We start from the raw sequence: 144,179 nt of genomic DNA, 5'->3' as shown, positions 1-144,179 counted from the left end.
CGTTTCCCCTTTCTCTGTTCTTTATCACTTTGTTTTTTTTCTATTTCGACTTGGTTTTCGTATTTTTTTCGCTTTTTGACTCCTTTTATAACCCGTTTTTCCTCTTTTTTCTGTTCTCCTTTCTCCATTTACCTCCTCCAGTGTTTTCTCCTTTTCTTATCTTCCATTTCTCCTATTTTTTTCATTTTTTATCCCGTTCTCCGGGTTTTCTCCTTTGCTGCCGCGTTTAACCTCTTTTTTTCTCGTTCCTCGTATTATTTATGCTCTTTCCTTCTTTCCTCTCTTTCTTCTTTTTTTCTGTACTTCATTTTTTGCTCTACAGTACACCGTTTACCCTGCTTTGATCTCCCTTTTTTTCCACTGTTTTCCTTTTTTTATATTCCTTTTTACATCACATTCTGTCACGTGTCATTATTTTTCTCCTTCGTGTTTTTCCTCACTTTCTCTTTCGTTTGTCCAGTTTTTGTCACATTTTCTTTCATGCTCTTTTCCCAGTTTTCTTTCTCTTTCTATTTTATTTTTCCCTTTCATTCAAGTTTTTCGTTTGTTCCGTTTTTTGTGATGCCTCGGTATCAAGACAACGGGGAGGGTTTCTTCGAAAAGGACATCAATCTACTAAGCCCAAGCAACAATGTGAGTTTTATTGTACTCTTATCACGGTTTTCAAGGCCAATTTTGGTCTTAAATGCCATTATAAATGTGTAATAAAACCCAAACTGTTACTTGGGAGCTGTCCTCAACAGGGTCAGACTGGGAGCCAAAGGACCCACCGGGCCTTTTAGATTAGAGGCCCCAGTCAGTATTCTCATGACAGTAAATGAACACAAAAACGGCATCTACTCAAAAGACTTCACAGTGTTAGAAGGGCAAATCAAATAACAAATGGGCCCTATTGAGTGTTGAATACGGGTAGCACGGGCAGCACAGGGAATCGATGCACGACCAAAACAAAACAAACTCACTCGTAGTCGTCATTAGCTGAGGACCAAGCCACCAGCTTTTAGCGTGTCCTTCAAATTAGGGGTTCACGGTACTTTAGTTTGGAAGCATTTTTATTCAATCCATCTTCTCTACTTTAGGTTTTAGTTTGTTCAGCCACCGCCACAGATGATGTTCTATCGACAATATCTCATCTCATCTCATCGGCAAAACAAACGAGTTAACTAGATTTGCTGAAGATTGTGCCTGTGCGTTGCTCGGTTCATAACACCCTATAGACCTACCTCCGCCCGCAAAAAGAGACACCATCACGTTGACAAAGCCCTCTGCGAGGTTAGAATGAACTCCAGCCGAAATCCGCACACAGTACCGCGTATCATTCAACGTAGCCTAACTGGTTTAATCTGTTTTCCGAAAAAACCGTTGTTGGCCATGATTTTCTATAGCTTTTTACGGTCAATGGTATCATATACAACTTTGAAATCAATTAAATAATTATGTGTTGACACTCTGTATTCATGAACTCTTTGGAGGATATGCCGCAGCGTAAATATTAGATCCTTCACTGTCTGTCCTTCAGTGAACCCGGAAGACCACTTTGTATGCAGCATTGAAAATAGTGATTACACGATGATATTCCTCACAATCCAGCTTCTCGGCTTTCTTGTTGTTTGGGCAGATAACTGCATCTCTCCACTCCACTACTCTGGTAGCTGGTGTGTATCCAAAATTCTTACAGTCAGCTGGAGTAGACAAGTGACCAGCTATTTTCTCATTTCTCACGCTATTTTCACCTTTCGGTTATCTCACAATCTCACAATACATTACGGCTCGCGACACGAATCCTTTGCAGAGTGCGATTTCGCGTTTCCAGAAAACGAAGCAGCTGCCACAACTCCGCATGCTTTACTCTTCCAGGCAGCACTTTTTCTCCCGTTAGATTTTCTGCCTTCTGAGTCTTTCCATATTCTGATGAGTGCCATCTATTTACATTTCTACAGATACGTGTTGTGCCCCGTGTTAACAGTGTAGTCAGTTCTTACGTTAGCGCAAAAAGTGACGTAAAAGCTTAAGATTGTAAGTTATAGGGTTAACTACTTGCGAAATTTCAAATATCAAATAAACTGATTTAATAAATGATAGGATCCCAACAGTTCAATATTGCGAGTTATCCGGAGCTGATTTTTTTTATTGCTTGTATCTTTTTCACATTTTATTCCAAAACTAGACTTCATTTCCAAGACTTCAATTGATGTAAAGAGAGCGGAGTACGGAAACCCGTCGAGAAATAACCAGGTTATCGCCATTTCCATGAAATCAGTGCCAGTAATATCTATTACTCTGCTCACTTTAGGACAGGACGCAAACCATATCAATATGAGTATCAAACTGTAAGGCTTTATGCGCCACTGACACTGGATGTTTGTTCAGATCCACAGCTTTCCAGGTAACCAATAGGCATTAACTTAAGCTGTAAACCAACCGTTTGTTGACATATCTAGCATTTTATACTGCATGTTACTATCTAATAGCTTTTTTCTGCCTAATTTCATTAAATTGGCATCCAAAATTCTATTCAAATTCTTTTTGTTGGTTATCAGCTGCAAATAAGTATTTTCAGTATTATAAGAGTAGCCGTAAATTTTTCCAAACTAGTATTTAAGGTGTCTTAAATACTTATTGACTTGTATTTGAACGGTATTGATAATGCTGATTGGTTACCTGGGATGCTACGGCCACCCGGTAGAAGTTTCGGGGCAGCCCCGCGAAAGTGAGCATATCCATTGGTATCAGACATGAACAAAAGATGGGGCACGCGGCATGTTGGAAGAATGTTTTGGCCTGGTAAAATGGAGTAATGGCAGGATGGTGAATCTACTATTAGTAATCACAAAATTAGGTCGAAAGACTTGCAATTGGGTGCAATTGGTTTTGAAAACAAAGTTGAAATTAGAATCGAAATCGGATTTGATACATGACATTAAATAAGATTTGAATTTGCACTAATTTGAATTTAAAACTTTGCATTTTATTGAACTGGAAATTTGATTTGGAATTTGACTTAAATTTAGAATAACTTGGACCGGAAGTTTTACCTGAAATTATACATAAAGCTGGACTTGACATGACAGAATTTGACATGTCTATTTTAAATTGAACTTGAAATTTTATTTGAAATGGGAATTGAATTAGTTTTGGAATTGGATTTGAAATTAAAGCTGAAATTCGACTTGAAATCGGATTTGAAATTAAGCTCGAAATTGAACCTAAAACTGAAATTCAAATTGTATTGTACATTAAAATAGTCTTAAATTTGCACTAATTTGAACTTGAAGTTTCGTCTTATTTTCTTACAGGTTTTATCTATTTTATCTTCCGTTTTTTTCAGTACCGTTTTTCCACCTTATGTTTCACCTTTTGTTCCATTTTCTCCTCTTCCAAGCCGTTTTCTTGGCTTTTGCTCTTACTTCCTTCGTTTCCTGTCCAATATTTGCTTATTTTCCCTGCTGTTTTTTCTTATATTTTCCATACGGTTTTTGTTATTTTCTTTCCCAATTTTCGTCTTTTCTTTTCTCCTTGTCCCTTTGTTTTGGTTTCTGGTTTTTGTCTTTTTCTACTTTTTAGCTCCTTTCATACTCATTTTTCATATTTTTCTCTTTTTGGTGCCCCATTTTGCTTCTCGGTTCAACCTTTTCTCTTTCTTTTTATCTCTTTTTTTGTCCCTCCTTCTTGTTTCTCTTTTCTTCTTTTTCTGTCCCATCTTTCTCCTTTTTTATCCCATTTGATCTCTTTTCTCGTTTTCTACGTTTCTATCATCAGTTTTCTTTTTCCTGTCTCGCTATTCTTCTTTTCCCTTGTTTTCTGTAAGGTCATTTCCTTTCCAACTTCGGTTTCTTTCTTTTTTTTTCTCGTTTTACCTTTTTCTATACGCTGTTTTTTCTTTATTGCTTTTCTTTTCTTTTCCCGTCCAGTTTTTCGCCCTTTTCACGAGTTTAGAATTTTCTTTGTACCATTTTTCACCTTTTTTCGGGTTTTCCTCGTTTTCAGATTGGGTTTTCGTTGTTTTTGTCTTGTTTCTACTTTCTTTGCTTTGCTTTTTTTGTTTTTTAACTCCTTTTCTATGCCTGTTTTCGTATTCGTCTGTTCCGTTCTTTCTACTATGTCCCGCTTTTCCTCCTTTCCTGTCACGCTCTGTTTTACTTTTCCGCATATCCATTTTATCTTTCGCTTTCATCTTTACTCTATATTGTCTTTTCTATCCCACATTGCTTCTTTTTCAGCTCTCGTTACTCCAATTTTCCGTATTTCCGTAATTCCGTATTTTCTTCCTTTTTGTCCCGTTTTGCTCTTTTTCTGTCTAGTTTATTTTCATTTTCTTGGTTTTCTTTATGGTTTTTCTTTCTGTTCTGTCACTATTCGTCTTTCCTTATCCGCTCTTTATCTGTGCCTGTCCAGTCTTGTTATGTTTTAGGTCGTTCCCCTTCTGTTGCTCACCCCCGTTTAACAGATTTTTATGTCCCATTTTCCCTCTTATTTTGTAACGTTTTTTTTCGTTTTCTCTTTTTTCGTGTCAGTTGTTATTTTTTTCTCTTTCCTTCGTGCTCAGTTCCATTTTTCCTCCATCTGTGTCATATTTTCTTTTTTGCTTCTTTTTCTGAAGAGCAACAGGAGAAGGATTGGCTCTAGATCCATTGATAAGACCATTACAGATATTCCATTGTTCGAATTTCCACATTTGTTTCGTGCCGCGTTAACTTTTTAGGCACGAAACGATTTTCTAAGCCGACTTTAAAGGAAGGGGGGGGGGGGGTGCGTAATATACCTTTAAAAATAATTTGCAATGGCCTTATTTAAAGTATTAAGGAACAAAAATTTAATAAGTTCATCACTTATTTCAAAATTTCATATATCGTTGAACAAAAATACGCTCAAGTCGCTTTTTACACAAAGGATACGTTCCTCGTAAAAAACCGCATAAATTCCGAAATTCGCGTAAAAAACAAACTGCGTTGAAAACCCGCGCGAAAAGTGACTTCACTGTATTGCCATGAAAACGAAAACTATCTCGGCGTCTCGACCCGCTGTTTTTTAATCAACAAACGTCGCTGACAATTTTTAGTGTGCAGGATAATGGCTAGTGCTACGATCCTTCTTCTTCTTCTTCTTTTTTTCTTCGTCTTCCTCTTCTTCTTCTTCTTGTTCTAGCAGCATAGAGCCGGGATGACACGAATGTCTCGCCAATTCGATGAGCCACTCGGCACACGCAAGTCGGCTTCAACTTAGTCAAGCCATCTTGCATGTTGATCCCTTGTATTTCTGTTGCCGCTGAGGTTTTCTAAGTGAACAGATTTCGTTGCACAGTCGTCCGGCATCTGTGCGACGTGGCCAACTCACCCAGCTTTTCACCAAGTCTACGATGGCAGTCTCTCCAAGTAGTGCGTGCAACTCGTGGGTCAAACGCCAGCGCCACTCTTCGCTTTCTGTCCATACTCCGCCAAAAAATTTTCAGCCCGCAAAACCTTTCGTTCAAATACGGTAAGTGCACGTATGTGAGCAAACTTTGAGTCTCAAGTTTGTAGCCCGTGGGAGGTGAACGTTGTTTTTTTGTTGGAACATCTTCTTTTCTTGGTTTTCGATGCATTTATTCGTAATCTAATCCTCCTAGTGTATGGTTTTAGTCTGGCGTGGATTGCATATTGATTTATCGCGTCAGGTTGTCCTCGATTGTATCGTACGCTGCCCTGAAATCCACGAAAATATAGCGCGTGTGCACATTCTATCAGCGACATTTCTGGAGGATTTATTGGAGAGTGAAAGTACCGTAAACCATGGGCGTAGCGACGGGGGGGGTTTTGGGGGTTCAAACCCCCCCCCAGGAGAAAATTTGTTATACACTTTCAAGCTTGAAATTTCACAGCCAGCTGTTGTTTAAAGTATAGGAAAATGTACGGGGCTGATTGTACGATCCCCGTCGGCATCGTGAACTTAGAGCCGGGGTGGTTTGTGCTGTTTTAAGCCCCATTTAATGCGATCTTGAGTTACTCGTCGTCCATTTTCCAGGTATCTCTGAAGTCGCAGTTTTTACTTAAAAAATAAAAAATGTCGCTTTAGACCTGGACGAGCCATCTCGCACGTTGAGTCGCTATGTGCCGGTGTCGGTGGGGTTGTTTTATAGAACCGTTTTCCTTACGACGTGACTAGTTCACTGTACTTTACTCCAAATGTACGTTGGTAATCTTCCCGAGCAGTGTATGTTGCCTTTGATTCATGCACCTCCGCTACTCTTCGCTTTCAGCTTGCACTTCGTCAAATGCCGTCCGCAAAGGCGCGTAAGTCCTCCGTGAGCATGGTCTATCGGTCTAATAGGGGGTTTGTACATTGTCAGGTTCCTAAGGTGGCTTATGCCTCTTAATCGCAGCGTTTGGCGAAGCTCAAAGTAGGCCCGTTGTCCTGCTTGAATATGCCGCTGGATCTCCTTATTTGTGTTGTTATCCGCGGCTACCAGCGATCTCACATACACGAGCTCATCTACGACTTCTGGATCGTCGCCGTCAACGATTACCGTCCGCGAAAAAAGCACGTTCGTCTCATTTGATCCGCGTTAAATCAGACCAGACTAAATCGCAAAATTTAAAAGAATGAGTTAATGACAGCAAACGTTCAAGAATTTTCTAAGTTACATTTTACTCTAATAAGACTACATAAATGTTGCAAACAGTCAGTGTTATGAGATGATTTCGAACAATTGATAGTTACAAACCATACAGAGCAGCAAATTTTGAACGCGTTTTTCTCGAAATAAGATTTTTGTCACTTGGCTCGGTCTGACTTAACAGCGACCATTTGAGCTATTATCATTCATGTATTTGGTCTTCAACACGTTGATTTAAAGCCCAATCCTGCAAGGCTCCGCCTTCAGTCTAGTACAGATGGTCGGTGTTAAGTCAGACCGAACCAAGTGACAAAAATTTGATTTCGTGAAAAATGAAGTCAAAGTTTGCTACTGCTGTGTAGTTGAAAGCTATCGATCGTTCGAAACCATTTCATATCTCTGGCTGTTTGCAACATTTGTTTGATCTTATTAGAGTAAAATGTAGCTTACGAAATTCTTAATCGTTTGCTGTCATTACCTTATTATTTTAAATTTTGCGACTTGGTCCGGTCTGATTTAACACCGACCAGATGGCCTTCGTCGTGGCAAAGTTTCTGTAACCTGCTTAGCCACCTGGCAAAGTCATCTGCTTAGCCAAGAAGTTTGCTACATTTACTAAGAATCAAACCTCTCTTTTCGAAATCTGGTCGTCGGATCACCTTACGAGCGATGTCGAGAATCATACAGCATAAGTTGTTCTTCAGCACTCTCGCTGCGTCTTGAAGAGACTCAGTTCTATGGATTTTAACAGCCTCTTCCAGCCGAGATTCGAACATACAACGTACCTCAATGCCGGCTGGGAAGCCATAACTTTAACTCTGTTATTTCAATTTGATTTTTTGTCTGATGAGCAAAGCAAAGCCGTGGGATTAAACGTCCTTTCTAAGACTTGATCCCTCTTCATCGACAGACTTCGCAGTCGGCTACTACAGTACAGGACAGTTACCGGGCTAGTACAAAAATCCTACTGACTCTATCTAGCAGCACCGCCTAGCCGAGATTCGAACATGCGACGACTGATTTGTTGACCCAGCATCGTACCTCGAAACCAACTAGACGGCATTTGTCTGATGCAGAACACTCAATTTCAACCAAAATAGTTTTTAACTGAAAATAATACTCCATTTCCTGAATAAGCTGCTTACGGTTAGGCTATGTCAGATTTGTTTTGGTAAAACCCCCCCCAAGGAACTTTTCTGGCTACGCCCATGCCGTAAACCGTAAATATTTAAAATTGTTCAATGTTTGAGAGTGATCAAAAATTGAGTAAATTCGGTACTGTCCTACGAAATCTTTTACTATGTGATGACTGGCTCAAAGTAATTATTTCTGTTTACAAAGAATTGTACCGCAAGGTATTAGCTTAGGATCACTGTTATTAATTTTACCGGTGCTACCCGTGAAAAAACGGCATTCTGCATCGAAAAAAATCCAGGGAAAGATATTAAAACCTGGCTCGGCAAATTAGCTCTCCGGAATCTATACAACATCTCCGTCATTTGTCATTAAATCATCAGTCTTACTAAGCGCAAAAGCCTGTAGAATTGGAATCAGAAATAATCTCCTAAAGTTGAAATTATTTTTTCGGTCGTACAGCTGTATCTTGAGATGTGCTTCCTATTTCAATAATCCCTGATTGTATCTTCTCAGTTAACCTGCCAACGAAATAATCAACCAATCAATTTAGAATATATTGATTGATATTTTTTCCGTGGTACGAATGCGACGGAACAGAATCGGTTAGCATCAAAACAACAAGTTCATTTTTTCATCATTGAACGTGAGAGGAACGTACTACGCGTAAAGTACGCATTTGAATTCTCTTATTGGATTTTTCTGGTATAGATCAATTAAGCAATGGAACGGGACAAATACTATGGAGTGAAGTTTCGATGTTGGCAACATAAAACACCGAGAAATTTGATAAAATACTAATCAGATTTACAATTTTTCACTAAATCAAATACAATTTTTTACATTTGGACTAAATCAAGGAGTTAAATGGATCAAGAATAAATTCTTGGCTAAAGCCACAAAAACTAAAAAATTTAAACCGTAGAAATGTGAAACGAACGAAATCATGTTATAACCCTATTTATGTTCAAAATTGATTGAATTCATCACCACCTTCCAATTATACCTCGAAAAGCAACGCAACTACATGTGAATGATTTAAAAATAATCTCATAATTAACTTTAGTGATCCAAACAGAACAAAACGTAAACCTGTCACTTGCTTTTCATTAGCATTATATTAGTATTTTAAAACGCCTGCCAGTTCGGACCACATCAATCAATCCACACCGTTGTTGATCCGAAGGTATAAAAAAAACCCGGCCGCCACTGACAGAGCATTTTGAAAGGTTACGAAATTAATTTGGATCAATTTTATATTTATGCATCAACCAGCTGTGTTGCTTGCAATGCAACTCGGCACGGCGGCGGCGGCAGCGGCAGCGGCCACGGCGAACCAGAAATGATTCAATCGACGTCGGCAGCGCTTGACACGAAACCGACCGACGTCAGAACCGCTTACATTAGGCACTTGCACTTAGTGCTGGCAGTTGGCTTACGACACCCATGTTGGTGGCTGGTGGGTAGTCGGATTTTAGTCACTCAAAATAATTTACTATTAAAAATTTACGCCAATAAGCGGCTGTCGCCGCCGGTCAGCTGTGCGGCGGCACTTAATTAGAATGCTTCACAATTTTGTTCTAGTTCTAGAACTAGGACCTTACTCAACATTCAACAAGTGAACAAATAAACGATCGTTTCATCTGCATTGTTGATTGTAGTTGTTTGAAGTACCCCTGTAATGATTGCGCTCTATTTTCCTTACATGAATTCAATTTGCTGATTGTAGAGTGCATCCGCGCCAATTGAACAAATGTGATCAATAGACGGAAAATTTGCATTCATTACAGCTTCAACTCAGCTGAAGGGTTGTAAAAAACGTATTTCCTTTTGATTCTATTATGCGCTTTATTCCTTTCATTGAGTCTTCGTTTATGATTGTTCTTGTTAAAAGAGGTTATCAACTTTCCATGGCAGGTGTTTGTTGCATAAAATTTTGCCGTAAAAATAAACAACAACAGAATTTACTTTATTATCTGTAAACCTCTTGTGTTATTAAGTGCAAACAATCAACCAAACGAACCGCAGTGGCTAGCGAATCAAAAGACCTTTACGACCTGATAACACCAGAATAGAGTAAATCTCTGGCTGATTGTTTTGACATCGTATGACAACGTCCCCGTCCGTTGTTTGTGCTGCGTGCGTCATCAGCATTTGTTTGTTTTTATTAGTATTTTTTTCGCTGCAATTCCATTCGAATCTGTCCTCAATTTGTCGGCAGAATAACAGCTTCTTATCTTATTGCCAACTGTACGCCAATGCGGCTTAATTTATATTTCATCTAAAATAGAATCAAAATAATCAACCCACTCAAAATCTGGCAGCCACCTATCGACCTTCCGCAGTAGTATGTTGGCAAATACACTTCCGAAAACATAACGTCGATTTTCGCCGTCGTCAACCTGGTTAAAGATTACGAATGCCATGTGACGTGACGCCATCCGACGTCTTCGTCGTCGTCGTCGCATCTCCTGACTATTTTTCACAATAAGAGATAAGAAACTGTAACGAAACGACCGACAATGAAACGGGGGGGTACCGATGATGGGAGGTTATGGAGAACGCGAGTGGGGGTCGGGTTGGTGGTTGCGACGCCGCAACGCAATATGCGAAACGCGCGCTGCTGTAGAGATATGGATTCAGAACGGGGTCTCTCGGCTAGGAATTTTAGTCAATGGGCGTACGTATGTACGTACATTGGAGCGACCTGATGGAGCGAGTGGTTTTTTTGTTTTTTTTTGCTGTCACGGCGGGTTATCGGCAATTATAATTGATAATGCGGAAATGGTCGGCATGGGTTACTGACCTGGTTGAGAAAAAAATTTATTTTTAATGCCAAATTTAACAATGAAGTAAAAAAATTGTGACAGGACTCGGATTTTTTAACCTGTTAATAAGATTTTTTTTTGTTAATGGTAATTTCGTTGACTAACATTTCGTGTAAGTTAGTTTAAAGATGGGTTCGTAAAAAATTAGTTGTCTTTTTTCTCAGAAATAATTATACATGTTGTATTTTTTATATTGAAGTATATTTCAATTTTACCTGAAACTCTTGTTTTGGGAATATTTCAATATAACCCTATAGATTCAAAACGGTTCCGATGAACGAAATTGATAAAAAAAAAACGCAATAATAGGAGATAAAACCTAAATGGTTGTTTGGTGGTTTGGTGGCAGCTTATAATAGACAATAGATTTCCAGACAAAAAAGACAATTACTTTTGTTACGTCTTATGGCAAAGCCTTTATAACATAATTCCTCCATCTATTTTGGTCCAATGTTGCAAATCGAGCGAGAAACAAACGACGCCGATACGTACGCGAGCGAGTGTAAGAAATATAGCATCCAACGCTTACTCCGCTGACGCAAGCGTATGACAAACAACCGCTGATGCTGTATGCATACTTTCTGCTATCGACACACACACACGTGAGCACAGCCTTGCAGTGTCGTCCTGCACAACCCGCTCACGAAACCAACAGTTCGCGAGCGGTGACTAGGATGTTCTTTTTTTTCTTCATTTTACGCCCAAATAAGAGTGCAGCTCTTCGTAAGCGATCGGTGTCAATTGGGCGGGTTGCAATAACGAGCGAGAATGACGACCGTTACTGATAGCTAAATTAACATAGTCGCAAAAACTCGACGCAGGGCTTGAAATAACTTATTAAATATTTTTTATACGTATTACACATTTGTACTCGGGTGCTAAATATACTTAACAAATGCTTACGAAAGTGTCGAAACGATTTTGATGCTATCAAATCCCATAACAATAAGTGACAAAAATCGTTATGATGAGGGGAATATTATTTAAAATGGTAAATCTATTAATCACATATTGAATATTTATGTAAGAAGTGATTTATCCCACGGGCTCAGTGCACGGCCGCTGGTCTCCAGTTTCGCGGGCACCCAGTGCTCGTCAGATCTCGCTCGACCTCGTGTTGCCACCTTGCTCGTTGTGCCACTTTTCGTCTTGTTCTTTCCGGGTTCAATGCGGAAACAGGTTTTTGCCGGATAGTTGTCCGGCATTCCAGCTAGCACCATGTCCTGCTCAGTGTATCCGTCCAGCTTCAGCCACTTTCTAAATTCTGAGTTCGCCGTAGAGACGCGTGAGTTCGTGGTTCAGTCTTCGTGTCCATACACCATTCTCGTGCACGCCGTCTAAGATGCTTCTTAGCACCTGCTGTTCGAAAGCTCCGAGCGCTCGTAAGTGCTTTGCCAGCACTGCCGGCACGGCACTGCTGAAGCGAATTAAGGCCAGCATAAACTTTGTTTTGAACGTATTTACGCAACCCTGTCTGCTCCGCAATCTTCTCCGATTTTCCGCCGCCTCAAATGTCGTTATAGTCGTCGACAAGCCGACGATAAGTCGACTGGATTGATTAAAAATTTTGCCTCGCATGTCTTGTAACACCATCAAGTACAATGTTGAACAGCAGCCAGGGAAGACAATCTCCTTGAAGTGTCGTAACGTTGCTCTGCGCAGCCCGCTCACGAAACCGACAACTCGTGAGCTGCCAACAGCCTCCGAGCGGGAGTAGGATGAATGGCTGCAGATTTCGCTTTACTTCATCTTTTCTTCTTTGTTTTACGCCCTTGCTTCACATGCGGGTAAAAGTAAACGTTCGATATCAACCGCACGGGTTCATGCCCATAAAGAATAACCGTGAACTGGTGTGAACTTGGTACGGAGGCTCACATTGTTTGAATACGTCTTATAATCTTATGGTTGGCATTGTTGTGCTCTATTGCCAGTGAGCCAAGGTACATGAACTCGACGCAAGCTTCTTTGATTTTCCACCGCCTCAAATGTCATCGTCATCGAAGTCGGCAAGGCAAAAAAATAACTGGATTTATTAAAAATCGTACCCGTAAAACGATCACCGCTCGCCTCATAACACCTTCAAGCACGCTGTTGAATAGCAGGCAGGGAAGACCACCTCCTCGTCGAAATCCCCTGTGAGATTCGGATGGGTCCGACAAGTCACTTGAAATTCTCACACAGCACTTGATGCCATCCATCATAACCATGATAAGTTTAATAAGCTTCTCTGGATATCCGTTTTCGTCCAGAATTTTCCATAGCTCTTGTCGGTTTATAGTATCATGTGCGGCTTTGAAATCCAGGAACAGGTGATACGTGGGACTAGGAGGCACGAGGCACTTCCGGAAGATCTGCTACTAAGTAAAAATTTAGTCCGCTGTAGATCGACTCTCCATGAAGCCGGCCTGATAACTTTCCACGAATCTATTGGCCATTGGCTATTGACTTGGTAGTGGAGATCTTCTTGAAAAACATTTCGCAATTTCAGGATAATTATGCTTTACCAGCCACCACTGGCATGCCCAGACTGGGGCATCACGTATCTCACTTTCTCAATTAAATGTAAAACATAATGATCCCTGGTCGTGCCACGCGGGAGTCAAATTTCAAGTAAACTTTGAAGTTCTATTTCATGACCCATTTTATGTCACATTTCTTGACACTGAAATGAAACTTGTAAATGTGTGGACATTTTGTACTACTTGAGTTGCAAAGTGTAGAATAGTGAAGAAGTAGAGATCTCGTCAGCCCCGCCTAACTCCAGTTGTCCTCAACCGCGTATTCGCCATCAATTTTTCAACACAAACAACCGCAAACCATCAGTGGTTAGCAACTTATCAGGGTTCGACGCATTGAACAAATTTCATCTTCCATCCCCCTGGCCTATATGCACTGTACCGAGACTGGTTTTCTAGGTAAATTGAACGCAGCACGACTGGGGCGTTCGCGGTAATCGACAGAAGCTTTAATCCATAGAGTCGCACCCGCCACCCAACCCCCGAGATCAAACAGCTAGTGCGCAGTATTTATAACGGAAATCCGTCACCAAACGCCAAAAAAAAAAACGATCGCCACCAAGCGACTCACCGTTCCCGCAGCCTGCATTGATATATGTTTGCAACTGCCTAATACGGTCGAATGAGCAATCATGTCAACGTTAAGACGTCGAAACTATATCTCTCCCGTGTGAATTGATAAAATTTCCTAAACTTTTCAATATTCTGTCAATAGTCAATATGATCTGGCAGTATCTGGCCCTGCAATTGTCCTGCACTCTAACAGCTGGCCACGAAGTCTGTCGTATAAAAACACAAGGTCAAGTTTCGATAAGGGAATGTAGCACCTAGGCTCGCTGGTAACCATATACCTTTGAACCGCAGAGGCGCTGGACAAAAGGAGACTGCGCAACCCCCCCGTTAAAGTAGCGACTTTTGTGGTTAGACTATTTTTAGACACAAATTGTGCCTCTTCCTCCGTCTACTGTAGATAACTACCGACCGAGAAGTTTAAATCTAACTTGTTTTTACTGGCAGGACGACGACGCTGAGAATCGCGGCTAACACGCTAACAGATGAGCGGCGTCACCCGCAGTACCTTGTAAGTTGTCCTACCAGTAAAAACAAGTTAGATTTAAACTTCTCGGTCGGTGGTTATCTACAGTAGACGGAGGAACCTAACCTAGCCCAAGAGACAAAATCGAAAGAATTTTTTTGCCGATTTTCGGAAATTACTTAAACTGAACTTTCACTTCTGTTTCATGCTAGAAGCGTCAGCACTCTGTATACTCATTTTTCGAGTTTTTCTAAGGCTATAGAGCTAACAGACAATTGATTTTATACAAAATTATTTTACTGAATTCTAACAAATTTTTTGCCCCCCGATTTTTAATACTAATTTCTAACCTGAACCTGAAGATGGAACATGAACATGTAAGTTTTTCTTGAAAAACTTTTCGAAATTTACAAAAAATTCTATCTCCCTTGTAGCAACATTCAGCAGGATGACAAAAAGTTAATGTGAGACACTTTCCGGGACACTCGGCCATTTGGGACGAGCCATTAAAATCTGGCGCTGTTCTGCAAAATGCGGGACTACTGGTCAGTTCAATATTAATCAAATGATATATTTCGTAGATTGCATACTAATGACTGGATTCCATCCTTCAATTCCCCGGGAATCCGTCTTCGTCCAGGATTTTCCATAGCACTTGTCGGTATACACTATCATATGCGGCTTTGAAATCCGTGAACAGGTGATACGTGGAGACTCGAAATTTGTGGCACTTTCGGAACGATTAACGATCAATTGATGCAAACAGCTGGTCCTGGTGGCTAGTTGACGGTGACGGGCCCATTTTGATAAGTGCCATCCTTTCTGCTACTTAATTGTTCTTCAGCCGTTGGAAAGCTTCTTTATCTTCGCTTATAGATCAGGGTGGCACATTTTTGTTGCTTGCTGCACCAAGGAAGTCACTTCATAATCAGTCCAATAATATAATTATAAAATCAATAATAAAATCAAATCATCAAATCAATCAAATAATAAAATCAGCCCATTTTTTAACGATGTGTGGGTAGGTAGAGTTCTTCTTGAAAAACTTTTCGCAATTTTCAGAAGAATTCCGTCTCCTCAGTAGTATTTCTCTGAACGTTTCAACAATCAACTGGCACGTTAAAAATATTCGGGACAAGTCAACGAATTCGGGACTATCCCGCAGAATTCCCAACTTCTGGTCAGCTTAATAATTATCAAAAAGTAATTTCGTAGATTGCAAACACTAATGACTCTCAACCCCGCCCTATCCTAACCGATGTTTAGGATTAACACTGATCCAGTCAAAACTGGAAAATTGTTTAAACGTTGGAAGAAAGACGTAGGTTAAAAGATAAAAGTCAAGACTCAAAAGTCAAACGTTTTAAAAAGTTCTAAGGTTCTAAAGTCAAAAATAAAAAAAATCGAGAACTAAGATCAAAAGTCAGAGCCAAAGTTAGAAAGCTACAAGGTAAAAATCAAAAACAAAAAATTAAAGATAAAAAATGTAAAAGAGTAAAGTCCAAAATTAAAAATCAACTGTCATAAGTTAAAACTCAAATGTAAACTAAAGAACGATAGTAAAGCCAAACTTAAATTCGAAAGTCAAAAGCCAAATGCTGTCAGTCAAAACTCAAAAGTCGAAAAGTTAAGGTAAAAAATCAGAAGTAAAATGTTTCAAGTTAAAAATCGAAAGAAAATGTCTGAATTTGCAAATCTAACAATTGATGTTAACATTCAAAAGCCAAAAGTCCAAATTTTACTTAAAGGTCAATTGAAAATCGGAACTAAATTCAACTTGAAATTGTTCCTTAAATCGGACTTGAAATTGAACATGAAATCGGACTTAAAATAAAATGTTAAATTTTACTTGAAACTGAACATAAAACTGATTAATATGTGGCACGTAACCCCCGTCCTAGCCTGCCAGTACCGTAAATATTTAAATGGTATGAAATATCTTGAAAAGATGCTTTGTAACGGCAGAAAGGATAATGTTTCATACGCACTTGGAGTTATTTTCTGGTCTTTCCAACCCAATTTCCAACCCGGAAAAGTTCTTGCCCGGAAAGGACCAGCTTATTTTTAGATAAATGCGGGACATATTGGATAGCAATAAAAAAAATGCAATTTATTTTCTCGCAACTTTTCGCAATTTACAAAAAAAATCTGCCTCTTCTGTTCAACAGGATGGCAGAAAGTCAATGTGGGACACTTTCCGGGACACTTGGTCATTTGGGACAAGCCATCAAATTCTGGCGCTGTTCTGCAAAATTCAATACTCAGTTCAATACTAATCAAACAGACAGATTGCATCGTAGATTGCATACTAATGACCAGTGTTGAGAAATTCATAGCAGCAAAAAACTCAATGAGATTCCAGGCACGTGAAATTTCAACCTTAATCACAAGCGCATATGAATTTCTCTCGCTATTATACGCGTCAGAGAAAACATCAGCAGCGAAAAATGCCGCACACATCATGAATTAAGATGGCATTTTTCCTTCACGGGAATCGGCATTTTCTTAACTAGAAAGTAAGAAAGCCTAATAAGAATTAGATTAACATGTAATTTAAATATGTGTTTTAGTTTAACTTCTCTCACGCTCACTCACAGCTACGTATGCCTATGCTGTCCAACAACGAATTTGTATGTATATGTGCATAGTCCCGGAGAGCAGTTGAAGCAAAGCAGAATGTGATCAAGCAGGTATAAATATGCGTGAGTTTTGTGCTTCTTGCTATGAAAACATAAAAACTCACGCGTGTTTTTTTTTGCGTAGGATTAAGGTGACATGATTTACAGTTGATTTTGATTTTTGATGAGTTTTGAGCTTTTGATTTTTTACCATCACTGCTAATGACTTAGAACCAATGTTTGAGAATAACAATAGTCCAGTCGGACTTGGGATATTGCCTAAATGTCATTATACATTACCAGCCACCACTAGCGTGCCCAGGCTGGAACATACTGTGGTACGTACCCTACTTTCTAAATTAAATTTGGTATGAAACAAAATTGTTCCTCGTGCTGTCGGAACAGGGAGTCCAATTTCAAAAAAAGTTTTAAGTCTCATTTCATGATCCAGTTTATGTCATATTTCACGTTCCCTATTTTCTAAGTTTGAATCCTATTTCAACTTTAATTTTAGGTCCAATTTCAAGTAAAATTTCAACTACAAATTTATCAATTCAAGCAATGTTGCGAATCTAACGAGAAGTCAACGATGCCTACTCGCACGCGAAAGAGTATGAGCTATGTCTCTCTCTGTCATCCAACGCTTACACCTCACACGCAAGCGTAAACAAAACAGCTGCCTTTGCTGTGTGCAGATATTCTGCTACCCACACACACGCGCACGGCAAGTGCACGTATGCCCTCCGTATGCAAACTTACTGTCTCAATTCCGTAGAGGACTACCGGTTTGATTAGCGTTTTGCACATCGTCAGCTTTGTGCGGCGGCATATGCTCCCAGAGATTCCAAATATACGAACTCATCAACCGCTTCCCGTTCTTCACCATCAATAGTCACTGTCCGTGGGAAGCACACGTTGCTTTCTCTGGAGCCTCTTCCTACCATATATTTGGCTTTCGACGCATTGATTTGTAACCATATCCTCCTATCCTCCGTTTTTAGTCTGGCGTAGATTGCCTCCGCCGTTTCAAGGTTTCTAGTAATGATGTCGAGGTCGTCTGCGAAGGCTAGGAGTTGGTTACTCTTGCTGAAGATCGTTCCTCTCATTTCGATGCCCGCTCACCGGATCACACCTTCAATAGCGACATTGAATAACATATAGGATAATCCATCCCCTTGCCGCAACTCTTTACGCGATTCGAAAGGACTCGCCAGGGTCCCCGAAAGGCGCACGTAGTACATCACTCGCTCCAGAGTAGCTTTGATCAGCCGCATCAGTTTGTCTGGAAAACCGTACTCGTGCATTATCTGCCATAGCTGTTCTCGTTCAACTGTATCGTATGCTGCCCTGAAATCCACGAGAACATGATGCATGGGCACGTTGTACTGTCGACATTTCCGGAGGATTTGTCGGAGAGTAAAAATTTGATCCGTAGTAGCACGGACCCCCATAAAGCCCGCCTGATACTGCCCTACGAATTCTCTTGCTATATTGGGAATAGACGACGCAAAAAAATCTGGCAAAGCACCTAGTAGGCTGCGTTGACCAACGCTGGTGGGGTCTAATTTTCTCTCACAATTTGAAGTCTTATTTCAAGTTCAATTTCAATCTCACTTTTCAGTAAATTTTTTTCAAGTTTTTATTTTAAGTCTTATTTCAAGTCTTATTTCAAGTCCGGTTTGAAGTCCTACCTCAAATTGAAGTCTTACTTACTTACTTACTTAATTGGCCTAACGTCTTATGACAAGGCCTGCGCAGTATAATTTCTCCATCTGTTTCGGTCCATGGCAACTGATCTCCAGTTCCGCGGGCACCCAGTGCTCGCCAGATCTCGCTCCACCTGGTCTTGCCACCTCGCTCGCTGTGCCCCTCTTCGTCTTGTTCCTACAGGATTTGATGCGAAGACCATTTTTGCAGGATAGTTGTCCGGCATTCTAGCAACATGTCCTGCCCAACGTATCCGTCCAGCTTTAACCACTTTCTGAATACTTGGTTCGCCGTAGAGACGCGCGAGCTCGTGGTTCATTCTTCGCCTCAATACACCGTTCTCTTGCACTCCGCCAAAGATGGTTCTTAGCACCCGCCGTTCGAAAACTCCGAGTGCTCGTAGGTCCTCTTCTAGCAATGTCCACGTTTCGTGCCCGTAGAGGACAACCGGTCTAATTAGCGTTTTGTACAGTGTGCACTTTGTACGGGGGCTCAGATTGTTCGACCGCAAGTGTTTGTGGAGTCCGTAGTAGGCCCGACTTCCGCTGATAATACGTCTTTTAATCTCACGGCTGGTATTGTTGTCCTCTGTTGCCAGCGAGCCAAGGTATACGAACTCGTCGACTACCTCGAACTCATCCCAGTCGATTACCACGGTGCTGCCCAAGCGAGCCCTGTCGCGCTCGGTCCCGCCCGCCAGCATATACTTCGTTTTAGACGTATTTATCTGCAATCCAATCTTCTCTGCTTCGCGTTTCAGTCTGGTGTACTGATCTTCCACCGCCTCAAATGTTCTGCCGACAGCATCCACGTCGTCAGCAAAACAGATAAATTGACTGGATTTATTGAAAATCATGCCCCGCATTTCGATCGCCGCTCGCCTTATAACACCTTCAAGCGCAATGTTGAATAGCAGGCAGGAAAGACCATCTCCTTGTCGAAGTCCCCTGCGAGATTCGAATGGGTCCGACAATCCACCCGAGATTCTCACACAGCACTGGATCCCATCCATCGTAGCTATGATAAGTCTAGTAAGCTTACCCGGAAAGCCGTTTTCGTCCAAAATTTTCCATAGCTCTTGTCGGTTTACGCTATCATATGCGGCTTTGAAATCGATGAACAGGTGGTGCGTGGGGACTCGGAATTCGCGGCACTTCTGGAGGATCTGCCGCAGGGTGAAGATTTGGTCTGTTGTAGACCGACCCTCCATGAAGCCGGCCTGGTAACTTCCCACAAATCTATTGGCTATTGGCGATAGTCGATGAAAGAGGACTTGGGACAGCACTTTGTAGGCGGCATTCAGGATAGTGATGGCTCGGTAGTTCTCACAATCCAGCTTATCACCTTTCTTGTAGATAGGGCAGATAACCCCGTCTTTCCACTCCTCCGGTAGTCGTTCCGTATCCCAAATCTTGACAATCAATTGATGCAGACAGCCGGCCAACTTGTCCGGGCCCATTTTAATAAGTTCCGCTCCAATGCCATCCTTTCCCGCTGCTTTGTTGTTCTTCAGCCGCTGGATGGCTTCTTTAACTTCCCTTATCGATGGGGGTGGCACATCTTCGTCGCTTGCTGCACCAATGTGGTCACTTCCTCCGCTATCATGGTCTTCCGCCTGCACGCCATTCAGGTGTTCATCGTAGTGCTGCTTCCACCTTTCAATCACCGCACGGTCATCAGTCAAGATACCTCCATCTTTATCTCTGCACATTTCGGCCCGCGGCACGAAGCCTTTGCGAGATCCGTTGAGTTTCTGATAGAACTTCCGTGTGTCGTGAAAGCAGTACAGCTGTTCGAGTTCTTCGCACTCCTTCTCCTCTTGGTGGCGCTTCTTTTCCTTGAAGAGTCGGGTTTGCTGCCTCCGCTTCTGTTTGTATCGCTCCACATTCTGACGGGTGGCTCTACGCAGCATTTGTACCCGCGCTGCGTTCTTCTCATCCAATATCTGCTGGCATTCCTCGTCAAACCATTCGTTACGTCGATTCGGTGCCACACTGCCTAGGACGTTCTCCGCTACGCTGTTAATGGCTGTTTTCACGGCATTCCAACAGTCTTCAAGAGGGGCTTCATCCAGCTCTCCCTCTTCCGGCAGCGCGGTTTCGAGAGATAACGCGTAGTTTTCGGCGACCTCTGGTTGCTTCAGTCGCGCTAGATTATACCGTGGCGGGCGGCGGTATCGTATGTTGTTCACAACAGATAGTTTTTGACGTATCCTTACCATCACTAGGTAGTGGTCCGAATCAATGTTAGCGCCCGGATAGGTTCTGACGTCGATAATGTCTGAAAAGTGCCGACCATCTATCAGAACGTGGTCGATTTGTGATTCTGTCTGGTTGGGTGATCTCCAGGTGTACCGATGGTAGAGGTTATGCTGGAAGAAGGTACTACGTATGGCCATGTTCTTGGAGGCGGCGAAGTCGACAAGTCTTAGGCCGTTTTCGTTCGTTTGCGGGTGAGCGCTGAACCGTCCAATCACCGGTTTGAATTCCTCCTCCTGACCAACCTGAGCATTACAGTCCCCGATGATAATTTTGACATCATGTCTTGGGCAGCGGTCGTATTCACGCTCCAACTGCGCGTAGAATTCGTCTTTGTCATCATCGGTACTTCCGAGGTGAGGGCTGTGCACGTTAATTATGCTTATATTGAATAATCGGCCCTTGATTCTTAATCTGCACATTCGGGGGTTGATCGGCCACCACCCGATCACCCGCTTCTGCATCTCGCCCATCACTATAAAAGCTGTGCCCAGCTCGTGTGTATTGCCGCAGCTCTGGTAGATGGCATGACCATCTCTATACGTACGTACCATCGTTCCTTTCCAGCATACCTCCTGCAGCGCTACGATGTCGAACTTGCGGCTCTTCACTTCTTTAGAAAGCACGTGGGTACTTCCGAGGAAATTTAGAGACCGACAGTTCCATGTTCCTAATTTCCAATCGTTAGTCCGTTTTCGTCGCCTGGGTCTTTGCCGATTGTTCCGATTAGAGTTATTATTATTACTTACGGAGTCCATTGCTTTGGTTTTTAGTGGTTCAGGCTTGCAAAGCCCGCAACCAACCCCACAGTATCGCCGGAGGGCCAACGTAGCTCGAAGGAGCCCTCCCCCCCTGTCAGCATACGACCTTGGTTTCCACCGGGGTTGGTTACCCGATCTCCACCCGAGGTTGCTCGTATCCCGGCTGGTACCACGAGGAGGTTGGGGTAGGAGTTGCTAGGTAAGAGGCTATGAACCACTGTGGGGTCTATTTTATGCCCAGTGCACAAGGCACCGATGGTACGCATTACCAAGCCATTTACCAGCCATTAAACCTGAATTCATTTCAATTTAAAATCCAACATATAAAAACTAGGTAGGAAATGATAACTTTAAACTTTAAAGTGTTTACTTTATAAGACCTTTTTGATTCAGTGGAACCAGGCTCGAGTAATACGTTCCTCCCAATCAGTGACTTTACCATGGAAAAACCAGGTAGCTGGAACAGATGTTATGATCTTCCTTCTTCTTAGCGAAAGAATTCTCCTTTAGAAATAGTTTTGAGGAATCAAAGATGAAAGTAATTCATTCTCATTTTTAATTTAATATTGCTCTTTTATAAAGCAATTATTCCACAATGTTGAATAATTATTTAGCAAAACATTAGTCTTCAAAACATCTCGCCCCTATTTATGTTCATTCTTAATTTTAACCTCCTAGTGCCCAACCCTATGAGAAATATTTCTTTTTAAATCCAGAAATTCCTGATACTTCGTTTTCATATATGCAAACCTTGTAATTTATAGTTTAGTCCATCCATTCAAATGTCATAGTATGATTTGTTATTCATGTGAAACATGTATTTCGTGCGAAAGATAAAAAATTCTTGAAAACTAATAAACAGCTTGGACACTTGGAAGTAAAAGCTTGGGTTAAGCGTAACGGTAGCAAAACAAAATATAATGGTTTTCACCGGGAACATCGGCACAAGTCGTTATACCAAAATTACTTCGAATGACCGATTCCTACGAAAAATACTCTTATGATGTTCCTGAAATAGATATGGGAAAATTTTGAGATCCAACGACGTATTCAAGCTGGAAATCGAGCCTACTTTTTCCTCCCCAAGACACTTTGATCAAGGAGCATACGCCGCCGCACAAAACTGACGATGTACAAAACGCTAATCAGTCCTCTGCGGACTTAAGATAGTAACTTTGCTTACGGAGAACCTACGTGCACTTGCCATATTTGAACGAAAGGTGTTGCGGAATATTTTTGACGGAGCATAAACGGAAAGCGGCGAGTGGCGGAGGCGTATAAATCACGAGCTACAGGCACTACTTGGAGAGATTCTCATCGTACACCTGGCGAAAGTTGGGAGACTACGATGGACCGGCCTCGTCGCAAGGATGCCGGACGACTGTGCACAGTGAAATCCATTCTCTTCAAAACCCCACCGGCACCAGTAATTAAGGGGCCCAATGTGTTAGATGTCTCGACCAGGTTGAAGCCGAGTTGCGTGTCAGGATACAATGGAGAGAAATTCTTGAGAGAAACGCGTATATTTATTCCTCATCACGTATATCGCCTCCAAAATAGTACGGATATGCCAGCTTTGCTGCAACAAATACGATTTATTAGCATGTATATATGTACGTAATGCTGATTTTTAACTTTGTTATACATATAAAAATGCAAGCTGGGTAGTATATTTCGTAGATTGGATACTAATGACTCTTAACTCTAATATTTGAGAATTGGGAATAACAGTGGTCTATTCGAAATTAAACAACTTTGAGCATAGATTGAAGCATAATCCCAAGTCGTTCTGGAAATATATTAGCGTTCAACGGAAAGACGACGGTCTTCCATCAGCCATGTTCTTTGCGACCAAATTGGATTTGGTTTGTCAACTGTACACGCGTAAATTCTCCATCGTCTTTGTCGATGAAAGGCTGTCCGAAACAGAAGTATCAACTGCGCTAAACAGCGTTCCAAATATCGGCGGTTTTCTCACTAGCCTGACTATTGACGATGCTATGATCAAGCAGACCGCTTTCAACGTAAAACGCTCAACTTCCAGTGGTCCGGATGGCATACTTTCAATCTTTCTGAAGGACTGTATCGATGCCTTGGTTGCTCCAATCCGACATCTATTTAACTCATCGATTAGCTTAGGTATATTTCCTTCTGCTTGGAAATCCGCTTACATGTTTCCATTACATAAGAAAGGGAACATAAGAAACAAAAACAACTACAGAGGGACCTCTGCCTTATATGCATTATCGAAACTTTTTGAGCCCGGTGTAATCGTCCCAACTTCCTCGTTCGTCCAGCAATACATCTCCGACGAACTACTCTCGGCCGCTTTCGACAAGCCGAATCATCAAATCGCAAAACTGAACAAACTTGGAATTGGAGGGCCGCTGCTCCAGCGGACATCTCACTGGCTTTCACCGCTTTTACCGGAGTCCCACAAGGTAGCCCGCTCGGACCGTTGGTTTTCCTTATTTATTTCAACGACGTCAACATAGCACACCCAAGTAACAATTTGGGTTTTATTACACTCTTATGATGGCATTTAAGACCAAAATTGGTCTTGAAGACCACAATAAGAATACAATAAAACTCACATTGTTGCTTGGGCATGAAGGTCCTCCTCGGCTTTTCTTCACCGATGATTTGAAACTGTTTTCGAAAGGCAACTGTTGCTATTTGCTGGATACTGCTCGGCTCCAATTTGACTTTCAAACAGCATGTTTGATCTTGAACGATCCACTTCGGTTGCCAAGCTACGAACAACGCTGAGGATTAATTACCTTGGACCCCCTCGCAAACACGTCGGGGCGTAACTAGAGCTGTCTTCAAATCAGATGTTCTGATATCCCGGATTGACTGACATTGGATTCTACAAATATTCCACATCTTAACTCGGTCTCTCTTAACACCGAACCAAGTCCTATTTCCACTTCAATTTTAGGTTCCATTTTATGCCCCTTTGCAAGTAAAATCTTAACTTAAACTTCTTAAGACCTAAGTTCAATTTCATGTCCATTACAAGTCCAATTTCAAGTTCAATTACCAGTAAAATTTCAAGTTTCAGTTTTAAGACCGCAGCGCATACTGTTTCCCCTTGGTAGTATTCTTTTATCCGTCAGCCCATGGGCTTGACTACTGAACTGCTGACAGTGTTTGTCTTTTCTACCCTTGTCAGTTTTCATTCATTAATAGCAGTGCTAAATGATTGCTCGACTAACCGGTCAGTCAATTTTCCTGCTCTCGACTGATATTTTAGATCTCAAAGTGTAGTTTTTTTAAGACTGCTAGCTGGTCAAAATCATCTTGGACCTCAGTCAGGTTGGACCTGACTGAAGGAAATTAGTTAAAACTTCGAAGAAATGTTTACGTTTATTATATTTTCTTTTGCAGTTGTCGACAGTTCAAAATTCACGTTTGATTTCATATACTATTGTCGAGAATGAATGAACGTAGAGAATGTAAAGAACAACACGAACATGAATGCAAGTGATTCGCTAGTGATGGAAACAGCAAAGAATATTGCACCAATTCAGGCGTATTGCATAAACTGAGTATGAGATTTCTAAGCACTGTTCAGTGGGCTCAGGGTCGACAGTAGCACGTTCCTCACAAACAGTGACATCAAGACTCACATCAAGTGGATAACGCGACTTAACCGTTTTAAAGATACTTAGACACAGAACATAAATAAGTAAGTCATGAATGTTAAATATACCTAACAAATATCTCTACATGATCTTCCTTAGCACTTTAAAAATAGTTTTGAAGAATGAAAAATGAAATTAATTCACTCTAATTTGGAATCTTTCCCAAAAAAAAAAATTCGCAAAACTTTACTAGTAAAGTTTTTACAACATCTCACCTTATCCATTTTCATGCTTAATTCCAAAGGTAATGCAACGAAACGTAAAATTTAAGGGATTTCACGTGGAACGTTGGCATAAATCATTGTACCAAAATTACATTGAATGACAGATTCCCACGAAAGATACTGCTATAATGTTCCTGAAATAGATACGGAAAAACTTGGTCGATAAAATCGAAGAAGACGAAAACTATTTACACGCAAGAACTTATTTTACGTCTCGGATAGTTTACCTTTTTAATTAAAGAGTAAATAGAGACTGGGACTGGCTGGTAAATTAAGCCTTTAGATGACCCATAAGCTAAATTCAAAAACAGGATCTTGACATGAATAGAAGCTTTGATTAAACTAATTTCAAATTTCCCCAAAGGTTTACGATTACCGTTTCTGAATTGCTTCAAATAAATAAAATCATTATTTGTTTCCGTTTTCGTTTTAAATTTATCTCAGTTTTATTTTATCTTAAGTCCGAGGGAAGTCGGAACTGAGACTGGAAATTGAATATAAAAAACTGTGCAAAAACTTGACAATCGTGTTAAGTGACACAACAGTAAATACATAATATCATTTCAATTTAACTGAAAATTGCAAGCGCATAAAACAAGCCCATAAACCATAATTTTGATCACATTTTCCATAACAGACGAACACGTGACCACTATTTTTAGATCACAAGTAGATCACGAATGACCGACTCCGGCATGTCTGACTACACATCAGAGTGAGCCTGCCAGAGCAGCAATCACGTCACAATCAGCTAATCGCGTAGCGAAATGCAGCGAGCAATAATCACTCGCAAGATCACGCGTTCACCATGATCAACGCCGTTGTTGCTGAGACATTCAGGTCAGTTTAGTTCAGTTCAGTTCAGCCCCAAACAACAACGCATTTAAAGCCACTTACTCTGGCATGATACATTAAAAAGAACAGTTTTAATTGAAAAACAATAAAATTATAGTTTGTAGGTACAATGAATGGATGAAAACGGACAAAGAGTTTCCTGTTTGTATAACGGTTCGAACCGAACAACAGTTCGGTCAACATCTGGTTTTGCCCCGCCTGAAAGGATATGTTTTTTCCTGCCCTCTTTTTAGAGTGTGGTAATGACTGAGGTTCGACGAACTGAACCGAAGCTGATTGGGAAATTTGACCGGAGTAAAAGACAACGCAATTAAATTTTGAAACCAAACAAATAGATGATTCAAATCTATTTACTATTATTATGCTGTCGATGTGCGTCAAGGTCATTCTGACTGGGCTGGTGTGCTGCACAGCACACGAGTGTGCGTGCCTCTGTGTTAGTGGGTGTATGTATGCTGCAATGTTTCGTGCCTCCCTACCCCTCGGAAACACTTGCCAGCCAGCCAGCAGATGCCTGCAGATACCCACTGCCACTGATAGGCAGGTGATGCGTGTTATCTAGGTCGGTATAAAACCAGCAGCTGTTATCAAGGTCTATCCGCATCCAGCGGCATTGAAAGACACCGTTCTCTCGGTTGAGCGAATTCGATTATTACCTCTTGTTTTTGCGCTGATTCCAACTCGGTCTGTCGTCCTTTAGAAAAAAATGGTTCGAGGGTAAAAGCCTGTTGCAAACCAGCAGCTCTACGGTTCGGTTCGGTTGGTCGGGTTTTCGTAAAACTTAGTTTTCGTGTCAAGTTGCGCACTGAACCTACTACTGACTGACTGGCGTGGCCTTTTCAACTCACTTTTTTGCTAATTCGAAAGCTTCTTACTTCACTTTACGCGTTGAGTTTTAAGCAACCTACATTACACACTGAGTTGATTACCGGTTATTACTACCAGCTCACTGTATCGCAGGCACTGCCTGTTTTTTTCCTTTTACAACTTGACTGTGTCGTTGCAGAAAACTGCACCCATCAACATCACAGGTCACAGCACACACCCGGTACACCGCTCCGCTGCGGGTTCATTCATCAACTAGGAAAAACAATTTGCATAAAACAAAGTTTTGCTTTTTTTGCGGACACAACACTAGGCACTGCCCTGCCCACCTTTGCTACCACACACGCGTTGGTTCACTAATGCTGGTTGACGTAGCGACGACGGGCGACAATCTAGTGACCCAAGCCGGGGATGGATGCCACCCAACAACAACAACAATCTACAGGTAGCTTTCGAAGGTGGCACAACAAAAACCAAAACAGTTCAGTACATAATAGTAACAACGGGTTAACAGCACAACTCACGATTCAGCTTGGGCGGTTTTGCGCGGTTGATTCTCGGAACTCGCGACTTTCGCTTCAGGAGGTAATCAGTGTGTACGTATCGACCGGGCGCTGGCAAAATAGCGACTGAAGTCGCCACCACGGCAGTTTCACGCTTTCGGCGGCGTCGCTGTCGTAGTCGTAGTCGTCGTTTGCTAGTGTGTTGTTGTGGAAATCGCCACCGTCGACTGTCGAGTTGAGTTGAGCCGAGTTGGAGGTGATTGGAGGTGTGTTGTTTACTCACATAATGGAATTTTCATAGCCTGCTGGCTGTAGTCTGTAGTGGCTGCCATAATAACCATTTCACTACACCGTAACTCTTTCTTTGTTTGGAATACTCAAACAAACAAAGCTCGGCCGCTGGCCGTAGGGTGGTTCAACTCTGAAAAAAGTTGTTCATTCAATTTCACTAAAACTGAAACTCGAACACCACCCTGCCACAACTAAACACACTCAACGCAACATCAATTACAGCAAACATTATTAAACCGTGAATGATGCTTAATGTTTTGATTCAAACACCCGTCCCGCGCCGATCGGACCCATACAGACAGGGTTTCGCGCGGCCGAACGCGGTTGTTTGGTTTGCTATCCAGCGGAGCAAAAGCGCGCTACTATAGAACCGGTCGAGCCCGCCGCCGCACGCTGCACAGCACTGTGCAATGGCAAGTTGCGAAAAATAATCAACTGGTACGGCGCAATATGCTGTGAGCGCGCGGGTCCGGCGTGGCCGCTCGTCCGTCCGTTCGTTCGTTCGTACGGAATTCGCTGATTTCACTTGTCTCTCTGTGGGTGTATGGGTGCGTGTGCGTGCGTTTGCAACTAGCAAATATGCATACATATGTCGTAAGTTCTCGTATGGATGGACCCTGAAGTGGAACTAAAAATGCCAATTAGCGAAGAGACTGCTGATAGCGAATTGTAAATAATATGTATGGAAGGATTTTGTCAATTAAAGTGCTAGACTATTTTCGGAAGATCCGGGAACCGGTCGGTGATAGAAGATAAAGAATAAGATTTCAAAGGTATTTCGCCTGTTTACGCTACAGTGATTGGAATCAATTCTATGATCAGTAAAAGTTCTCTGAATTAAACCAATCTTTCATACGGAAGATCATAATTACAAGCCTCTTTTTGCGTTTTCTTGGAGCCTCGCTTTTGCTTAGTCCTCCTAGAAGCATTTTTTTTATCGTCCGGTAAAGCGTCAGCGGGTTGAAAAACAGCCATGCGTTCCCTTCTCCTGTGGATTCAGTGGAGGCGCCTGATTTATTAGTGATAACATGAGGCTTGACTGTTATAAGATCAACTTTTTGAGCAAGCTTCTAAGTGGCAAGCTGTAACAATCAGTCACTATATCGCTCTACCCGTAGTGAAAATAATGCTCATTTTGGTGCCAAAGCTGGAAGACAACGGTAACCATAATGAATGAAATGCCTCCATCGGGTGCAAATTAAAAGGGGACGCTTAGTAGTTTGTCAACTTGTATCAACGGGGTGTTCTAAAAACACTTGCGGGTTATTGCTTCAAATCAAAACTGTTACTCAACATTATATATTTTTATATTTCTCGAATGAATTATGGTCCTCCAGTACCGTCGGTCCTGGCGTACGGTTCTCCAATCCCATCGAACACCAGCTGAACGTGCGCCTGATTCTCTGCTGAAAATAGTTATAGCTATTCTTTCGTCGAGCATTCTGACCACGAGCCCAGCCCACCGCAGCCTGCCACTTTGTACTACCTATTTGTATACTTGATACGGCTCGAAGTTCATGCGTTTACGTCACACTCCATTTTCCATTTTGTCACTAAATATTGATCGCATAATTTTATGCTTATAAACCACAAGCACTCGTCGATTACTGGGTATGAAATGAAGAAGACAACTAGTAAAAAGCGCCCAACAAAGCTTTAGTCATCCCAAGCCCCCTACCTAGCGCCTCCACGTGACCATGGCCATACCTGGAAATAGTTCAATTTGTATAATAGAGTAGCCAAGCTAGGATGTGCGGGATCGTGTGGTTTTCAGTTCCTAACTTTACAACTGTAATTTTAGGCAGCCATTGAACCACACGACTTTATTTTCAAGTGTTGAATGATTTAACCTAATATTTTTGGTAGACTAATCTATTTTCAGAAAGCGAAATATGTTGAGATGAAGGACCGAAAAAAGTCTCACTATAGACTACCGTAGAGTGAAGTAGAGTAGGCCCGGCTAACTTTCATTGGAGAGTTGCGTCCTGTGAGATAAGACTAAATCCATTAAAAATTTCATGAATCCGTAACGTTTTGTTCTTGCCGGAAAATTAATAATTAACGATGGCGGATGATCGGTAGATTTTTTTTTTTATTTTCCTTAATGTGGTTAATTTTTGATTTATATTTGATCTAGCCATAGGGAATTTTAGAAATTTTGATTCATAGAATGCCTTCTGATTGCAATTTACAACAAGAGGCCGTACACTTAAATAAATAAAATAACTAGACGAGATTCACCATTTTGAGCCGCCGTGTGTAATTTCTATATCAATAAATCTATTTATATAAGAGGCTTATCTCTGTACCGAAAACCAGGTCTCTGACAGGACGTCATAACAGGCTTATCGGTAACTAAAAGTTCGATTTACACTCGATTTAAATGCTCGAGTGGACTATTCGACTTAATTACTCGATTCGACTGCTTGACATATTTGCTTGACTTACTAACGGGTGGCAACTAAAATTTTGGATTTTTTTTCGCGGCCCTTATGCTCAACAGCAAACGAGCTCAGAGAGAAATGAGAGTATGTATGTGTCAACTCTCTCTCTCCTCTTTTTGTTAATTTTTTTGTTTTTTTTATGCTTGCCAAGTTTTGCTAAAAATGGCGTCGAAACAAGAAGCATTCTGGGAGCGCGTTATACAATTCAACGAACTGCAACAGAAATCTCGGCAAAAAGTATACGGTACAACATTCAAAAAGCAAATATGTTGCGGCTTCGACTGTTTACCATATCCTAAGATGCCCAACAACTATTCGCAAGCAAGGTAGTGGAAGACCAGCCAAAATTATGGACGCAATAGCACATCGTTCTCTTGCTCGTTTCTTCAATAACAAGCCCTCTGGTTGGGCTATCAATTAAGATGCACCAGACGAATATTTGAAGAAAATTTTGATCCCGTTTCTACAAAAACATCATGCAGCTGGACAACACGTGTTTTGGCCGGATAGAGCATCGTCGCATTCGATCCCGTTTCGATCCCATCCCATTGAATATCCATTCGATCCCATTTTTACCCAAGAACCACGACCCGAAAAATCTGTCACAGTGCGCCCAATCGAAGATTTCTTCGGGATTTTGAGTTCATTGGTGTACAAAAATAGCTGGAGAGCAACGAATTGCAAACAGTTGATTGGTAAAATCAAGAGATGCATTCGTAAAGTTGACATGACGGCCGTACAACGCTACTGTTCGGACATCAATCGAAAGCTTCGCCGAACAGCCGATTACGGATTGTTTTCAAATGTACACTAATTTTTTTTCAACAATGGATAATGTATCTTTAATTTCGGTAAATCAGATCTTCTTCATGTATCTTTGTCTTTTTTTGACAGCTTGAGAAAAAAATTCCAAAATTTTAGTTGCCACCCGTTACTTGACTCGACTGCTCAACTTAACTGCACGATTGGACTGCTCGACTGGACTGTTCGATTCGACTGCTCGACTGGACTGCTCGACTGGACTGCTCGACTGGACTGCTTGACTGGACATCATGATTTATCTGCTCGACTAGTCTAGTCGACTCAACTGTTCTGCTCGACTCAACTGTTCGATTCGACGCTCGACTCAACTGCTTGATTCCACTGCTCGACTGGACTACTCGACTCAACTGCTCGACTCGACGGCTCGAATGAACTGCTTGACTTAACTGTTTGATTAGACAGCTCGACTATACTACCGTGAACGTACCATATTCTGCGCAGTTAAGACATTTTTATGATTCTTCCGCTATTCTAAGTATTCTAGATTTAAATTAACAGCGTGGATAGCCTCAACGTGTAGTACTACGGTCTATAATATCTGGTAAAAAATATGGGAATTATAAGTCGACCAACAATTGAGTATATTTTGCGTTTTGTAAACTTATCCACGGTGCCTAATTCTGCGCACTTTCTTGCCCATGTTCCTAATTCTGCGCATGTTTGCTCCTAATTCTGCGCACCCAAAAAGTGAAAATAAATACTCCTGCCATGCTGTTTATGTCTTTATACGCTAAAAGCACACCAAAAAATGCGGCATTAGCCATTACCATAATTAAATTCATGCTCCGGCCTCCTTGTGCTGTCCGGGTGGCAAAGGAATATTGTTATCATTTTGATTGCTTCATTTTAAATATTTTATTCTCGATAACGTGAAGGGAGAATTGATTCGGGGTTTCTGCATACTGAACATTACACTTTAGACTAATACTAAAAATTCATATAGAAACCACTGCCCCACTCTCTGACGGCCCCATGAGGTTGGACATTAAAAAAATAGAAGACATGGTTTCATGAATTGGCGCTCGTGGGTTCGGACCCCGAGACACAGCATATCAGGATTCAAATCAATGCAAGTTAAAGATTCTACTTGAATTTTCATGCCTCTATACCTCAGCCATTTGGGTGTGGTTGCGTATTTTTTCGCGCTTTCTTCGTACGATACATTACTGCGCAGAATTTGGGACATGAATAAAAAATCTGTGCCTAAATCTGCGCATTATTGCATCGCATTTTTCTAAGGAAAGCAATGCATGCAATCACTCTTTTTGTCTCGAACATGACTAAAACTAATTATTCTTTCTAATTATGCTGGGTAATTTGATCATTGCAAAGAATTTCGATCATAAATTTGTTAATTTTCTAGCAAGACAATCTTAGCGTTGGTGCTAACGACGATGTTTTCTGCCATATAAAATACTTTCAGATTCACGTTAAATTATTTCGCTCTCAAATATTATGGCCCATTGGTGAATAATGGCGTAATATTCAACAGACATTTATTAAAAAATAACGCAATGATCATAGTTATGCACAATGTTAAAAAATACTTATATAAAGAAAAATGCGCATAATTAGGAGCTGCGCAGAATTAGGGGCGGTCACGGTACTCGATTCCACTACTTGACTGGATTACTCGGCTTAACTGCTCGATTAAACTGCTCGACTCGACTGCTCTGTTCAACTGCCCAACTCGACTGCTCGACTCAACTACTCGGTTGGACTACTTGACTCAACTGCTCGACTCGACTGCTCGAATGAACTGCTCGACTCGACTGCACAAATGAACTGCTCGACTCAACTGTTCGACTTAACCGCTGACCCGACTGCATGACTAAACCATTCGATTCGACTACTTGACTCAAGTGCTCCACTAGACTACTCGATTCAACTGCTCGACTGGACTACTCTTAACTGCTCGATCAAACTGCTCGACATGACTACTCGATTCAACTGCTCGACTCGACTGCTCAACTCAACTGCTCGACCGGACTGCTTGACTGAACAGCTTGATTTTGCTGCTCGACTAAACTGCTCGATTTGACTGCTCGACTTGACTGTTCGATTCGACTGCCCGACCCAACTGCTTTACTCGATTGCTTGATTCGACTGCTCGACTCGCCTACTCCACTCGATTGCTTTGCGCGATATCATATGGTCGGTGTTAAACCAGACTGGACCAAGTCGCAAAATTTTAAAAAATGAGTTAATGATAGCAAACGATCAAAAATTTTCTAAGCAACATTTTACTCTAATCAGACTACATAAATGTTGCAAACAGCCAGAAATTTTTATTCAGTTAAATAAAGTCCAATACGACCATAAGGCGACATCCATTTAGTACGTCACGCATATTTTGACCAAAATCAACCCCCCTCCCCCCTTTGTCACATTTCGTCACACATTCGGTGATCCCCCTGAGAAAGTACGTCACATCACGGCAATCCCCCCCCCCCTCCACAACAAAAAAAAATAGATATTCATTTCAACCGTTTTATTTAAAGCTATCAAATGAATTTCAGCAAATAAAATAAGGAAAGTTTTTGAGCTTATAAGTCATCGATTCACGGATTTTGAAGATGATCAGAAGTCGCTGATGTGACGTCGATTAATGTTTCGCGCATACCCACGTCCTTTACATCCACTCAAATTCGTCTGATCTAGTTCAAAGAATCAGGACTTCCTGCTGACGTCTTGCAGCAACACGCCTTGGAAGAACTTTTCTGACGGATTTTGTCATTTTGTGTATTCATTCAATCGTGCAATCATTCAACACTACGTTAGATGCGAAATTTAATCCGCAAGTGGCATAAACTCTATTCTTCAGAGAGCTTTTGAGTGAGGGACAGTATAAATTATACCGAAAAACCTTAAAAGCAGCCGTGGAACTTCGGTATGAGTTTATGTTAATCGATTGAGTTCAGCACGAATATCAAGGGAAAACATTGCCATGGGTCTCTGGTAGTACCCCGTAGCCACTCAGGAGTTTGTGCGACTGCTATTTGCGGTTGCAAAAATCTTTTAGGCAGGACAGTACTCAAGCAGCTCTTCAGCGGTGTACTGCAGTTTTCAGTTTTTTAACTCTGCTGTTTAGAATTGAAATGACCGGAAGGCTCGGTTCGATAACATTCTATTACCCTCTTCTTATACCAATTTCGCTTTTTCCCTTTTCGTACTTCGTTCCCACTCCAAATTATCCCCATTTTCCGGTAGATTTTACGAGTATTGTTTATTACGTTTATGTTGTGTATGAGTGTACAAGCTGTGAGTGCTCTTAGAGGGTTTTTTGGGGCAAAGTTTCCAAACGGTAACATTATCACCCATACGGTCGACCGTATTCCATCTTGGTAAAGCCATCCCGCATGAGTGACCACTCCGTCCGTGGACTTGGAGTGTTATCATTCAGAAAGAGATCGCTTGGCCGTAGCTGGTTGCAAGAAATGATCGACATCCAGGCATGAGAGAAAACTTTCCCCTGTGAGTGATTCCTTCATCCGTAGACAGTCGACTGCTTGCTCAGAGGTGAACTTACGGTTTTTCATTGGATTAGGTCGAACAGATTGAGATCTCCATGGTAAACTGACGAAGTTAATTATTATCTCAGATGAAACGATTCAACGATTGATCGAATCCAAATTACTGGACCTTTCGCTTAACTCCTGTTATCAGACACCTGGATTCGCGGCTATTGACAAACATTCCCGAAACACTTTTATAACGTTGGTGACAGTCTCTTTATTCGCTTCACTGCTCAACTATGACAGATTTCCGTAATGGACAGAATTTAGAACTCAAAAAATTAATTAGAGTGAACCAAGGATGTCTGCTATCTTTCAAGTTATTTACTTTTATGCTTCATAAAGTGTCATATCAGATAAAGGCAAGTGTATCTCCAAGAAACCTGGGTCTGGACATAAAAAAGTGAAGCCTTGGGTATGCTTGACTTGACCCTTCTTTATAAATAGACAGACTTCGCAGCCGGTATTAGAGTACATGACAACTACGACGCCTATTCTACAGGCTGCACCACTGTTGGAGTTGGAATTTCTCTAATTTGTTATGATTCAAATATACTTGATAAACTGGTCGAGACATTGAAAAAACTTCTGGATGATTCGCTGATTGTGATAATATAAATGTGGAAGTGCTCATCAGATTCTTATTAGAGAATATAAAATGAAACGGAAAACCACAGCACAGTCATATAACTGGTCACGAACAACGTTGAGAAACGTGTTAAAGTTGTTAATATAAACAATTTCAGGAAACCATAAAACCATTTACGATACATAAGCTGCATGTGCCGTAAAACGACTAAGCCAAATGCTGCGATTAATTATATTTCCAGAAACGCTGTAATGCTGTAGCTAGCTGCAGACGTTTATTTCAGACGCTGTGATTGTCGGCACTCAAACAACGAGCCACGATCGGATAAAATCTCTTCCAAAAGATAATGTTGCAATTGCTTGTTCACAATCTGACTGGACTATAGTTTTGACGCATTTCCGATTTTCACCTGCAGATATTTGAAAAAAGATTGATGAAACGGAACTTTCAATGGTAGCAAAGATGATTTAGAAGCGAATTTCAATGCCAGTCTGAGAAAAGCGTGGGTCAACCTGAAATGTATCGGTTGATAGTCCAATGGAAACGTACTTCAAATCACAATACATCACGTGGCAGAAGAACCGTAGTTCGGAGTAATGGCTTCTGATATTCCGACTGCTGTCGTACTACAGATTCAGATCTTTTAAGAAAAGATTGTTTGCAACGATTCAAGATATTGTTTGCATCATTTTCATATAGAAGCAAAAGAAACGGACCCCGATAACTACCTTGGGGAGCCACACAGTTAACTAGAAATAAAGACATTTTTTTAGAAACAATGTTTCCTATCTTACTGGACACATTCCGCTCTGTCGGATAGGAATACAACCAACAGTGTAGGAGAACTAACAACGTTCTCAAATGTTGTTGGCTGTATATAACGGTAGAAGTTGCGTGGAAACTTTTATGCGGCAAGCGATATTACAACAGATAATCGCTAGAGGATGTGTGGTTGTATGCGGATGATTTATGCTTGCCGGAGGATGAGTTGGGAGAAAAATTGCACCAAGAACGCACTTATCCAGATTGAATAATAATTCAGATTCAGAACCAATAAATGCATTTAATTAACATTTAGAATAGTTTCTCCAAAAACCCTCGGAGAGGAAATAAGTACTGTCAGAAATTACTGACTCATTAACTTTGTTTTAGATGATAGAACATTTGACTGTATAATTTTATACAGTCTTACGTCGCCACTTCGTACACGTGAATAGTCTTTAGCCATATTGAATAGTTCCTGAACACAATAAATAATCTAATTATTGTTGTGTGATCGCAAATAACTAAGCATACCTTAATGACAGAGCTTATAGTAATTCGATATTGCCGATTGTTGTCCGGCTCAAGTCACAACCGGTTGGCCGTTATTAGCGAAACCGGGCAGCGTCCGAACCTAGACGTGACATGCATTATTTATTTCAGATTCAACTGCCGATCCACAGGTTTCTGTGCAGTCCGATTACCTTGACCATCGACTACTGTTGGCTAGCCGGACATATGAGGGGGGTCACGCCGGCAGTTGTCATATTTTCTAAGTTTAAACTCGAATGCAAATGCGTGGGAATCTCGCATTCCGATTCGCCAAATCGGAATGACGTTCGGTCAAGTGACCTCAAGACAAAACTTGCTGAGTAATACAATAAATAAAGAATTTTATCTTGCATTTTTGCATTCTCATGGCTTCCGTGCCTTCAAGTAGCCCCGTGCAGTTTAAATAATGATGTCAATCCATCTGAAACGCCAACCTTCAGTCGAACATGGTGCATTCGAAGTCTCTAATTTTAGGCAGACAATCATCATCAGCTGTTCTAACACAAAACTTTCAACAATGTAAGGTTTGAATCATTTTTCGAGAAAAGTTCGAAGGCGCCTTTTCGAACCAGCGGTAAACGGCACACCACGCGCGCTGCATCATGCCTCGTGAATCTCTAATCAGCTTAATCAATCATTCGAATACGAGCAACGCGAGCGTGCAAATGAGTACAATAAACACTGCCACAGTGGCTTAATGGACTTTCGATCACGAATGATTTAATTATAAACATTTACAAACAAGTAAGTGTACTGCGAGATGACGTTGCACACCGCACATCGAACCGAAGAAGCGCGAACAAAGCTTTTGATTTCGTGCTGCGTCAACAGTATCATTAAAGCTGGTGTGGCTGGATGCTGTTATCACACGATGGCGATGGGATGATGACGATCACCTGTGTGTGACTTTCAACTGCGCACTGAGCGAAATGCGCTTGTAAGAAGTCGGAAGAATTTACTGTGAGTAACACCGAACACGCCTCCTTGCTGCTTGTGTCCCTCAAGGCCCTTATTTGAGGTCTCTTATTTTTATATTGTACATAAACTGCATTTTGTTCATTCCCAAGGAACTTAAAATGCTAATTTATTTTCTGAAAAACTTTCGTCGCCCATTTTGAAACACATTAATTTACAAGACAAAAAAACATGTAAGGTTTTATAAAAACCAATGGAGAAACGATTAAATTGGATTTGGATTGGATTCTATGGAATCTCCGATGATGTTCATTACAAGTATTTCGACCCGAGGGATAGTAATATTATCTTACATGCTTCAAAGATATTTTTAATAGACAGATACTTTAAAAACTTTATTTCATAAACGCAATACACTTTGGACTTTAGGTATCTTGTAAATACATATACTTAACAGATAATATAAAAGCAATAGAAAATGTAATCTTCCTTGCGGATTCGTATTTTGCACAGCTTCTATGCGGTAGCAACAGTCGTTTTGTCAACCGTTTGTCGTACACCAAAATATCAAATTTCAGATCATTCAGCATAAACGATGGCAAATCACCTCTCACGAATCGTCGGAAACGTTCGCCCGAACCCGTCGGGGTCTCCGCAGGGCCGCCTTGCGGCCCATCTGCTCTCCCCGGCCGACACTTTCGAAAATATTGTACGGTGTCTGCCCAATATTGTAGGTATTATGCCGAAACTGGCGGGCCTGAGCCCGCTGGGAGGCGGTCACTTCGGCGTCGTCCAGGTGGCGCAACTGGGGCAGTACGCCAATCACCATCATCCGGTAGTCGTTGTGCTCGAGCGTTGAGTTGCCATTGAAGGAGGATGTTGCGCCCGGGTTGCCCAGCAACGACAGGATGCGCAACGAGGGACAACAATCGCGAACCCGGTAGACCCAGCGCTGGACGTTAGCGATATCACAGTGGTTCAGCCAGAGCACCTCGAGGTTCGGCAGCGTTGGGAATGACTTCTCGTCCGGTTGGATATTGTGGTCCAGAATCAGCGTGTTCAGCTGACGGAAGTAAGAGAGGAAGGAGAGATCTCTGCAAAGGGGGAAAAAGAAATAAAAGGTTTTTGGTTAGATTATTGTTATACCTTTCCGACTTCTATATTTTTATACACGAAATTCATTGCTGTTATAGGTCAAATTCAACCAACAAGTTTTAATTTATAAAATTTGCGAATCTAAGTGTTGGTTAGCTTCCCAGTAAGAATTTTTCGTCCGTGGTTGCGATAAATTCTTATTGGATTAACTTAGGCAGACTACACGTAGCTGCACTACATTAATCCAACCTGAATGTCAGTTGATTTCTATAAACTGCAAACTGCGATCTAGAGTAAATACTCTGCATTGGTCGGGATTCTTCGAATTCTTGCTACCGTTTTGAATCAAGTTTCGATCAATCTCAAATTTCTATCGGTTTAGAATGAAATATTCATTATAATTGCAAATTATCTATGTTTTATTGCACTCTTATAATGGTTTTCATGACCAATTTTGGTCATAAAAATCATCATAAGAGTGTGATAAAGCCTTGATGTCTCTCAGAAAAGGCAAGCTGAAGTCAGAATCGACCAGACATTCATGAGACGCATCATAACTGGCGATGAGAGTTAGATCTGGACATACGGCGTTGAAATACAGCTACAATCAAGTGAATGTAGACCATAGATGAGGCATACAGATGGTAGGCATAATAGAGGTTAGGCATAAATACATAAGATATAATGTATGGTAGGCATAATGACATGAACGTGGCATGTTTTGCACTACCTATCTGCCGTTAGCTTGCAAGAGTTCCAATTGAATCAGTTTAAAAAAGGGGGGCTTAGCGGCCCTGAATCGTCTGTGAAATGTTATAAAATAAATTTTAAGAAATTATGCCAAATATTCGTTGTATCAAATGACTTTATATTATTAAATAGGTCGCCGTTGTTTACTTTGTGTTGTGATGGAGCGATGATTCCCTCATGTATTCAAATTCATAGAAAAGGGAAGTTCAGTAAATTATACCTACCGTCCATTATGTCTATCGGCCATAATTTTTTAATTTAATCATTTTCATCAAAATAAAATGAATGTTCAAAGTTTGAATGATGCCATAAAAATTTCCAAGCTGTAGTTTTCTTATATTTTTCGATACAATATACAATTTTATTATTTTGAACATATTTTCGCAAAAATAACAAAGCTTTTAAACCACTTAAAGAGTTACATTAAAGCTATGAGCATTTTACTTTAAATAATTTCAAATTCTGTAGGGTACAGAAATAATCTTAGAAGGTAAAAAATGCATACGTTAGTAAGCGTTTTGCCTGAAAGGAACGTGTACAAAAAAACTTAAAGCTAATGCACAAAAATAAATGAAAAATTACTCAAAAATGGTATTAAAATTATACAAAAATAGCAAGAAATACTGCAAGATATAATACAAAAATAACACAATAGAAATACTACAAAAACGAAATTAAAAAACCAAAAAGAACCCCAAAAAGGAATGGAAAAATGTACAATTAGCATAAGGGATGACAGGCATAACGGACGTTGGGCACTTGAACCTTAGCACGTTAGGCAATCATCGCTTCGTCGCTACGAGAATGAGAATGAGAACAGTAGCAGCCCAATTAGCTAAAAATCATTTGGCACAATGCTGTTTGATATTAAAACACTAACAATCTCATAAACCATGAAATAATTTCAAAACCACTTGGTTTTATTTGAATTTTATAAAGGTTCTATTGTTATATTAATCATTATCTCTGGTTTTATTATGGTATTACGTAATACCAAGATGATACGAGTCAAAAAATACTTATAACTAGCTTTAAGGCTACAATAAAACTGTTTTTAAAGCAAGCTTATTGTTGTTGCCCAAATTATCACGAGAAAACTAGTTGGTTGTGCCACATTTCTTAAAACACTACTTTAAGTGAATGCGTAGTAATACAATAGTGAACCAATACAAAATTGATTTTATCGTGGTTACTAGTCAAGTCAAATAAAATTGGGTAGTTTCATAGTTGACGCGTTGATTTTAGTCACCCATTATTCCAATAGGGCATGAAATGGGCAGAATTACCTGAAAGGAGTTGGAAGGAAACATAGCTCTGGCTCTCTCAAGCTCCTACCTAGCGCCTTCACGAAGATTTATGATGACGATCGATGGCCATACCTGGAAATGCTTCATGTACATATTGGATCAGCTAAGCTAGGAGGTGCCTGTTCCCCATGTGAGGTACGGCTCAAACAGCTGTATCCCGTAAGCTACACCTAAGATGGCAGACTCATTAGCGGTCTGTCGATATCGCGACCCCGGTAAGGTAGTATACCGAAACTCTCATTTACCACGAACAACGAAAATGAAAATATGGAACGGATCAATCGGCATAGGACACGGCGAAGAACAAGAAAAAAAGTAAAGCCATGGGCTTAAAAACGTCTTTCTAAGACTTAACCCTTCTTTATCGATAGACTTCACAGCCGGCTAATAGAGCGCAGGACAGTTACGAGGCTAGTGGACAATCCTACTGACTCTATCTAGCAGCATCGTCTAGCCGAGATCCGAACCTACCTCGAAGCTAATTGGATGGTTAAAGAACAAAGACACGATGAATGGATAACAATTGGAAAATCGGTACTTGGAATGTCAGGACTCTCCATGAACCAGCATGAGCTGGCTTGCTCGAGAGCTACATTGACTCGGAGTGGAGATGGTATATGGAGTCGGTTTCGTAGTGTTGGGAAAGCAAAAGCCACGAGTTATCCGATGGAGGCCCGTAGATAACCGAATATGTGAGTTGATAACTATGGCCAAATTCTTCTGGAGGCATCCAAATAGGAATTCTAGCTCTCAGATTGATCTTGCTTTGATTGACGGTTGTCACTTTTCGGATGTCATGGATGTACGGTCTTTTCGGGGACCATATATCGACTCTGACTACTATCTCATGTGTTAGATTCACGCAAGGTCATCGAACGCAGCCTCACTGAGAGGACAGGACGCTGCGTTTCAACAGTTGACGGCAGATGGCGTAACTGCGAAATACGCTAAAAAACTAGTTCGAATCGCAGAACAGCAGGAAGGAAAGGAAGACTGTGGACTGTGGACGAACCTCCATGGTACCATTGAAACAGCTGCGAGAGAGTTGTTAGGCACGACGCGTGGAAGACATTGTAATTAAGTGTCCTCTTCCAAAACAGGACATCGACTCGAGCGTAAAACCTATCGAGGCATTACATTGCTTAATTCTGCCTGTAAGGCGCTTTCACATATCCTGTTCTGTAGACTGAGAACGTTACCAAGCTGGGTTTCATGAGAATCGCTCCACGACGGAACAGATGTTTACCCTGCGTCAGTTACTAGATAAGTTCCGAGAGTACAACTTGCAGACTCATCATCTGTTTGTGGACTTTAAGGCGGCGTACGATTCAGTCAAACGAAATGAGCTGTGACAGATAATACTAGAACATGGTTTTCCGACGAAACTAATTACACTGATTCGTGCGACGCTGGACGGATCCAAATCATGCGTTAGAATAGCGGGTGAGAGCCGCTTTCGTGACATTGGATGGGCTGAAGGACTAAAGGAAGAGGACTATCATCACGAAGCCTCACCTGGGGTGACATTGCGATTCTCGTTTCGAGTGATTTTGGTTCGAGACGCCCATTTGTTTAACGTGGTCGAAACGAACCAAAATCACTCGAAACGAGATGCGCAATGTCACCCCTGATTCTCGAGGGTGGTGCCGAGGTGGAGCTGGATGGGGAACGCTATGAAGTAGTGTAGGTATTCAAATACTTTGCAACGCTCATGACATGTGACAATAATGAGAGCCGCAAAGCGGAAAGACGAATTGTAGCCGCGAATCGAGCTTTCTATGGATTACGTAACCAGATGAAGTCCCGATGCTTGCAAATTCGCACAAAACTGGCGCTCTACAGAACACTAATCCTCCACGGTGGACTTGTACCGATATGAATCATGAACGCTAAAAGAAGCTGACCGACGACTGCTTGGGTTTTTTAAGTGTAAAATTCACCACGAGCTATACCAAGTATACAAATATGCTGATATAGTGAAGGCTGCGCTGGGCTGGGCACGTGAACAGAATGCCCGACGAAAGAGCAGCCAAAACTATTTTCAGTAGAGAACCAGGAAGAGGTCGTAGACTTCGGGGCAGATCCCGCACCCGATAGATGTGCGCTGTCGAGGACGTATTCGGTTCTTCTAAATGATTGTTTCCGATCCAAGCTCGCAGCTTTCAAAGGAACATGTGTACCATACGTACGCCGCGCCTTTCGCCTTATGTATTTTGACGCGACGACGACCACAGTATGTACGGTCCTACGCACTTCCTATAGGTTTCGGTCTCGAGCCAGAGTATACAAAACAACGTTAAATATAAATTCGTATAGAACCGCTGTCCCGCTAGTCTGTCTCTTTTTGGCATAAAGAATTTATTGTAAAATTATTAAAACATCGATTATAAACTTCAACATTTGATCAAGTATAAAAGAAACCCATTTGGCAATAAAGAAGGATTCACGTTTTGACAACCAAGTAACGACTACTCAATCGCGACCCCCTAGGTCTTCAGACTCAAGGGCTGCCGCTTATTGAAATATCCTTTCCAAAGATCCCCTAGGTCTTTCGACCGATGGGTTACCTATGAGATAAGATTCAGTCTTGTTGGTTTCTTCATATCAACCAAGTATTCCAAGTATTTTTTGTGAAGTATTCCAAAAGTGCGTATTGCGTCAGTCATAAACTCAAGTTTTCTATATTAAAAAATTCATTTATACGAACCGATTCCAGATTCTTAGTGTTCCCAGGGGTATGGTCGTGGTTTCCTAAGGAACATAGGAATAGCTACGACACCAAATGACATATGACCACGAGCAGTTGAAAATCAAATAAGTTATGACTAATAACTAAGAGAGATTAATCTGGTACTGGCATTTTATTAATTTTGAATCAGTTGTTTTCTTAATATTGATTTTTTTATCAATTTAAGATTAATCATGTACCAACATGCCTTCCAGTTGGCCTCGAGGTAAGACACTGGTCTAATAAGCCAGTCGTCGTATGTTCGATTCTCGGCTGGGAGAGGCTGTTAGAGTCAATAGGATCGTAGCACTGACCCCGCACTGTCTCCTGTATTCTAACAGCTGGTTGCAAAGTCTGTCATATAAAAAACAGAAGGTCAAATTTCGATAACATTTTTCCAGTTGCTAGCGTTTCACCCTTAGTAGTCGATTTTATATAGAGTAGTAAAATTTAGTGGTTAAAAAATAACACCAAAAAGCAAAGCAAAACCTTGGTGTTACATTCCGCTTTTCAAAGTCCACTTTCAGACAGCCTTCGCTGCCAGCTGTTAGAGTACAGGACGACTAGCAGGCTTCCTCAGTGTCTATTTTCGAACTCGAAACCAGTAGTTCGAAAACAGACACTGAGGAAGCCTGCAAGTCGTAGGCGGAATACGTATCTGTCGTGAATAAAATATACATAGTAGAATTAAATTGGATAAGTTTTCTTTTTTTTTAATTTTAGGTTTCGTATTCTACTAAGACGCTCCATAAACTTCAGATAGTTATTTCTCCTCGACTGGTTAAATTTCAAACCATTTTATACTTTGACAAATGTAAACAAGTAGTCGTTTTACACAATGAAAGCAAACAAGATGAGGATGAAGATATATTTCTGTAACAGCGAATTTCACGAGCATTGCCAAGAAAAATCGAAGCTTTACTCCACACCTGTGTATATCTCAGTATCTCGAATTAAAACCATCGAACTGTCAAAAATAAGCTTCAAGGCAGAGTCTATCACACCAAAAAAAAACTCAGTTAGAAAAAAATTAAGTTATTAATTAAAATAATTTTGAGATAAATACTTTAAAAATGTAGAACACTGCGATTACATTACGCTTTACTGTTTTCTAATACTTACGAATATACTCACAACATATTCTAGTTAAAATTAACTCAAAATTAAAACTATAGGGTAGACTGTATTGGAGAAGTTATGTCAAGGGATAGTATTTGAAGACAATTAGAATGCCCAATTTACCAGTTTTCAATTGAACTATATGATAATATGGTGCACCATAGTGTTGGCTTTAAATACATAACAAAATTATTCTGTTGGTTAATATATCTAAAATATTACTTTTCCTGGCATTAGTTTGTGCTCCTAAAGTAGTGGTAATGTTCCTCTAATAGTGGAAAATTTGCCTTTAGTAGTGGAATTTTGTTTACCGCCCTTAGTAACGCTTGCAGTGAGCATGGCAGCAGGTGGATAACAACGTAGGCTTGTTAAAATGTTATTAATTTCTTAACCAATTGCACCTTATTAGTCTCTTGAAAAGGAATTTATAATTTCAGTACCAACATCCTAAATTTTAACTACATGTACCTTAGATAAAATTGTTAACTAATATATATTTAACAAAAGAAAATTTAAATTCTCTTGAAATTATTCCAAAATCCGCAAAAACTATGAAATGATTCGACTTTCCACTATTACTGGTACATCTACCCTATTGCATCAATACAATTGGTAATAAAAGTCGACTTTTGCGCATTGTTTTCCAAGGTCTTGGCTCTCCAGTGGTAATCTGTATTATTATCATTTGTACACATCAACATTAATGAACTATAAACACAAATGACAATAAAATAATTTTGATTATTTCTTTTAGTTTCAACATCTTTACCCTAGATGTTTACATAAATGTTTAAAAGTTTGAATAGAACTTGTTGGCAACAATTATTGTAATTTCGCACCAAATAATTACTCTGTCATAAAGCATGTGCCTCACAATAAAAGTAGCTAAAAGTTTTTTCTCTGAAAATCACTCTCGATAACACGACAAATCAAACAGCTTAACTTACTTGAAATTGTTATAGCTCAGGTCCAGTATGGTGGTCGTTCGTGAGAATTTTTCCGCAACCTTGCGCGGAACCTGCGACATCATTTCATAGGCCAACGAAAGCCTTTGGCCGCTCGCTTCCATGTCGTTGCTGTTGTTGTTGTTGTTGTTGTTGTTGTTCGGGCTACCGTTGCTGCTGAAATGATAAGGTTCGATTAGAGAACTGCCGAAGACTGAACACCACCACGGTACGGGCGAGGAAAACTCAATGACAAAACCAAACCTCGTTGCACTTTTCACCGACATCGTATCCATCAGGGACCAATCGTCGTAGTTCAGGTACAGCTCATCGTCGTCGTCTGCATGCGAATAATTCTCGATGAAGAATCTGTTCGTGCGGTGAAATGCAGAGAAAGAAAAGCGAAAGTTAGTGACTTACAATCTTTGCTCTGGGTGCTGGTGATAGTATTTGTTTGGTCAACGATCGCCGCAGCCAATTTGTACTGTTTCCAAACACTACCCTAGTGTTCGCTTGAATTAAACAACTGATAACGGTTGGCCCTGAATTTGGGACGCAATTTGGCTTGTTTAAGTGGAAAAGGTAAATTTACACACTGCATTAATAAACTAAAACTAGTTTTGTATTTGAAACTATTGTCTTCCACTTATCAAGCAGTGTTAACATATAACATTAACACGCTGAACAGTAATTTCATCCCCACTAGTAAAGTTGACATTTACATACATCATTATCAGGTAAGCAAACAACAGTATCAAACTGTTTATCAACAACTATTTTGTTCTAGTTTCTCTCTATAACTAACTAAAAAAAGTTAATGCCAGATTAGAAATCACAGTGCAGTCTTCCGGTCCAGTTCGTTGACAAAACACAACTGATCCGAACTGATCAACCGACGAACAAACTCGAAAAGTCGGAACCAAACATGCAGACCGCAATCCTTCAGCTATCTGATTTTCGCCATGGTTCACTTAGCTTTCGGTCCTCATTTTAGATGTCGTTCCGGCGGGATGCTTCCATGTGGCGCCAACCCAACGCAACCAACGGTAGGTAGTAGGTAGGGTGGTTCTTGTGAGTAATCGCATCGGATGAAAGTACGACACATCGGATGCCAACCCTCCTCGTAGTGAAATACGACATTTTGCGTCTTATCTTATCTTTTTGAATGTGGGTACCTACATACTGCTTCGGAAGCGAAACGGGCGGGAGCACGGATGCCTTTGGCTTAGCTTAGACAGATGAGATGACACTACGCTCGGATGCTGATTACTGAACCTCAATCCGGACCGGGTGCGCTCGGCGACGACGTGTGCATTTTCACTGATGATATGCTGACGCTGACACTTATACACACACACACAGAAGACCAGGGGTGCAACATTCTCTTTATCAAAATTGGCAAACATATGTACGACGAGCGCTAATCGCTCGTCTGACTAGGATTTGCGAACTTTGCCAAAGTGGTTTTCGTCATTCCAAAAAAAACTGTTCTAGACATGTTTACCACAGCAGCCTGGCAACAAACTTCATGGAAACAAGTCGAAACAAATTTAGAGAAGATTCTTATCAGCGCATCGTGCCTTAACAGTAACAACATTTAACTATGAAAAATTTCCTACAATGTTTGAAATGATTCGTCCTGCCTTTCAAAGTCAAAGTGTGCATACAAATCAATATTCTTATAGATACCTACCTACTCACAACTTTTTTGAAACATTTTTGATCGCTCAAATTGTTAAAGGTCATTAAAGTTAAAGAATGTTGGTTACTAACCTGTTCAAGTTCAAAATTATTCCCCTTTTAACAGTTTACGGTATCAGACGGTTAAAGAAGGTAAACGTAGCAAATGTTACTGCTTTTTGTATAACCGGTGTTAATCGTAGAATGCCAAATCTATTAAAACTTATTACAAAAATACGCTGATCGGGTTGAAAATTTAAGACATTCAGGTGCAATTGGATTTGAAATCAAAGTTGAGATTGGTCTAGAAATTAAACTTGGAACTGGACTAGAAATTCAAGTTGGCCACAAGAAATTGGCCACAAATTGAATTTGAAATTAGACTTGAAATCGGAGTTCAAATTGTACTCGAGTTAGAGTTTAAATTTCGCTTAGAATTGAGCCTAAAATTGAAATTGAATTAAACTTGAAATTGGTCTTAAAGTCGGTCATGCAATTGAACTCGAAGTTGCACTTTAATTTGAAGTTGAAATTTTACCTCAAACCGGACATGGGCATGAAATTAGACACGAAGTTGAAACTTGAAATGAGAATTGAAATTTCCGTCTTATTCTCTCTCACGTTTTACCTCTTTTCCAATCCATTTTATCTCTTTCAATCCCACTTTTTCACTTTTTGTTTCGTTTTTTTTTTTATAATTCTGTTCCATTTGTTGGTTTTTGCAATTGCTTTCCTCCCGTTTCTCCTCTTTTTCTTTCGTTTTCCGTTTTTTCTGTTCCGTGATTCCTATTTTATTATTTTTTCATTTCCTGGCCCCTTTTTTCTAAGCGTGTAGGGTACAATATTTTTGCATATTAGCGTTAGGAGGAGGTTAGTAATACTTATCAACTTAGGGATTATATTGGCTCGTTTCAGTATGCCTGGTTTTTACTTTCAGGTATAATAAGTTCAAGTTGTCACACAGTTTTAGAGCCGTAAATCACGCATGTGCATAGTATTTTTCAAAATAAATTAACAAATTATAGTTGTTTATGTGTTTATATTAAATTTAGATTAAAAAGGTGTATTTTATATCTTAATTTTCGTAATTACCGGCTTTACAAGAAGTTTTTCAAATATCCAGGTTACTTTCAAATAACTAGTGCTTACATACTTGCATTATTCATCTATTCCTTTCCCGAAATGCTTGTGAAGATGCAGAGGATTCCCTGCTAGCAACAAGTATTTGACTAACATTCCTTCGCATCCCAAAGTAGTCCAAAAGGGCGAAAAGTGGAACTTTTTTCCTTAATCTAAAACTGTCAAAAGTTAGTCATTGCGTATTATAATGAAAATACAAAAATAACTTTTTTGTGTTAGTAAATATAAACATAGTTTCTTCGGTAAAGTTGTAAATATTGTAAAAATAAACAACTTTGCTGAAGAAATAAAATTTCTATCTTTATCGAGTGCTAAACTATAGGGCATATTCTTTAAAACTTCTTTAAAAATTGGTTTTTCATACTTAGCTTTTCTTAGTTGCATTTTACAAGAATACAATGTTCCAGAGAATTATCTAAGCTCTCAAAGTACACGTTTTTGCAGAAGACCGCAAATCTCTTATCGCATTATCACTCTTTAAATTTCTATCGCTTCACGAGCCCATGGGGTAAAATGGGGCAAGTGGATTTATGAAATCAGTGCTTCATCTTAAAGCTTAAGTCGAGTACTATAAACTTGTATGGGTTCCGTTTGTCCCCAACCACCCAAGTGAGAGTACGGCAAGCATACGTTTTATGTGTTTCGCGTTCGCCAAAGGCTCGATACACGTCCATTTTTTTGTAATCGTTGGGCAAAGTTATAGAAACTATAAAGGTAAACAATTTTGCTAAAGAAATAACATTCTTTAAAAATAAGTTTTTCATATTTAGCTCATGTTGGTTGCATTTTACAGGAATATATGGTTCTAGGCGATTACTGAAGGACTCAAAATACATGTTTTTGCAGAGTATTGCAACTCTCTAGGACCTTTCGTTACAAAGTTATCGCCTATTTAAGCTTTATTTTTCCTCAACTTCACGAGCCAAATGCGAAAACTTTATAAGGAAAGGTCCTAGAGAGTTGCGATCTTCTGCAAAAACGTGTATTTTGAGTCCTTCAGTAATCGCCTAGAATCAAATATTCCTGTAAAATGCAACCAACATAACCTAAGTATGAAAAACTTATTTTTAAAGAATTTCTAAGGAAAATGCTCTATAGCTGTGCACTCAACAGAAATAGAAATCTCATTTCTTTAACAAAGTTGTTTGTCTTTATATTTTCCATAACTTTGCCGAAAAAACCATGTGTCTATCTACGAACACAAAAAAAATGGACGTGTATCGAGCCTTTAGCGAACGCGAAACTCATGAAACATATGCTTGTCGTACTCTTATTTGGGTGGTTGGCGACAAGCGGAACCCATACAAGTTTATAGTACTCGACTTAAGCTTTAAGATGAAGTACTGATTTCATAAATCCACTTGCCCCATTCTACCCTATAGGCTCTTGAAACTATGGAAATTTTAAGCTTGAAAATATGATAACTTAGGAAGTAAAAGTCCCAAAGATTAGCGATCTTCTGCAAAAACGTGTGTTTTGACAGCTTCGATAATTGCTTAGAACATTGTATTCTTGTAAAATGCAACTAACAAAAGCTAAGAATGAAAAACTAATTTTTCAAGAAATTTCTATGAATATGCCCTATAGTTCTGCACCCGATAAAGATAGAAATTTTATTTCTTCAGCAAAGTTGCTTGTTTTTACAATATTTACAACTTTGCAGAAGAAACTATGTCTATGTTTCTTAACACAAAAATGTTATTTTTTTATTTTCATTATAGTAAGCGATGACTAACGTTTGATAGTTTTAGATTAAGGGGAATATTTATACGAACAAAAGTGCTGAAGACCATAAACGATAAAATGAAAGCAAAACACACTAGGAAAAAAGTTCGCCGCTTTTCGCCCTTTTGGACCACTGTGCATCCGACCAGGACCCGCACTCGGACGTGGCCGGCGTCGCTATTGATCAGCATGCAGCGACCTGTTAAGGTTGCACAATGAGGAACAGCATGCTGTCCCAAGTATGTTTTTTCAACCATCATTTTGCAATTTGCATCGGTCCTGGTCAATAACGGACTAGCCTCACACGGACTTATGCTTATGCTTACTTCCTTGCCCCTTTTTTCGTATTTTCAGTCCTGTTTTTTCAATCGTTTTAATATTTTCTTTTTCATTTTTCGTCTTTTTCTTCTCTTGTTTTCCTTTTGTTGATTTCGGCTTTCATCTTTTTATATTTCTTTTTATCTTCCTTTCGTTTTCGTCTTTTCTGTCACGTTTATCCTGTGTGTCGTGTTTCATCCCACCTTTTCCCTTTTATATCCCATTTGACCTTTTGTTTCTTTTTGTTTTTCTATCAACCTATAAATTGACTTATTTGCTTAACGTCCGTGTCTGTCCGTGTTTGTTTTCCTAGTTTTTTTTTTGACTCGTTTTTCCTATTTATCTCTCGCATTTATCCGGGCAGGAAACCTATTGCATCCTGCTTCTCTGTTTCCCTTCTCTTCGTTTTTTGTACCGTTTTACATCCTTTTCCTGAGTGCTGATTTTGTTCGTTTTTCGTACTTCTTATTTTTCCTTCTGTCTTCGTTCCTCTTCCCATTCCTCTTCGTTTCGTTGTCACGTTTTTTGTCATTTTCTGTCCGGTTTCTTCTTTTCGGTTCCGGTTTTCGTCTTTTTTTCGAGAGGATTGGGTGAGAAAAGGTGCAAAAACGAGGGAATAAACGAGGTGACTGGACAGAAAAAGATGAAAAACGAGAAGGAAAATATGTAAAATGAAAGAAAACAAGGAAATCCATAAAGAACACAAAAATGAGGATAAGCTGGACAGTAAGGTAGAAAATACGGGATGTGAAAAAGGGGACAAAGCGGAAAATTAAAACAGAACATAACAAAAAAAGAAGAAAAGGAGGACATCATCCAGGGAAGAACAGACCAGACAAAAACGACAATACAATAGGTTAAAATGCGAAAAAATACGAAAACCGGCACAGAAATAGACAAAAAACGAGACTGGAAAAGAGGTAAAACGTAGAAAAAAGGAAGGAAAAAGACAAAAAACGGAACAGAGAAAGACGAGAAATCCTGAAAAACGCAGAAAAAAAAAACAAAAAACAAGAAAAACCAAAAGTGAGAAGAGGAATAGCGAGAAAGAAAAAGGAATACCGATTGAGGAAACGAGGAAAACTGGAAAAAAGGTTAAATAGGATTTAAAAGGAGAAACATGGGACAAACAAGGAATAAATGTGACGGAATAACAGGGCACCAATAGGAGGAAAAACGGAACAGGTAAAAACGAAAAACGAGAACGGAAAGAGGAAAAAGGTAGAAAAACACATAAACTGAAAACGAAATAAAAAGGGAAAAAATAGAAGAGTACAGGTGAAAATCGAGAAAGAAAATAACAAAAAATGAGTGAAAAATATATGGAAAACTGAATTAAAAATAAGAAAAAATGGGACAAGAAACAAAGAAAAAGAAAAGAAAGTGAGGGCATAAACTAAAAAATATACGAGAAAGAATGGAACAAAAATTGGTAAAACGCGACTGGACAGAACAGAAGAGAGGTAAAACGTGAACAGAAGAGAGGTAAAACGTGTGAGAGAATAAAACTAAAACTGTCGCTCTAATGTCAAGAAAATCTTCATGTCTAATTTCATGTTCATGTTCGGTTTGAAGCAGAACTTCAAGTTTGAGTTAGTCCAAATTCAAGTCTAACTTAATGTTAATGTAAACCTCTAGTCTAATTAAATTCCAATTTTAAGTCAAATTTGAATTACACCCTAATTTCAAGTCCTATATGAAGTCCAATTTGAATTCCAATTTCAACTCTAATTTCAATTCCAATTTTAAATTTAGTTTCAAATTTAAACTTTAACTTCGTTCAAAAATAAAATTACGATTTCTTGTCTAATTCCAAGTTAAATTATTAGACGAAATTATACCAAGCTTAAGTCCAATTTCCTATCAAGTAAAACTTCAAGCCGTAATTTGTTCCATCTCAATTTTGTGATAAGTAATCATAGATTCGCCATCATACGCTAACTCTGTTTTTCCAGGCCGATACATTTTTCTGGAAGGTCACAGGTGTCCCACCTTTTGTTAACGTCTGGGCACGCTATTGCAGCAGGTGAAATAGTGGAAAAAACGCGAAAGAAAACCAGATAAACGGGTTAGAAACAAAAAGGAAAAACGCACGAAAAAAAACTGGCATGAAAAAAAGAAACACGAAAGAAAACCCGCGACAGAATGGGAAAAAATAGAAAAAGGAAAAAATAAAGAAGAAATTAGGAGAGAAAATGAGGGAAAACTAAACAGATAAGGAGAAAAAACGAAAAAAGGTGAGAAACGGGATAGAAGAACGGGAGTAGGGAGAACGGGAAACGGGAGAAAAAGAAAAGGCGAAAATACGGGAGAAAATCGAGAAACGAAAACAGAAAAACAGAAACACAACAGTGCGGGAACGTGATAGAAAAAGTGATACAGAAAAACTTAAAGTTGAAGACAAAAGTAATAAAACGGACAATAATAGAATGTGACAAAAAAGAATGAAAAGCAAGTTTTAATAAGTGGAAGAACGGAACAGACGGAAACTTAAAAAAGGAAATAAAAAGTGGAAAAAAGATGGAAACCTGGACCAAACAAAAGATTTAAGACAAGTAAAGACTGGAATGACAAAAAAGAGGAAAAACGAAAGAAAAATTACGAAAATCAGTCGAAAGAGAAAAATTAGAGGAAAACAAGGGCGAAAGAACGGAATGGGAAGAATGGAACAGATGAAAAATGCAGAAAAAAGGAAAATGAGACAGAAAACTACCCAAGAATAGCGAAGGGCAAAGAAAAGAAGGGCGTAAAAAACTAACAGTGGAAAATAGGAAAACGGGAAACAGAGATCAAACGAGATTTATCAGGAGAAAGATGGGACGCTAAACGAGAAAATGGGATAAAAATAGAAGAAAAACAGGAAAAATGGACCAAAGGAAAAGGTTAACGATGAAATCCGGAGAGGAAGGAGAAAAAAGAGAGCGAAAAACGGAATAAACGCGACAGAAAAGTCGGAAAACGAGTCGTAAAAAAGCGAGAAACGGCGCAGAAGAAGACAAAAAACAAGACGGAAAGGAGGTTTTTTACCTTTTTAGTTTTTAGATAGAAAAATATGAGTTATAATTTGTAAAATAATAAAGTTTTGTAAAAAATTTTGGACCTAGCGCAAATAATTCAAAGTATATTAATGCAAGTTGTTCTCGAGTACCCGAGTAAATGATTATAACAAACATATAACAAAAAAATATCTCAATTAGATAGAAATAACAGAACTTGTTATATTTTTGATCAGACAAAATAATGAGGCTAACAGAATTATTACAAGTTTTGCTCTTATATCAAAATTTGTTATAATTTTGTTACAAAGCAATTTCAGCTTGTTCCAGCTTGCAAACGGTTTGTCTCGACTAGTTTTGATTGCAATGAAGTTTTGCTAATTACAATTCCGCACCGAATCATTTTCCATGAAATATATTTTTTCATCAAGAGAACTTTTTAAAAAGAGCGTATTTAGAAATTAGAATATTTTTTTCAAAAATTCTATCTCGAAACTTATTTATTTTTTGAAAATGACGTTAAAGCAAAATTCGTAGTAAATCAAGTGTATTTTCAGTAAACAATTACACTGAAAGAAAAAGCTTTGCAAATACGCGATAAAAATCATAAATTGTGAATTATCTCAAAACATGTCTTTTTTTAAAGATTTTTTAAGCGCAAATATGCTCTAAAATCTGGTAAAGAGCTCTTTCGGAATTTTTATAATCTTTGAAAATTGACAAGTTTTAAATGACTAAAATAAAATCAAATTCTACGCATTATATCATATAAACTTTTTTCTTAGGTCGTTCTCAAATTATTGCAAATTTAAAATCTAAAAGTCACGTGTTAGGGTAATTCCACGCGAAGTATCCGAGATGTAATCGACCTTGACGGATTTGAACCAAATTTTGTCAGATTGTTTGTTTTAGGTCAGAATGTAAAAATCCTAAATTTGGTGCTGGTTGGTCCTCCCCACGATTAATGCGAGCAAGAACTAGCAACATGTCGCATTCTACATGTTGCTAAAAAATTGCCTAATCTAAATGCACCTTAAGAGACATACTCGATGCAGTAACACGCCGCTCCTGTCAAGTCGCGCTTGAGGAACCTCATGCAGTTTATTACTAGAAATTAAAGAACGTATTGACAGAATTCTTTGTTTAAATAACTTAAAGAGTTATTTTTGAATGTCATTGTAGAATTTCATATATGAGAGAACCAGTTTTTTTAGTTAATGCTATATGCTATATGCTTGGACTGAACATAACTGAGATAAAATAAAATCTTATCATATTCTCGGTTTATGTATGTTTACAAAGTTTAAAAGTAGTTAAAATTTTCTCCAAACCTTTACCAACAAAACAAAAAAATTATCTAAATAGTTCGCATAATTACTGAGGAATAGATTCTTCTACACATCATTTATTTATTTATTTATTTACTTTTTAATTAGGCTTTCAACCGTTCACATCATTTAAATAATTAATTTCATGGTTGTTTTTAATCTTTTCTGTGGCTGAATCTTGCTAAAATGAACAGAAAAGTTTACAGACTCGAAAACTGAAACAAAGGAGTCATTGCATTATTCAGGCTTTATTCTCGGTTTTTTGCTCGGTAGATGCTCATTTGACTACAACGCCTCAACTAAACCGAATTCGAAAAAGTAGTGTAAAGGGCGATTGTGGAGCTAATTATTATCTACATTATTGTTGAAGAAAGTATAGTTCTATCGTTTGTATTTATGGCGCTATGTGGCTGCTACCCCGTTGGTAGCAAAAAGAGTACTCATTTGTAGCAATCGGGGTAGCAATCGCGTAACGCCGTAAATAAAAAAGATAGAACTATACTTTCTTCAACAATAGTGTAGATAATAATAAGCTCTACAAACGCCCTTTACACTACTTTTTCGAATTCGGTTTAGTTGAGGCGCTGTAGTCAATTGAGCATCTACTGAGCAAAAAACCAAGAATGAAGCCTGGCATTATTTTCTTATATGGTAGGTGTTAAATCAGACCGGACCAAGCCGGAAAATTTAAAAAAATAAGTTAATGACAGCAAACGATTGATAATTTCCTAAGCTATGTTTTACTCTAATCAGATTACATAAATGTTGCAAACAGCCAAAGGTATTAAATGATTTCGAATGATTGATAGCTTTAAACTACACAGCAGCAGCAAACTTTGAACGTGTTTTTCTCGAAATCATTCAGTTGGTTCGGTCTGACTTAACACCGATCATATATGGTCATCGTTAAGTCAAACCGAACCAAGTGACAAAACTCTTCTAGAAAAACGTGTTCAAAGTTTGTTGCTCTGTATGTTTAATACCTATCATTCGTTCGAAATCATCTGAAAACTATGGCTGTTTGCAATATTTATGATAGTCTGATTAAAGTAAAATGCAGCTTAGAAAATTGTTGATCGCTAGCTATCATTAACTCATTTTTTGAATTTGCGACTTGGTCCAGTCTGATCTAACACCGACCATATTTAATGGCAATTCGTGCAACATTCTTAACCGTTATGTTTGCAACAGGGTACCCGGGTACCTTTTCAGTTCTAAAATAGTTATAACTCATTCAATTTAAAACATACGTCATTGAAATTTTTCGACACCGTAAAACTCGTTGATCTTAATTAATTAAGGGCTTTTTGGTGCATATCCATAAAGGGGATTAGCAATGGGAGGCACTTGAATTTTTTTATTACGTAGGAGGGCGACAAGGGTACCCGGGTACCTATGATTTGCTATGTTCATAACTTTGGCTATCTTGAACCGATTTGGATGAAACCAGTGGCATTTGATTCGTACATTTATCTAGTTTTGATTAGTTTAAGCATTTGGCCATCATATGGCATGTAGTTCCCGGGAATCGGTAATTCCGGAGCAACGTCCGGTAAAACGTGGGAAGCCGCTTGTGTTGGAAGAATATCAGCTTTCAGCAAAGCCATTAGCTTTGAACTTGACATTTTGGATCCTTTTTTTTATCTTATATAAATTGGTGACTTTAAATCGCATTGGCCATTCCAGAATTGGGTTCCTGTAGGGTTACAGTTTACAGATGACCAGTTGAATGCCTAATCCAATATTAGAATTGGTTTAGTGGATCTTTTAAATGTTTTGAACTGATATGGCCAGTTTAGTACTGATTAATAATTTCGGAACTGGTTCCAAATGTATAACGGATGGTTCTACGTTTTGAACTGTTCTGATAATGCTAAGCATTATCTTAAATCCTGCGGTATCGTCTGTAACCCCGTAGAAACCATTTTCGAAATAACCAATCAAAATACATCGAAATGTAAAAAATATCACCTACCGAATTAATTCCAAGAACTTTGATACCCATACTGCTAGGTTTTACCTGCAATCCTAGACTGGCCACCCATGACCCCGCAGGAACCTACTCCGGAATGGCCAACGTGATTCATCTGATTATATGAAATAGTTCATTGTATGAATTTTTAGAGTTTTTATATCCGCATGACAGATTTTCCTGCAATACAATCAGTTCTCTACCTCACAGCGGACACTCTGTCGGAATTCCGGATTTTCGGGCCCCGTATGTCTTTTAATGGGCAAATGGCCAGTTAATTCAAAACTAGATAAATTAACGAATCAAATGACACCTATTTCATCAAAATCGGTTTAAAATTGTTGATGTTATAACAATATCAATTTTGGGTACCAGGGTACCCTTCTCGCCCTGCTAAAGGTGTTTTTTTGTCGCACACATAACGGTTAAAGTGGCGCAACATATCATGATTCAATTTCTTCGTCTTCTTGATTGGCTTTGGATTGAACGCTTATTTTCTATTTATAGACAGCTCGAAGCAAAAACTGACAACCCCGAATGAGCTATCGGCCAAATCATATAAGCATTTAATCTACCTTCATTCAAGAGTAGTTCTACCACAGAGGTTAAGACTGTTGCATTCTGTGCGATGTGTCGTGAGTTCAATCCCGGCCGCGGCCGGAACGATTTTTCAAATGTATGAAAGTTTTTTTCTGTGCTATTTGTGAATGTTCCTGATAAATAGTTGTACTATTTTTAGCAATTTAGCCGAAATAAAATGTCGATATAGCAGATAAAGGCAAAGAAGTTTTTGTTATATTTTAACAAAATTATAACAAAACCTGTTACAAATATCATAACAAATTTTGATATAATTTTGTTCAAAACATAACAAATTTTGTTACATTTCTGCTACTGCCGCTAAGAAGTTCTGATAGAATTTTTGTTATTTTAACTACTAACCAGACCAAAATTATATCAAATTATGTTAGAAATGCCGTCATAACAGAATATCATGATTTGTTATAATTTTGTTATGTTTGTCTGATCGGGTATCCAGAATTTTCACTCCGGCCGAACGAATCCTCCGTAATCGAGTAAATTTGTTTGCGAAAAAATCTTTTCTGTGTCATATTCTTGGCTTAAATTTTTCAAATTTTGCCCGATTGGGTAAAACGACACTGTAAAATGAATCAAATTTTAGTCGAAGTGATCGAACCATTCCTGTCTGTCGATCATTGTGAATCAGCAGTGAAAAAAAATCGCAAGAAAAGAATTTGCTCATATTAGCGAAGTGAATCTAGAGTGGCAAACATTTTAAGACACCAAAAAATAAAAATAAAAAACTACAACACAAACAATCTTAACTGCAAAAATATCAAAAATATTTGAATATCTGCAAAGCGACAATCGAGAAAATTAGAGGACTCCTAATCAATAAGTCAAAGAGTCAAAGTCACAAAAAATGAAGATAAAACGACAGGAAAAGTTCAAAAAACTCGTGAAGAGTAAAGTTGCTTTTTTTCCTTCGTAATGTAGGTTTCGATTATATCTTGAAAAGGTTTTTAGAAGATATAGGCTATTTGGTTCTCTAAAACAAAGGTTAGTCAGGAATAGAATGAAAAAATACTAAAAATAAGTAATGAAGTCGAAAGTATCACTAAACCTTTAACACGTAATATTCGGATTCCAGTAAGTTTTGATACAGTTTGCTGCTATGTTCAAGCCATGAATATCGGGCAGAGCAGCGGCTAATTTTCAGTAATTTTGAAAATAATCGATTTTGGATTCCATTGTCATAAACGGATGAGTATAATTTTTTAAATTAAAAGCGAGTTCAAGATATTTTTCTGCAATTTTTTTTCACACATCCATTTTTTGTAAAGCAAATGAGAACGACAATAACCTATTATACTCAGAATTCCATTAATTGAATTTAATTTAATTCGCCATCCAAAGCTACGCGAACCAAAATCACAGCCATATTTGCTTCAGCAACATCTTGTAAAGCAATTTGAACTACTTCTAAAGAAACAATAGAACTTTAAGCACACACTTACCGCTTATTGTATTCGATGGTCTGCATGGCTCGCTTTTTCCGACTGGCTCCGTACACAAGTTGGTACAGATGCGGCGAATGATCCCGGTACAGCGGAATTTTGACGAAGTTTTCTATTCACTCTCGGTAGTGTAATCAAAACACCTTGACCACAAACCGTCGCAAAACGAGCAGTTCGTTGAACCGATAAATCAATCAAATCACGAAATTCACGGCTTTTGTAGATCACTATTCTAGCTAAAGCACATGTTTGTAAGGACGCTTACTAACCTTCTCTCCTCAAAAAACAAAAACAAACAAACACTCCTGACCGGCAGCGTCTTCAGTGAATGCACATCGATGACTGTTGTTCGAAACTAGATCGAAAATTGTTCTAGACTAACTTACGGTACGGATTCTGTGGTCCCATGTGAGTATCTCTCTTACTACGTAGTACAGATGCGCCTACCGGAGGCCGCTCTCTACTACGCTCTAATCCGCAGGCAGACGCCACCCGAGAGAAAAAAAAACAAAAGTTGAAAAAAAAATAATCAAACGATTGTTTTCATCAACCTCAGTTCAGTGCTTTTGTTATCACGCACTCGAAGGGAGTAAACGATACCGTGAAAGTGCGGATTTTCAGTCCACACACATGTGCTTCCAGCCCGGCAGGTAACGTGTTTTAACCGCCATAAAATTGTTCGTCGAAATTCGATAGGATCTAGGTGGGTCCTATATGTTTACGATCAGTGAAATAGGATCATACCCGTTTCGAAACCGGTCCGGTAACGCCTTCTCGCTAGCAGGCAGGTAGGTCTAGGTCTAGGCCAGCCAGGATGAGAATGCTGCCGCAGGCAGAAACGGACATGAAGCTGTTTAAAATAAGCAAACAATTCGGAAGGTTACTCTAGTATAATTGCCTTGCCTGCATGTTGATTACGGTCGGCTTTTCAATAGCGTTTATTTTTAGATGTTTATAGGTAAAGAAACTTTCACTTTATACCAGGCTAATCACGGAACCGATTAGAGCTGTCTTGTTGCTGACCAATTAATTAGAAAGTGCTCCCATGAACATTTTGGCAACAGATAAGAATTTCATAACGACCGGAAAAATGGTTGTGGCGTCCGTGATTCTTGCTGGCAGAAGGCAGCCCAAATCCAAAACTTATGGTCTCCTAGATTTTATTGTTAGTGGTGACAATGCAATGATTAAATGTGTAAATATGAAGAAAATTTATCAATGCCACTGACATGATTGGGTTTTCACATTTTAAATTTTAATAACCCTTTAACGAGTAACGTCGTAGAAACGAGGCGAACAAGCTAATTACTGTTTTTCCATGAAGTCAAAATCTCAGATTATGTTTTTCACGTTCTTGGACGAGCGCCTGTTTCGATGCCCGCTTGTCGGATCACTCCCTATAGAACGATGTTGAATAGCATGTAAGATAAGCCGTCACCTCTTGACTGAGACACGGCGAGGGTCTCAAAGGTACCTGAGAGTATGCTCGAGATATATCTCAAAACAAATCACTCCAATGATCCGGAAAACCATATTCGTGTATTACCCGTCATAGTTGGTCTCGATGAACTGTATCGTAGCTGCTTTGAAGTTAATAAATATGTGATACGTGAGCAGGTTGCATTCCCAACATTTCTGCAGGATCCATCGGATTGTAAAAAATTTGGTCCATAGTAGCGAGAGCTCCGATAAAACCCGCCTGATAATTCCTTATGAAATATGCAACTTTGCCATTGAGATGTTCATTGAAGAACTGCATCCACCTGTTAACCACTTAGGATTCGTTTGTATTTCTTTCCTTTGTACCTACACATGTCAGGGCTCTCTGAGTATCCCTTACAAGCTTACGGCTATATCTATACTTAATCCGTATCCGTCACGTCACGGGTTTCTATAGGTTCTGTGAGCAGATAGTTGATACAACATTTTAGAGAAAACCAACGGATTTGACTTATACGAAGGATGTAAAATTAGCGGATAATGTCCCCATGGTGAAGTCTCGTTACATAAAATGCAATATTTTATTTTCCCTATCCCTACAGTTCTTATAGTACTTACTAAATTACTTGCGATTTCTACATGCTGGTATGTTTCTAGGTTTCTAGGCTTTTCTTCAACTATCGAAACAATATCGTATGTATCGTAGGTTCACCGCAATCGGCAAGGGTGAAGCTGGGATAGCGAGTCTGGCCAGGTGCCCGATGGTGGTAGCTGGTGGCTATGCTGCAGAGCTGGAAACTCACCACACTCGGCAGTTCCGGTGTAGTGGTCTGGGCAGGCATCCTGCCTATATTTATTTATTATTATTATTGATCAACGGGCTCGATTTGGCCCCAATGATTGTCAGGTTAACATAAAAATAGTCAAGTCGAATTAAGTGAGTAAAATTCTATCAAACGTATACAAACAGGTCTTAAAATAACTGTATCTTCTTCGAGGTTTACCTGTCCCGAAAAAAGCGAGTGAATCTGCCCTGTAGTATCCGTCGTGGCAGATGAAAGTCGTATAACGACGATATTTGATTAAAGGCCCGCAGCAGACCGCCGATAGCGCCGTTCATACTGTAGTTAGAGCGACGAGGTGGCAATTTCAACGGCTGCATTGTTCCGCAACGCTCGTGGTTGAACATTTATGTTAATCTGTCCCAGTAGCGCGGGGCAGTCAATTCTCCCTTGTAAACTATCTGCGATAAACAGTGCTCTGGAGCTGGAGAGGTTCTAGATCGATCAGTTGACAGCGGCTTTCATAGCTGGGAAGACGGAACCGGTTTCTTCATGGCAATTTTCGCAAAGCGAATCTAAGAAATCGACGCTGAATGGACTCGATTCTTTCAGCGCTGTTGTTGTAGTTAGGATTCCAAACAGACGATCAGTATTCCAGAACTGACCGCCCCAGCGAACAGTATAGCGATTTGAGGCAGTATATGTCAGAAAAAATTTTTGCGACCCTAAAGATAAAGCCTAAAGGACCCTGAGGCTTTAGCGACAACTTACGAGATATGATGCTTGCACGTTAACTGCGAATCTAAGATAACGCCCAAGTCAAGCGTATAACGAAACAGGATCGGATCTTTCTTACGGGAAAATGTGATTGCTGAGCACTTCTCCGGGTTCACTATCATACAGTTCACGTCGCACCAAGTGGCAAAGGCCTCGAATTTATTTTGAAGTAAGTGACAGTCGTCAGTTGAGCGGATCGGGATGTACATTTTAAGATCAACGGCATACGAGAGTCGTGGGCCCTTAATGACCAAATTAACGTCGTTGAAATAAAGCAGAAAAATCAGAGGACCTAGATGGTTTCCTTGAGGTATACCTGATGAGGCTGGATAGCTATCGGATCGACAATCTCCAACGGCATCCACCAGCAGTCGATCAGTGAGATATGAGCGAAACCGTTGCAAAAGGTTACCGCTAGCACCCAGTCTATGTAGTTTCATTGATTCATTGATCATTGATGCTTTGTTGATCAGCTTTACGGAAATTACATGAGATAGCAGCTGGACATTCATCGAAGTTCTGAAGGAGTTTATCTTCTATACAGACGATCAGGGGAGGATGGTGTGGAACTCTCTTGATTAACAGACGTGGAGCTGCTGAGACGAACGGGGCCTTGTCCTGTGAGCTCACGAAGCAGAGGTCCAACGAACGGTTGTTTTCGTTGACGACATGATTAACTTGATGAAGCATTGCAGCACTATAGTTGTCAAGAAGATTAATTGCACCGGTAGAAGATTAATTGCAGAGTTTTCAGAATCAGGATAGAGGAAACCGCTATGGGCAGGTTTCCACGAGATATCTGGCAAATTGAGGTCGCCCAAAAGAACTATCTCTTCGAGCGGCGTAGCGTCCCTCACAACTGAGTAAACTAACTGGCAGTGAGCGTCAACTAGATCGTTGTCCCGGACAGGATCAGGTGGGATGTATAAGGCACACAAAAAGAGGAAGCGATCACTCAGCTTGATGGCCGTCCAAACCTGTTCTACGCAGTTCCATGAGTCTTTCTCAATTGGGTATTTTAATTTCCCCAAAAAAGTGGGTTTTCACCTCATTTGTTAGCCGTTCATTTTCTGAATCTAACGGTTCTTTTTTTATTTAAATTAAGTCAATATTAAATGAAAAAATGAATAAAAATCAAAAATAGAATGATTTACTGTTCGACAGATATCAACCAAGTTGATTGATTGAAATTATGTCAGAAGTTCTCTCCCTCTCTTCTGTCTTTCAGATAGAGCTCCTCATTTTGATGATTTTGATCGAGCTTTTGACAGCTTCCATATGAAAACTGTATCGTCCGATGACCATAGTTTATCTATTCACTGTGTTGTCTGAGGTGAGCTGAGAAGAAAAGTGGTTTACTTATAAGCTACCGTCTTATCCCAAAAAAATTTTTTAAATTAAAAAAATGCTTTTTTTTATTACTTTTACTCGTCAAATTTGAAAAAATCTTCATGTGATGATACAGTGACATCATATGTTACCATAATATGTAAAAATTTATATACCGCTAAAATACCCAACTGCTCTTGCTTTCAATCCACGTCGAACAGCTATCAGAACACCACCGCCAGTGGATTTGCGGCTGTTGTTAGGGCTTTGATCACAACGGAAAACTTCGTAATCGGATCCAAGAGTTAAACCACGTTTCGCAAATGACAATGATATCATAGGAGCAGCAATCGGATACGACTAGTCGGTAGTCTTCAATATCGGAGTTCATTCCACCGGCGTTTTGATAAAAGACTAGGACATCTTGCTTGCGACTTGGGGTCGGAGTACCATTTTCCTCGATAATAACGAATGTGTCGGAAGAATGCTGTCCATTAGCGGAGCTGGAGGAGCCCCCGTCGCCGTCGTTAGGCTGGGTCATCCTCGCGTCAATAGAAGGCCGGGCCGAGACGGAGCTGTCTACGCTGGCATAAACGTTACCCGCAGTGCTGTGAATTGGATTGACACCAGACAGCGAATGAACTGATTCTCGAGTATACTTGCCAGAGGAAGCAATAGGGTTGCCAAGTGGTCGGTTTTTGGCCGGCCCGACCGGTTTTTCACCTGCAAAGCCGGTGGCCGGTCAATCCTGCAAAAAGGCCGGTTTTCTGACATATGAAGCTGGATTAGCACTTTTTGCCGGATTTGTTAAATTTTCTGATAAATTTATTAGCAATTCTGAGTAGTGGATCGTTGAAGATAGCCAGTTTTGCAGTGACAATACTTTGCTTCTGACGGTAATTAAATTGTCCACCAGCACCAGAAGCAACTAGTTGTCACTCTGAAACTATAGCTATGCGATCTTCAATAATTCATTTAATGTTCGTTGTGGTTTCGATTCCGGCGACTACCCAAATAATATGTCAATAACGCACATTACACATTCCAGCCGCTAATATGCAGCGAAGTTTTTGACCATCAAACTTTCCCGATGTGCGCTGAACATTGTTTGTAGGCTAAGAAACCAGATGGCTACGTGAGATGAAAGAGTATGAAATTGCATGTAATGTGAATGGTCCTCTAATATTCTTTAGTGGAGAATCGGGAGAATCAGTACAGTCGGTCGAAAGTCTGTCAAAATGATCGGTAACATCAAAATTATATTACGTTTTTGTGGAAAACTTACCATGAAAATACCAAGGTTAGTCACCTTGGAAAATACCGTTACGTCAATGCATCAATTTTGTGTAGTTTTTCCTGCTTTTCATTTGCTAATTTTTTTGTAACCGGGCTGTGGATTTTGAGAACCATTTCAACAAAAGCATTTGAAGTAGACAAAAGTAAAAAAAAAGAAACGTCAAACGAAAAGAATGTAAACAAAATATCACCTGCGAGCGCGCAGCAATGGAACAATTTATTTGCGGAAAATGTGAATCGATGTGCCCTAAATCGGAAATTGAACTGTAAGTGAGAATTTTAAATACAACCTGTGTCGAGCATTATCCGTTTGTAAACTAATAATAAGTTTTGGTTTGAATGCAGCCGTACTAGAGAAAAACTATTGCACTTCTACGAGCTACGAAGCTCTGGTGCCCGCCAGCCAAGTGAACCAAGTCGAGTAGTAAAGGAGTTCTCTCGATCCGCCGCTGGCGTGAAACGACCGAAGGAAACCGATATTCGATCGGTACAAGCATTGAAACGTACCGTAAAGTATTTGCTAACAGAGTGAGTACTTGGATTCTTCAGCACTCTATATTGAATATTTTATGTGACTTATAAAGCAATAAATTAATTTATTCCTATTTTACGCAGAGTCTTCCACGACGACCGTCGGTCATACAATTTCAAATATGATTTCATCTTCGATCGTCTTCGGGCCGTTCGCCAGGAAATGGTTATGCAAAACCTGAGTGCGGAAAAAACATTGCAACTGCTGGAACCGATCATTCGTTTCCTAGCTTACAGCGCCTATCGGCTCTGTGAGGCACCAATCAGTGAGTTTGACCCAAAAATTTGCAACACACATTTGCAGGAGTGCTTGAAAAAGGCACTCCGCTGCTACGATGAGTTGAATAAGCAGTCCCCTAATCGAACCGAAATGGAAGGACTTTACCTGATGTTCAACCTTGGTCACACCGAAGCCCTCAATCGGGGGATCAGTTTACCTAGCAAACTAAAGGAATCACTAAGAACACTCCTCCGGATGAACATCGAATACCATCGGGGGAACTTCTACCGAGTCCTGCATGCCATCCAGAAGCTTCCCCCACTGGAAGCAGCTCTTGCTGTGCTAAAGCTAGCGGAAATTCGTCGCCAAATGCTGCTCCGATTCTCGGTAGCCTTCCAGAGCAAAGTCCTCATCGTTCCACTCGAGTGGCTTCATCACGTTTTGCACTATCAGAAATGTGAGGGTTTGGCGCTGATCGACGACTGCAAATACTACAACCTCCAGGTGATAGACCAGAGCGCTCGATCAACCAAAACCAAAACGGACTGGTGGGAGGATGATGAAGACTCACCTAGCGAACCGAAAGCGGACGCGGCCGGTGGTCAGCGGCAGCTCAGCCATCTCAACCAGAAATCGGTGAAATTTGAGAAGGCTCAATTCGATGCCAACAAACCTGCGGTAAGTTGAACAAATATACGGCGGGTAACTATCCCCGAGCCACGACCACTGCAGGGAGGCGATAGCTCCCTCCAGTGTTCGTTGGTGGTTGCTCCGGTACGGTTGTGCTGTCAATTGCCGTATGTCGTTCCGTCGTTGCGTACTAATTGATTAATTTCGTTCATTTGGTCTGCCAGAATCAACCGCGCCGCATGGAGTTTGTTGATCGGGCACTTGGTAGCGTGAAGGCGATCTCTGCACTGATGATAGGTGGGGATGCGGACACTTGCTGACTATTTGGATTAGCATGTATACGTTGTTGGATAGTTAACTCAATCAAAACGTAGATTTTAACAATGAAGACTATTGTTATGTTTGAGAATGATATAAAATAGGTGGACCAATTAGCAGATAGTATGTGCTAGTGTATGAACATTTTGTAATTGTGTAGTGTAACGAGCCTGGGAACGTATTGACGTCGTTAATTTTAAATTTAAATTAATAAACAACAAGGCGTTCATTCATAGTAGGCAGTGATTCTAAAATCAAAATCATTCGTTGAAAGCTGAGGTTGAAAGGACAATTTAACAGTTCAGTTACAGTCGTAGAAGGCGTGAAAAAATGTCTAGTATTAATAAAACTAACAAATCAGTTTGAATAATTTACTAAGAAGTACGTTAACTAAATGGTTATAGAAGCAAAATGAAATTAAATAAAAGTGTTAGTGATTTTTATACACTACAGATACAGGTAAGCTAAAGTTTGATTATTTGGTGGAATTACTAGGGCTGTAAAAAACTCGGATCCTCCCGGCAACCATATTGGCGGAACTAGCTCTCATTTCTAGAGAGTTTATTTGAACAAAATTTCGGTATTTCCGTATTAAACGTAAGAATGTGTGTAGTAAGTAGCATTCAACGATTATCAGTTACTCTCTTGTGAAATCTCATTTTGATTTCAACAAAAATTATTTTTATTATATTCATTACATATATTTGGTCTGCCATCATAGCTCATGCTATCCACTCTATTCCGTTTATTTGCGGCCGGATTACTTAATTTAGCGCTTTTTTCGTCTCCTACTTGCAAAATTACCAATACATTACATCTATCGAGATAATTCTTATCGAATCGTAGTCCTAAAAATCGTGCACCGATTAACTTATTGTTCATTTTCACAGTAAATTCGCTTGAGAGAAATTCAACCGCTATCGAATATCAACATATAGCATAGCATCGCTTTTAAATTAGGTATCTACTATTCAGCTATTTACAATTAATTCAATAGAGAACGCGAGGAGCGAGCATCCTTCTTAACCGACTAAACAGCGAACCAACGCCGCAAACGTCAGCACCAGCATCCAGCTAGCGGCGACCGAACCGGTCCCACTGTCCGGTCGTCCTGTCCGACCACCGTGCTTCGGTTTCCGGGCGTCATCCGGTTTGGCACTGCTGCCATCCAGCGTCTGCTCCTGCTCCTCGTCGGGCGGCGGCATCTCCGCTTCGTCATCCGTCAGGTCGACGTCCTTGACGATCTCGTCCGTGTTGAACATCACCACGCGATCGCCCAGCGGTTGAATCGGGCGAAAATTGTGGGTCAGTGGGCGTCCTTCTTCGTCCTCTAGCGCGCGGAATGCCTCAATCTAGGGTCGACCCACGGTGAGGTGACGTGAGCCGAGTGTGTGTGGACATAAAAATAAAGAGAGAAAAAGAGAAAATTTACGTCAATTAATTGAGATGATTGTAGCGGCGAATGGTTAGGTCAGGGATACCGTCAGCAGACTGAAAGTGAAATTATTTATCGGGAAAACCAGACTGATGAATGTGAGTATGTGGGAAAGTATTTTGAGCGTACGCAACTGAGATAAATCAAAGCATTTTATAACCATTGGTATGAAAAATAACTGATTTTTGTGACTATCCCGCGATTAAAAGTCATTTGAACTTTATCATGTATGCAGGATAGCGGTATTAGGTGGCTTGGTGCAAATATTTCAGGGGGTAATAGAGGACCTCCTGGCCTATCTCTTTTAGTTTCGTTGCAATTTCATTCTAAACGTACCGTGTTATGTGTTGAATTAGCATCTGTAAACTGAACGAATTCATACATCATTTTTTTAGACCATGATTTTGGTCGGCCAGGTCCATTTTTCTAGGGGGGGGGGACTAAATCGTTCCTAGAGGGGGCTTAGCCCCCTCCCCTCCCCCCCTAGCCATTTCCCTAGTTCCGCCAATGGATAAATCGGCTTGGTTTTTGCAGAATTATGCAAGCAAAAATGGAGGCCAACTCTCAATTTATGAAAAACTAGCTGACCCGACAAACTTCGTATTGCCACAAATTAACCTGTGTTGTACATAAATCATGAATCTCGGATGATCTTTGTCACTTCTCGAGTTTTGCAAGCCCCCCAGTGGGCGGCGCTTCCGACGGCGGGTCACCGGCAACACTCGCGACCGGCTCGTCCTGAATGATCTAGTGTTACTATAGATAGTTTTTGTGGTCTTGTTATTGATTAATGTTTTATGGAAGAGTCTCGAATTTCTCGAGTTGGATTAGTTTTTGAGTTTCGCAAAAATTTCTGTTTTATTTGTATGAGAGTCCATATCCCCCTACCACAGGGGTGAGAGGTCTCTAACTATCATAAAATAAATTCAAGACTCAAAAATCTCCTACATACTAAATTTGGTTCCATTTGCTTGATTAGTACTCAAATTATAAGGAAATTTGTATTTTATTTGTATGGGAGCCCACCCTCTTAAAATGGAAAGGGGTCGTAATACACCACAGAAAAAAAATTCTGCCATCTAAAACTCTCACATGCCAAATTTGGTTCCATTTGCTTGATTAGTTCTAAAGTTAGGAGCAAATTTGTATTTCGTTTGAATGGGAGCCCCCCCCCCTCCTAAAAAGGTAAGAAGTCCTAATTCATCATGGGAAAAATGGTTGCCTCCAAAAACACCCACATGCCAAATATGGTTCCATTTGCTTGATTAGTTCTCGAATTATGAGGAAATTTGTATTTCATTTGTGTAGAAGCCCCCCCTCTTGAAGTGTGGAAGGATCCTAATTCACCGTAGAAAATATTTTTGCCTCCAAAAACCTCCACATGCCGAATTTGGTTCTATTTGCTTGATTAGTTCTCGAGTTATGGGGAAATTTGTATTTCATTTGTATGGGAGCCCCCCTTCCTAATGTGGAAAGAGGTCCTAATTCATCACAGAAAAAATTCTTGCCTCCAAAAACACCTACACGCCAAATTTGGTTCCATTTGCTGGATTAGTTCTCGAGTTATGAGGAAATTTGTGTTTCGTTTGTATAGGACCCCCCCTCCTAAAGTGGTGAGGGGTCCCAATTCATCATTGAAAAAAAAATTGTCTCCAAAAACACACACATGCCAAATTTGGTTCAATTCGGTTGATTAGTTCTCGAGTTATGAGGAAATTTGTATTTCATTTGTACAGGAGCCCCTCCTCTTAAAGTGGGGAGGGGTCCTAATTCACCATAGAAAATTTTCTTGCTCTCGAAAACCTTCACATGCCAAATTTGGTTGCATTTGCTTGATTAGTTCTCGAGTTATGAGGAAATTTGTATGGAAGTCCCCCCTCTTAAAGGGGAGAGGAGTTATAATTCCTCTTATAAAGAGGGGAGGGGTCTCAATTCACCATAGAATAAATTCTTGTCACCAAAAAAAACACCCACATGCCAAATGTTGTTCTATTTGCTTGATTAGTTCTCGAGTTAGGAGGAAATTTGTATTTCATTTGTACAGGAGCCCCCCCTCTTAGAGTGGGGAGGGGTCCTAATTCACCGTAGAAAATTTTCTTGCCCTCGAAAACCTTCACATGCCAAAGTTGGTTCCATTTGCTTGATTAGTTCTCGAGTTAAGAGGAAATTTGTATGGAAACCCCCCCTCTTAAAGGGGAGAGGAGTTATAATTCCCCTTATAAAGAGGGAGGGGTCTCAATTTACCATAGAATAAATTCTTGTCACCGAAAACACCCACATGCCAAATTTGGTTCTATCTGCTTGATTAGTTCTCGAGTTATGAGGAAATTTGTATTTCATTTGTATAGGAGCCCCCCCTACTAAAGTGAGGAGAGGTCCTAATGCATCATAGAAAAAAATCTTGCCTCCAAAAACACCTACATGCCAAAGTTTGTTCCATTTGCTTGATTATTTCTCGAGTTATGAGGAAATTTATATTTAGCTTATATAGGAGCTTCCCCCTCCTAAAGTGGGGAGGTGTCCCAATTCATCATAAAAAATATTCTTGTCTTCGAAAACCTTCACATGCCAAATTTGGTTCCATTTGCTTGATTAGTTCTCGAGTTATGAGGAAATTTGTATTTCGCTTGTATAGGAGCCCCCCCTCCTAAAGTAGGGAGGGGTCATAATTCGTCATAGAAAAAATTTTGGTCTCCAAAAACACACACATGCCAAATTTGGTTCTCTTTGCTTGATTAGTTCTCGAGTTATGAGGAAATTTGTATTTCGTTTGTATAGGAGCCCCCCCTCCTAAAGTGGGGAGGGGTCCCAATTCATCATAGAAAAAATTTTGGTCTCCAAAAACACACACATGCCAAATTTGGTTCCATTTGCTTGATTAGTTCTCGAGTTATGAGGAAATTTGTATTTCATTTGTACAGGAGCCCCCCCTCTTAAAGTGGGGAGGGGCCTAATTCATCATAGAAAATATTCTTGCCTTCGAAAACCTTCACATGCCAAATTTGGTTCCATTTGCTTGATTAGTTCTCGAGTTATGAGGAAATTTGTATTTCGCTTGTATATGAGCCCCCCCTCCTAAAGTAGGGAGGGGTCCCAATTCATCATAAAAAATATTCTTGCCATCGAAAACCTTCACAGGCCAAATTTGGTTCCATTTGCTTGATTAGTTCTCGAGTTATGAGGAAATTTGTATTTTGCTAGTATGGGAGCCCCCCCTCCTAAAGTGGGGAGGGGTCCCAATTCATCATAGAAAAAATTTTGGTCTCCAAAAACACACACATGCCAAATTTGATTCCATTTGCTTGATTAGTTCTCGAGTTATGAGGAAATTTGTATGGAAGCCCCCCCTCTTAAAGGGGAGAGGAGTTAAAATTCCCCTTATAAAGAGGGGAGGGGTCTCAAATTACCCTAGAATAAATTCTTGTTACCGAAAACACCCACATGCCAAATTTGGTTCTATTTGCTTGATTAGTTCTCGAGTTATGCAGAAATTTGTGTTTCATTTGTATGGGAGCCCCCCCTCTTAGTGGGGGGAGTGGTCTCTAACCATCACTAAAACCTTCCCTGGCCCCAAAAACCTCTACATGCAAATTTTCACGCCGATTGGTTCAGTAGTTTTCGATTCTATAAGGAACAAAATACAGACAGACAGACAGACAGACAGACAGACAGACAGACAGACAGACAGACAGACAGACAGACAGACAGACAGACAGAAATCCTTCTTTATAGGTATAGATATGCTGTGGACCGATGAGAGTACTTTCACGAGGTGCTTCAATACCAATAACGACCACAAAACCATAATGCAGATATCCGTCAATGTATGGACCGATAGAATTAGTCGACAGATTTTCGGTCCATAGGATATTTTCAAAAAGCCGTGGTTTGGGCGGAATGGAGCCCAGATTTGACCACGAAGGATTTTTTTCCTGGGGAGGTATCTAAAGTAAGAGATTTATTCCGTTACAATCGATACACGTGAGTGACTGGTTTATAAAATTTTCATTGCTGCACAAATGACGCAAGATAACTTGTTCGACATTGTTCGAACCCTTGCTATCTGAGAAGTAAACAACACATCGAGTTGCTCGTCTTTCTCTATTAGAAGGACGCTGCTGTCACAGAAGAAAAAACGAGGCAACGTTGTCGTCCTGCAAATTCATCTCAAGTCGGAGATTAGTGTGTACCTTTTAAACTTTTCGGGCACCGAGGATATCGATGATGTAGCGACCTAACGTCCCAAATAATCCAGAATCCGAGTTGGTACTGCCGCTCAATAGCGATCTAACTTAAACCGAATTAAGTGTAGGGCAGTAGAAGAAGAAACCAAAACGACAGGATGCCCAGATTCTCGGGGATTCACTTAATTGTGGATGTTTTCTTTACGAACTTGTCTTCGAACTTGAAAGTCTTTTGGGAACTTTCATTCGACCACTACCCCGTGGCTTTCAAACTGACTCCTGACAGCTTCTCGCGTTAAATGAGGACGACGGTCAGTCAGTCAGTCATGAGATGGTGAATAAGCAGGATATCACAACTGCCTCTAAACTCTACCGAAACGGTGACCAATGAACTAGAATCGCTTAAGCGAGCGATCACAAAGAACAGGGCGGTCCCCGTTCAGCAAAACCAGGTGACCCCATCCCACTAAATTGATCGTACCACCAAACGAATTACATACGAATGGCCAAAACGAGTAGAATCAATATATATAGAATGCCAGTGTCGCTGCAGTGCTCGTGGTAAACATCACACATTTGAAAATTATGTATTTACATTGTATGCGCAAATGTGTGAGTGATTGATTCGAAACGGGAATTGTCAAACTAAAAAGGCAACCCAATAAAAAAATCCTTCTGCTTTTTCGTAAATCACGTAGGATGAATCACCCGATTTGGTCGTTTTAGGGTATTTCGTCGGCAGGAAAATTTTCTATTGGGCAATTTGACAATGTTGTTCCCGTATCCAAGACACGAACCACCAACATGTTTGCCACCAAAATATCCATGAAACACCAGCGACACTGGCATTCTATATATATTGATTGTACTCCAAAACGTCATATTCGGCCGAAAACATTCACGACCTTCAACCTGCACAAACGTTGGAAACATGCTGTCCCTACTCGCTGCTGCACTTTCGAACTTAACTAAAGGATAATCCCTAGTATTTAGTAAACCTAGGAAAATGTATGCACCTGAATAGAAGTGGTTTCTGCCGGTGGCCGGCGCTTCCGACTCACGTGTATCCGAATTAAAACCTTCCAAAACGACGTATGTTTAATTATCTCGTGTTTCACCCAAATTTAAATCCCAAATTTTAATTTTGTTTAAATTTGAACGCATAACAAAATGGCGGACATTCAAACATAAAAGTGTAGGTTTTTCAACGAAAAAGTTTACTTTAAACATTTCCAAAAATTACAAAAATTGCAATAGCGAAAAAATGGGTCAAACTCTATATAATTTTGTTGGCTTCGGAACAGGCTTCATTTTGGTTTTTTTGCTCAGTGCTCAGCATCTACTGAGCAAAAAACCGAAAATGAAGCCAGGGGTGACATTGCGATTCTCGTTTCGAGTGGTTTTAGTTCGTTTCGCCCACGTGGTCGAAACGAACCAAAATAACTCGAAACGAGAATCGCAATGTCACCCCTGCTTTGAAATAAAAAAGAATCATGAGAATTTCTTGAGCTGCTCTTGAGATTTTTATGGTACCGCCTTTTAAAACCTGGTTTCGAGAAAAACGGCGTTGAAGTTTTTATTCGCTGTGTAATCGCTCCAGACATGCATGTGCGGTACAAATAGCTGTAACTTTGTCAATTTTTGGAATTCATCCAAATGGCTTCAAACACATATGGCTAAAATGTTAATCTTTTGAAATATTCAATTAAAAAAAAATCGGTTTTTAAAAATTAAAAAGGTATAATGCCCCCTTTAATAGTTATTTAGACATTCCGAAAAAAATCGGCCTTTCGTGGTTCGCCCAAAGTTAATTCGGCCTTCTGTGATCGTTGTTGAAATTCGGCCATTTGTGATTCAGCCATTCTATCCAGCCCCACCAAGCTTCTAACAGATTTCCAACAAAAACTCCTAGAAATTCCATCGTGTTCAAAACTATTCTGGTCCATGGTTATCTTACTTTTGTGGCAACCGAGGCAACGGTCCATTATCGATCCTACGCCGAACGCCAACACCAGCTAAACATCACATCCATCGGTAGGGTTGCCAAGTGGCCGGTTTTTGGCCGGCCCGACCGGTTTTTCACATGCAAAGCCGGTGGCCGGTCAATCTTACAAAAAGGCCGGTTTTCCGACATATGAAACCGGATTTGTACTTTTTAACTGATTTGTTAAATTTTCGGATAAATTTATTAGCAATCCAGAGCAGTGGATCATTGAAGACAGCCAGTTTTGCAGTGACAGTACTTTGATTCTTGCGATAATATATACATTAAATTCTCCACTAGCGCCAGAAGTTGTAACTCTTAAACTAGCTACTTTCAATAATCCGTTCAATGTTCGTTGTGGTTGCGACTGTCACAACTGACTGCTCATCCCATTTACATGGGAAACTGTCAAGCGACTTTCGACGACTACTCAAATAATATGTCATTAACGCGCATTACATACAGAAAGCAAACTGCCAGCATGGGTTTATCAAAAAAGTTTGTAACGAGTTCAGTGATCCATTGTGCTTTCGATCGTTGTACTGCGCTTTGGTAAGACCTCTCCTAGAAACTGCTTGCATTATTTGGGGCCTATATCAGGAGTACTGGAACGACCGTATAGAATACAAAAGCGATTCGTTCGGTTTGCTCTACAACGATTACCTTGGAGAGATGCTAATAACCTGCCCTCGTATCCAGATCGGTGTCAACTGATCAATATAAGCACACCGCTTACACGTCGAAAAATTGCCCAGGCCACATTTGCCGCCAAAATTCTAAAAGGCGAAGTTGACTGCCCCGCCCTGCTGTCGCGTTTCCGGTTCAACACGCCTGAACGGCCGTTACGTAAACGTAGCCTAATCCATTTACCATTCCACAGTAGCCAATACGGCAGTAACGAACCAATAACCAGGCTCCAACGAATATTTGCTGAGGTCATCGAACTATTCGACTTTCACGAAACTACTGCTTCCTTCAAAAACAAACTGAAGACGACAAGAATTTTTAACTAGTGGTGTATTATGTCTAGGACGTTTTAATTTAATTGTTTATGACTACTATATTATTTGTAATTTTTCATTGTTTCATGTATGTATGTATGCGCCTAAAAGATGGTGGGGTTTTTATGTCTCTTGAGAATATCAAGACGGCTTTTCCCCACCCCAAGATCATTAAGATCAATTAGATCGGATGATTATATTCAATAAACATAAACATAAACAACATTACACATTCCAGGCAAATAGTCTAATATGCTACCACCCCCCTCCCCCGCATTTTTTGAAGGCACGACCGACCGGCCGGTTTTTGTAATTTTCAGACTTGGCAACCCTATCCATCGGGTGCAAGATCAGGCCTGAAGTCTACGACCTCTTCCTGGTTCTCTGCTGGAAATAACTTTTGACTAGTTTTTCTTCGCTCACTCTGGCCACGTGCCCAGCCCACCGCAGTTGCCATATTATACTGCCTTCAATATAGCCGCATATTTAAATAATTGATACAACTCGTAGTTCATCGTCTGCCCCACATTTTACCACCAAGTATTAATCACAAAATTTTGCAGGTCGTCTACGAGTATCCACCGGATAACTAGTTGTTTTTGATTTCCCAACACTACGAAACCGACTCCATGTTCTGCCTTTGTACCGCCACTGCAGTAGATAAGGTGGTACTTAAGGAAGTGCCTGCTCATGAGTAGCAGTGATCTCCACTCCGAATTGACATAGCTCAAGTCAAGAGGAATCAAGTCAGCTCGTTCCGGTTCAGCCATTCCAGCTACCAAGTTTCCAAACATAATGCATTAATTGTTCTTTGCCGTGTCCTATAGCGATTGATCCGTTCCGTATTTCAATTTTCGTTGTTCCTGGTAAATAAGAGTTTCGGTATACTATCTACATTCCACTGACGGGTTTGCCATCATAGGCATAGCTTGCGGGACACTGGACCGGCCACGTCGCAAGGATACCGGACGACTGTGCAGTGATATCCGTTATCTTCAAGAACCCCACCGGCACCAGGAATACCAACTTGCGTGTGTTATAACTCTCAACAAATTGACGCCGAGTAGCACAACATCGCGGAAAAGAATTCTTGATACGGCAAGAGCCACCCCAGCTATCTGCTGGTTTAAAGTGAGAGAAAAAACATACAGCGTCTCATATTCAGCCGCTCGCTTCGAGACAGACACTGTGTGACAGATACCTCTTCTGGGGAGCAAAAGCTCAGGTTCGCTCCTTCTAGGCTACCTGCTCCAGTATGAACTTACTTATCCTAGTGCGATGTCCTTTAGGATTTCACCTAGATAACGATGTCCTGCCAACAAACCAATTCATGGCTGTACGTCTTCGATTTCTCATATGTCCCACACTTTCCAGATCTTGATCCACTTGATCTAACTATCGAGCACAAGTCTGGTCTACTTCGGATTCGAAGTAAATACCATTTTTGCAGGGTCGTTATACGGTATTCTGTCAACATGTCCCGCCCATTGTTCCCTTTCAGCTTTAGCAACTTTGTGAATACTGGGTTCACCGAAGAACTGCGCCAGCTCTTCATCTTTCTCCATCCATCAGCCAATGATGGTCCTTAACACACGACGTTCAAAAATGGTCAGTGCTTTTAAGTCCCTGTCGAGCATTCCTAAAGAACATTTTTGTTGTATAGCAGCTTATCAAGCGCTTGTTCCATTGGTTTTAGCTATACAATAGTATAACCTACTCTTAAACAAAAAAGTTTGTTGGCTTGTTCACTTTTCCTGTCCGTAGAAGGCTACTGGTTTTATTAGCATTTTGTACATGGTACATTTAGTACGGCGGTGAAGCTCTCCAGACTTTAGGGTCTTGTGGAGTCCGTAGTAAGTAGAACTTCCAGCATAAATGCGTCTGCGTATTTTACTGCTGCAATTGTTATCCGAAGTCATCAACGACCCGAAGTATATAAATTCGTCGACTACTACACTACTGCTTATGCGGACTCGATCGTGCTCCGTTCCTCCTGCTAACAGGTACTTGGTTTTAGATGTATTGAACACTAATCCAACCTTCACTGCTTCACGTTCCAATTTGGTTTAATACTACTCAACAACCGCCTGGAACGCCCTGCCAATAATGTCCACGTTGTCAGCGACACAGATAAATTAACTAGACACGCACGTTCCATAACACTTTCTAGCGCGATGTTGAACAGGAGATAGGAAATACCATCGCCTTGTCGAAATCCCCTGCGTGTTTCTAACGGCCTTGATAACGCGCCCGATATCATCACACATCACTGTACACCATCCATTGTGACCATAATTAGTCTTGTCAGTTTTCTGGGAAAACCGTTTTTGTTCAAAATTATCCATAGCGGTCGATAGTATCATAGGTTGCCTTGAAATCTATGGATAGGCATCTTCCACTGCGCTGTTGAGGCTGCCTAAACGCTATCCCAGCTGACCTCGAGAGGAGCTTCGTTTAGCTCGCCCTCACCCGGCAACTCAGCCTCAAGGCTTTGCGCGTACTCAGTTACGCGTATTGGAAAATGTGTATATCCAGTGATTGGTATCTTGTCTCCTGCACTGGGTTTACGATAAAACTTTCATTTTGACGTAGAACTACGTCTTATCACAGGGTATCAATTCAAAATTTGGATTCACAAATTTGGAAGGAATGAAAGAGCTGTTAGAGTGCAGGACAATTACAGGGCCAGTTGCTACGATCCTATTGACTCTAACAGCCTCTCCCAGTCGAGATTCGAACATACGACGACTAGCTTATTAGCTCAGCGTCATACCTCGGAGCCAACTGGGAGGCCTTCGCTAATACCTCCTTCAATTTAGAACGGATTTTGATGGTTAAAATTTTCTCATGCATTTTCCGTGGTGACACGACGATTACGTTCACCAAGATTATGGCTGATGCCTGCTGCTGTTGCTTCAAGACAGGGAAGCAGTATGAGCAGTATAAATTTGCGGCGGTTACTAAGTCCTGTCTTCTTGATATGTAAAGACTATTGAAGTGGCGTAAAAAGAAAAGCAAAGCCATTATCGTTTGGCTATTTGCTTGCTTCATAACGCTGCAAACAGGCGACATAGGTAGTCATGGACTGGCTAATGTAAATCAATTTTCGTGCCTTGACGGTTGCAACCGCGGAATGAGAGAACAAACAAGAGGGAATATGTTCAGATGGCAAAGAGTTGAATTAAACGGAATCCGCACGACAAGCTTGCCTTTTTGATAATTGTCAGCGCGGACAAACGTATGCTAAATAAAATATTTTATTTGAATTTTGGTGTCAGCTCATGAAATGGCTCTTATTAATTCCAATAACATATTAGTTGGAAGATTTAAAGTTTTTCCTAGAATTTTGTTAATAGCTGGGTACCTGCGCGTGAAGAAGATTTCTAATCTAAAATAGACCAATGATTCGCTAATTGAGGGTTCGTTAATTGGTTGTTCGTTAGTTGGTCCACGCTCCAACTTGAATATCAAAATTCTATTAAACTTATTAACTATTAAACTTTTTTGTGTATGTAAAACACAAAATACTTACCAAAAATACGAAACAATTATTTAGCACTATTATTTACTTAACGCTATTTTACGCCACACACGGTCATCGGGTCAATATGGTGTAAAAAGTTTTCTTTAATATTCCAGGTTTCTTCGCTAAAACTTCGCAACAAATCGAGCTCGCGAAAAACATAGTTTTACGCCAGCTGAGCAGATGTGTTTGGAATACAACCCTTCTGATTTTTTGCTTTGTTTAAAGGCAGAAGGAGAAGTTAGTTCGTTTAGTTGCTCTAAACATTATCAATTTTCTTCTATGTTATAGAATCACAAATCTCAACATTCAGTTGGGTGCATATGGAAGCTACGCAGATCTATATTTATTTCAAAACTATACACTGAAAATGCGAGGCAGCTGCAGCTTGATTTAAAACTTAACGGACAATGTATCAAAATAGATCAAAATTAGGTAATGTTTGGAAAATTACAAGTTAGAACGTTTTGAGCCACCTAAATATTTAAGTTGATATTTAAGTGAAATTTACAGATTGTTGCAGATATATCAAATTGTAGAATACACTTCGACCTAATAATGTTCAAATTTAATATCTTTGAACGAAATCTATAGAAAGATCCGTAGTATCAACATTAAGGGAAGGAATCTATAAGTGTATACATTCGTAGCCCTACGCCAAGCCTACGCATATGTCCTGAGACCCAGACCCTTCTACTTTTTTCCCGACGCAGAATTCATTTGCTACTAGAAATACGGGAAAGCTTTAGTACAAACTCACCTGCGCATGGGACAGCAAAATTGGCTCCTTGAAGTCGATCCACGTGACAACCTCGCTGCACGGCGGCGTCGTCAGTGACCCATCGTACGTGTAGTAATGCAACAGATCACGCGCTATCAAGTCCCTCAGTGAGGGAGGACTTACGAAGGACGCCGATTTGTGCGAACTGGTCACATTGCCCAGCAGATGGACAAACTCCTCGTACGTGGGGTTATCCTCCGGAGCGACCTCGTAGAAGAATGCCAGCACCGTTAGGCCGTCCGAATGCTTCATGGCCTGTTTGGCATTTCCGTACTGCTGCTTGAAAAATACCACATGCAGTTCCATGGGAAAGCTGCATGGAAGATTAATTGTTCAGTAAGGGGCTTTTAGTTGCAGGTGGAAATTTGCTCTGTACTTACATATGATTGTCGATCATATCTTCGCTGCCCACCGTATCGTTATCACCCCAATGAAAGTGAAGCTGAGAGTAACGATACTCTCCCGTCAGTGGACCACCGGAAATCGTTGGGATGTGGTCGGCACTCATCGTGACTGCCACTGAAACGAAATTCAGAACAATACTTTAGGTAAATATTTATTTTGGCAAAAAAAAAGTTTTAGGCGTGTGATTAAATCGTGATCATTTAATCAGTCAAAATCAATTTGGGAGCATTTCCACGAATTGTGCTGACAAACGATGATAAATCCAGTTATGAGCTCTTCGACGATTGCGAAATTTCCGATGAGTTGGGTGCCGGGTGTAGCCTTCCGTTCGACAGACGGTGTCACAAAAATGTTTCTCCAGCCAGCACCACGGGCCGTTCTAAGGTGGCAATAGGTTGTACAAACTGTGGAAAGCACCAGCCAGCCAGCGAGCGCGGGCGATCCACGAATTGGTTGCTCTAGACGCGTCATTTTATTTACTCCTGATGAAATCAACCGGCTCACATACGGCCAGGCCAGCCAAACTGGTTCTAACCGCCACGACGCGACGCCGCAAGTGAGCGACCGCGGATGGTATTCAGTGAATGGCAGCAGATTAATTGGGCATGTGAATCCCACATGATTGCAACAGCTACTCGTTAGAAGTGGTGTGTGCAAACCACTTGTCGCTTTGCCGGCTGAAAATTTTCCGGTTTTGCCAACTAAAACGCTGGCGCTTTCTACGGGACCGCGCTCAGTGGGTCATACTGACTGCTGCTGCTGCTACAGGCGCATGTTTGGGTAATTGAGTGTAATCGTAAAATCGCAAGGATTGCACAATTTATAGTAGAAAAAACCTGTTCTATTAGATTTGCCGCATTAATTTAACCAATTAACTAGGATGTTTTTAAATTTCAAATCATTTTGCTAAGCTAAGATCACGACTTTTTAAATTATGCATAAAAGTTCCATTTTATTTAGAATTTTTACGTTGAGCAATGCGAGATAATTATATATATTGGTTCGTTTCAAATGACAGCATTGAACAGCGATTCGAACACGATACTACTATAAGTCTATAAAATCTGTTTAAACTAATTAAAAGATAAATAAACTGTAAAAACAAATTGTAGGAAAGGATATGTTCCAGGATATCCCCAGTCAGGCTTACCCGTGTGTCCATTGTTGGTCAGGTTGGTCTGGGCCGGAGGCGTGTCGAACTCATTTAGCACCAGCGGAGGTAGATTCACCTTTTTCACCTCCAGCGAGTTGATGTTGATCGGACTCTGATGCTTGCCGGTACAGCTGTTGTACTGTTCGCCCCAGTGGGATGGACCTGCAACGGGAATTGGAAGAAGAAAAGTTTCATGAAACGTGTGATTCGTTTAGTTGCGAATTATGGATTTTTTTTGACTAGCTTCTGAAAAAATATAAAAATTTTGCACGTGCTCATTCACACTGTAATAAGCACGACTTTCCTAATTACTTATCCACCGATAAATCTGGCAGAAGTAACACCCCGATATTTATAAACTGGTTTAAATAGTGCGACTTGCGATACGGTAGCTGCGACCTGCGGTCTGCGGATTGGTGTTTATTGATGCTAATTAAATTGATATATCGTTTAGTGGATGCTTCACTGAAACTTATTATCGTTACAGTAATTCATTAGTGGTGTCGCCTTTTTGATACTTAGGTAGGCTTCTTCTGATGAAGATCATTGAAATGAAATGAAATTATGAGTTTCATTTATCAATTATCATGAGTATCAGTTATCCATTTACAATTATTTCGAAAAAGGCAATATTCAACGTAACGATAATCACTAATTAGATAGCCAGTAAAATGTCCTCCGCGACTTTCTGGCTTCTTTTATGGATTCTATTTTTCTGAAATTAAAGAACAAAACTTTTTTTCAAATTAAATTCAACTTTTATCGACGGACTTAGAGGTAGAGTCCGTCTCCTGCTCCTGCATCTAGAGAAAAAAAACGGAAAAGCGCACCGGGGGAAAGCGTGATGAAAGCGGGACAAACGGGTTATAAAATGTGAGAGTAAACCTAAAATGAAAAACGAAAGAAAAATCGTCACAGAGAGAGTCGGAAAATGGGTCGTAAAATAAGAAAAAAGTGGAAAAGGAGGCAAAAAATGATAAGATTGGACCGAAAAAGAGAGAAAACAAAGGAGAAAAAAATCAGTGAGAAAAATGAAGAACGTTGAAGAAAACGAGGTCAAACTGGACAGAAAAGGAGTAAAGACGGAACAAAAATGTGGAGAAACGAGATAGAAAAGTAAGAAAAGAAAAAGCGAAAATTCAGCAGCAGGAAAATTGTAAAACTAAACGAAATGATCGGTAAAATGAAAAACAGAATATGCCGGAAAAAGAGGAAAAAAGTCAACAGGAGAAAAAACAAATAACGAGAAAACAGGAAAAACAGGCCTGACAAGCAAAGAAAACAAGAGAAAAATCAGTACTAAAAAGACGAAAAACGAGACTAAAAAGAAGAAGCGGAACAGAAAACTTCAGATACCATAAGGAAAAAGAAGAATAGCGAGAGAAAGAGAAAAGAGAACCGATTTCCCGTTTCGAACACGGGAAAAAGAGATCAAACGGGATATCAAAAGAATGTAGTGATGGGACAGAAAGAGAGTGGAAATGAGATGAGAAAATTGGACAGAAAACGAAGAAAAAAAACAGAGAACAGACCAAAGAAAAAGATAAAACTGGAAAGAAAAAGACAGAAAACGGGAGCTAGAAAAGGAAAACCAAAAACAACATAATTGTGGCAGGAAAGAAAAAAAAGCAAAACCGGAAAAGATGCAAAGCGTGTGAGATAGTAAGACGAAATATTCCGATCCTGATTTCAAGTAAATTTTTGCGTCTGATTTCGTGTCCATGTTCTAATTCATGTCTAATTTAATATCCAATGCAAAGTTCTATTTCATGTCCAATAACATGTCAAATTTTAAGCCCAATTTGAATTCTAAATTAATTCCAATTTCATGTCATATTTGAACTCGGATTTCAAGTCAAATTTCTAGAACAATTTGAATTCCAATTTCGAGTCTAATTTCAAATGTAATTCTAAATCTACGGCAAGTTCAATTTAAATCAAATTTATATACAATTTCAAGCCCAATTTCCATTAAATTCGAGCTTAATTTAAAATCTACTTTCAAGTCCAATATCAAATATCAAAACTTCCTGTCCACATAACTTCAATTTTAAGTTCAATTCACTTACTTCACTTAAGCAAACCTGGTGCGATGTCCCTCAGGATTTGACTTGCATAATAATGTTCCGCCAATAAACTCTGCGGGGTCCATGACTGTCCCTCTCCAATTTCTCCAATTTGGACTGACCCACATTTTCTAGGTCATGCTCCACTAGGTCTAACCATCGAATACGCTGCGCATTCTAAGTTTAAAAACAAGTCCAATTTCTACTCTAATTTTTAGTCCAGTTTCAAGTCCAATTGCTAGTCCACTTTTAACAATCGTGAATTGGAATTGGTAATGGAATTTTAAAAAAAGTAGTTCAAACTGTTCAGTTTGTTTACGTTGAGTTTGTTCGGCTCCATAATAAACCGTATTTTTGCAGTGATATTGAGCATTAACTGTGGTTTAAAGTTGATTATACTCTTCGCAGTGATTAGTTTTGTGCCGGTAAGAAGTTATTCAGTATGGAAAGTGCATGTGATCATTGCGCCAAGCCGGTGAAAGCGACTGATGAGACAATCACCTGCATGGGATTTTGTGAACAGGTCATTCATACTAAATGCGCTAGATTGAACTCGTCCGTCATGAAGGTGTTATATGAGCGCAGGAATCTCTTTTGGATGTGCGACCAATGCGTTGAATTGATGAAAATGACACGTTTTAAACAGGTTTTATCCTCCGTCGGCCAGGCTGTCTCCTCAACGTCTGCTAACCATAGTGAGGCCATCAGTGATTTGAAGCAGGCAATCTTGGTTAACGGCAAGCAGATGGAACAGCTTTCTAAGAAAGTACAAGAGACTGTCTCTACACCACTAGAATTACTGTCGGCGTACCTCCAATGAAACATCGTCGTGATGAACGCATTATGATTGCTAAGCCGCTCCTTGGAGGTACGAAACCATCCACCTCTGAAGCCGTAAAAACTGTTCCCCCTCCGAAGGAATTATTCTGGCTCTATCTGTCCAGAATTCACCCTAGTGTTAAAGCGGATGCAGTAACTGATTTGGTTAGAGAATGCTTGCAGTGCGATGGACCGTTCAAGATCATTCCGATGACCAAAAAGGATGCAGATTTGTTTGCAATGAACTTCATCTCGTTTAAAATCGGGATGGATACAAAATTACGAGACTCCGCATTGAACACGGGGACCTGGCCACAAGGTCTTCTCTTTAGAGAGTTTGAGGGTGCCGTCTCAAAAAACTACTGGGCACCATTAAACCTCCTCTCATCGCCTATTACTCCAAGGATCGCAGTAACTCCTGCGACGACCTCGGAACCAGCTATGACTCCAGGATCTTCGGTCATGTAACTGCTTCTGACTCTCCTAGCACCATTACCACTTCACCGTCGGCCATTCGAAAGCTGGGACGCAACGTTTCTATCATCATGGAGGCTTCTGTTCCCCTTGCCACAGTCGAGCCTTTCCTGCCAGCGCACACCAGTCGTCCCGGCACTGTGTGCAATTGTACGGAGCGAAGCCTCCAAACCGGAAATCCTGCACATCATTCTAGGCAACTCACCGCGACTCTACCGACATCTGATGCTGTACCGGGATGCAATGATTACGGTATTATGGTAGCCCCCGACCTCCCCACCGCAGACGAGTTATTCCTGCCAGCGAACAACAGTCGTCCCGGGCCTGCGTGTGGGTGTACGGAACGGGGCTCCCAAAATTCCACACCAGGCAAGTGCAACAACTCCTATAACAATTCCTTCGATGACGCCGTCCCCGTTTCCAGCTCTGTGTCAGACCCGCAGCCGAACTCGAATTCTCCATTGCTGATTTATTACCAGAACGTGCGCGGACTTCGAACCAAAATCTACGACTTTTATATTGCTGCAGCTGAGTCAAACTTCGATATAATTGTATTAACGGAAACCTGGTTCTACGAGAAGATTCACTCCCAACAGTTATTTGGGAATGCATTCTCCGTCTTTAGATGCGATCGCAACCAGCAAAACAGCAGAAAGTCCCGTGGCAGTGGTGTGTTGATCGCGATCTCTAATAAGCTGAGTTGCTCCACCGACCCTTCCCCGATCTACGAAACACTTGAGCAGCTATGGGTGAAAGTCCTAGTAGGCGATCTCTCTCTGAGCATTGGCCTAATCTATTTACCCCCCTACCGTAAGGACGATGCCATGAGTATCAGCGAACATATCGACTCACTTAGTAGTGTGTTTTCCCACCTAGCGTTGAGTGACCTAGCGCTGCTGTTAGATGATTACAACCAGTCCAGTTTAGTTTGGAATGTTCCTGTAAACGGTTGTCCTAGCATCGACTACCAACGCTCTCACGCTTCCGCAGCTTGCACCGTGCTTTTAGATGGTTTCTGTTTCCACGGCCTGACGCAAATTAATCCAGTATTAAACAGGAATAATCGCTTGTTAGATCTGATACTTGCCAATGATCCAGCCATACAACTTTGCTCGGTTACCGTGGCGGCCGATCCTATTATCACGCTTGATGCCGATCACCCCGCTCTTGAGGTTACATTCAGTTTGCCGATCCCTGTCGCGTTTGAGGACGTTATCAACAGCATCGATTTAGATTTCCATAGAATCGATTCTAATGGCTTAGCCACTGCAATTGCGCAGATCGACTGGCAATCCCTGTTACTGTATCCTGATGTTGACACGGCTGTTGAACAATTCATTCGCACTTTAAACAGTTTGATCACCGATTTCGTTCCCACACGCCGACCCGCTCGCAAGCCTCCATGGAGAAACGCGCATCTCCGTCGATTGAAACGTGCTAGATCCTTTGCTCTACGCGCATTTCAAAGCTCACGCTGCCAAGCCACCAAGCGAAACTTTAACCGTGCCTGTAGTGATTTTCGAGCGTACAACCGGTCTTTGTATAAGCAGTATACTCTACGAATGCAAGGATACCTCCGCAGAAATCCGAAGAAATTTTGGTCATTTGTCAACTCTAAGAAAAACGAAGGCGGTCTACCAGTTGATCTGTTTCTGGACGATCGTAAAGCCAATGTTGCTCGCGATAAATGCAACCTCTTTGCTACTCACTTCAAGCAGGCTTTTAATCGTGCTCCTGCTTCCTCAGAACAAATTGCTTATGCTGTTAGAAACACACCTAACGAAGTCATCAACCTCAACGTCTTTCGTGTAACGGAGGAGATTGTGAAAACTGCCATCGGAAAATTAAAATATTCGTTAGTGGCCGGACCTGACGGTATTCCATCTTGCATCCTGAAAAAGTGTTCTACTGTTCTCGCTAGACCTCTCTTACTGTTGTTCAATGCTTCAATTCAGCAGTGTAAGTTCCCTACTCTATGGAAAGAATCAGTAATGTTCCCTGTACACAAGAAGGGTGATAAGCGCAACGTACAAAACTATCGAGGGATTACATCGTTATGCTCAAGTTCTAAAGTGCTCGAGATAATCGTGAACGGCGCTTTGTTCGCTAGCTGCCAACACTACATTTCCTCAGACCAGCATGGTTTTCTTCCAAAACGTTTAGTCTCCACGAATCTCGTCGATTTCGTCTCGTTCTGCCTGCTCAACATGAATGAAGCGGTGCAAATTGATGCAGTATATACGGACCTGAAAGCTGCGTTTGATCGGGTGGATCACGGCATCCTCCTTGCTAGGCTGGAGAAGCTGGGAGTTTCCGCACCGTTCGGCAAGTGGCTACGTTCGTACCTAACACACCGTAGGCTAAGTGTGAAGATCGGATCAGAGGTCTCCGACTCGTTCAACAACATCTCTGGCGTGCCACAGGGGAGCAACCTTGGACCCTTGCTCTTTTCTCTTTTTATAAACGAACTATCAGCTCTTCTGCCACCTGGCTGTCGATCTTTCTATGGTGACGATGTAAAAATCTTTAAAGCAATTAAAAGGGACTCCGACTGCATTGAACTGCAACACCTTGTGGATAAATTTGAAGATTGGTGCTCGAATAACATGCTTACCGTCAGCATCTCAAAGTGTTTCGCCATCTCCTTTCATCGTAAAAATAAGCCCATAGCTTTTAGCTACAACATGGCAGGACATTTGTTACAACGCGTCTATCACATTCGTGATCTTGGTGTCGTCCTGGATAGCGCACCAACCTTCCGTATACACTACAACGACATTATCTCCAGAGCCAATAAGCAACTTGGATTTATTTTTAAAATCGCCAAGGAGTTCCGTGACCCGTACTGTTTTCGATCTTTGTACTATGCACTTGTAAGGTCTGTTTTGGAATTCGGATCAGTGATCTGGTGTCAATATCAACAAATTTGGATCACTAGAATCGAAGCAGTGCAGAAAAAATTTCTATGGTACGCTTTGCGCAGTCTTCCATGACGCGATCCCAGAAACCTTCCGCCATATGAGGAACGCTGCCGTCTGCTTAACTTGAAGAATCTTGAAAGAAAACGTGCCAACGCTCAAGCCACGTTCCTAGATTGCTACTAGCAGATATGGACAGCCCCGCTCTTCTGAGGCAACTAAATCTGTATACTCCTGAACGACCCCTCAGAACCAGGTATTTCCTGCACCTGCAGGGACGGAATGCAAACTACGGACTGTACGACCCTATCCGATTTATGGCAATTCGGTTCAACGAACTCTACGGTTGGTTCGATTTCAACATGACGCCTAATAATTTTCGACGACGACTCTCTCGTAGACGATAAATTTGTAATTGTACTATTGTATGTATTTACTGTCATATGTGTTTATATCGTGAAGACCACCTTGTGTCCGAAGATTTTTTTTTACAAATAAACAAATAATTAGGAAAAAGCTTTTCTTTTGTTTAATTTCAGGTTTTGTATTCTACTAAGATGCTCCCAAAACTTCAGTCATTCTATTTTTAGGAAATGGAGTTGACCATAACAAGTTCGATGTTATTAGAATTAGAAGTAAAACGCCTTCACGACATTTTCAAGCAAAAATGCTATAGAAACAAAGCAGTAGCAGCCGTAGTAACCATAGTTGTTCGTTAAAATAAATAAACGAGTTCGATTTCGCTAAAGGTTATGGGCCCAACAGTGGGCAGAGCCCAAAAAAGAAAATTATGATGTCTCAAGGAGCTAGAACCAATAAGAGACCTTTTTGGCTAAGGATGACGAGGAAGTCCGGGGGAAATTGCGACGAGGTTCTCCAGATAATGCTGCAACGCAGAATATCGTTGATTGTTAAGAAAGTGAACGTCAATCGGCAGTGCAGATTCCGATTTGACGAGGAGCTTGCAGAAATTCCAGTAAAATTCCTTAATATGTAAAGATGTTTGACTTATCTATTACTATCACGTAAAGATCAAATGCGAGTTGCATCGAGCGTTACGGTCGCGAACGGAGCCTGTAAAGCACTAGCTCGTCCTTCGCAATCTTTGTCCACACTGCAGCGTACGTGGCTCGGTGGTTGCTCGTGAGCAGGGTTTCTGCACTAAAAATAAAACATGGTTTAAAGTACGAAGACAAACATTTGATTTACGAATTCTTTTGTTATTTTCTACCATGCAATAGATTGGTAAATTCAGTGCTGAATGTTTCGTAAAAAGCTGCGTACAAATTTAAAAAATTGCTTCGTACATTACACGAATGTACGTAAGAACTCAACATGAAAATAACATTATGTTGACACCTATCGGAAAATAGTGGAAACTCTTTTTTTCTGAAAAAAACGGACATAATCGGGATTCGACGTTGAGCTCGTTTATTATATTTCCGTAAGAAAAGCCGACGACGCGGCAAACCACTGAACCACGACAACTGCACATTATGCAGGTCATAATTGCACAAGTATATCTTCTCTTACCTACAATCTTCGCAGCTCGATCTCGTCGATAACGAAGCTGGACAATAACCGTGCATCCAATGCGTTCTAGTGCAAAATGTGCTACGAATGTGTACTTGTCCCAGATACGAACTATTCGTGATAACAATTAGGATGTTCTCAGTGTGCCAATCCTTTTTTTTTTTTTTTTTTTTCAACCGCAATCAACGCTATTTTTCCTTTAATATTTTGCCGTCCGTTTTGTGCTCCGCTTCTGGACGATTTGATATCACCAAGAAGAAAAATGTTACATGTAGGTTCTTTTTTCGGTCCCGAAATCGCTACACATCTGGAACTCGCCTTCGATTTCATTTGTGGACTGTAAGATAAAGGATAGCATACATGGATACTATTCGAGTCAAGCAAAACATGTCCGTTTTAGAGAAATGTGAACAAAAGAGTTAATTTCTTACATTCCAGCCGCCAAACTGGATTACATATTGTCGAAGCTAGAAACATGAGGTTGTGAAGGATGGCATACAATCGTAGCTGGATTCAACTCTTCGGGCAGTACACTGAGCTGGCTGACCGTTCGTTTCGTAACTTCTTGGTTGAGCTAGACTGAAACCTCGGGAGCAAGTCAATCGGTCCCTGGCTGGATTTCCCGCGAGGAAAGGTTTTCATTCGGGGTAGAATGTAAGAAGTAGAACCAAGAAATGACCAGGAACTAGCAGGTACAATTCCTGGGCATCATCAAAAATTGCTGTAATTGGGCCTTAAATTTAGCGTTACTTCAACCTATGTAGATGAGAGCAGTTCTGAATCCGGTTTCTGTCTGCACCGTGTTGCGAATAATTCGTCACAGATGAAACTTCATGGACTTCACTGCCGCTTCCCAGATGCCACCTAGCGACAGTGATTTGAAAGGAATGAAGTAATGTTATCTGTAGCGCACTCTCTGGTTACAAGGTTTTTGTATTGTTGAGGTCCAGAAAAAGTTTTCTTATATGTTTCCAGTACATAAAAAAGGCGACAAACGCGATATCACTAAATACCTAGGGATCACGTCCTTGTGCGCTTGCTCAAAATTGTTTGAAATTCTCGTAAACGACGCTTTGTTTGCTTGTTGTAAAAGCTATATTGACGCTGACCAGCATGGATTCTTCCCGAAAAGATCGGTGAGCACAAATCTGATGCAGTTTATTTCCCGCTGTTTGCAAAATTTGGACTCTAGCTTTCAAAACGACGCTGTTTACCTGGACCTGAAAGCCGCTTTCGATCGAGTGGATCATGAAATACTGCTGAGCAAAATGGAGCGACTGGGTATATCTACGGATGCCGTATGCTGGTTCAGATCTTACCTGACGAACAGAAACTTATGTGTCAAAATAAGATCCACTGTCTCCAGCTGCTTCTCCAATCAATCTGGAGTCCCGCAAGGCAGTAACTTAGGCCCGCTGCTTTTTTCAATTTTTATAAATGATGTTAGTTTTCTGCTTCCACATGGTTGTCGACTATTCTATGCTGACGATACTAAAATTTTTAAAACCATTACGTGCCTGAGTGACTGTGTGGAACTGCAAGAGTACTTGAACGTGTTTGTGAGCTGGTGCGAAGCAAACTGCTTAACGCTAAGTATAGAGAAGTGTAACGTGATTTCGTTTCACAGAAAACGTGCGCCTATTGAATATGCCTATACTATTTCTGGCCACCATCTTCTCGGCGTACAGCATATTAAAGATTTGGGAGTGCTGTTGGATAATGGATTAACATTCAAGAGCCACTACGACAGTATTATCTCTAAGGCCAACCGTCAACTTGGATTCATGCTCAAGCTTGCGGATGAGTTCCGAGACCCACTATGCCTTAAATCGCTTGACTGTTCACTTGTGCGGTCAATTCTCGAGACTAATTCTGTCATTTGGTGTCCATTTCACACAAATTGGTCGCGCAGAATCGAGATGGTACAGAAGAAATTCATCCGCTATGCCCTTCGCCATCTTCCGTGCCGCGATCCACTGAACCTACCGTCGTATGAAAATCGCTGCCGACTTCTTGGCATTCAGCCACTGGAACTCAGACGACGAACTGCACAGGCGGTTTTTACTGCTAAACTACTGACGGATCGCATCGACTGCCCGTCGTTATTAGAACAACTGGCCCTATATGCTCCCGAACGACCGTTACGCCAGAGAAACTTCTTCTATTTGGAACCACGGAGTCATTTATATGGATCTCATGAACCTGTTCGAATTATGTGTCTTCGTTTTAACGAGGTGTTTGAAGTGTTCGACTTTAATGTACCAATACATGTTTTTCGTGACCGTTTGCTTAATGTTAGAAATTAGTGGTAGTATAATTAAGAATATTCATTAAGACATACTTATTGTCAGATGAGTCTTATAAACAAATAAACAAACAAATTATAGTGATATGACTAAAAGTAACGTAAGTGTGTTACTTGGGTATGAAGTATTTTCATGTGTTCAAGGGATGTGATCATTTGAATAAGCTGATGATTGGCTGGAAGTACTGAAGGATGCCGTGCGTTCGCGGCGAAAACAATGATCATTCATCTTGGACTAAACCGTCGACGAGCTGCGCAATCAAGTTTTATTTCCGGGTCAAATTCTGGTTCTTGCACACGACCTAAAATTTTAAAATCATGACGTATACCAATCGGCATCCTATTCTAACAAGATCAGCGGAGTGTCATTACAAAAAAAAAAAATACACAAAGTTGGTCCCAAGTTACGTCCTTGCGGCGCACCCGACGAATTTGTCAACCGAGACGATGCATTCGAGCCTAGCTTCACTTTTATTCACAAAACTATAATACAAAATCGTAAGAGTTTTTGAAGCAATACCCGTCCACTTGCCACGTTACGATCCATTTCAGTAACGCAATTAGACGTAAAATCAGGAGAATTCGTTGTCACCAAATAGTCGACCCTTAATACATGTTGGTCAGAGCTTAAAGCAACGCCCAAGATCATTTCAAGACGTTTGCCTGCTGTCTCAAAAATAATGTCATGATAGTTTCTGACACTCCGGCGGTTACCATTTTTAAAAACCGGGAATAGTACAGAGAGTACAAACTTCCAAATCCCAGGAAATTGACCTTGCGCAAAAGATTTGTTAAAAATACAGCTGAAATTTCGGCGCATCGACAAAGAATGGCGATAAGAATCCCACATTCCAAATTTGACGAGAAAACGGGACAGGACAAGAACCGAATTCGATACAAATGGTACAGGATAGAAAAAAATACAGAAATAGATCGGGACTGGTTAAGAACGGCACTGGACAAGTACAAGACTCGACAAGGCAGTAGAAGATAGGAACATAAACTGGACAAGACCGAAATGGACATGACAAAACAAGACAGAACAATATAGGATAAAATCGGGACAAGACAAGAAAGGAACTGGACAGCAACAGGGCTGGACAAGAACAGGACTAGAAAAGTGAGAAACAGAATAAGGACAGTAACATGACAAGAATACGACAAGACCGGAACAGGATTGAAAACGGAACTGGATAGTGTGGATCAAAACAAGAACTGGACGCGAGAAGAGCAAGACTGCACAGCACTGGACAGAATAGGACAGAACAAAATCAAAACGGGTAACTCATGAACGGGGCAGAATAGAACAGAAAAAGAGCGGGACTAAACCATAACGGGATAGGACAAGAATAGAACTGAACAAGTACGGGACAGGACAAAAGCAGGATAAGACAAGAATAAGACAGAAAAATAACGTTACTGGACAGAACAGGACAGGACAATATCAGGAATGACAAGAACGAAAGTGGACGATAGCGGGACACGATAAGAACAGTAACATGCCAAGAATTAGAAGAATGGGACAAGAACAGGACTGTGTAAAAATGGACTGGACAAGTATGGGACGGGACAGGACAGGGTAAGAACGGAACTGAACAGGAACAGGACTGGGCAAGAGAACAAAGGAACAGCATAAAAAATGGACAACGTTAGAATGGCACTGAACAAGATTGGGACCAGACAAAACCGGGACAGGATAAGAACACCAGCAGGACATGAATAGGATGGGGCAAGAATTAGACCGGAAAAGAGTGGGACCAGACAAGAACTGGACTAGGTAGAATAGAACATAACAGGAGAAATTGAAAAGTTCTAATTCAAAATTCAAAATAAAAATTAACATTCAGAAGTCAAAATTGAAATCATCGTAAACCGAAAGCATAAGTTAACATTCAAATAACGAAAATTAAACAGCAAAATTCAAGCCAAAAAAGTAAAAAACCAAAGTCAAGAGTCAAACATCAAAAGTTAAAAGGTAAACATTAAAAGTGAAGTCAAAATTCTAGCCATAAATAGTAAAACATTAATAATTAAAAGACAATCACTAATGTCTAGTCAAAATTAAATACTAAATTTTTAATTCAAAACTCGGACGGTAACGATCAAGTAAAAAGTAAAAAGTAAAAAGTAAAAAGTAAAAAGTAAAAAATAAAAAGTAAAAAGTAAAAAGTAAAAAGGAAAAAGTAAAAAATAAAAAATAAAAAGTAAAAAGTAAAAAGTAAAAAGTAAAAAGTAAAAAGTAAAAAGTAAAAAGTAAAAAGTAAAAAGTAAAAAGTAAAAAGTAAATAGTAAAAAGTAAAAAGTAAAAAGTAAAAACTAAAAAGTAAAAAGTAAAAAGTAAAAAGTAAAAAGTAAAAAGTAAAAAGTAAAAAGTAAAAAGTAAAAAGTAAAAAGTAAAAAGTAAAAAGTAAAAAGTAAAAAGTAAAAAGTAAAAAGTAAAAAGTAAAAAGTAAAAAGTAAAAAGTAAAAAGTAAAAAGTAAAAGGTAAAAAGTAAAAAGTAAAAAGTAAAAAAGTAACAGTAAGAGAAATGCTAGGATAAGAGCAAAAACAAAAAAACAACATTACACACATCCAATGCAAACATCGATGTTGAAATACCACAAAATAATACATAATACATTTTATCAAGTGAATAGGTTCACATTAACTCAATATGCCGATTATTGTATCAAGCAATGGATTCAACTGAAGTATGAGCGCCTTGAAAAAGTGTGACTAAACATTGCTGGCATTGAACAAACCTAATTTTGTGAATATTCTATTATTCATTTTCCTCATTAGAAACCACATTATTGTGTCATTATTATTAAACCGCTCAATCAACAGCATTTTGTTTTGTTGGCCACCGGCAACATTAGTTCCGCCTCAATTCTTTCAACGTACCAACGTAACTGTTTGTACCATTCATCAAGCAAGGTGCTAGAATTATTTACTCTGTGCCGGTCAGTTGAACAAAATTAACCTCGGTAATTCAATCATATCATAACTGGTCAATATTGATATTGTCTCCCACTAGCCCGTTGCGTTGGGGGTTTACAAAATGATGGGGAAATGCTCAACGGACGAAAGGAAAAGTTAGAATCACACTACAAATGGTCGTTAGTCACGCAAGACATTTCTATCGATGAGTCGTCGATTCGAAAAACGGTTGTGTTTCATTGGATTTGTAAACTGAAATCCTTGTTATTGAATCAACACTAATTACCGTTTGCTGGTTTTTATTTTCTAGAAAGTTCTAAATTTACGTAAATTTAGAAAAGTATACCAACATGCAATGTGAGTTTTCACTGTTGCGTGCGAAAGGTGCCCAATTATATTTACTCTCAGTGCCCTTTACCGACTTCTGTCAAACGTAACAAAATTTATGGCCATGCATTCGTTATTCCACAATCTATATAGATCTATTAATGTGGTAATAGTGTCCACCGTTCGTGTTCAACCGACCAACCGACGATGTGATGCGATGATTGATTGGTGGTACTCAAGTAAACAATTGATCAACGGGCAAAGTGAGGCAATTATTTAATTAACACCAATTTTCGAACACCGCCGAAGTGAATGGAAACTGGCGCCAGCCAGTTTCTGCGACTGATTTTAAATAAAATTGTTTTTGAAATAAATTTAACAGTTAAATAACTTACCTTTTGCACCATCATATCCAAAGTCTTGACACCTGGCGCTGGTAATTACTGGAAAATAAAAAAGAAAGAAACTAATTAGTGGCGAAAACAACTAACTGTTGCTACTAGTTCCAGTTTAACAAGATGTGTGTTAATGGCTTTTACCAGCCGTGAAATTCGTAGCGAATTTTCCAACTAACGACCAATCGACAACTCTCTGATAATTCTCATGCATGACATGACGATGATGGTGCTGGCTGCCGATAGATTAGAACCGAACCGAACCTATCACTACGGACTCGCGTCACTCGAGCGGCGAACGTTCAAATCACCACCGGGAAATAATGTATTATTCAGTTCATTTTAACGGGCCTGTTACAGTCTGAGCTGCAATGCAATAAACCAATTGTATGGATATTGCGATGTTTACTGTCAATATGTACCTCGTTAATATGTTACCATGCGAGCCACCAATGCGCTGCCCGGTGGTGCACCCATTAGTCACCTTGTTGTGGGTAATTGAAAATAGTGACGAAATTAGCTGTTAAAGTTTTTCTCGCATCATCGTACAATCTTAATAAATTATTACAGGTTGAAAGGAAAGGAATTTCCACTCGAGTCTTATGTTAGAACAGCCCTTTTCCTCTAATTAATTCGACAATTGGTTTTTCTTGTTCCGATTTCAGAGATGACCATTCGAAAATGACATCATTGAAAGCACTATAAAATTGTATTATTTTTCTGAGCTCCTGGATTGACATGTTGACGATAACTGGTAAGTTCCGTGAATCGTGAATAAATTAATACCCAACAAACTGCTACCGTTGATTGTGAGCACCATATAATTTAGGCTGCGGAATGTCCTCCTGCATCTTTTAGTGAGTGAGTTCTTTTGTCCTACTTTTCCTATCAAACGGCGACAGGATCCGACCTTGTCACCGTTCCTCCAGCTGACCTTAAGCTGAGTTAAGAACGAAGGTATTCATCAAAAATCTGTGACAGGGTTGTCAACCGTCTCTGGGCATCACTAGCGTACCCAGACATAAACGAAAGGTGGGGCATCCGACCGCTCAGAAGAATGTTGTGGCTTGGAAAATCGAGTTGGAATTTGAAATCAAAGTTGAAATTAGATTAGAAATTATCTTTGGAACCGGACTAGAAATTAAAGTTGAAATTGAACTTGAAATCGACCTTGACATAGAACATTAAATTATTGTATTGTATTGTATTGTATTGTATTGTATGTATTTGAATATAGGCTTTGAGCCCGTTACCCAATCTTAACCTGGTTACAAAGCATAAACATAAAACACACTTCTTAAAATGAATAATACATATAAACAATAAAGACACTAATACAATTGTTCTCTAAAATATAATCTAAGCTTAGTCTAATTGTATCTGGGGTCATATCAATGGTAACAATTTTCTGCAGTGTGTTGCAGGCATTCATGAAGCGGGACGTTGGCTCATTCTATGTGTAGTTCCTGGTTCGCAACGGTGGCTCGAAGGTTCAGACCTGAATTTGGATTAATATGGACTTGACTTCTTACTTTGGGCTTTACTTCTAGTTAAACTACAAATTGGACTTAATATGCGATTGAAAATAGGACTTGAAGTTTGAAGTGATTAGGACTGGAATGTTACCTTTGAATTAAGCATGAAAGAAGCCTTCAAGGCTTTACTTGAAATTGGATTTGAGATTGAATTCAATATTGGAATTTAGAAATTGGATTTAAATAGGATTAGACTTGAAACTGGACATGAACCCGACATTATATACGACGAAGACGAGGAAAATGAAGAAAAGTGAGTTCTCGTTTCCAGTTTACGTCTTTTTATCTCCTTTCCATTTCGATTTTCATCTTCGTCTGTTTTCTGCTTTTAGATGCACCGTTTTTCCTTCGCTTCTGTCAGATTTATTCTATTTTTGGCTCCCATTTTCGCTTTGCTCTTCGGTTTTTCTTGTTTAGTTTCTGTTTTTCCTCTTTTTCTTTTTTTTACCTTTTATGTCCCATTTTCCTTGTTTCCCGATAGAGGTTCTTTGTTCGATGTCGCTATCTTCTCTTTTGGTTTCTCTATTTTTCTGTTTCGTTTTCTCTTTCTTATCTCCTCTTATCTCCTTTTCTGTCCCGTTTTCCCACCACTTCTGTCATCTTTTTTCTTTTTATGTCCACTATTTCGTCTTTCTTTTCTATTTATATCCGGATTTTCTTCTCGTTTATCCTCTTTTCCTTTTCGTAAATGGCCATTTTCAGTCCCGTTTTTTCTCTTTTTGTTAACGCTTTTATATATTTTCTCGTTTTGGTCTGTTCCATTCTTGCTTTTCATTTTGTCTTCCGTTTTCACACAATTTTCTCCTTTTTCTGTTCACGTTTCTCCTGCTCCCGTATTTTCCTATTTTCTCTATCCCAATTTTCGTTTTCTGTCCTACATTTTTTTATTTTCAATCCCGTTTTTGCTCTTGTTTTTCACTAACTTGTTTGTCATCATCTGTCTCGTTATCCATTATCGCTGCCCTTTTCCCTTTTTCCGTTTCCAGTTTACATCTTTTTCTTATTTTATTTATCTTTATCTCCTTTCCTTCTTGGTTCCGTTTTAGCTGCACCGTTTTTTCCTTCACTTGTGTTTTTTTTGTTTTTGGCTTATTTCTTTCCCTATTTCCCTCTGGTTTTCCTTTTTTATGTTCCCTTTTTTATCCTATCCTGATATTTCCTTTGGCCTTTTTTCGTTTTCTTTGTTTCCTATGTCGGGTTTCTTATCTGGTCATTTTTTTCTCTTTTAGTTTCACTTCCTTTCTGTTTCGTTTGCTCTTTCTTGTCTTGATTTTTCTCTTTTTCTCATTCTCGTTTCTTTCCACTGTTCACTGTTCACAATTTCCGTTCTGTGTTTTCTATATTTTCTATTCTGTCTGTTTTTTGCTCTCTTATTTCGTTTTTCATATACAGTGGTAACCCGATTTTGTCACTCCCCGATTTTATCACTCCCCGATTTTGTCACCCCCGATTTTGTCACGTTTTTGACCCGATTTTGTCACCCCCGATTTTGTCACGTTTTTTACCCGATTTTGTCACGTTTTTGATTTATCAAAAGCTTAGTTTGAAAATCATTTTGAAACATGCCAAATGTGTTAAAACACTGTGAAAAGAACTGTGTTGATTATCGTGGAGTTTTCACAAAAGTTGTTTCTTATCTCCACAACTATAATAGCTAGAAGGTCACTTTCTTTGACAAAGTTCTTTACAATCATCTTCTCAAAAATTTTGTAGAACATTGTTTTGCTCTATCTCTTACTGCTTGAAAAATAAATTTTCTATCTTACTTTTAGGGGGGTTAATCAAAGAATCGTTCATACCAAAAGAAAGAGCTTTTTACGCTATGAAATTTCTATGAACATAGTTAACCACTATAATCAACCATTTCGGCGCAATTAAAAAACGCGTGTTTCCATACCTGGGGGACTGCTGTGAACAGGTGACAAATGTCCACAGAGAGGTAGATGGAAGTGCGAAATGTCCTAAAAGTGATCAGAATGAAATATATGTAGTTTGTTCTAAGTTATCTGCAAAAAAATAGAAATTGAAAAAATACCCGATTTTGTCACTGTTCCGTTTTTGTCACCCCTAAATTCATCATGGGGGTGACAAAATCGGGTCATTACTGTACTATTTTTCCTCTTTTTGTCTTTTTTTTGCAAAAATTACAATCTTTATCTCTCCGTTACGTTTGTTACGTTTTCTTCTGTCCATTGTATCGCTTTTCTGGGTTTGCGGCTATTTTTAGTCCCATTTCGAGTCCCATCCCAATACTTTTTTATTTTTCATTGTCTGTTCCATTCTTCCTCTTTTTCTGTCGTTAGACGTTTTTCCGTTTCCTCTTGTATTCCCGTATTTCTGCTCCAGTATTTTGTTCCCTCCTTGTCTGTCCTTTTCTCTTTTTTCTTTTTTTTTTTGCAGTCTTCTCCTTTTTGGTCATATTCTTCACTTTATTCTCTTTTTATGTCTCTTTTTATGCCGCTCTGTCTCTCTCTCTCTCTCTGGCCTTAAAAAGGACAGAACAACGTGACAGAAGGGGAAGGAAAATGGGATATAAAAGGAGACAAAAAAGGAAGAAAAAACGGAAAAGAAGAAGAATAACAGAAACGAGCAGACTTTAAAGAAAAAGATAAAAAATGCAAGAAAATAGAAGAAAAATAGAGATAAAATGGAAGAACACTAAAGAAAACGAAAAAAACTAGAAGAATGAGGAAAGAAATAGAGTATAAGTGGAACAAAAAAGAAGAAAAAATAATACAGAAGCAGGGAAAGTGAAGGAGAATCAGATCAGGTCTCAGGAAAAAGGTGAAAAACGGGACAGCAAAAGAAGAAAAAAAGAACAAAGAAAGAGAAACAGCAGACCGAAAAAAGGAAAAACAAAAGGGAAAAAGAGTAAAAACGAGACAAGAAAGAAAATATGGAACAGAACTCGAGAGAAACCAAAAGGGAAGAGAATATTAACGAGAGAGGGAAAAGAAAGCTGCAAAAGAAGAAACGAAAAACAGCAAAGATGAACTAAAGAAAAAGTTAAACCAGAAAAGTAAAAACCCAAAAACAGGAGATAAAAAGCAAAAACTGAGACGAAATAAAAAATAAAGCAACCATCCGAATAAAACGACATAAAATACAGACGCGAACAATAAAAGTAAGCCATAAACGGGACTTAAAAGAAAATAAAATGAGGAGAAAAATTAAAATAGAAGACAAAACGGATCTGCCACAAAAGACAATTATTAAGACTGTCGCAGCGACCTTTTAACCCAATGCCCTTCTGGCATACAAAAAAAGGGAAAAAACTGAAAAGAAAAACAGAACGTGATAGAATAAGAGGAAGAACGGAACGGACGAACGAAAGCAAATGAGTGATGAACCAATGAAATATACGATTGACAAGAAATTAGAAATCGAAAAAAGACGAAAAACGGCCCAAAAAAGTGGAAAAACGAAACAAAGATGGAGGAAACAGAGAAAAAGAGAAAAAGAAAACGAAACTAGAAAAATGGTAAAACGAGACCCTTCCTTGTCAGGACAGAAAACGAGAAAAACCGAAAGGAAAAAATAGAATAACGAGGGAGGAAAAAGAAAACCGATAGAGAAAACGAAAAAAAACGAGAAAAATTGATCAAATGGGATATAAAAGTAGAAATATCGGACAAAAAATGAGAAAATGGGACAGAAAAAATATGAAAAAAAACTGGCAAAACGTACCAAAAAGATACAACAAAAGAAGAAAAAACGAAAAACAAGAAATAAAAATCAAAGCAGAAATGGAAAAAAGGAAGCCAAAAACGAAATAAAAAGACAGAAAAGACTGAAAAACGAGACATCAAAAAGAGGAAAACGGCAGAGACGAAGACAAAAAACGAGAAGAAAAAGGTTAGGAAAATACGAAAAGAGAAAAGACGAAAAAGTTAAACAATTCACAAAAGACTGGAAACGGGAAGAAAATAACAGAAAACGTGTGGAAAATATGAAGAAAAACATGACTGAAAAAATGGAACAGGAAACGAAGGAAAACGAATAAAGCCGCAAACACGGAACAGAAATAAGGAAAACGAAAGAAAAATAGGAAAATAGTATGAAAAATGAGAGACAAACACCAAGAAAAGGAGTAAAACGGAACAAAAGAGAAAACAGGACTGGAAAAGAGAATAACTGATGTGTGAATAAGTGGGAAAACGTGCGAGAGAATGAAAAGAAAAATGTTTAAATTTGAAGTAAAACTTCGTGTCTAATTTCGTGGCCATGTCCGGTTTGAAGTAAAATTTTAAGTTCAAATTAATTCAAATTCAACTATAATTTACGATTCAATGTCAAGTTCAATTCCATGTCTGATTTTAAGGCCAATTTCATATTTAATTTAAAGTCGAATTTAAAGTCCAATCTCATGTCTAATTTAAATCCAATTTATGTCAATCTTAAGTACAGTTGCAATTTCAATTTCAAAGTGAATGTCTTAGTTTCAAATCCATGTTCAAGCCAATTTTAACTTTAATTTCAAGTCTAATTTCAATAAAACTTCTAGACCAAATTACTCCAAATATAAGTTCAAATTTCAAAGCCAATTTCCAGTTCAATTTGTAGCAAAGCTTCAAGCCTAAATTAGTCTAAATTTAAGTCTAATTAAATGCTCATGTCCGATTTCAACTCTAATTTCTAGTCCAACTGTAACTTTGATATTAAATCTAGTTGTTTTTCCTGGCCAAAAAATGTTCTAAACGTCGGGAGCAGGGTCCGGCATCGTCGAAACAAATAAGTGAAACTGACTTTCTCTTACCTTCGCTTCTTACATAAAGTGACTTGCTTCACTTGTTGAACAGAACGTTTCAAGCAAACTTCAGTTGAAGTTGGTAGTTGTTTCAATTGACGACGGCAGAAAGTCAGCCACCATTTGTCGACATTGACAAGGTTAACTTTAATATGCGTTGCATAGTAGGAAATGTTACTCAAATTCAATTCAATTGCATTCATAATTGCTGACCTTTTTCAGAATATTTGATGAAAAGTTGAAACCGATAGTCATGACGAAGTGAAACCCGTTTCGAAGACGCTTGCTGAAGCCAGTATGAAATTGAAGCGGTGCTGCTCTTGTTGAAACCGAAGCTTCACTACTTCATTGTTGAGTGACGCTATGCAATTGAAGGTGACGTTGTCGGGCCCTGGTCGGGAGTCCCTCCGTTTGTTTGCTTCTGGGCACGCTAGTGCTCAGGATTAGCTATTATCATCGTCTCGTGTCGTGAGTATGATTCGATTACCGTCGGACGACAGGTACATAGTTATCCACGTGCCAACGGACATTGCCGTGCCGTGACATTGGCCCGCACAACCGGGACCTGTCTGTCTGTCATTCATCGGATGCACGTCGATCGCCAAACTCGGTGCGACCATCGGCGAGGTCGATTAAATATTCATCGCGTAGGATTCGATTCGATTGAACCACCGCACCGCAGCACCGCCGGTTTATATACTAAACTTGTATGTAGTCACGTAGAATGAAGTCAAACATTCAATTGTTATGAGTGGTGATTTTTATCATAAAGTATTTTTTGAGGTTGCACCACTCATGAAAATTGAACATGAAGTTTCAAGTTAAGAAACGTGTCGGAAGTCGCAACTGCGAAGTCAATACTGCATTAAGATAAAACAACAAATTCAAAGAAGGTACTTAAAAAACTTTTAATAGTCGACTCCCCTACTTAATTAGCCCCAGCACAGGTAGTTATGCATAATTGTGATACCGTACTGATCCAATCCACAAGCCCATTTCCGTGCTTTCATACAGATCACGGTGCACCGATCTATATTAAACAGCCTCTACCTATAGGTCTAATGGGACATCTGCACCCAAACCAGATTTTTTTCGCAATCATCATTAGCAGGAATTGTTGTTTGCCAACAGTAGCAGCAAGAATCAGTGTTACCAGGTCGATTGCCCATTTTCCCGCTGCCCAGAGCTTGATTTCCCGCTGAAATCCCGCTGGCCAGGATCAATTTCCCGCTAGAAATCCCGCTGAATCAAAAGTCGTATTATTCTTTCGTTTCTGGTGCAATATTTCAGTAAGGCTTGCATTTGAAATTAGGATGATCTGCTGAAATTGAGAGGTTGCAATTGAATGAACATTATGCAAATTTACTGCATTCATGTTGACGAAGTTTTGGGATTCAGGAAACAGAAAACGAAATATTCTGTTATCCCTTATATAATGACAGTTTACTGCGAAATTTCGCAAGAATTATAAGATTAAGGAGTCTAAGAACACAGGCGAAAATTTCGAAAGAAGCTTTTAGCACAAATTCTTTTTCTGTGTCTAGCTATGATAAAAATCATGCAAAATTTCAGCAACGCTGGCAAATGGTTATGGTTTTTGGTGACAAAAGAAGATATGTTTCAATCTTTAGAAGCACCCAAAAATCAAAAATATCTGTAAAGCGCATCGGCTCTTTGTTCTCGCCTTTATTTTGTTTTAGCACCGATTTGTTTTGGTTTTGTTATCATACAAACCAAATTATGGGCCCTATTCTGTAAGTCACGTCGAGTGTCACTTTGCTCGAATAGTCGACTTTTGCTATTATGTAAGTCACACGCGACCCAATTTTGTCGAGTAACACGACTAAGTCCATCGCCAAAAAGCTAGTGACTAAACGGTTAGCAAATGACGCCAGAGTTAGCTTTGTTTTGATCGTGCATTGAGCCGCTATGTTACCCGTTCTTCTTGCACTCGACACACGACAGTGACTGAGTCGAGCCGAGTTGCTCGACGTGACTTACAGAATAGGGCCCTATGATGTATATAGATACATAAGTGTTGTTTTGTTTCCAATTCATGAATCAGTTGGATTTTGCCATCCATTGGCAACGAATTAGTGCAAAACGGATTTGTTTGGTGGTCTTCTTTTTCAGTAAGTTCTAATGAATATTTGTCAGAACTATCCCATTCTAGGTAAAAACCACGGAATTTTATAATCAACAGAATATACTGAACCATCTGCCAATGCATGAGCAGACATTAGAATGTCACTAAACGAAGTGTTTTGCTGTCAACCTCTCTTTCAGCACTCTTTTTGCCAATCAAATATCGCTAAATCGAGATCCCGCTAAAATCCCGCTGAGTTATTTAAGAAAACCGCTAGATTCCCGCTAGCCGCTGTTTGGTTATTAAGTCCCGCTGTCCGACTTGAAATCCCGCTAAATCTAGCGGGAAAACCGCTGATCTGGCAACGCTGGCAAGAATCTCACCTATTCACGTTTGCTAATCCGTTCGACAACGACGGCGAACGACGGTTCATTATCGCCTCACCGGAAAGATCACAGCTAAGTAAGTGCATTCCGAACCGAGTTCCGAGATTCCGAGCAACGCAGCACACATGGTGGTACACATGAGAATTTTCGCTCACACATCACTGGCGACGAATGACGAATGTGAGTGCGACTGGTGACGCGGGAGCGTGCATAAATTTTCACACGTTACGCGTGCCCCGATGTAACAGGAAGAACTTAGTCTAATCTTTAGCAGTAGGTAACAAAACGATCGTTTAAGTGCATAGAGCGTTGATAGATCTTCGCTATTCAAATGACGTTGAAAACAATGGTTTCTTTTTTTTTATTGCCACTTCCGATGAATTTATCAGAATCAGTTGACTTTCTAGCAGAGAATGCGATCAGTTAGGATTGAAAACCTATATATAGTTTATCGTTATTATTGCTGGAATCAAGTAATTTTCTGCATGAACTGAAAAGTTCATATTTGTGCGAAAAAGTAAGCAGGTCAAGGCTGGAAACAAATGTCAATATATTTCGCTTGCGTGAATTCCGTACACATTTATTGACTGTTTTGTTAGGCTAAGTTAATTTGTGCAATAAATGCCTTTCATTTTATTCCAATGTGGCTAATCTTATACAAAAAAAAACAGTGAAACAAAAGTCTGTTGATCGCGAGCATTGTTGGTAGGAAGAACGCTGTTAAACAATCCATTTTATTTCGGATTTCGTAAGAATTGGCCTAAGACCGCATAAAATACAATTCCCGCAAGAACTAAAACCCAAATTTTTATGATACACTGGAGCTATTGTATAGGCATACAGACACTGCCGATATATTCAGAACAATGTGCTGTTTGGTTTGGTTTATGGCCAGACGCAATCATTGGTCTGTATTTTTCAAATATGAAAATGATCGTCACTTTACTGGCAATGGAACTGGCAGTCGGTGGATGATTACTAATTGTATTTTTTTTTCTGTCCCAAATGCAAGCATTGGAGCTAAGCGATATGTGTTTTCAACAAGACGGCAATACATGCAACAGGGCACACGTAATCGTAATTATCGTAAATAACTCTTAATAAACTCGGAATCGTAACTATAGCTTAATAAAGTCCGCCCAAGTTGATTTTCAGTCGTATATAATGATAATAGCTGACATACATACGATATTCAGCACAGAATCGTATAGCTGTAGGGAGCCGGTCGGGCTTAATCGGATATTGTCGTATATAATTACTTATCTCGATGAAATGCGTATGTTTATTCCTCATCACGTATATCGCCTCCAAAATACAATGGATATGACAATTTCGCGCATCAAATGCGACTTATTAGCATGTATATATGTACGTAATACTGATTTTTAGCTTTTATATACATATAAAAATGCTAGCTGGGTTGTTATTTTTCATGCAAAAACCTACGAAAAAAAGACAAAAACGAAAGAAAAATTTTTTGGGCGATTTTCGGAAATTTCATTGTTTGAATTTTTATTTTTGTTTCGTGCTAGAAGCGTTAACTCAACTCGTACACTCATTTTTAGAGTTTTTCAGGATATAGAGCCCTCAGACAATTGATTTTATAAAACAAAATTAACTCATATTCTTCAAATTTCAATCAATTTTGCCCCCGATTTTTCAAGCTAATTTCCAAGGGGAGAGTGACAAAAACTTTAAAAATAATTTGCAATTGCCTTACAACTACAAAAAATCTATGCTTCATTACTTCCTTTTAAGATTTCTATCCTTTCCTGGAAGGATTATCGTTATAAAAAAATTATAAAAAAATTTTAAAAAAGGAAATGACTATTATAAATGATCCGTCGATTTTCGATGCCATTTTAAAATCTAAGATGGCAGAAGGTGATTCATGGTATCTATAACTGCTTGCAATTTATAATTCGCGACATAAGGCGTAAAGTCAGATGGACTTGTTCACGCAAACGTGGCTAGGCAGAGTAGACCAGGCAACTTTGATACCACTGCACCTTGGTACCACTGTCAACCGACACTTTACCCAAGTAACAATTCCATCTTTTATTACGTTCCTTTAGGGGTTTCCATGTCTAATTTCATAAAACCACTAATTAACCAATAAGCTCCACCAGAACTTCCCAATGACCGCTGATTGCACGAATCTCCTCGATTTTACGTCTACATGCATTACACACATGGAACAGAAGGCTCAAGTCGATGCAATCTATACTGACTTGAAAGCGGCGTTCGATCGAATAGACCATGGCATACTGTTAAAGAAAATCTCGCGGCTTGGTGCGTCACAGAAGTTTACTGTATGGCTGAGTTCGTACTTGCGCAATAGAGTTCTGCGGGTAAAACTTAACAACTGCTGCTCTACTGAGTTTACCAACAATTCTGGTGTCCCACAAGGTAGTAACATGGGGCCTCTGTTATTCGCATTATTTTTCAACGATGTTACTTTGTTGTTGAGCGTTGGCGTAAAACTTGTATATGCCGATGATTTGAAACTTTATCTGCCCGTACGTTCCATTGAAGACTGTCACCGACTACAAGATCTGCTGAACGTATTCGTATGCTGGTGCCGTAATAATTGGTTACTTGTTAGTATCGCTAAATGCCATGTTATTACGTTTCACCGTACAGTGAACCCAATAGTGTTCCAGTATCAAATCGATAACCAGCACCTAGCAAGAGTTGATCACGTTAGTGACCTAGGTGTTTTGCTGGATACCAAGCTCTCCTTCAATTTACATCGCACTAATGTCACCACGTCAGCTCGGCTCATAAGGCAACGCGTCAGCTCGGCTTTATCTCGAAAATTGCTCGGAATTTCAATGATCCTTATTGCCTGAAGGCCTTATATTGTTCACTGATGCGTCCGCTACTCGAATACGCTAGTTTAGTGTGGTATCCTCAACAACTTGTATGGAACTTGAGAATTGAACGGGTACAAAAACGGCTTATCCATCGGCAGAAAGATCGAGCATGCGATGTTTGTAGCTAAGGTGATTAATGGTGAAGTCGAGAGCCCGAGAATTCTATCGCAGCTGAACTTCCGTGGCGGGCAACGTACCCTTCGATCTACTGGTCTGCTCCAGCTCAGCTTCCATCGAACGGCGTTTGGATTTAACGAACCGTTGGCCAGCGTGCGTACCTTTGGCAGAGTGGAGGATTTGTTCGACTTTGACTTGCCGTCTCACAAATTTTTGCAAAAAATATTATTGTGTAGCTCTTAGAATATTAGCCATTGCGTTGCTATACTTTCATTAAAACATACAGTCAGATGAATTTTAAATTAATAAACAAATAAGCAATTAAAACTGCCTTCCGACCAATGGGCCCACACTTCAAAAGGTTGTCATAACCTTAAAGAGGTTATAAGTTTAAGTAGCTTTATCACACACTACAGAAAGCAGCAATAAATTTTCGGTAATCTCGGTTAGTTTGTAGAATATGCGCTTTAAATTTTATCGTGTATATTGATATGATAGGTGGATAAAATCAGCGCGCCATCGAAATTTTGCAATTTTCAAAAACTGGTTGTTTTAACAAAATAAATATATTCAGTTAGTTGCTCTCCATTTTTAGAAAGATTTAGTTGCTTCCTGTGACAGGAAACCCGATTGATAATAACTTTTTTCTGCAAAAAACTTTACTTTGATTATTTTTTGTTTGCGAGCCAAAACAAAATACTAAAATACTACCATTGTACTTCTTTTTACTATAATCGCTATTGAGTGAGCGATATTGAATTATTGAATTAATTATTAAATTTTAAATTAAATTAAATTTTATGCATGCTTGAGAATTTTGGAGATATGCCTTCTACTTTACCTTCTCGTTCCTCACTGCAAGTACTATCCCATATTATAGCTATCTCTGGCGAGGACTCAATGCGTTCCTCTGACCAGTACACATTAACTATAAGAATGATTTTTGCACTGTCAAGAGGCTTTATCGGGGTAATATAGAAACCAGCATGAAGAAACGGCAATGAGGGGCCTAACAATAAACGAACCCACGATTATTCGTTTGTCAAAGCAGCCTCGATAACCTTGCGGCTACAGAGCTAATAGTTTTCATAATAGCAGCAATAAATCTAATTGGTCAGGGTGTTACCGTTTTGATAGCTCTATAAAACTAACAGATTTATTGCGGTTTGTCAAGCAACCGTAATAAGATTAATTTTGATTGGTGCGCCATATTGTATTGCTACGCTCCATGTAAGGTAAGTTTATAAAAGACGTGGTGCAGCCAACTAGTTTTATCGTGGTAATATAAGCAATCAAAATCAATTTGCTTTATTAGCAGTTTTATTGCGTAATACCATGGTAAAACCAGATAAATACCACATTAAAACCTTAATAAAATTCAGGTAAAACAAAGTGGCTTCAGAATTGTTACTTGGGTATACAATTGCTTGCAGTCCAGTATCTTTACAGGTTGAAATACTCAAATTCCACAAGCTGCTTAGTAATCAATCTCAACTATGTGGGCTGGAATGTAAACGCAATACTCCCGTGTAACACGTTCACAAGCAGCAATTCCAATAAGGGTTTACTTCTAATTGCCGTCGTATTAAGGAAAGCCACTCTAATTTTCATCATTTCTTAGGTGGATTTAATGAATACTCCAAAAGCTCTGCTGCTGATTTGACTAAAACGCACTTACCTTCCGATCCATGCCCTTTGAATTTACTAAAAAGCGATTAATAAAGCATTTGATTGAAATTACGCAACTGACTTTATTTCTAAAATTCGTCGTACCGTTTTAAAATTCGTCCATCAACATTTTTCATCGTCCGAACTAAAAATCACAATAATGTTTACGAAGCTAGCGCGCGTGTATTTGTGTAGGACAGCATGACAAATGTTATTCTGCAAAATTTCTGTAGGTTATGCAAGTTTTCCCGGCTGCAGAATACTAACAATGCGTTGCGTGAGTTATTTTCATTTTATGAATGTCGGAAATCGAAACGATTAGTCGACATTTTCTTCTTCGTCGCACGAAAAAACGTTGGAAATTAGGCTGCTAGGAATGCTTTAATGAAAAAAAGCATTTCAATAGATCTCAGCTCACTTTGATTGATCGCATGTGAGAGGCAAAAAACTAAAACTAAAACTAAAAACTAATTTTGCATTGTGTGTCATAAAAATCGCTGATATTTTTATAATTTGTGTTGGATAGGACGGGAATAGGCAATTACGACGAAGCAGCAACATACCCTACTTGTTTGAAATCTGACACACTTACAAGCAGCTTGTTTTAGCTAACTTCTACCATCTACCACGGCTTAATAGTGGCTTAGGCGGATCACGGAAAAGTTGCATTACGTCCAGTGTTTTTTTTACACCGGAGCTCATCCCTCCGGATCAAAGAAGTCATCTTCGTTTTTTGTAGTATGTCTGCTATTACTCGAAAACCGGAATTCGACCTTCCGAAAACTCGATCAAAAAGATCACCGTTTCTGAAAAATTTGGCTTAATCTACCTAAATTTTTACTAAATTTACGAAATCCGCTACTAATTTTAAAAATCTGCCATATATTTGCCATATAATTTTATTTAAATCTGCAAAGAGACACTACAAATCTACTTTATTTGAAAGCATCCTGGAAAATGACAATTAGGGTACGGGAGGGTATTTTCAGCCCCTTAAGCGCTAGCCTAAACAATATTCAGGAATTACGTTGAAACTATATTCATTCGAGACAAGATTTTTATACCAGTTGATAGAATAATATTTACTGAATATCGGCGTGTATTTTGGTCTTAATGAAACGATACTGAATTTGCGTTATAATCGCGAAAAATGGTGAAATCGCAGCGACTAAAATGGGCCCATTTTCTATAGTGGTGTCTGTGTTTTTTAAATCCGACCGGCCGAAATAGCCTGCACAGGGATTAGATGCTTTTCAAAAACAGATCAAAAGTGAGAAGTGATGGATAACATGTCGGCATTGCCTGCTTGCTGCTGGCGCTAGTTTATCGTTGAATCGTACATATACATTAGCACCAGAAGCAACTGGTTGTCACTCAAACACTAGCTATGTCAACACGATAGAAGAGTGTCAGGCGCAACTGCATCACATCTTGGTAGTTGTGTAAATAAAGCACCATATGCTGAAATTAAAAGCAAAATGCTGCAGATTGCTAGTGAATGAAAATTGATTTATATTTTCATATCAGAGGAGAATTTTTGTGTTCTTCCGTGATGAAAAGAAGTAGAATTTTATCTGTAACATCACATTCACAGCTGTTTAGTTGCTAGAATAAGTAAACGTGATCATAATTGTGTGTTTTCCAAACCATCATCAAGAGCGGATACGCGTAAGCGATTGGTGCTGGTTTTTTCAGCCTGATTACGTGCCAGTGGAAACACAGTGGTTTTGATGTTTATTGAATAAAATTACGCAACGTTAAAAAACTACTTAATCAAGCACTCGCTGGAATGTGCTTTACGTGTATCTCAAGCATCGATGACGCTGGGTGAGTTGATCAGTGCATTTGGATGGTTATACGATAGAATGCTGTACATTCAGCTGTCGGTAGTTAATAATAGAATTCAAAATATATAAGAATGCGAAATCGCACTGTTCTGCAGAATTTTGGGTAGTTTAATGCGGAACCTTTTAAAACCGTGTTTTCAAGTAGCTTAGAAATTTGATTGAGTTATTTCTATGCCGTTTATTAAGGAACATATCGTAAATACAGAGTTCACACGGACCATTTGTTTGTTGACTTCAAGGCCGCATATGATACCATCGACCGAAAAGAGCTATGAAAAATCATGGACGAGAACAGTTTCTCCAGGAACCTCATCATACAATACACAGTGCAGTGTACGGATTTCGGGTGGATTGTCGAGTTCATTAGAATCAAAGAGAGGGCTTCGTCAAGACGATGGTCTCTCATGCCTGCCATTCGCTACAAGGCGGACAATGCTCGAGGAGAACCTTCGTGTGCTCGAAGTTTTCGAAAGACGGGTGCTAAGCAAGATCTACAGCAGCGTACGGGAAAACGAAATATGGTGGCGGATGATGAACGATGAACTCGCACAGCTCTATGGTGAACCCAGTACTCGAAAGGCGGCTAAAGCTGAACGGATAGGATGGCAGGGCATGTTGCAAGAATGCCGGACAATTACCCTGCAAATATGGTGTTCGCTCCAAATCCGGTAAGAACAAAACGACCAGGTGGAGCGAGATCTGGCGGAGACTATGCGCTGTCAAAGGAACTGAAGAGCGGTAGCCCATAACCGAGTGAATTGGAAAAACTTCGCTCATCAAATTTTGTTGTAGGAAGGCAAGCCAACTAAGTAAGTAAGATATTGAATAATATGTAATCTTACTCGATAACTCGCTTTATGAAACAAAAATATTTACGATTTTCCTTTGATGGTGAAATGTTCAAATATTCATTTTATTCTACCTAAAGGTGTAATTGAGCTTTCCGGAACAATCAGTTCTAGCACTTATATGTCACGTGGGAAAGAAATTCATTCACACAGTAAAGTGCACAACAAAAGTTGGTGTTGAAAAGACTTTTAGTGTTATGAGCCATCAATATTTAATTGACAATGACTGTGCGGTTCTGCCTCTGGTTGCTCGAATATCTTTCTGAACTCGCTTGCATCATGCGAATGCAAACCCCGACGTCTTTCTTTTAAATACCGCCTCGTGCTCGTATTGAATTTTCCTTTATTTATGGGTGACTCCTTTCGCGGAACGTAGGAAGGTACCGATTGTATTTATAAATTCACCCCCGGACAACATGTGGTGACATTCGCACAGTCAGGTCGTTTTTCATACGAAATTTTCTTCTGTCGAAGTATCTGTCGAAGCGAGTTACCAAACAACTCTATTACAGTAAGATTTTAAATTTTCTCAAAACCGTCTTTCAGTTCAGTTTAATAACCAAAATGTGTTAACGTTTCTACGGAGTAATAAAAAACACTAGTGTTGAAAGCATCGTTTATTTTTCAAACGTTCAGATCCCTTTGATCTAGCAGCTCTTTTGTCATAACAGTTCACCTTCGTTATATAAAGTATGTACATCATTTTTTCGACCAGGTACTACGTTTGATTTATTTGCCGTTCGAATTGAGCGGAAGTGAAAACATTTAGTAACTTTCGTTTTTTTTTCTCAACAACATTGTACGAAGTAGCACATCTTGGATTGACCACAACGTTGTTCGTGTGGTTTTATGCCCTATTAACCGATTGGCTGCGAACGCGGACAGTCGTCCGTCGGTTCGGTCGGCCCTTTCTTCTGCGGAGGGTCGGCCCTTTGTGTCTTTTGCATTTGCAATAAAAAAAAGTGACCGTAAAACTTCCTTCCATTATCTGTCGACGGACAGTCTCTGTCACTGTGGTTATAGTGACAGTCGAACAGACAACATAAATAAAAACATCTTCGATGTCTTCGACATCGAATTGTCGGCACTCAACTTGCAGCTCGAAGTTGGTTGGCGGTTAATGGATTTTTATGTGCACGTACATACAGAAAGGAAAACAAATGCATGTGCCCCCGGAATGGTGTTCATGACAAAGCAATAAAAACACTCTGCCAGTAATTTAGCTGGTTAAGAATGAAACACGATCTTCGACTGAATAGTGACGACTTGTCTTTGTGTACAAGTTGACAGATATGTTCCATATATTTTTTCTAACGATTAAATGATTTGATTCCGTGTGATGAACGGTTGGCATGTTCATAATTATTGACATCACTTTTGTCTCGTCTGAATTAGTGGTTCGCCGAATTCGAAATTATTTCCAGTTCTGCCTGGATTGGTTTTGAATGTCATTAGGATGAATGCAACCACTCACTCACTGGTGTGGACAAAACTAGTAAGAAAATGGGACACCCAATTTTTGAATAATGCTTTAGCTCAGCAAATCCACATTTTTAAGCGAGTTATATTAAAAATGACAATTATTACGATTAGATTCAATCAGTAACACATGACTCATAAACGGTCCTTCTACCCTGTGCCCCATCAAATCAACGCGTGTTTTGGCAGGAAAATAAATGCCAGTTTAATTCCGAAATTACCGTCCAATTGGACTGAATGCATGCCGCACTGGCATCGAAACAAACAAACCAAAACAGAAAACAATAATATATCTAGCCGGGTATTTACCTACGTACAAACCGTAACCGGTCGGTGATGTCTTGCCTTATGCCGGTTCCGTCTTGGTCGTCGAAATTAGCGAAACCACCGACCGGACCGAATTAGAGAGAAGTTGACTTGCGTTTGGATTGCGTGTCGTCTTGAATTTGCGTGATGAATTCTACGGATTGCATTGCGTTGGAGTACGTTCACTTATTCTCTCTAGCTAGTAGGAACATCGTGATGTATGTCACTGCACTGTACCGCGACGACACAACGTAGGTACTTAACGGATTGATCACAGGCGGGAACACTCGACCGGGCGCGGTTCGCGGAACTTGCAGTCACACTTGGTGTGACACTCGACAGTACAAAAAAAAGGTTCTCTTTATTCTGTTTGTTTTTCTTAGAAAATTTATGTAACAAAGGCGGTCGATCAATCATCGCCGGGTGAAAGGATTGCTTATTCATCAATCTTTACGTTGTCAGTGTAGTTTTCCGTACCTGCCTATCGGTAGATTGTACTATTGTAGAGTTTGCTTTCTTCAATAGATAGCTAACTAACATAAGAGTTGCAGATTCTGTGTCAGTTTTCTCGGAACTTGATAATGCTCAAGTGCAATGTCAACAACGAGTCGTACCTCATTGTGTCATGTTGAGATCGGTAAATTCTTTATGTTTTGCTTTAAATTTCCTTTGGATCTTAGCTTCGATTAATACCCTGCTTTGCCAAATCAAAAAAACTTAGTAATTGTATCTGAGACAGAACCTTTATTATTGCAACATTATTATGGATATGCAATGGGGAAGGCAAATAAGGAGCGTCCAATATAGCTCTAGCCATCCCAAGCCCCTACCTAGCGCCTCCTCGTGGCCATACCTGGTAATGCTCTATTGAGTAGCCAAGCTAGGAGGTGCGATGCTGGGTGGATCCCGGCTGCCTGATCTCAAAACCGCGGTTTTGGACAGACGGCGGAGCCACACGGCCTTGCTAATAGGTAAGCCTAATATAACTTATTTTAATTATTTTTTTATTCGTTTCAGCTTATGAACCTATATATAGGCTATATAGTAAAAACTTTGGCCAAAACGAGTTTTATTACTGCACATGCATACCAGAATGAAAAAACTTAATTAATCATTAGAAGCACTTATGGAACCTCAAAGGATGCTACTCTATTCCATACGAAGGACTGCTGGTGAGATTGTTCTATTTTTGTTCATATATACCACATTTCATCTTAATATCATATTATTAATAGTATTATTATTGATATCATAAATGTGGAAGGCTGGATGATGGAGTGGATGGCCAACCTGAATCCTTAAGGTCTGAAGCAAATATGGCACTTCTCAATTCAAAACAAACAAATCATCACGTGGGTAAAAGTTGGTACAGCGAAATTGCTTATTACATGGAAGGGTCCTAATGCTGGAAAGCGACTCTTATAACCCCGGAATGCGCACAAGTGCCTCTGCTTGTGGGTCCGCCCAATCCCTTTTGGCCCTTCTGTAACAGCATTAGTGTGAAATTCATTGGATAATCAAATTTGGATCTACTGTACTGCCTATATGCAGCATTATTATACTCAAATGTACCGTAACGATACAGCTAAGTGTTTTTCTTAGTTGCAAAAAAGTTGATTGCACAAGCTACCACCATATTCGACAAAATTTGATTGATTTATTGTCCAACGTCTAGTTTTAGGTGCCAGCAACTTACAGCAGCACGTTCTCTTCATCAACGGGGAACCCTGTGGATTACACTGGGAAACGGGCGTAACCTACTTGAACCTATCTGATGTCATGCATTATGAACTACGAATAATTAGTTGTCACCGGTAGTCATTCAATTTTATGACATTTTGTACGCGGGCATAGTTAATTACCTCATGAGTGGAAAGAATATTTAAAAAATCTTAAAAAGATTTATTATCGGGGAAATATTTAATAAAAATGTCCAAGGTACCTATTGGAAAACACCACAAAAATGGCGAAAAAACCATGTTTTATGTCAACGAAAATCATGTTTTCCTATTTGTCTATTCATAGTCTTCTAGTGACAAAGATTTCACGATAACGTTCTTAGATGATACTGATTTATGGCCGAAAAACTATTCCTGGCTAACTCAATGGCTTAGGAACCAAGCATCGTTGAGTAAATATTTTCAAGTGAAAATATAAGTAAGTTTTCTGATCAATTTAGGAAAAATATCAGTCGAAAAGCTGGAAATCGAGCCTACTTTCCCTCCCGCCGTCGCACAAAGCTGACGATGTACAAAATGCTAATCAGATCGGTAGTCCTCTACGGACTTGAGACAGTGACTTTGCTTACGGAAGACATACCTGCACTTGCCGTACTTTAACGCAAGGTGTTGCGGAATATTTTCGGCGGAGTACAAACGGAAAGCGGAGAATGGCGGAGGCGTATGAATCACGAGCTATATGCACTGCTGGTAGAGATTGCCATCGTACACCTGGCGAAAGTTGGGAGGCTACGGTGAGCCGGTCGGAAGACTATGCAGTGAAATCCGTTCTCTTCAAGAACCCCACCGGCACCAGGAATAGGGGGGCCCAACGCGCTAGATGGCTCGATCTGGTTGAAGCCGACTTGCGTATGTCGAGACGCGGCGCAACGAATTGGCCCAGGACCAAGAACAATGGAAAGGAATTCTTGATACGGCAAGAGTCACCTCGGCTCTCGGCTGGTAAATTCTATCAGTCGAAAAAAGTTTTCACAACATTTTCCACAGTTTCCATAGAAAACTCGGAAAAACGAAAGATAATAAAATGTTTTCCCTATTCGTCGTTTTTCAGTTGCAATGATTAGGTAATCCTTCAGTGGTAAAAATTTTACGAACAAAAATAAGAAACCGAACAAACGAACTACTTTTTTTCAATTGATATTTTTTCTGAGTTGCTCAAAAAATTTACTTACATTTTATTTAATATAAAAATATGAATTTTTGAAGTTGGTAAATGTTCAGGGAAACCGAGTTTCTCAACTCATAACTTACGAGTAATAAGAACGAGCAATGTGAAATTTGCGTCACTGAACTATTAACAAAAAATATAGGGGAGTGTCGCCGTGGTTGGGCCACGTTTTGGAATTCGCCCATAACTTTCGTTTCAAAAGGAATTTTGGAGTCTGAATACATCTTTGCAAAGGTCTAAAAATAAGGTATAATTCCGGAAAGTTTTGAGCTGATTGTTCAAAAAATAAAAAAGTTGTAGGCATTTACGTGAAGAAAAAAATGTTATCATAGTCGGGCCATGCTGTACAGGTTGGGCCACCGCAGAAAATCTAAGAAATATGTATTGAAATTCTATATAGAGACATGAAAAGAATGAATTCCGTGAACAACGGCTCATATAGGTACAAAAACCCTATTTTTAATTGTATTTTTGTGAAATTTTGGCGATCTTATAAAATCAATATTGCTACAATCGCCTTTTCCGAAGTGTACAAATACAGTTAAAAAAAACAACAAAAATCTAGGTTTTTATCGTATTAATTTGGCTTTATTTCATCATATTTTACGTGACTGACATTCTCTAGCGATTATTGCGCTTCTGCGCTTTAAATTATGGTGGCCCAACCATGGCTACTCAAGTGGCCCGACCTTTACAAATAGCGCTTTTCTAGTATTTCACCTTAGCCTTCCCAAACACCTTACTGGAGGGGATTTTTCTGTAGTCTTCGTGTACAGCACAACACACTTCATACATTTTCAAAATTTATCTCGATAATTGCATTTCATGAATCATTTCTTGAAGAAAAGTTCATTGCGCCTGGAAAACTTTTTTTTTAAGATTTAGTCACTGAATCCAGTACGCGTTTTTTGAATACACGATTGAAACTCATAATATTGTGAAAAGTTAGCTATCACAGTAAGAAGTTTTACAATGGTTGTATCATAGATATCATGAGTTACTAAAACTGTAAAATCGTGATGGCCCGACCATAACAGTGGCCCGACGATAACGACAATACCCTATATAAATAATTGATCAACGATACTGGTCCAGTGAGGAGTCCATACAAGGGAAAAAATATTTACGGCCATCACAGTGATTCCCCCGAGGCAATAACCCGTGTTCCTGCTATATTAAATGCGAGCCTGCGGGATCGGGGATCTACATCCCCCCCCTCTCTACTGCCTTCTTTACTGAACTGCGAATTATCTTGAAAGAGTGTTGCTAGCAGCTGATAATTTTGGACGCCTTTTATGGGATTTGGAATTTTTATCGTGAGAACAATAAGGGTATCTCGTCATTTCTTTGCTAATAATATTTACATTAAGCTAAATTTTTCTTTTCTCAGTATCTCATTTTCATTTTTCTGCAATTTGAATCAATATACATTTTTGTCAATAAATTAGCAGCATTCGTGTGCCCAAGCTGTTGCCTACTGGTGTACGTAAGGCATAACCCACAACCCGGCAGTTTTTGGTCCAAATCTAGTTTCGTAATGAATTAGAGTCCAATTTCAAATACGTTGTCTAGTCCAAATTCATGCCCAACTTAAAGTAAAACCCGATTTAATCCACTTGGTGGTGGTGTCTTGTCTGTCTTGTCTGTCTTGTCTGTCTTGTCTGTCTTGTCTGTCTTGTCTGTCTTGTCTGTCTTGTCTGTCTTGTCTGTCTTGTCTGTCTTGTCTGTCTTGTCTGTCTTGTCTGTCTTGTCTGTCTTGTCTGTCTTGTCTGTCTTGTCTGTCTTGTCTGTCTTGTCTGATTTGTCTGGCTTGTCTGTCTTCAACTGAAAAATATTGAAACCATGATCGAATCTGATCGGAGGGACATCAGTCGCGTCCCATCAACAGTCGAAACGGACGGCGTTCGATGCTAGCCTAACAAGCCAGTCGTTGTATGTTCGAATCTCGACTGGGTGGTTCCCCAAGTAACCAAAAGTTCCGATAAAAGGGAATTTTTGGCTTAATCAGCCAACGAAATGATCATGAATAGAACTCTATTCAACTTCATTTTTAAGCAATTAACCGTACTTTCAAGTTCGTATTTGATGTTTAAACTTCGAAGGGAATACAAAGTAACTTCTAACAGAACTAGAAAGTTCGCAAAAAGTTCACTTAAGCCGCTATATAGAACACTGTTCAGCCCAAAAAGAAACTCCAGTAATTTTCAAAATAAAAAAGATTGGGGGAATATTTTCCCACTTCTTCCTGTTTTGCAGATTCATAACATTTCTCATTTACTAAGGTATTAAATTTCGGTTAATAATCGACTGTTTTTTATAAATATTAATTTATTGTAACTTACCACACACCACCAACATAAACCTCGGGGATTTGAACTCGAGTACTTCTTTTCGGTAACTTAGACGCATACCATTGCTCCGTTGCTGGAATATGCGATTTGCATCGTTTTTACTCGATGTGCTAATTTCTCATTTATCACAGCCCCGAAACGAACTTACACTTAAGAACAACTCATCGGCAAAATTCATGTCACTAGCGGCGTCAGAGATGGCGCAATGCATCAGGATAGGCATGCAACGAGGAACGCTCGGGTTCAAATCCAGTAGCGGTCGGTGTTAGTTAGGCTTTTTTTAAATGGTCTATCTTAATCGCATGAACCGACTTTACAAAAGTTAGGAGGAGGCGGAGGTAGAAAATGGAAAAGTATAAAAATAGAACTACAAGTGCTGTTTTATAAACTTTTGCCAAAGTTTCTTCAGAAGCTGCTTAGCGCTCTATGCAGCGAACTCAAGGCGACTCTGAAGTTCGGTTAATTACAGGTAAAGCTGCTTAGCAAGCTATACCTCTATAGACATAAAGCTTGTTAACCTTCCTTAGACACCATTATCCGAACTCTAAGTTACTTTCAAGTTGTATGTTGAACTTTCAAGCTGCATGTTGGACTTTCAGGTTGCTACAGATATTAACGGTACTTTAATGAGAATGAAGTTCGGTTTACAAATGTAGTGTCTGGTTGTTCAGCAAGAAAGTTCTACGCAACTAAATTTGAACCAAATATGAACTTTCAAGTTTGTTCCTTAAGTGAAATTCGAACTTTTGGTTGCTTGGGTCTGCTATAGAGTCAGTAATTGTCCTGAATTCTAATAACCGGATGCGAAGTCTGTCGATAAAGAAAGGTCAAGTTCCAAAGGACGTTTACACCCATGGCTTTGCTTTTTGCGCGTGTTCTTTACTGCTGTACTAGATCTAACAGTCGTTATTTCCTGTCCACGAACTTCTCCCACAGCTGGCGATAGTCACGCCGCTGGCTAGGCTGCACTAGCTGGCCGAAGCAAGCGAATCTACCGGGGTCTGAACTTCCTGGTCACCGATTTTAATGGCTTTTCCGGTGGCAAAGGCTACTGCGCCTTAACCAATGATTATAGCTTAATAATCGTAATTTTAAATGCGAATGCGGTGCTCTTGTGTTGCACTTCTGGTGACTGTCAAAGACAAAAGACCAAAAACTGGAGGCAAACACAAAAGGCCCCTCTAGGATCTACAAGCACATCGAGCACCTACATCACCGTACTATCCCTACACCTATTTACCCATACACCAGTATCCCTATTTAAAAATATTTAGGTTTTGTTTTTACTATCGGTAATCACTTTTCTTCTTGGTGAATGAGTGACCCTTCCGTCCGAGAACTCGGAGTGGTATCCCCCTTACAGCTGCGAGTCATGGTGATCGTACTACCGCAGGTAAAGCTTTCCTGTCTGAGTGACCTCTCCGTCCGAAGACTTGGAGTGCTATCACCCATACAGTCGACTGTGAACCGTGTTGATAAAGCTTTCTATTCAACTTTGCCTTGGATGGTGCAATGCAAAGAGCAAACTTCGAAAGGAACACGAATATCATCCCGAAATATCACATGCTTCTTGGTTTCTTGCGGATAACGTCGATATCATCCCAATCACCCGTAGAGCAATTCAAGAGTCCTTTTAAACGGGAAGCAGCGAGATCGGGACTCATCATTAACACCGCCAAAACTAAGCACATGGATGCAGGCAGGGAACGTGGGAGTCCAAATAGTGTTGATGCCAAAATAGAGCTGGGTGGAGAACGATATGAAGTAGCAGAGGAATATATATAGAGTAGGGCGGGGCATAAGTGCGATGTTCGAAGTTGTCATCAATTTTCGTGAGATAGAAAGAAGGACAACAACATAATATATTTTATAGTGATGTAGTAACTCAATGTCTTTACATTCAACTATAAATCATCTGCGATAATAGTGTTTTGCTAAATAAATTCTTCTTTCTTCTGATCAAGTGCCGATTCGCACTTTTACCCTACTAGCGGGGCAAAAGTTCGAATACCACGGGGCAAAAGTTCGAAGCTCGAATCCATTAAATTGGCACAACAGTAGCTAACAAAACCATATTATCTCCAATCTGCGTTATGTTTCGGTAAGGAATATTCTCAATTTGCACCTTGCCTATTTTGCGCTGGTGCATTGCAGCCTCCGTTAGATCGAAACTTTTCCAAACGTTTGTTTTTTGTTTCATCAGCGGAAAAACATTGTCAACACGTCAACATCTGTAGAGCACACAGTTTTCTGCAGATCTTCCATTTCTAGTATCTGTAGTATAGTGCTTAAAGCTGTATATAATTAGCTATACATTTTTTCCTCGTCCATGAATCGCACTTTTGCCCCGTCCGTGAATCGAACTTTTTCCCCGCTAGGCGCTTGACGGGGTTAGCTTAAATTACGGAAAAGCGAAATATATTTTATAAATTCTTTTCACCGTGTTTTCAAAACAAATATGTGAGTGATGTAAAACGCTGCTACAAATTTTCAACAAATAATATCCTCCTGTTGATATCGTATTTGCCGTATAACGAAAAATTACATCAAACCGTCCTGAAATAACATTTGCACATAACTCAGCAACTATGCTTCGTAAGCAACCAAAGTTTACGTTAGATTCAAGCTGTCAAAGTAGTCACCCATCCATGCCAATGTAGTTAATTTACTCGGAATCTGGAAAGGAATTGAATCGCACTTTTACCAGCATCGCACTTTTACCCCTCCTTACTCTATATATATGCCTTGGTTACGCACGTGACACGTAACAACGATGTCAGCCGTAAAGTGAAACGAAGAATTGCAGCCGCGAATCAGGCTTTCTACGGATTACGTAGCCAGCGTAAAAGTCCCATAGTTTGCCAATTCACACAAAACTGGAGGTCTACAGTCTACAGGCCCTGTACAGACATGAATCATGGACGCTAAAGGAAACTGATCGACATAATTCGTTCAGCGCAGGATCGATAACGGACCGTCGCCAATAAAATTTGCATGACGTTTAGAATACGCCATCATGAAAGAGAATCAACATTATCTTGGGTAGTATAACAGCCAAGGCTGGTCTTAACTTCACGGACTATTATCAAATCGTCGGTGCACGTTTTGTGCTCATGTGAACATCTCGTGCTCATATGCACATGTCGTTAACAAAAAGCACAAATATCAATGGTTCTAGATGACTACCTTGAGGTACACCAGATGGTAATTCTAAAATCTAAGGGTTCTAAAGCGAGTTAATGCCATTGATACAGACAGAAATGGAGCGTTCGGTTAGATATTACTGGTTCCACTCTATTACCCAGTTTGGTAAGCCCATACGCTTCATTGTTTTACTGTGAGTATTTGTGGAACTTTGTCGCAATAGTTTTTAATGTCGTGGATATTTTCAGCCTTCTGTATTGGAGTAATTGATGCGATCTTCCACACCGTTGAAAAACATCACAATCTAGTGAACGATTGAATATGATTGACACGGGTGAAGCGATATAGCAAATTGTTTAACGAACAATGGTGGCAAACTATCAGGAAGGACCACGACCTTTTGAGGAAGCTACGGACGACAATGCTTCTTCTCGACGGACCCAATCATGCGTGGCAGATACATGTTGTGATGTGATGCTATGCCGTTCAGCCAATCACGTTGTTTGTCCGACGTCTGAGCAGGAGGAATATTCGTTAATAGATTCTTAAAGAAATTAAGTTCAGCAGCAGCAGCAACCGTGGAGTCCGTGTAAGCTTCTAGAAATATATAGAAAACGTCGTGCGGAATACCGCACTTCAAGTTAAATATATCAAGTTTAAAGTAAAGCCTGTAAAACAGCGTTGCGAAAAGAAAAGAAATAATTTTGAAATATCTATTAGTTTCTTGTATCTTATCAAGCGTAAGTTTATCGTTGATTTGTGAAATAACCTTAGACCAGCCATAGAAACAATTTCCTTAATCCCTTAGATTAACAGATTACCATAATTTTTTAGGATCTTAGGAATAGAAAAGAAGTTGTCCTGGTGATTTGGTTTCATAAATTGTAATAATATAGAAACACTCTTTGAAAGATTTGTAATACGAACGAGGTGTTAAATCGATAAATGATAAAGCATTATTTCATGTCAAACTCAATGCTTCTAAAAAATTTTTTCAATTGCATTCAACAGTGACAGTGAGACCTCGTGTTCCTCCTGTTGTTGGATACGGAGGAAATGGAAACGCACGTGAGGCAGCTTAATTAGCAGAGCACACTGCTACGCCACAATCACCGCATTGTCCGTCGATGCGTTAGCGCCTGGCGCACTCAAACTCAAAACAAAGCGTCAAAATCCGAGCCCCGGTTTGCAGTTTGAAATTTCAACCATCGGGCAATTACCAGCTCAGCTTTGGAACCTGCTAGGGGCGGCCTTCCGTAGTCTGGTGCGCCGATAGGAGTGTGTATCGTATCGTGTACCTAAACAGCTCGAGAATGGATAAGTGATTCGTTCATCACCGCACAGCTTATATAGCACGAGGCTTTTTTCCGCGACCTCCACCGTAGGTGGTGCAATTTGAGCAACTGCTACGAAATGATAAATCGGCGGAAAACGATCATAAATTTAAACGCGGTTATCTCCATCCGTGTTGTGTCTATTGTCACCCAAAGTATCGCCGGTCGCCCGGAGGCGCGGCGGAACAAGTTGCACGTGGATTAAAATCAACCCGGCTCTTCTCGACAGGGTGGCGTTCGAAGTTCTGAGACACTGCACTGTGACATGGCAGCTGGCATGTACCTACGTATCATCTGGACCGGAGTGCAATCTTGCAACAATCAACTTCGAAACAAAAGATTCTAACTAAGCTGATCGCCGGTAATCGGTCGCCGCCGGCTGAATCAACAAGTACCTAGCCTTCCAGAAATGACAGCGATGACAGAGAGACGTCTTGGGTTGAAAAACAAATCCATTATGGAAGAGGGGAGCAATTAGACGTGCATATTTTTGACTACGAAATGCAAGATGAGTTCAGTTGAGGGGACTGAAGAGACGATCAGTTCGTGATACGTCATGTAACTGCGAACAATACTGCAATTTTTTCGCGTATTTACAGGAGATTATATGTTAGATTGGATTGAATTCAAATTGTTTTTACGAATGGACCATTATTAGGTCATTTGCATTTGACTTAAATAGGTTGTTATGGGAATACTAGGCAGTTGATAGAAATGTCGGAATATTTCTAACACACAATTCATTATCTTTGCCTCCACTGCAATTTAAATAGAGCTTACCTAACTACTTGATTTCCACAGCAGTTTATCTGTCAGTAGTGTCAGTAAACCGTCTAAAACAGTGAATCAAACAGGAATCGTAATATATTCTTTCAAGTAACCATAAGTTATACAGTGAACCCCCGTTCGTTTGAACGATTCCTCATGCAAACTAACGGGGTTACTTTTTAATTTGAACAACTGGTAACCCGAAATATGCTGAAACCTGTGTGAACTGGCCGCCCTGCTCTTTGTTATTGTTTTGGTGGTTTGTTTTAGTTGGCAGTTGCAAGTGCGAATATTGCATTTTCCGATCGGATTTCTATCTTAATCGTTAGGATAACGAAATGTGAAACCGATTAAACACGCTAGGTCAATACAAACAAATCGTGTTTATGTGCATTTTCTGCATAAACACATGATGTCATGTTGAGAATGACATTTGAACCATTTTTAATTTGCACGTCGTGCAAACCAACGGGGTTCAAATTAAAAAGTGTTCAGATTAAAAATGGTCAAACAAACGGGGGTCCACGGTATTATATTTGGAATTATAATTTATGAGAATTGAATCACAATAGGCATTTGTTGCCAGGATAAATTCAGTTGTTTACATCATGGCATCATAGTGTAACGCAATTCTCCCCACCACAGTCGTCGCAATGGAAATTCCGCACTATCCGCCTCCGAATAGCGTTACCAGACTTTGCTGAATAAAAATCCGTAGTTTCATCACCGAAGAAGATATTACATTTTTCTTTCAAAGTCAATTTAATTGCAGTTTATTCAAATTTTAGTTTAAATAGCAATTTAACCGACATTTGTGCCTTATTTGCAGGTTTGTTTGCTATCTGTTCGTTTTGCTGAAAAGTGTAAATTAATTTCAATATGTATTACTTGTATTCTATTCTTTTTTTCATTCCTCCTAAATGTGTGATCACTCTTTATCACATTTATTTTATAGATGTTGTTACATGAAGTAAATTGGTACTTATAGAATCAAATAATTAAACCATAGAATTGAAATTTGGCAAATAGGACACTTGCTCTCAACTTCCGTCATTGATCTGATCATTGTCCTTTAATCTATGTTTTATTTTTTACTTTCCTTCGTGTGGTTTTTCAATTCGCTGATCAGTTGTTCAGTTCGTTCTTTTTAACACCTGCCTATCGGGCACCTTTGAATCGCCTTTTTTATCGCTTTCCAGCGATTGCTTTTGATAGCGTCTTTATGGCCTCAGTTGTAGTCTGTTTTAGTCTTTCTTGTCGCCTAATCGTCTCGCCATCGCCGTTTCTGCATCTGTTTTATGTCTTTTCGTCTTCTCTTATTATCTCTGTCGGTATTTTCATTTTTTGTCACTTCTTTGGCGTTTTTTCGGCGTCTTTTCATTGTATTTTTGTTGTCTTTAGTTTTATATTTACTTCGACCTTTCGCCTACTTGTCATCACTTTTTCATTCACTGTCTTTTCGTCGCCTCTTCGACGTTTTTTTGGTGTCTATTCGTTTTTTGTTGTCTTTTCATCACTATTTTAGCCACCTGTTTGTTGTTACGACAACCGAAAATTGCCGCAATGAAAGATCTTTAAGACTGTCGCAGTTGCCCTTAACGCCATGCCCTTCAGCGCATAAAATATACAACCAAAACGTTGTTTTTACCTTTGTTATACAATATAACAAAGGTTTAGGAATTGGTCGAAAAACACGAAGTCGATCTGAGGCCCGGAGGGCCGTGTCACATATACCAATCGATCAGGTTCGACGAATGAGCAATGTCTGTGTGTGTGTGTGTGTGTGTGTGTGTGTGTGTGTGTGTGTGTGTGTGTGTGTGTGTGTGTGTGTGTGTGTGTGTGTGTGTGTGTGTGTGTGTGTGTGTGTGTGTGTGTGTGTGTGTGTGTGTGTGTGTGTGTGTGTGTGTGTGTGTGTGTGTGTGTGTGTGTGTGTGTGTGTGTGTGTGTGTGTGTGTGTGTGTGTGTGTGTGTGTGTGTGTGTGTGTGTGTGTGTGTGTGTGTGTGTATGTGTGTGTGTGTGTGTGTGTGTATGTATGTTTGTATGTGTGTGCGCTTCAATTTTCAATCGCCTATTTCTCGGAGATGGCAGAACCGATTCGTCTGCTATAACTTTTATTTGAAAGGTATTTTTACCTAGTATATCACTATTAAATGGTTTCGTGGTCTGACTTTTAGTTTAAAAGTTATAAGCAAAAATGTGAAAATTACGTGACACGGTTTTCTCCGGGACTACATAACCGATTTCATCGATCTTAGTACCAAATAAAAGCTCTCACTATTGCTAAACTTCACGCCAATTTTTATTGAAAACAAACAAGTGGTTTAAAAGTTATGCTTAAAAAACCAGTTTGACAAGGTTCAAATGATCGCCTGTTTCTCAGAGATGACCAAACCGATTTACGTGCTATTAGTTTCATTTGGCAGGTAATATAGCCGGATAGATCACTATTGAATGGTTTTTTAATTGGATCTTTAATTGGAAAGTTATGAGTAATTCAATACACCACACCAAAATTAACAATAATTTATAGTGATTTTAACCAAGAAAAATAACCTAATTTCAATTATTTTAATATCAAACGAGAGGTTTTCACACTACGAATATATATGCAAAATTTCATAACAATTGGTTTTACCGATCAAAAGACCCTCGAACACTCGCGCCAACTTTTATAACACAGTTACTCGCGCGCACAATAGCCCAAAACCAAAGAAAACGTGCGCACTAGAGTTTTGACTAGGAAAACTTGGTTTTAAGTTTATCGAACCTTTGGAAGAGTTTCTTAAAATTGAAAGCTCTATCGTCTGGTAGAATTTGAATTTTGATTAATCCCCCTAAAAGTGAAATAAAAAAATTATTTTCCTTCAGTTTCAATATAACACATTGATGTGTTCTGCAAAGTTTTAGAGCATATTATTATAAGAAATTTTGCTGAAGACAGTAACCTTCGATCTCTTCAACGAAGAGATCTTATTTATTGTATATGAATTTGAAAAATCAGTTTTTCTATTTTAGCTCTTTTTGTAATTGTTGTATGACTTTTTCATGTATTACAAAGTTGTATAAATAATAAAAATACACAACTTTGCTGAATATAGTATACCTCTATGTTTGCTTGTTTACGAACTGTAGAAAATACCCTGATTTTGACCCCGAATTGCTCGACTACCAACAGATGGATACATTTAAAATATTTTACATTTGCTGGTAGTTTTGCTGCACACAGACACCATTTTTCCATATGAAGAAAATTCCAGTTGGGGCCAATTGCGGTACACCTCACATGCTACTTGCTTCGTTTCTGTGATGTCGGATTTTGCTAATCTATTTTCCTAACAATTTAAAGTGTTAATGACTTGAATAATTCTGACATTTTACTCATAACAAGTTTATTGAAGAATATACGTTAGTATATACGTAACATACGATTTGTAACTATATAACAATATGGCATTCAAAAACCTACATATGGTGTACAAAATACAACAACGTGAGTAACCGAAGGTTCATAAAAATTGATGAAATTTATTCAAGAAAACTTTATTGTTGTGAATCAAATAGAATGGCGTTACAGGAAATAATGCATGGTTCAAAAATCTATTAACTAGACCTTTACTACGCAATGTATATGTTAAAGAATAATATTTCATCTTACAACTTACTTTTACTTGCACTTACCCTCATTAGTAACAACTTACTCAGCAATTTCATGAGAAAAGAAACTATCAAAATTTATAAGTGCTTCTGTGCTTCTATCTGGTTCAAATTTTGTAAACTTATTCAATTTCCAAAAATTTCATGTAAACCAAACGTGTCGATTTCTATCTCAAATTGCAAGTAAGACTGTATAACAAAGGTTCCTTTCACCACTGGGTGGATTAAATCAGGTTTTTACTGTCGTTTCGTCGTCTATCCTATAATCGTCGTCTTTTTTGTTATATTTTGTCGCCTTTTCTAAATGATTTTTTGTCATTTTTGGTCGTGTTTTGACCCTTTTTGTCGCTGTTTTGACCACTTTTCGTCGTCTTCATCGTATTGTCGTCTTATTTCCATCATCTGTTCGTCGTATATGACACTTGAAAACGTCTTTTTTGTCGTGGCTTTTGTTTTTCATACCTTTTCCCGTCTTTTATCATATTTTCGTTGTCTTTTTTTCGTCCCTGTCGTATTTGTCATTTCCTATCGTGTTTTCTGTTTTTTGTGCGTTCTTTTCATCGCATTTTCGCCATCTTTTCATCGTTTCTTTGTCTCTTTCCAGGGATTTGTTATCATATTTTATCGTCTTTTATGACGTTTTTGGTTGATCGCTTTTTTGGCGATTTCGGAGGTTTTGTCATCCCGCGTCCTTCATCATTGGGCCTTCCGCCTATTTGTCATTACCTTTTCGTCGTATTTCCACCGTCTATTTGCTGTCCGTTTATCGTGTTTTCGTCTTCTTTTTAATACTTATTTGCTGTCTCTTTGTCATTCTTTATCGTGTTTTTCTTGTGTTTTCGGTCGTATTTTCGTCACCTGTTCGCTATTTCTTTTGCGTCTGTTTTTGTTATTTTTTACGAAGGCTTTTACCGGTTTGGACGTCTTTTTTGACGTCTGTTCGTTTCGTTTTCTTCATTTTTTGCATTTTTTTATCGTCTTGTGTCGTCGTTTTGCCATTTCATATTGTCGTTTTGTCACTTTGTGATATATTTTCATCGTCTTATCATCCCTTCGACGTTTTCAGCAAGTTTTTTGTTGTTTTTTAAACGACTTTTTGTCATTTTTTGCTGTTCTTGTTGCTATAGTTCTAATAGTCTTTTCGGCAACTTTTCATCGTATTTTCGTCACCTTTTAATAACTTTTTCGTCGCATTTCCGCCATCATTATGCCGTCTTTCACCGCCTCTACGTCGTCCATTTGAGGTTTTTTCTTTTTATTGTTGTCTCATCGACGCCTTTTTATCACTTTTCTGTTTTGTTTTCTTCGTATTCGTTGTCTCTCCGGCATCTCCGTACTTTTGTCCTTTTTCGACGCCTGCTTCTAGCATTTTTATCGCTTTTTCCTGTTTCTTTTATAGTCTTTTTTTGCTGCCGTTTTGGCGTAATTCGTCTTTTTTTTACTGATTTTTTGTCATTGTTTTATCGTCTTTCGTCGTTGGTACGTAATTTATTTCCTTCTTTTCGTCATTTTTTTCCAGTTTTTGGTCGTTCTATTGGTTGTCGATACAAAAAAAGTATTGTCTTTTTAGTGCTTCTCGTCGTTCTTTCGTCGTCTTGCTGTAGTATATTCCTCATTTCTTCGTCGTCTTTTTTTAAATATGTTTTGTCTTTTCGACACCTTTTTACAAGCTGTTTTCTTTGTCGTCTCACTGTCGTATTGGTCATTTTTTGTCGTGTTTTTTAGTTGTTTTTATTGTTGATTAGGCGCCTTTTCATCGTATTTTTGCTATCTTTACATCGTTTCTTTGTCTCTTTTCAGCGATTTGTTATTATATTTTATCATCTTTTATGGCGTTTTTGGTTGTTCGGTTTTGGTGGTTTCCATCGTATTTTTGTCGTCTTCAGTCCTTTTTCGATGGGCCCTTCACCTATTTGCCATTAAGGTGCCATTTGCCGTGTTTCCATAATCTTTTTGCTGCCTTTTTGCCGTTTTCTACGTCGTCTTTTTGACGCTTATTTGCTGTCTTTTTTCCGTTCTTTCATACTTTCTTTGTGAACTTTTCTTAGTATTCATCGTCTTATTGTCATTTTTTTGTCGTGTTTTTTGTGTTTTTGTTGTGTTTTCGTGTCTGTGTCAAAAACCAGATCGTTTTGTTTGCTTACCTGGTTCAAATGTATATTCACTAATTATCTATTAGATAAATCGACTACCTCAAACCTTTGTAGGGGAATGAGGTGGGCTCCATCATCATCATCATCATTCGTCGTTCGTCGTTTTTACAGTTCACCGAGTATACATCTCTAAATTACCCAATATGTGCAAAGTTTAAGTAATTATCCGCTTAGTCTCGATCAACTTTCCTTCACCAACTAAGTTTTTTGATTCCTGCTACAGGTCGCAGGCGGTCCCAAAGCCGAAAATTGGATGTGCTTGAGATCAGACTTTTGACTCCATTTACTTTAAATCTTATTCCATTTTATTTTAACTTGTTTTAAAAGAACCGAATTAGATCGAGGCATCAATAAACTAAACCATATATTAGTGAAATTTGGTACCGCTTTTGACGGATATATTCCGAATTGCAGGGTTATTTTATGCTGTCATCGGTAGTAGATAGATTAAAACAGAAATACAATAAATTACACACTCCGGAACATCAGCTTTCAGTGCTTTCAGGGCTCCAATTCGTCGTTTTATTCCGTAGTGTCCAAGAACTTACCCTAATTTTGGATGTTGGGAACATAAAGCTTACAATTTTACCTTACAAATACAATATTTTACCATGCATTGAATGCATGCAGAAAGGATGTTACTGAATTGTTCGAAACTTTTCGGACTATTATCATGTTGTGATTATCATTGGGTTCAATGTGGCCCCGACATTAACATCAAATCAAGTCATGTTAAGTTATATTGCTTTTGTACTATGCATCTTCTTCTGCTTTAAAACTGGAGTTTTAGTATGGATTATGGCAATGTGCGAAACTGGAATTAAATTAGAATAACATTTTCATTGCTAGGCAGTCGTAACGGTTTATCTAACATTTCAATAATTGGTTCGGTTTGAACTAAAATATAAGTACTGTACAACATTTTTGTATTAAATATAAACAACTGGTTTCTAGTCCTTTGTTTCGGTTTTGAAGGTTTGATGTTATTACAATAGAAGAACAAGAACAATATTTCGAGACCAGGACATAAACTTTTTTCCGGATTTGTTTAAGCCTTACTGACTTTTTCGCGGTCAAACGTAAACTCTATTTTGACTAAAGCAGAGGAGTGTTTGTTGCGAAAAATATTAGTCTGAATACTGGCAAAATTTCGATCTGCGGCGCTAAAAATATTGGGTAGTTTGTGGTAGTGGGACTCCAACCCCACAATTTCTCGGTTGGTACCCGAGTGCTTTAAGCATTTAAACTATACCACATCAACGTATTAATTAGTCTCAGATTGTTCCTATCAGTCAGTTTTGTTCCTATCAGTCCAAGCATTCCATCTTTCGCACACATACGCTGCCCCGGCGACGGTTATTATTTGTAATATGACAGCCCTTTGCTTCTATCACCGCTATCACCGAGAAGATAGACAATTATCGACTGCATTGTTGTAGGAGCTAACAGTCTGGTGCCTACCGTCGGGGCACGCTGGTGTCAAACCACACCGGGTGTGTTTTCCGTTTTACTGTTACTGACTTTTTCGCGGTCAAACGTAAACTCTATTTTGATTAAAGCAGAGGACCGAGAAATTGTAGGTTGGAGTCCCACTACCACAAACTACCCAATATTTTCAGCCGCAGATCGAAATTTTCCCAGTATTCGGTGTAACATTTTTCGCACCAAACGCTTCTCTGCTTTAATCAAAATAGTGTCTTTTTACTGCCTCTGTGTTGTTTTTCCGTCGTATATTCGACATCTTTTCGACGTCTTTTTAGCAAGTTAGGCGACAAGCCTTTTGGTGCTTTTCAAACGATATTTTGTCATTTTTTGCTGTTCTTGTTGCTGTATTTTCATCCACTTTTCGTCAAATTTTCGTGGTATCTTTGTCACTTTTTCACAACTTTTTCGTTATCATTTCGTCGCATTTCCATCGTTATTATCCCCGTCGACTCCCCGGACGACTCTTCGTCATACATTTGCCATATTTTCGCGATTATCATATTGTTGTCTTATCGACGCCTTTTTATCATTTTTCTATTTTCTTTTCTTCGTGTTCGTCGTCTGTTCGGTATCTCTCCGTCACTTTTTATGACGTTGTTACGTTTTTTTTCTCTCTCTTTTCGTCACTTTTTCCTATTTAATCTTAATTTAATCGTATTATTTGTGCCTTTTCGTCGTCTTGCTATATTCGTCATCTTTATATCGCCTTTTGACGCTTTTTTAATATCTTTTGGTCGTGGTTTTTGTCGCTGTTTAAGCACCCTTTTGTTGTCTGTTCATCACATTTTCACTATCCTTTCATCACTTTTTCGTCATCTTTTTGCCGTTTTCTACGTCGTCTTTTTGACGCTTATTTGTTGTCTTTTTTCCGTTCTTTCATTCTTTCTTTGTGGACTTTTCTTAGTATTCATCGTCTTATTGTCATTTCTTTGTCGTATTTTTGTTGTGTTTTCGTCGTATTTTTGTCATCTGCTCGTTTTTTCCGTCTTTGGTTTTGTTGTTGTTTTTGCGAAGGCATTTGCCATTTTTGTTGTCTTTTTGGTTGTTGTTTTGACGTATTTTGATGTCTTTTCTGCGTTTTTTGCCATCGTCTTTTGTCGTCGTTTTGCCGTTTCATATTTTTATTTAATCACTTTTTGCTATATTTCATCGTCTTGTTTGTTGTCAGTTGTATTTTTACTGCCTCTGTGTTGTTTTTCCGTCGTGTATTCGACATCTTTTCGACGCCTTTTTAGCAAGTTGATGCTTCTTAAACGAGTTTTTATCATTTTTTACTGCTCTTGTTGGTGTATTTTTTCATTGTTTTCTCGTGAACTTTTCATGATATTTCCGTCACCTTTTCATAACTTTTTCATTATCATTTCATCGCATTTCCGTCATTATTATGCTGTCTTTCGCAGCCTCTTCGTTGTCCATTTGCTCTATTTTCGTGGTCATCATATTCATCATATAGTCTTATCGACGCCTTTTTATCATTTTTCTGTTTTCTTTCCTTCGTATTCGTCATCTGTTCGGTATCTCGTCGTCCAATTTTTGTCGTTTTTTGACGCCTGATTTTAACGCTGTTTTTGCTTTTTTCTGTTTTTTGTAATCTTTTTTGGTACTGTTTTGGCATAATTTCGACGTTGCTACGTAATTTTTTTCTTTCTTTTCGTCACTTTTTGCCCATTTTTTGGCCGTTCTATTTGTTGTCAATATAATAAAATATAATCTTTTTAGTTCCTTTTCGTCGTTCTTTCATCGTCTTGCTGTATTCGTCATCTTTTCATCGGTTTTTTTGATTCTTCTTAAATATTGTTCAAATATCTTTTGGTCGTGTTTTAGTCGCTGTGAATCGTCCATCGTGTCCATGGCATACATATTCAACAGTTTTTGATTAATGCTGAGTAGAAGGCAAAGCTAATTATTTCAAATTAGACGTAATTTTCTTGACAATAGTGAAGTTCTGTCGGACTATTGAAAGGAAAAACATGATATACCTTTTAACCATATTTTGATCACAAAAATGTCGAAAACGAATATAATGAATACAGAATAGGTGACACAACATATTTAAAAATAAATATATAAATGGAGAGCAAATGGGAAAAAAACCAAGATATTAAAGGACCTTTCTATAATTTAGTCAATTCATCCATGCAACATTGGCCACACGTTGGCGCGTTAAGAAAAGCACTTTTCGCCGTGTCGCGCAAAGTGCAACACCAACAAAATTGTGCTAAATTAGACTTGGCTCTGATCCAAGCCCAAAGCTGACGATAAACATCTGGTACAGTTAGAGGTGGCGTTCGAAAATACCAACCAGTACCTAGTAGTACCTATTTATGTCCGTTAATTATTTCATTCGGTTGCCGATTCTGCGAATGGAAACGCCGCAATAATGCATTAAATAATCAGCTAGACGACGCGTTTATTTTGAATAGTTTAGCATTTCGACGTTCATCAACGTCATTCCTGTTACAGTATGTAAATATTCATCCGAGAAACTCTCGGATGCACGTACGCGTGTGTATTTCGGGAATAAATCCGTCATGTAATCGTTCTGGCTAGATGCCTGTCCGAAGCCAAATTGTACATTGTCATTCCGGTGGGATAAAATTCGAACCGTCAGGTGATGCTATAACTACATGTGGCATCAACGACCGGGAACGGATTAAACGATTGAATTAGCCCATTGTGTGACAAGATCTAAATAGAACCGGTGATATGCAACAAATCCCCCGGATCAAGCTCTCCTCCCCACGGTGGTCTGGTGCTATATAGTTACCAACTACCGGCGTTAACAGACATCCATCAAACTGATCCGCAAACAAACCATCCGGTCGTGAACTAGTAGAAGGTAGTGCAGATTTTTGGCACTTGTTTGCAGCTTGGAATGCGCCGCGCCGCTGCAGTGACGGAAAACCGGCGCAGTAAAAATGATAATGTAATTTCCGACAACATCAACTAGCCAGAAAACAACGAAACAACGAAACGAATCACAGACAAACCTCTCGGGCAGCGCCGCGGCGGATCGTACCTTCCTCTCAGATTGACGCTGACTAATGGTTTAGGTTTACGATTGACGGTTGAAGACCATTGAATGCCACTTTGTTTGTTGTTAAAAATTATCGATTATGTGATAGATTGCTGTAACGAAGCTATCGGTGATTGCACCGCACCGGAAGGAATCTAATCATATGTTTCATCTTGAGTCATGAAAAAATAATCCAGAACAAGATCCCTTGAGGAACAAATCTACATTCAAAATTTCTCTACTAGATACAATCGCAGCCCAAAACTAGTCACACATATCGCACGATCCGGCTTCGACTTCGGTTGCGGCTGCTAAATTGATAAATTACCTGATAATATCACAATTGATGCTATTAGCATAAAACTGCCACTGCTGACCGTTGTCGACTGTTCGCTCATCTCGCTGCTGCTGTTGTCCGCGTTGTACGTTTGTCGACTGTCCGGTGGCCTGCTACTGCTGCTACTGCCTTTCCCTACTGCCACGGCAGACGGCAGTTTCTTCGACCGAATAAATTCACTATTCACTAGTCCAACTCGGTTCAACGCCGCATTCGAACCCGTGTGCTTCTTCACAGCCAACCAGCGTGATGAATTCGGCTTCCGGTGCGGGTTTAATCACGCTTATTGGGTTAATGTTGCTAAGATTGGGAAGCTGCCTGCTAAAACTGGTAATGATTTTATGACACTTCACTTTTCGTCGGAGCTGTTTTGTGACAATAAGCTGGTCCTAGACAACTGTCATCGGTTCGTTGGTGTTCTATTTTGATCTGATGTGATTCTTTATATTTCAGAGGCTTTCAGTCTCTTCCAGGTATTTAATCACTACTTTGGAGAGTTATGAATGTCAATTTTTTTCTCATATTATTTTAATTCTCTTGAAGTAATTAAGAAACTTTTGTGGGAGGGTAGCATTACTTACAAATCGGTTGAGTTATATCCTATAAATTATACTAATATTCATAATTTGAAAATTTGGAACATTGTGTTGATTTTTATGTATATCGAAAACATCCCAATCAATTAAAATAGGATTCTAACCAGGTTTCACCAACAATTGGGTATTTTAGCGGTATTTAAATTCTCACATATTATGATAATATATGATGTCACTGTAAAGTCACATGAAGACTTTTTCAAATTTGACGAGTAAAAGTAATAAAAAAAGCATTTTTTTCATTTAAAAATTTTTTTAGGATAAGACGATAGCTCATAAGTAAACCATTTTTCTTCTCAGCTCGCCTTAGACAACACAGTGGATAGATAAACTATGGTCATCAGCCGATACAGGTTTCATATGGGAGCTGTCAAAAGCTCGGTCAAAATGAAAAGCTCTATCAGAAAGATAGAAGAGAGGAAGAGAACTTCTGACATCATTTCAATCAATCGGTTTGGTTGATATCTGTCAAACAGCAAATCATTATATTTTTGATTTTTATTAATTTTTTCATCAAATATTCACTTAATTGAAATAAAAAAAGAACTGCTAGATTCAGAAAACGACGGGCTATCAAATGTGGCAAAAAAGCAACTTTTTTGGGAAAATTAAAATACCCAATTGCTGTGTTAGCACTCCACAATATCAATAGAACTCTGTCTGGCGTAAAGCTAGCCAATCTTCAAGAAAAATACACTGAAATGCAATTATGCCGCCGTGATAAGCGTAAGAAAGGAGTCGCAAAGAGAATCTCTCATTTGCTTATTCGATCCTTCGACTTATTGCTTGTGAAATACCCGAAAATATCCATTCTCTTCTAACCAAAAAGAAAACCCCATGCGTCTTTGTTATCAAAAATCAGTTTCCTTAGTTGTGTAGCATATGCGCATTAAATATTATCATACATATTGGTATCGTAGGCGACTAAAATCAGAGCGCCCTCGAAATCTGTAATTTTTGAAAACCAGTACAAAATAAATTTTAGTCAACCACAATTTCTAGCAAAATTGTTCAAGTGGCTTCTTCATGACATGAAAACTGTATGATAACTCCCATTTTGCAACTTATACTTTGCTTTGATTATTTGCGGGATGAAAAAATATACTAAAGTATGGTAATACTTTAGTTAAAAATTGATCATTCATACAAAATTGACGGTTCAGTTGACGGGAAAAACTGAAAAACGGAAAAACTTTGCGCGTGTGTGAACAATATTCAGATTTCAAACTAAATTCGCCTATACTGAACGAAGTGTTCTTCATATTAACGAGGGTTGAGTCTAACAGATTTTTGCGGCTTGACAAGCAACCACAATTAGATCAATTTTATTTTAGTACGTCATGCATTGTATTGCTACACCTTGTATTGCAATTTACAAAACTTCACTTTCCTGTGAATACTCACTTGAACCAATCATTACGCCGTCACTGCACAGTAGTCCAAAAGGACGAAAAGTGGAACTTTTTTCCTAGCGTTTTTTGTTTTCATTTTATCATTTATGGTCTTCTGCACTTTTGTTCGTATGAATATCCCCCTAATCTAAAACTGTCAATAGTTAGTCATCGCTAACTATAAAAAAATAAAAAAATACTTTTTTGTGTTACGAAATATAAACATAGTTTCTTCGGCAAAGTTGTAAATTTTGTTAAAACAAGGAACTTTGCTGAAGATAGAAGACTTCTATCTGTAACGAGTGCTGAACTATAGAACATATTCTTTAAAAATTGGTTTTTCATACTTAGCTTTTCTTAGTTGCATTTTACAAGAATACAATGTTCTAGGCAATTATTGAAGTACTCAAAATATCTTGGACCTTTACTTGCTAGGTTATCGCATATTCAAGCTTTAAATTTCCGTAGCTTCACGAGCCCATAGGGTAAAATGGGGCAAACGGATTTATGAAATCAACGCATCATCTTAAAGCTTAAGTCGATTACTATAAACTTGTATGGGTTCTGCTTGTCCCCAATCACCCAAATGAGAGTATGGCAAGCATTTATGCGTTATGGGCTCGGTACACGTCCATTTTTTGTGTTAGTAGATAGACACATGGCTGCTTCGGCAAAGTTATGGAAAATATACAGGCAAACAACTTTGCTAAGCCTTAGCTAAGGAGATGGCATTTCTATCTCTATCGACTGCAGAGCTAGAGCATTGTCTTTGGAAATTCTTTAAAAATAAGTTTGTCATATTTAGCGTATGTTGGTTACATTTTACAAGAGTGTGTGGTACTAGGCAATTATTGAAAGACTTCAAACACATGCTTACCGTTCTCTCATTTGGGTGGTTGGGGACAAGCGGAACCCATACAAGTTTATAGTACTCGACTTAAGCTTCAAGATGAAGCGTTGATTTCATAAATCCGCTTGCCCCATTTTCCCCCATGAATCCCCCCGTGAATCTATGGAAATTTAAAACATGAATATGCGATAATTCAGCAAGTAAAGGTCCCAGAGATTTGCAGTCTTCTGCAAAAACGCGTATTTTGAGAGATTCGGTGAGAAAAGCTAAGTATGAAAAACCAATTTTTAAAGAAGTTTTAAAGAATTTGCCCTTTAGTTCAGCACTCGATAAAGATAGAAGTTTTATTTCTTCAGCAAAGTTGCTTGTTTTTACAATATTTACAACTTTGCCGAAGAAACTATGTCTATATTTTCTAACATAAAAAAGTAATTTTTTATTTTCATTATAGTAAGCGATGACTAACTTTTGACAGTTTTAGATTAAGGGGGATATTCATACGACCAAAGTGCTGAAACCATAAATGATAAAATGAAAACAAAAGGCACTAGGAAAAAGTTCCGCTTTCGCCCTTTTGGACCACTGTGCACTCTACAATGAGAACAGCGACTGCTCGTTTTGCATAAAGTCATTTAGCATAATGCTTTTTAAGAGCGTACCCCATTGGGCATAAATACGACGTTAGACAAAACGAACGATAGGAAATCTGTCGTTAGCTTGCTTAAATCTAATGGCTGAATCAAAATGGCCGATTCACAAATGGCCGAAACCGCATATGGCCGGATGTCATAGAAAATATTCGCGGTCTTCAACCTACTCAAATGTCTCCAATTGTCTCTTATGTTTTTGCTGATGTTTTTAGAGCAAATGACGTTATGCCAAGCAGTATTATGCCAAATGAATTTATGTTATATGGGCGGCCCCGCTTCTCATTGTATTGTGACGCAGCGACGAGTGATGACTCAAATGCGTATTCGTAGTAAAGCGAAATTTTGTACATTATGCCTATCATCCATTATGCCTGCCATCCATTGTGGCTATCATCAATTATGTCTATCGTCTGTTATGCCTAAGGTCCATTATGCCTAATGTTCATATGCCTATCCACTGTTTACCTAACGTCGCGCGCCCGCTTTTGTACTCTAACTTTGTAGCATTGGCCTAATCATAATGGACATAAAAATCACAGTAGGTATGACATTTCATAGATGGTTCAGGACGAGATGGTTACAGGTCGCAAGTGTTGCCGATGACCCGCCGACGGAAGCACTGGCCATTAAGGGGGAGGCAGCCCCCCGCAGAAGTAATATTTATCTTTCTTTGGACTGGTACCGAATGGCCGAATTACAACTACAGTCACAGAAGGCCGAATCACGAAAGGCCGAATTTTCCCGGAATGCCTGAATCAAAAAAAAATTTATTGCTCATTTTGTGAGACCTTACACATTTTGAATAAATTTTTTCATCTATTACTCTTCACGGATTTGAAACATCCCCCTGAAAAAGCTTTAAAATTTTCCCCTCTATTGCCTTCTGTTCCGCTCACAGCTCTGTAATGAGGTGAAGGAAAACAGCTTTTCGTAAAATTCTGTACCTTAGTTTCAGAAAAACACGACATACTCTGAGTCTTATTTTTTATTTTGGTAGATAGAGTATAGATGATTGATAGTTGTTTCTTCCCCTAAGCGCGAATGATTTACGGTTATTACAGCGTGCGAAGCCTATTGATCGTGTCAGTAACGAATGTTTCCTAGATGATTCAGGGCGAGATGCCCGTAGGCCACGAGTGTGCGCCGGTGACCCGCCGTCGGAAGCGCAGGGCTGCCCCCGCAGAAACCACTACTATTTAGGTGCATGCATTTTCCTAGGTTTACTGGCTAGTAGAGATTATGGATTACCTACGAATGGCCGAAACATAAGTGGCCGAATCACGAATGGCCGAATCACAAAAGGCCGAAACACGAATGGCCGAACTTCATATTTGGCTGAAAATCAGTAAACCTAGGAAAATGCGTGCACTTAAATAGTAGTGGTTTCTGCCTAAATAATAGTGGCCGGCGCTTCCGACGGCGGGTCAGCGGCGCACACTCGCGGCCTGCGGCCGTCTCGCCCTGAATTATCTAGGAAACATTTCTACTGACACAGTAAATAGGTCTCGCATTTGCGCTTAGGGAAAGAAAGAACTTTCAATCATCTATACCCTATAGTAAATAGTTGTGTTGCTTATTTTGTTTGATTAAAGCTAGTAGTTAACTGCTTGCCAATTCTTGTTTTTATTGAATAGTTATTGAGGCATTCCGAAAAAATACGTCCTTTCGTGATTCGGCCATTCGTAATTCGGCATTTCGTGATTCGGCATTTCGTGATTCGGCCTTTCATTATTCGGCCTTCTGTGACTGTTGTTGAAATTCGGCCATTCGTGATTCGGCCATTCGGTACCAGCCCGGGATTATCCCTAAGTTAAATCCGAACGAGCGGCAGCGAGTAAGGACAGCGTATACCCAACATTTGTGCAGGCTGAAGGCCGTGATTATTTTTGGCCATACGTGTTTCAGCCTTTTGTGATTCGGCCATTCATGATTCGGCCATTTGTGATTCGGCCGTTCTAGATTCGGCCATTAAATATATTATGCGAATTGTTATTTCGGCAATTTGTGTTTCGGCCATTCGTGATTCGGCCATGTGTGTTTCGGCATTCGTAGGTAATCCCTTACCTTGTACGTTTTCCAAAGTCAATACTAGTGTCGGTTAGTTTTACTAAGTTCTCGTGTTAACTCACCCTATATGCAATAGATTCTGCTATTCAGTTTTTTAAATTTTGTCGATTGTACCTCTTGCAAACTAACGACAGATAGGTAGTGCAAAATATGTCCATTATGCCTTCCCACATTATAGTTACCATCTATTATGTCTAATGTATTTATGCCTAAAGTTCATTATGCCTTTCGTCCGTTTGTCTAACGGGATAAACCCGCTGACAGCACTCGTGACATGTGGCCGTTTCACTCTGAATCATCTACGAAATATCATAAAATTAATATTTTTTGAAACGATGGTTCTACAATTGATGGAGGGACGGTAGGGGAAAGTAATGAACATTTTCTGCGAATGGAGGGGAAAGAGAGTCCTTTCAACTCTTTCCCCTCTATTCCCAAAAAATTTTCATTACTTTCCCCTACTGTCCCTCCATCAATTGTAGAACCATCGTTTCAAAAAATATTTAAAAAAAAATATTAATATTAATGCCTGACCGCATTTCAAGGTCAAAGACTAAATACACGAGTTTGGTCAATACCATAAAATAATTTTTCAGGAATGATATCAAATGGTCGTTTTGTTAAACGGTTATTTATGATTATGCTAATGTTTTTGTTGCTTAAAAGTACCCAAGCAACAATATGAGTTTTATTATGCTCTTGTCGTGGTTTTCATGACCAATTTTGGTTATAAAAATCATCATAAGGATATAATAAAACCCAAATTATTACTGGGTACTATACCCAGGCTTCTGTCGTGCTCTGCAAAATATCACAATTCTCGGCGTTTTATTGGCAAAGCACAGAAGACGAATCGATTTGCTCTCTCGCAGTCGGATGTTACCTTCTCCGACGCGACGAGTATTATTTTGCTTTTGAAGTGATTTGCTGCTATGCTCTGCCGGCGAGTGAGTATCAGTTTGGTTTCATCTTTCTTTTTCTGCCAGAGCGCTACCGAATGCATGCTCTCAAGGTCACGGGAAAAATCGTGCCAGTCCATATAATTGCCAATCTCGTATTCTTTTGGGACACGGAGCGAATAGTGTCGTGTCTCCAGTGTGCGAAGAAAATATTAGCTCTGTCTGTCGTTGTGCTCCTTCTGCGCAAAATGGGTGGTCGTAAGAGAAAACCGTATTCTGGCATCGTCCGGAGGGAGAGGAAACGGTTGAACAGAAAACGAAAGCAACTTGATCGTTGTGAGAAGCACATTGCTCTGCCTCACCCTTAGTATGCATAAGATGAGCAAAATGAAGCCTGCATACCAAATGAATTTTAGGCTAAATGTAGCAGCCCATTGATTATAACGGAGCGATGACTGTCTCAAGTGTGTTTTCATAGGATTTTGCTGTTTTGTAAATTTTGTTTAAAGTTCATTACACCTATAGTTGAATATGCCTAACATCACGCACCCTTCTCGCAACGTGCCATTATATGGCATAAGAGACTTTGGGTATTTCAAGAAGTTGTATTTTTAGTTCTTGATGCATGAGAAATTGGGAGTTATTTCCTTGAAAACGCAATTTTTCTGGATCACCCCAAAGTACATTGCAATTATAAGCGATTTTTATCCAGAAATAACTGGAGAGCACGATGGTGTTGGAATTTTCAAAACAAAATTACACTCATTGAGAGTAAAAAAACGAATTTAGCGACACTTCTTTATGTTACTTTTTCTCAAAAATATCAAAAAGATATTGTTTCGAAACCTAATACAGTAATGATCCGATTTTGTCTACCCCCGATTTTGTCTACCCCCGATTTTATTAGCTTTTTATCCCGATTTTGTCAGCCTATAAATTTTGTTTAACTTTTGTGCTTTTAAACATGATTTATAAAACTTTTCAGCCTGCTTGAAATTATTCTGATTCTCTGGGGAGAGTTTATGAATAAAATAATGCCTTCTTGCTAGTAATTCGGGGTCAAAATTGGGGTACTTTTATAGTAAAAGTTCTATGGCTCCTAAACAAGCAAAGATAGAGGTAGACTATATTTAGCAATGCTATGTGTTTTGACTATTTGTACAACTTTGTGAAACAGGAAAAAGTCATACAACAACTACAAAAATAGCTAAAATAGAAAAACTGATTTTAACGATTCTTAATAGGATTTTTCAATCTTCGCTGAAGAGATAGAAAGTTACTGTCTTCAGTAAAATTTCTTGTAACAATATGCTGTAAAACTTTACAGAACACATCAATGTGTTATATTGAAACTGAAGAAAAATAAATTCTTTATTGCACTTTTAGGGTGATTAATCAAAATTTGAATTCCGCTGGACGATAGAACTTTTAGTTTTAACAAACTCTTCCAAAGGTTCCATAAACCTAAAACCAAGTTTTCCCGCTCTACGCTAATGCGCACCAAAAAAGGTTCTGGACCAGTGTGCTGTGCCCGGTTCATTGAGCTTTCGGTTGACCAATTGAGGGTTAAAATTTAATTTTTAGTACAAGTCTTCGATATTGCAAGGTCTTAAATCTTGAATTTTGAAAAAAAAATCCCGATTTTTTCAGTTTCCCCATTTTGTCAGCCCAAAATTCAACATGGGGCTGACAAAATCGGAACATTACTGTATTTCTGGTGACAAATAGAAAAAAATAAAAGGATTTGGGGTCAACCCTCAACACTAACTCTGGGACTTTTACTTTTGGACCTTAAGTAATACATACTTTTTTATAACACTGTTTTTTACAATCGACTGTTCCCTCTCTCCCGACTGTTGAAGAAAGTAATGAAACAAAGGTGTATACAGTACCTTAGGGAAGGCAAGACGTAAAGGAGAAAGAGCAGAAAATTAAGTAAGAGGGGTCATTGAAGCAACGCTAATTAAGTATGTGAACCGTTTCTTTTTACCCAAGCTGGGGGACCTGCAAATCGAACCAAGCTATAATGGGAGCCAATTATAATCAAATACGAAACCCACTTTATCCCCAGGTCCTGTGGATCGCAGATAATGGTGAACCTTTGAACCACAGCGGACTCAATAAAAAAGAAACTCTACTCTACATATTTAAAATTGTTTTGAGTTATAAAATGGTCGAGTCCGGTTACAATGGGCTCCCATAATAGGTTGGCTCGATCCGCAGATCCCCTAGCATGGGTAAACAGGAACGTTGTACAAACTTAATAAGCGTTACTACAATGACCCTCCCTTACTTAATTTTCCGTTCTTTCCCCTTCACGCCTGGTCACCTTTAAGATACTATCAACACCTTTACTTGATTGATTTCTTCCACCGTTCCCGTTGATTATGGGAGCAAAACTTCAAATCATAAGATACGCAAACTTCTTAAAGTTAATGTAAATGTAAAGAATGATGTAAAGAAAATAGTTAAATTGTTTCAAAACTAATGTCACTGTTTTTCCCAGCCAAATGTAGACGTTTTATTTGTTCACCAAATAACAGGTGAAAATTGCAATTTTGAATTTAAAAATATTTAAAAAGCGCTACCGATTGCACAGATCTAGTCTAGTCGACTCGTAAACTTTTTTATGCAAAGTGACGCAATTTGTAGTGAAGCACGATCATTTTAAAGACATAAATAATGTAAGTTGACAAAGATGAGTCAAACCTTTCAGCCGCTATCGAAGATTCTTTTTTTACGATAGAGCCTACCTGCTGCGGTCAAATAGCCTTCTGGCTTATTAACACGTGTCAAGCCGTTGTTAGTTACTCTGCACGATACAAGACAATACAAGTGTTCTGTCTTCTGATATCAGTCTGCTGGAGAGTTATTTTTCCCAAATAGCTTAGTTGACTAAATTGACTAAAGCTTTTAGTGCTTTTCCGTTAATGAAGTCACCTCCAATAACAACCTAATTTTCTAATCCAGAAGAATTTAACAATAACAGCAATTTGGTTTTGTTTACTAACAAAATACAATTTTGTGATGATTAATATGTTTTTGAAAGAAATCTAGATCAGCGAGCAAACCGATTTGTTCTCAAGTATACATATTCATCAAACATCATCAAGAAATATTATGCTGAAGCAAAACCTAAATGTTTTGCACGCTGATCATTTGCCTGTTGGTCACGGCTTCTCTTGATACGTCGCTACTATAATTGAATGATTACTATCTTGATTAATAATTTCGATCCACTTATGATATCTGGCGAGACCTTGTAACGCATTGAATTGTTTCTACATTCCTCACAGAATCCCATAGATTTAGATCCAAATCTAACGAAAAAGACGTCTAATTTCCACGATCATTACACATCACATTACTATATTAAATTCTTGTTACCAAAATTAACTTTCAGAAAAAAAATTACTTAAAGTTATTTAAGAAAATCTCCAAATTCAAATTAATCAAAAATTATCACAACGCACCGTGGCCAGATCATCACCAACCAACGTTAATCTCTAGCCAACCAATTGCATAACAAAACTCTTTTTCCTGCTCCACACGTCCCGAAGTAATCGATCCCATCACGGCACTCAGCCGGGGCATTACGTTCTCCGATGATAATTGCCCTGCGGCTCGGTCCGTTGGCCCGTTCCAACCAACCAACCCTCCGAACAATTAAAGCGTATGAAGCGCAGGATTCCGATCTGCCACAGAATGGCCGGCCGGCGAACGGCCGCAATCAATAAAAGCTCAATTTGTAGTAAGCCACCACCCCCGGTCGGTCACGATTCCTTCTGCTCTCAGTTCAGTTCAGTTCAGTGCCAATCGAGTCTGGATTACGACCGAACGAACCGATCATCATCGTCTCCGGCGGCCGTACCGCCCGTACCAGAGCGACCACAATCCGTCATTGTCTTCAATTACCGCACCATTTTCACTTTCACTTCTTCGGTAATTTAGAAACGTGCAAAAAAGTAATTTTTTCCCACCCACCGAACCTTCGGTTCGACTGGCAGGCAGGAAAAAATCATGCTACCCACTCACATGCAACCCCAAACTGACCAGCACAATTTTTTTTTGATTCAATCTATTAGAAACAATTTTCTCCTTCACATGCACCTAACGCAAATAGTGAGAACTTTCAGCTGTTCGCAATTCAAACACTTTCCGCCAGCAAACTATCGCACTTCCGGCCCACAACCGCACTGTATCGGGTGTTTCTAGCGCTTCCGTCCGCGATCACGACCGCACGTTGACTGAGCTCCGTTCCCGGTGGGACCGCCGTTGATAAACGACAACGTGTCCACAACAACGCCGTATGTCGGATCGGAGGAACAGATCGATGTCCCGCACGAGTACTCCTCTTTCGCGGATCCAGCCGTACTGACAGAACGCTGCGCCGCTCTGCACTGACCTACCGGCCCGGGCTGCAGCCGAGTGTCGTTGTCGTCAATTAATTCACACTTCACGTCGTCAGCAACAAACCACAACGGCCGATAAATGACCAGCGGAGAAAAAAAATCGACACTGGTTGCTGTCACTGATGGTCGATACGTAGGTACCTCTAGTGTGATGGTACACTACTTATGTACCTACATATCACGTACAA

At 39.5% G+C, this 144,179-nt stretch overlaps 3 protein-coding genes across 16 annotated transcripts; 1 reads left to right on the top strand and 2 right to left on the bottom strand.

The window, feature by feature from the left end:
- Positions 1 to 37,781: 37,781 nt before the first annotated feature.
- LOC128736813 (uncharacterized) lies at positions 37,782 to 60,817 on the bottom strand. Its single transcript, XM_053831304.1, has 5 exons — positions 60,688 to 60,817; positions 58,536 to 58,647; positions 45,602 to 45,706; positions 45,341 to 45,514; positions 37,782 to 38,488 (listed from the first exon to the last, which is right to left on the bottom strand). Exons 1-5 carry the CDS (start codon positions 60,815 to 60,817, stop codon positions 38,005 to 38,007), a joined length of 1,005 nt encoding a protein of 334 aa, XP_053687279.1. The 3' UTR covers positions 37,782 to 38,004.
- Positions 60,818 to 64,364: 3,547 nt separating this feature from the next.
- LOC128737799 (SAC3 domain-containing protein 1) lies at positions 64,365 to 66,315 on the top strand. The gene is made up of 4 exons (XM_053832505.1): positions 64,365 to 64,425; positions 64,505 to 64,687; positions 64,775 to 65,588; positions 65,765 to 66,315. The coding sequence occupies exons 1-4, from the start codon at positions 64,367 to 64,369 to the stop codon at positions 65,858 to 65,860; spliced, it is 1,152 nt and encodes a 383-aa protein (XP_053688480.1). The 5' UTR covers positions 64,365 to 64,366; the 3' UTR covers positions 65,861 to 66,315.
- LOC128737801 (carbonic anhydrase 7) lies at positions 66,235 to 143,950 on the bottom strand. 14 transcript variants are annotated; one of them, XM_053832510.1, is made up of 8 exons: positions 143,615 to 143,950; positions 133,708 to 133,726; positions 133,118 to 133,613; positions 94,082 to 94,129; positions 80,322 to 80,486; positions 79,147 to 79,285; positions 78,746 to 79,079; positions 66,235 to 67,210 (listed from the first exon to the last, which is right to left on the bottom strand). In XM_053832510.1, exons 3-8 carry the CDS (start codon positions 133,185 to 133,187, stop codon positions 66,881 to 66,883), a joined length of 1,086 nt encoding a protein of 361 aa, XP_053688485.1. In that variant the 5' UTR covers positions 133,188 to 133,613; positions 133,708 to 133,726; positions 143,615 to 143,950; the 3' UTR covers positions 66,235 to 66,880. The 14 variants fall into 14 exon arrangements, with proteins under 14 accessions (XP_053688485.1, XP_053688483.1, XP_053688484.1 ...); XM_053832508.1 differs by lacking the exon at positions 133,708 to 133,726; XM_053832509.1 differs by lacking the exon at positions 133,708 to 133,726 and having other exon boundaries at positions 133,118 to 133,610.
- Between the last annotated feature and the right edge of the window lie 229 nt (positions 143,951 to 144,179).

This window comes from Sabethes cyaneus, chromosome 2 (assembly GCF_943734655.1).
Source record: "Sabethes cyaneus chromosome 2, idSabCyanKW18_F2, whole genome shotgun sequence".
Lineage (NCBI taxonomy): Eukaryota > Metazoa > Arthropoda > Insecta > Diptera > Culicidae > Sabethes > Sabethes cyaneus.
This window is presented reverse-complemented; position numbering and strand designations above follow the sequence as displayed.

What these genes read in the sequence shown, in the direction of transcription:
- LOC128736813 (XM_053831304.1), bottom strand. Translation starts at nt 60,817, where the DNA reads ATGCCTGCCCAGACCACTACACCGGAACTGCCGAGTGTGGTGAGTTTC. An exon ending in ACCATCGAATACAATAAGCG is followed by an intron (nt 45,707 to 58,535) that starts GTAAGTGTGTGC and finishes CCGCACGAACAG; the next exon opens with ATTCTTCATCGAGAATTATT. An exon ending in CTGAGCTATAACAATTTCAA is followed by an intron (nt 38,489 to 45,340) that starts GTAAGTTAAGCT and finishes CCCCCTTTGCAG; the next exon opens with AGATCTCTCCTTCCTCTCTT.
- LOC128737799 (XM_053832505.1), top strand. Translation starts at nt 64,367, where the DNA reads ATGGAACAATTTATTTGCGGAAAATGTGAATCGATGTGCCCTAAATCG. An exon ending in CCTAAATCGGAAATTGAACT is followed by an intron (nt 64,426 to 64,504) that starts GTAAGTGAGAAT and finishes GTTTGAATGCAG; the next exon opens with CCGTACTAGAGAAAAACTAT. An exon ending in TCGATGCCAACAAACCTGCG is followed by an intron (nt 65,589 to 65,764) that starts GTAAGTTGAACA and finishes TTGGTCTGCCAG; the next exon opens with AATCAACCGCGCCGCATGGA.
- LOC128737801 (XM_053832510.1), bottom strand. Translation starts at nt 133,187, where the DNA reads ATGAGCGAACAGTCGACAACGGTCAGCAGTGGCAGTTTTATGCTAATA. An exon ending in GACCAACAATGGACACACGG is followed by an intron (nt 79,286 to 80,321) that starts GTAAGCCTGACT and finishes ATTTCGTTTCAG; the next exon opens with TGGCAGTCACGATGAGTGCC. An exon ending in GATATGATCGACAATCATAT is followed by an intron (nt 79,080 to 79,146) that starts GTAAGTACAGAG and finishes TCTTCCATGCAG; the next exon opens with CTTTCCCATGGAACTGCATG.